Here is a 121,896-nt window from a genome sequence, read left to right on the forward strand (position 1 = left end):
ACTGTATTTATTTTCATTTTGTCTTTCATTTTCAATGTTGAAACAACTAAACATCTTTAAAAAAAACTGACACACAAACTCGACGATTTTAAGTTGTGAATTTCATCTCGTGTTTGAGCAGTCTTGTGCAACAAAAATAAATATGAATAAAACAAATCTTTCTTTGGTTATGTTTGATTATTTGCACATATGAAGGATTTCCTTTTCCTTACAGGACAAAGTAAAGCATTCAATGCTCATTACTAATGTAAATATATTTTAAAATCACAATTCTCTCGTTATATTATTTTAAATGGATGCACATATACACATACATATATATTTATGCAAACAAACTGGAAGCTTAGAAAAAATATTTGATCATTGTGCAATAATCTCATCCCAAGGCTAATATTTAATACTTCTTATCATGAAATTTACCATTTCAAATTTAAGAAAAGGCACTGATATACACAACCATTCAAAAGTTTGCAGTTGGTAAGATTTTCAGCATCATAACTCCAGGCTTCAGTGTCACAAGATCCTTCAGAAATCATTTTAATATGCTGATTTGATGCGCAAGAAACAGTGTCAGTTGTTCTAAATACTTTTTTTTCAGGATTATTTGATGAATAGAAAATTCAAAAGAACATTATGTTTTTTGTAACATAAATGCCTTAACTGTCAATTTTGATCAGTTGAATTCATCTTTGCAGAATAAACATGTTCATTTCTTTAAGAAAAAATAAATAAAATCTTACTGACCCCAAACTTTTGAAAGGTAGTGTACCATTATGTTTAAATGCAAATATTTTGACCAATCAATGCTTTGAAGGCATCTTTCAATTCATCACAGTTGTGTATTAGTCTGTTTTGTTCCTGATCAGATGTTTGTTTGTTTTTGCACTGTCCAATAGCACAAGATTCAAGTTCCAGTGTCTTTTCTGTACTTTTTGTAATTCTGTAGATGTAGAAATATGGTATGAGGGTTATCTATTGGTGATCCACAACATAGCTCTCGTAGGACTGGCCCAGAAGTCTCTCCACATCCACCTCCGGCACTACCCAACATTGAGCGGAGTGACGCTTCCTGGATGAGTCCTTCAGATTCTTGTCTTGTAGAGTGACAGGAAAATGCTCGTCTCCTTTCTTTATCAAGCCCATGGCCAGCGAAGTGTTCTTATTTGTTTGTGCATGATGGAAACCCGTTTGATCTGTTACCTTAATGACCTCTATATGGGTATGTTGAAATTGGCCTGGAAGTGGAAGAAAACACCCAAGGTCATATGAGAAAATCAGTCTGAAAATCCATTTGACTCCTCACTAAATACGATTAAAAAACAAAATGCTGTTACCTACCCAACAGCCCTTGAGTGAGGCGAGAGAGACCCTTTCCGTCAGCAATATAGAAGCCCAGGTGCTCCATTTGAAAGTATTTGGGATGGTTGTACCGATGGAAGAGAATTAAGAACTGCACACCAACTCCGAGCTCAATCCAACAGCTATGGTGCTCTTCAACCGTGATTCTCAAACCGTGTCGCTCCACAGATCCTCTCTGATTGGTAGGCAGCGTCTCGATTTCCTTCCCTTCTGCCTCCACTACCACTGAGCCCAGTGTTAATGTGATCATAACGGCACCTTTGGCAGCAGTGATAGAAATCCTGTCGAAGAATGTACGAGTACGATTCTCCATCCCCTCTTTAGAAGGAGCCATTATTAAATGCCCATCCACAATCATTCCTAATGGTAGAAGACATAAATAATGGAATAAGAGACATTTATTATGTCAAACGAATATCTAAATAGCATCTCATTTAATGTAATCTTGTTTATTTTCCATAAAGACATTCAAGCTATATATTGGATGTAAAATTCATAAAACCACCTTTGTCTGGGTCCTCAAGAAGCCGTAGTACGTCATCAGCCCTGCCATCAATGGTAAAACACAAGTTCTGATGCAGCTTTGGGAGCTGAACAACAAAATGTGGGTCTCCATCCACTTTCAGAGACAAGAAACACTGAAGTATGTTAGTGAATCCCTTTTATGTGATTACAATCTTGTATTCATCTTCAAATGCGCAAAATGGTTAAAGGAAGAAGGAACATGAAATATTCTGTCCCGGAGTCGTACCTGATGAGGAGAAGACTCTAACTGAACTTAAACTGGGTGGGTTGTCTGGGTCTGTTGAAACAATTAAGACGCATAAAATGTGCCGCTTCTGCTAAAAGCATTAAAAAAGTTAATAATGTAGTTACACCACATTTATGAAGATTTATTATTGCATATACAGTAAAGCAGGTTGTGAGATTTTAAATGAAGTACTTACCAGCAATCTCAGCATCTGAATCTGAAAGAATAATGAACAAATCCAAAAACGGACATAACAATAATCCCTAGTAGCGGGGAAAAAATAGACTGAGCAAAGATTAGTAATGTTTTAAACTCACATGACTCATAATGGATGTTGTAGTCATAGTCAGAGTCATGTGCTGTATCATAATCTGCAAAATAACATCATGATGATGCAGCTTTGGCTTAATTTCATTCAGTTATTTATTATTTTATATTATGTATTAGTGCCAAATAGATTTACCACTTTGTAGTTGAAAACATATTGCTTACCTTTAACAAGTTCAATATCTGTATGAAAGATCAAGAAACACATGATCAGAAGTTACAACATTACCACAATGTTATTGTCATTTTTACATACTGTTATTTATGCATTTTACATACTATACTCGGCTTTATGGCCTAATGTGCATGTTCCGTTCAAAGGGCACTGCGAGCAGAACATTGATACATTACAGGACGTGAAGAGTGAAATATACCCATCAGTCACTGTGCATTACTCCAGTTTCTGAAGAAGTTTGACTAAAGTAAACGAGGTAAAAAAGGTGTTGAGGTTCCTCCATTATTATCATTGAGTTTAATTAGTCCCAGGAGTAGTTTTTGCCTGTTTATTCATAAGTATAAAGTGCTCAAGATGTGACAGTTATAATGCAATTATCATATTACAGTTAAAAGACAAATATAACATGTATTTTCTAATATTGATTTGATGGCTTTTACAATAGGTTAGCATGCATTCAAGGTCCAAAAACACAATTTTCTCATAATATACATTGCACATCACCACATTTCTCAAAGAGTCTGAAGATTCAGTCCCTCTAAGCCCTGCCTTTCTGCAAGCCTATTCTGCTCTGGCTGGTCAGATGGCCCAGTCTGTTGTGATTGGTCTACTGCTACTGCATGTGGCCAATGACCATAAGCTGGTAAACGTATAGGAGACGACAAGACTGAAACAAGACCATAAACACAAGCAGTGTCTAAACCAGCATGATGAAAAAGCAGAAGGAAAACGTTTTATTGTTACCTTTCCTCTGAAACTGGATGGACGAAGACACATCTGATGGACAGAGAAAAATGGATAATAGAGGTCCAATTAAATTAATTGGCAAAGGCAGAGGCACTTTGGTTATTCATTTGAAGTGTATGTGACATTCAATGAAATTTCTAAATTCCTTTCAAACAAAACTACCAAATGTCTGCAACACTGTGGCTATAAATGTCAGCTTCTGCTCCTAAAGGCTCGGTTATACTCTCGTTTGGACGCGTACACGAACAGCTGCGGACAGCACGGATGCAGACTACTTGTATTTGTCTGCTGAGGTCCGCTGGGTGAACGCGTTCCACGCACGCACTGTAGATCGGCTTGGACAGTTTTTATTTGTTCATGAAGGCTGGTAGTGAAAAACGCCTTATATTCAGGTGTGCATAATTAAATCTCTTTTTTTAAATGATCTTTTAAATGGCAAAGATCAGAAAAATGGTCTGTCTTTTAATGACGGATTGTAGAGGTGCGGGTAGCGACGGACTTTTAACCTAGTGACCCCACATACTTGGCCGCGCGGTCACAAAAAATGGGAGGCACACAGATGTCCGCAAGGATACTCCGGGCACACCCTCCGATGAGGATTTTTACGTCACACAGAACCTAGCGGACCCTCGCGCACTCACGGACGTGGAAAGTACGACACTAGCTTAAGAAGGAACTCACCCAGAAAACGAGAGGCTTCCCAGAACTTTGGTGCATCTGTCATTCCTGGCATAGGCAGAAAAGTAGGCGACATCAGTGTTGCCACTTCCAGTTCAACATGAATGTCTGAATTAGCATCTGTTGTAGATGCTGTAGAGGCCAATGTCTGTTGGCCCTGCTGAAGCGTTGTGAGTCCTGAGTTAGAAGAATTCTCAATGTCTGATGAAGAGTCTTTCACCACAGATTGTGCAGTCTTGACTAAGGTGACTAGTGTTGTGCTTTTGACTGGTGGAGAGGAAGAAGTGGTTTTCGTCATACTGGGAGGTCTGTTTGAAATTCTAGCCAAGGTTTGTGTGGTTTTGATGGAGCTGGGAGGAGAGGAGGACGGCTTGCTGGAAAGTGGGGTAGTGGTGGTCTTAAGTGGTCCTGTAGTGGTCTTCTTTGGTGATGGAGGAGGGATTGTTTTGTCAAGGGAGACAGAGGTGTTAGCCGGTCGACCTGTGGTGTGAAGCCCTGAGGGTGGTGGATGTGCTTGTACAGATTTGATGACAGGAAGTTTGCTTGTTTTTGGAGGTGAGAAAAGGCTGGATATTTTGGTTCCCATTGCAGATGTGGAAGATGTTTTAGGTGCAGTGTGAGAGGTCTGATTCGTCACATTTGTAGAACCTGCTACGGTACTAGTTGAAGTCTTGCTGGTAGTAGCCACAACAGAAGAGCTAACCGTAGGTTCTGGTTCATCAATATCCGGTTTGATCACAACCAACGAAGTGACTGGTGTTACAAAATTGTACTTTAGTGAAAGATTGGTGGCTTTATCTACAAGGAGGCGCTGTGTGATCAAATCCGAGGTGTTAATTTTAGCCAGCAGCAACTCTTTGATTGTAAAATAAGCCCAGAGCCGATGCACAAAGCTAGGAATGCCATCTAGTGCCTTTGCACAGCCCAGAGATGCTTCTGTGCCATTTACAACTGCTTTGGCCATTGGTAGCTCATTCTCCACTTTCACTTTCTGCTTCGAATCGTTTGCTGTCAGTGTGACCCTTAGATCCCTCACACCTGGTTTAAGTCGTCCCGTGACTACCAATTCAGAGCCCTGGAAGTAGTTGGGGAACAGAGAGCGAGTGATATCGTACGCCTGATCGTCTAGATAGGACAGCTGGATATCTGAAAGCAGAGGACTGGCGACTTCATCATAGAAACCTTTCAACTGGACAGCTGCATCATCGTCCTCATATACCTAAGAGACAACAAATACATTCAAATATGAACTATTATAATTTAATTCACATATAATTTCCTATAAATTATTCATATAAACTATTCTTCTTTTTATTAATGTTATTATAAATCATTTGATTTTGATTGGCTTAAAACAATCAAGAGTGATGATATAGAGTCCAAAAACACTGACTTTTCACTGTTAGTATCACTCTGCTTTTCTGTGTTTGCGTGATCCAGACATACTGGGGATTTTTAGATAATCTTTCAATGATTAGTCAGTTATTCATTTCTAAAAAATACATTTAGGAACAAAATAAGTGGCTAGCTTTATGAATGGGTCATTGAATAATTCATTCAATTGTTTCATTAGAAAAACGTATTTATTTTGGAATCTGTCGTTGAATAATATGACCTCATCAAGCATTATGCATTTGTATGTAATAACACTGTTGTGTATAGGTCAACTTGTACTTTAAAAAGGCAATTACCATCCGTGCCACACCGCGATTCTCCAATGCCAGCCTTCTCAACATCGGAAAATCAGCATCATCTCCAAAGGCCAGGCCAAATAACGAAGCTAAACCCAAAGCATTCTGTGCATTACGCAGAATCGCATCTGGTTCTGTCTCCCCAATAGTGGCTTCTCCATCCGTCAGAAAGATGATCATGGGGACACGGTGAGATGAAGGCGCTTTACCATTGGGTAAAGAAGGGTTTAGCAGCTGGGCCGCAGACAGTAGAGCAGAATTGATGTTTGTCCCTAGTTTAAAAAAAAAAAGAGAGTTCATTACAGTATTTCCTGCACTAATAAATCTTCTCTGTGGCTGTTTAATCTCCAGCTTCACAGCTAAATAAATCTTATTGTGAGTCAGACTTTCTAGTCCAAACTGATTGTGATGAGATAAAACCAAGTGTACCACAAAATAATGGCAAAGACATGTCTCTTTCTACTGTGTTGCCTCCTTCTAATGTGTTGCAGACAAAAAAACCTACAGCCTGCAGGAAACATATGATCCACGAACAAATAACTGTAATAAGCTGGTTCCTTTGATGAATTGTTCAAAAAGAGTTACGAGGAAATGGTTTGAATAAGCCAGACGAATCCTTCACATGAATGTGATATAACTGATATAATATATATACAGTATATACAATATTCTTAAAATACAAAGAAAACACTTACAGCCCTCTGCGATTATCTTCCTGACAAATTCCTTGGCATCCCGCACATTCTGCCGTGTGGCCCGCACAGTGCGTCCTTTCTTCCAGATGTAGACCTTGTCGGAGAAAGTGATGAGATTGAAGTAATCTCCTTCACGCAGGTCACCCAGTATGGTGGTCATGGCTGCCTTAGTCTGATGTAAAACACAATGGAGAAATACATCAGTGTTCTTCATCTCATTCTCGACAAGTTGTGGTTTTGAGGTGGCTGAGATGGTACCTGCTTAATTTTTGTGCCAATCATTGAGCCGCTGATGTCAATGACAAAGATGACATCTTTAGGAACTACAGGAAGTCCTCGAGGTGCAAAGTAGTGAACAAAGTAGCCATCATCCACCTGTAGAAAAAAATAATAATAAGAACATCATAATGCTACATGGAGACCACTGCTATTCTGGCAATAAAGTAGGTTAGTGTGAAGACCTGGATGTCCCCCATGGGGTCTTTGAGCTCCACGTCATACTGAATGACGAAGTCTGCATTGAGACCTTTGGGAGAGATGTTCCTCTGTTGCTGTACGGTGGGAGTGTAACGCACATGTGCGCAGTGAGGATTCTGCTTGACCTTAGTTGAAGGAGGAGGTTCTGCATCAGCTAAAAGAACAGTGAGAAGTAGAGAAACCATATCTTTGAGATTTGTTGGTCTGAAGCATTGGGTTGACGTCACAAAAAGGCTTTCTTTTAAAGTACCTTGAACACTGTTTGTGAGCAGTCGGCTAGTTCGTAGTGGCAGAGCTCTGATGAAGCTGATGCCAGTCCTCTCTGATATGCTGACATCCAAGGAGATGTTCTGCACGGGTTGACCAGGTCGTAGACCCAGAGAGAGCTCGTATCGGCCAAGCCGTCGTGATAACAGCTCCTCATAAGACAGTGAGAAGGACACGCGAGTCCCAGGAGGCACGTTAACTGCTACACGGAACTTCTCTATCTCGCGTTCCCTTTGGAATACAATAGAAGTTGATCAGATTCCAGTTCTTCATGGAAGATATAAATAGTGTTTGTCCATGTGTCAATGGAGATAACTATCTTTGGATACCACCAAATAAATTACTTTGATTTCCATTTACTTTAAGGATGATCCAACAAAAAAAAGATATATAGTTTAAAACATCTGCAACTGTATAAGAACAATTTGAGAGATTTTATCAACATCCATTTCTAAAACAGCATGTCTATTGGGGCAAACCCGAAAAGTAAATGAAATGTGACCTATTGCATTTTTTTGTAAATGCCTGCACACTGGGATTCTGCCAGAAGCAAGTCCCAGTGGAGAAGGTATTTAACAGATTTTGGACTGACTTTGTGGCAACAAGTCCTGCCGTTTTCCCCTGCTTCTTAGCGGTATCATAGATCTTCCTGGCATCAGTTCTCCTCTTCACCTGAGCCACATACACCTTACCATTTGAGGTGCTGGGAATAAACAAAAGATAAATCAGTGCAGAAAGCATAAATAATGTGTTTGATAAAGATCATACAGGCAAGTATAGTTCATATAGTTGTAATGCTGTTGGTTGATGGCAAAACCAATTTTCACTGGATCAAACATCAAATTTAAAACCTCAGAGTTAAGAAAAAGCAATTTCTCATAATTACAATTTATTTGACTCACAATGTGACTTTATATCTCAAAGTTGTGACTTTATTTGCATAGGTGTGACTATCTATTGCATTTGTGACTATATCTGAAAATGTGATTTTATCTTAATTGTGACAATATAAATATTGCGGCTTCATTCTTGCAATTATGACTTTTTCCTCATTGTTGCGACTTATATCTCACCTTTGTGATTGCAATTGCGATTCACATCTAAAAACGTGACGTTACATCTCACAACTGTGACTATTTCTGTTAACTACAAATTTGTCTCATAATTGCGACTTCTATCTCACAATGACTGTATTTTTAATTTTAAACTTTCTCTCACAAAAAAAAATGCAGAAACAGGCTTTCAAACCAAACAGCTAGTGACATTGAAAAAGAGGTGAGCAGAAAATGTAATTTCCCTCACAAAACATGATTACTAAAAAACTTGCAATCATTCCCATCAGGTCTCAGAGCAGGAGCATTTCCCCTGCATAAACGCCCACACGAAGCGATCCATACTCTCTTTGTGTCTTTACATGAGGGTCAAGGAGAGAAAATACTAATGTAAGGTCAGCAAATATATTTAAATAAAAATCAACAAGAACCAACCAAAATAAACCAACAGCCTTGAAAAAGAGCTTGTTTGAATAAGAGCAGGGTGAATGGACAGTTTAAGGCACAGTGGAAAATGAGGCGCCTGTATACATGTGTGGCACTGAGAGGTCTGGGATCACTGTGCATGTGACACTGTGAACAGAGCTCTCAGTCACAGTTTAACAAACACTACTGCTCTAAAGAAACACATTTGCTGCAGCTATATGAAAAAGTACAGAGCCTGGTGGAAGTGCCTGTCTGTTTTTGTGCGTAAAGAGTGTGATACCTTCAGCATGTGTAATGTACATTGAAACTTGAAACCCTGCTTTGTTGATGGATACATGTGTGCATTCTTCATGCATGTGTGTGTATTTATGTACACGTAAATGTGTGAGCGTGTGTACTTTGGCCATGTGCCTTGGTAAACTGACTGCTGGGTAAAAGAGAGAGTGAACAGAGCCAGTGCTCGTCATTTTCTCTATTAGCTCTCTGAGTTTTCTTGACAAAGCCTGCTATTCATCTGGCCTGAACGTTCTTTACTTTTGACCCATGTCAGCTTCCAAATCCAGCCACTGTGTGCTTTATCAAGCTGTTATGGAGCCTTATTTGTGGGAATGTATTTATATTTAGCATTCATTTTTGGAAAAGGGGTTTACATAACTCACTCATATCTGGTGAGCAAATATGAATTATTTACAATGTCTCTCATAGAAGTTTTATTACAAAAGACCTCTACAAAAAAGGATGCAAAAGCACCATACGATACTTTGGTTTGGAACAACAAGAGAGTGCAATGAAGACAGAATTGTCATTTTTGTAGACCACTTGTATCATATCAATATAACTATATTTCAAGTCTTTAGAAGTCATCAAAAGCTTTGTTTCACAAGTTCACACTTACATATAATTAAATAGAGTAAAGGTTATGCGTATTTGGCATGCTGTCCGAGGGAAGGGCTCTGAGCTCGGAATTTGGCCCGAACCCAGAGTACTCCATCCCAGGTTGGGATAGGAATAGGTTAGAAGTGAGGAGATGGGGTGGTGGAAGGGATGCTGGAAAACTGTCATAGAACAGAGGTAAATCTGCTTATGCTTATTGATGAGCTCCTCCCATGTTAATTGGGTTAATTATCTGAAAGTGATCCTCCCAAACTTTGTCAATAAAACATCATGTGTCAATCAGACCAATTTAATGTCACCAGTCACTTGATATCTTACACTTTAGTTAGATCTTAACTCAAGAACCGCCATCAGCTGATTCATTGAAAAAAAATCAAACTTAAAAGAATTTGTTCACTTGTGAATGTGCCAAGTGTACTGCTTTAAAATACTTGAAAAATATTTTTGTGATCATTTCATGGTGCTTTTGTATCCTTTTTACAGCTTGCAAGTTTCCATTCATGTAACATTATGGAAAAGAGCAAAATGTCTGTGTTAAACAGAAGAAAGGATGTCATTCTTGAAATTACATGTGGAGGTCGAGTAAATTATGAACTTTCACTTTTAAGTGTGGTAATCTTTTAATTATTTCTGTAAACCAGATCTGAGCATCAAAAATTGTTTTCCCTTTTGGTCACAAAGCACTTCTTTCCACATGAACAGATCATTAGTAGAAGTACAACCCTGCTGTGTCTATTCAGGGACAACTTCAAGCTTAAGCCAAATGATACTCAATATCCACTGATTTTTAAACCAATTTGAAAGCAGGAATAACAGAAAGAAGATGTGGTGTAATTTTTGACTCACATGGTAAAGTTGGAGATGAATGCAGAAGAGGACAAATCCACCTCAAAGGCCGCCTCCTTAGTGATGTTGAGCTGGTTCCACACGGTGCTCTCCACTGTGGTCACAGCATAGCGAGACACTACAGAACATCGCACTTGGTAATCCGTCACCTTGAGCTATGGGCACAACAAAGACCAAAACATGATACATTAATATGCCAAGTCAAATTATACACAAAGTAGGGGAAAACAGGGCTAGTTGTTACACCTTTTATTTCAAAAGTCTTGGATATTTAAAAAAACCTATTAAACATTTCCACGGATTCAGTTTATTGACATTCTTTCCGTGACAAGACAACTTCCCTGAGTGACAAATAGCCCCAATCTCCGCTACACATGAACATGAATATTTTAAAGTTGACTGGGGATATCTGACATAAGACACCAATTTTAAAACGACATTGCTTTATCAAACAATTTGTATGATACTATAGCATGTTACTGTTGATTTCTCAGGACTTTTGAACTGATGTCAGAGCTCAGAATATAGAACATCTTGATCTGTTTACTTGAACCTGATTCAGACCACATTGGTCTGGCAACAGAAAAGCCAGTCTAACTGAACACTGCATACAACAGCATAGCGCTACAAGAAGCTTTGAGTATAATGATTAAGTTATGTAGGCAACATTGTGACACAATCAGGTATTAAAATAATTAGAGCAAGATGATAATGAAGAACAGCTAAGACTAAAAGATATCCCAAATTTGAGCGTCTGGCAGTACAATTTTAAGATTACAGAATGTCTTGTAAAAATTAATACATTCATTAATTAAACTTAAACACTTTAAACGCTTTGTACTCTGTGTCCAGTGGCAGATATGGATTGTTCTCGTCATATTGCTTCTAACTCATTCTTGTGTATTTTACAGGAATAAACATTTGGTTTCTTGGTTTCTAAAATGAAAAGGAACTCATGGGTCAAAAGGCTAGAACACTATTTGGTGATTTATGGAATTTCACAATAAACCCAAGTAAAACAAAATAACAGAGGCATTTATCTTCATATTTACAGTTTAGTACAAAACAAAAATATAGCTTTTACTGTCATACTTACTGCTGGTTTTGCTGCTGAGGTCTGACGTCTCGGTCTCTGAACAAAAAAAAAAGAAAAACAAAAAAAAGTAGCATATCAGGCTAATAGCTTTTTTCTTGATATCTCTTGACCAGAGTGTATCATTTACTCTTATACAGCTGTATTTAATAAAGTATGCCACGTAAAAGTATTCTCAATGAAGAATTATTTCCAGCTAGGCGTTATAAAGACCCAAAAACAAATCTGTGTTTTATTCTTACTAATTCCTTATTGCAACTTACCTGTAAGTACCCATATAAACTTGGTAAACTTGATTAACTTCAATTACCAACCATAAATGAACATTTGTGGGCAGAGAGGCATAAATGAAGAAATAGTTTGAAATACTGTAAGTATTCTCAGATGCCAGTGGTTTGGTCTTGATCTTTGAAATAGACTGAATCAAAGTCATTCATGAAAGGGGTGGAAATGGAACTAAAATACTGTACACACAAGCCAAGGCCACTGGAGGATTTTACGTTACCTTTAGACACAATTCCCTGCTGTGCCAATTTATTACCACATCTCCTGGAGATTGCTGCAAATATAAAATAAACGCTAAATATGGGAAAGAAAATGTGTCTCTGCTACTATGAATTTCCAGTACACTCTTTAAATGGAACCACTGTGACGATATTACATCACATTTTATAATAGGGGTGAATTCAGGTTGACACTTTTTACCATTGAGATGACTGAGGAAAAAGTGTTGCAATGCAATCAACCTGAATTTATAAATGTTAAATAAATGCAATAATTTGCATAATATGTGAATGCAGAAAATCCATAGGGCAACACCTTCATGATATCCTCCCTTATCTTTCTGCTTTTTATTTGACCCAGAATGAATCCATAAAACATTCGTACAGAATTCTAATTGTTGTTGTTTTTTCCAAATATAATCTTTATTACAACTTCAAGATTCCAAATAACCCAAATATAAACTACATCTCTTAGAAAACACTACAGCTCGGAATAATTAGACTATTGTGATTTCCAAAAGATATTTGATTTACCTTCCTCTCGTTTGATTTCGTAAGACATTATCTAGATGCAAAAAAATAAAATAAAATTCCTCACATGTTTTCGCGCGTAATTATGTGACGAGGTGCACTTTCAGTGTTGTAGCACAAAATAAAATCGGTCACTCAAAACAAACTTCACGTTTTACTCTTTTACTTTTCAGAGGAAAAATCACTGAACGAATAGAAAAATAACTACTAAGTGAAAAAATATGAATAATAGTTTTATTACCAAGTACACATACCTGGAGAGGGACTGAGTGCGCGCCCGCGTGCCCACATCCAAAAGAAACAACAGTAAGTAGGATGAAAACAACTGCGCGGATATTCAAATCCAATTTAACATCCATGCTTTCAGTTTGTGTGGGAAAGCCAAAACCACTGTTTTGCTCGTAAGACGAGTGCGTAAGGTCTTCCACTGACTTCACATTTTACGGCACACAGTTGTTTATAAAAGGGGTAGTATTGCCCCCTCCCTTCCAAAGAGATCCTAAAAATGATACTGAACCCACGATAATGCCATGAGAGTGATGGATGCTCATTTAGACTGAATAAATACCTTGGTTGTAATGACAAATGTGTTTCGATCATGTGCAGGTATTTGTGGGTTTCAAGGGTAGCTCTTTTCACGTGTACATGCTGGAAATTTCGCCAGGGTTTTGGGGGGCACGAAAAACCACAAAATATTAACCCGTGAATGCCTACAGTTCTAAAAATGTTTGCCAGCTTTCCAGCCATTACATAATGTTTCTAAACCACATTACTGTCGTTACATTTGATGTAATTGGAAAACTGCATGTTTACTAGGCCTATAGAAATCTCAGTTAGGCTGGAATACATTTTTGGAGAGGCTCTCATGGACATACTAATAAATTATGAAGTGTGAGGAGTAAAGTGGCTTGAGACTGCTCTTGTGAGATATTGAGATGACTAATATAGATTTATTTGTTTGGTTGCTGTCCATGGTACTGGTAACTAACTGAACAAGCTTCTGAAACTGTACTTAATGAATGCATAAAAAGTGCATTATTCCTAGCTCTTTGAACACATTATTAAAACAGCCAAATTAATAAAATAAAGGCTACATCCACAGTCTTACAATGGGGATTTCCCCTGTTCTAACTAAACATTTTAAAATAAGAAAATGTACAAATAATCCTCACTCTTTAGTTGCAATATCCATTTCAACTTGTAACATTATGCCACCACCTTATCAACAAAATCTACTTGATTTGTAAAGTTTAGTTTGAAAAACTAAAGTAGGATTCAAAAGTCCAAGACCACTAGTGAAAATGCAAAAAGTATGTTTTTTATTTTCTAATTTAAAATAAAATAAATTATCAGCATAATTTAAAGGAGTTTAAATATTCTCTCATTTAAAGAGTTGAAATTAAAAATGTAAATTTGGTATTTAGTGTGTCTTCGTTTTTGCTTTCATATTTAAAAAAACAAAAAACAAAACAGATGTGGTCTCAGACTTTTGGACCACATCGTGTGTTTGTAAGTCTTGATAATCTTAATGAAAACACATGTTTATGTCCTTTTATATTCTTGCTATCCATTTACACAATCTATATATGTGTAGATTAATTGTGCAAAAATGGCAAATTTTAGGGGTTTTCTATGGTTATAGATGTTCAGGGACAGTCCGGAGTGCTTCCTCTGGCTTTCTTGCGATATTCACATTCTGGAATGCAAACAAGAAATCCCTTTTAGACACTCATCTGAGTTTAAAAATCATCATTCCATAGGGTTTCATGACTTACTGTGGGTTTGTCCCTGTGAGTGTTCACTGCTTGGATGTTCAAATAGAAGGACTCCACTTTGCATCCTGCAAGGAGGGCATAAAAGAACAGATGACAGTATTTATTGCTCAAAAGTATGTGCAGCAAATCAGGGAAAATCATGTGGTAACAGCACACCTTTAAGACAAAACAGGACACCAAATTATGTTTGGAATAAAGCCACAGCTATACGACTCACCATAAGCTAATGGAGTCAGTTTGAGAACAGTATGCAGAGGACACTTTAGATATGGTAGATCATCTGTGGAGAAATCAGAGATGTATAATTGCCACAGATGATGCTATCAAAGTGACCAATTGTGTTTCATAGTCTGTGACAGCAGTGGCCGGTTGCTTTTGGTTTAGACCTGCACTTTTGTCCAGAAAGTAGGCCAGCAGACAACGCATGACTGCCTGGTGGCAGATGACCAGCACATTCTCTTGTCTCTCAAGCTCCATTATGACTGGCTCTAGACGGTGCACCAGGTCTTCATATGACTGCAGAACACAGAAAATGACATATTTCCCTATATATTTCCAAATACAAACTCATTTGTGTTGTGGACAGAACTCACTTCACCCTTTGGATATCGGTAGCGGTACTTGTCCTGGTCTCTTAAGGCAAACTCTTCTGGATTGGTTGCCTGAATTTCCTCGTACGTCATCTCCTCACATACACCCTTAAAACGTAAAGATGTAACTGTTACATATGCATTTCATGTGCATTCAACTTTAATACAGAGCATGACTAGCTTACCGCATCGATTTCATTCAACGCCTTCCACTGTTCATACGGGACGCCCAGTGCCTCTGCTGTCTGTATAGTCCTCCTCATGTGGCTGGTCCACACCTTCAGGTCCTTGATGGATTGACCCCTGATGAACTCGGAGAGGGCTCCAGCATACTGAGCAACAAGATAGATGCAATTTCAATCTACATCTTTGTGTTTAAGGAAGGTTCAAATCGAGTCACAGAAATACATGGCTTTTTATGCTAGAAGTGAACAGTTTACCATTAATATTGACACTTTGAGGTGTAAACTGAGATTTTATGTTTAGTTAATTATCTAAATCACCTTTAGGCCCTGTGAGGAGAGACCTGAGTCTCCACCGATTCGTCCCAGCAGGTTGAGCTCACTTTCTCCATGGCGGCTCAAAAAGATGGATCGTGGAGTGACGTGGATGTTCATGAGGTAATACACAATACGACTCTGCATGTGATCCTGGACCCGGTTTACGAGGTATCTGGATCCCACATTAAATATCTTAATGAAGGAGAGGTGCCTATGAAACAGAGGGGAGGAAGTTTAAAGGAGTTAAGTCAGTAAAATAAGAAAAAAGAAATAAAATTGTAATTATATATTGTATGTAATAGTTTGAAGTTATGTACAATAACATCATATTAAATTAGAGACTTTGGCAGCAGTGTACCTGTCCTTTTCCTCATCCAGGGCGACATAGGAGATTTTGTAGCAATCAATGCGTTTCAGGAAGTCCACCAGTGCTTCCTCTTTGTCGTAGTTTTCATAATCCGGGCTGCTTAATTTGACTTGCTGTCAAAATACATCAAATAAAACAAACAAGCAAATAATAATATTATACTATTAAAAACATTTTTGATAGTTTCACATTATAAATGGTTTAATAAAACAATCTTACCATTATATTTGCCTCAATGATTTCAGGGTCGTCACAAATCGACTCGATGAAAAACACCTGGACATTTATGAAATGTTGGTTGCTAAAAATTACAATTTTACAAAATATTAAAGTGTGACAGTAGTTTAACTGTTTTTAAAATGGTTTATTCTTTAATGTCAATGAACTGCTTTCAAGACAAAAAAAAAAAAAAGGTCAGATTTACGCCTGTCAATTACCGATAAGATGGAACTGAATATGTGACCCTGTCACCCTGGACCACAAAACCAGTCACATGGGTCATTTTTCGAAATTGAGATTTATACATCGTATGAAAGCTGAATAAGTAAGCTTTCCATTGGTGCATGGTTTGTTAGGATAGGCTATATCTCAATATTTGGCTGAGATACAACTATTGGAAAATCTGGAATCTGAGGTTGCAAAAAAAATCAAAACATTGAGAAAATGCCTTTAAAGTTGTCCATTTATGTACGCGAGATTGTGCTGCATTCACTCACAAAAATAAATGTTTTATATATTTAGAAAATTACAAAATATCTTCATGGAAAATTATCTTTACTTAATATCCTAATGATTTTTGCCATAAAAGAAAAATCGATAATTTTGACCCATACAATGTTTTGTTGGCTATTGCCAGAAATATACCCGTGTTACTTGTGACTGGTTTTGTGATCCAGGGTCACATATGTGGTGAAACGAATCACCCCTGACCCCAAACCATCCACGACCTCGCTTATAAGACAGCTATTTTTTATAAGTATCAGTAATCCAAATATAGCTCACTTCAGAATTAATATAAACAATGTGTCAGATTAGTGGCAGGCAGCCGGTTCATGTGACAAAAAGCTGTTAGCACAATAAAATGGTTTATTCAGCGTACACTGCTGAGGCACTTCATTGACTTCCATTCAAACAGAATGGCTCTGGTTTAAGCATTTTACATTAATAAATACCTTAATTTATAAAAAAAACATATAAAATATCTTGGAAAGTTACCATTTTTGAGGCAACATCCAACGAATCATCACATTGAATACAATGTGTAGAAGAGGAAGACTGTTGAATAACAGTAAAACCCTACTGCACCTGCCTTGTAGCCCTTCTCCTTTGCTAAACTGATGATGACACCTCTTCTCTCCCTTGTGGTATTGGTAGCATCAAAAACCTGTGAAGAGTATTTGTCAGAGATTGATTTGCATAATAATCTAGTAATAATAATCTTAATTGTTCTGGGTGATTAGTAGTTTGGACACACATCATAACTGTTATCTATTACATTCTTGACTCACTGCTACTTGTCCCTGCTCCTTAGCGAAGTAATTGTCAATGTCCTTAATAGCACTTGAGGCACAGGCTCTGAACACAAGATGGAAATACATATTGAGTTCTAAAATATTTAGAAGTTATATATAGTCATCTTAAATGTATTTTACCTGCGGATTTTCATGGCCTCCTCATTGTCCGGACGAAAAAATTCATAGTTCTTGTATGTCTGCACAGCATCCCTTCGATACTGACCCAAATTAAAGACTTTGCATACAACAACACAATAAAAATAGTTTGTTAGCAAACCATTTATATTTAAACACTCACACACACACACACACACACACACACACCAAATCAAATAATGCTAAACATTATCAGCAAATAATTGAATAATTAACAAACAATGCTTGCTATTGAGAGTACAATTAAGATTATTATTTTAATATATATACAGTGGGGGAAATAATTATTTAATACCCTGCTGATTTTGTAAGTTTGGCCCACTTCCAAAGAAATGAAGGGTCTGTAATTTGTATGGTAGGTTTATTTTAAAGGATAGAGACATAATATCAACCAAAAAATCCAGAAAAAAAATAATATATATATAGGTTATAAATTTATTTGCATTTCAGTGAGTGAAATAAGTATTGATATACAAGCAAAAAATGTGTTAGTACTTGTGGAGAAACCTTTGTTGGCAAGCATAGGTAAGACGTTTCTTAGTTGGTCATCAGGTTTGCACACATCTCAGGAGTGATTTTGGTCCATTCCTCTTTACAGATCCTCTCTAAATCCTTAAGGTTTCTTGGCAGTCACTTTGCAACTCAAAGTATCAGCTCCCTCCACAGATTTTCTATAGGATTAAGGACTAGAGACTGGCTAGGCCACTCCAAGACCTTAATGTGCTTCTTCTTGAGCCACTACTTTGTTACCTTGGCGGTATGTTTTGGGTCATTTTCAGGCTGGAAGACCCATCCACCACCCGTCTTCAGTGTTCTGGCTGAGAGAAGGAGGTTCTCGTACAAGATTTTACGGTACATGGACCCGTCCATCAGCCCCTCAATAAAGTGGAGTCATCCTGTACCTTTACCAGAGAAACAGCCCAAAAGCATGATGTTTCCACCTTCATGCTTGACTGTAGGGATGGTGTTCTTGGGATCATAGTCAGCATTTCTCTTCCTCCAAACACGACAAGTTTAGTTGATGCCAAAGAGCTACATTTTGGTCTCATCTGACCACAGCACTTTCTCCCAAGCCTTCTCTAAATCATTAGATGTTTATTGGCAAACTTCAGACGGGCCTGCGTGTGCCTTCTTGAGCAGGGGGACCTTGCAGGCTCTGCAGGATTTCAATCCATTGCGGCTTAGTGTGTTACCAATTGTTTGCTTGGTGACTATGGTCCCAACGGCCTTGAGATCACTAACAAGCTCCTTCCGTGTAGTTCTGGGCTGATCCTGCACCTTTCTCATGATCATCTGTACCCCATGAGGCAAGATCTTGCAGCTCCAGACCGAGGGCGAATGATGGTTATTTTGTATTTCTTCCATTTCCGAATAATGGCACCAACAGTTGTCTCCTTCTCACCAAGCTTCTTGCTGATGGTCTTGTACCCAATTCCAGCCTTGTGCAAGTCTACAATCTGGTCCCTGACGTTTGACAGCTCTTTGGTACAGTGTGGAGTAGGGGTGGTGGAGGGATGCTGCTAAATTGTCAAAGAATTGAGGTGAGACTGCTGAATATATATAGACCTCTTATCGTTGATTGCTGAGTGCTCTCCACTCGTGTTAATTATCTAAACGTGCTCCTCCCGAACTTTGATAATACAATTTTTTGGTTGATATTCTGTCTCTATCCATTAAGATAAACCTACCATAAAAATTATAGACCCTTCATTTCTTTGTAAGTGGGCGAACTTACAAAATCAGCTGGGGATCAAATAATTATTTCCCCCACTGTATATACTGTATAAATACTACGAACATAAGCAATGCTTGCAATTAGAGCTTGCACTTACCTGATGCATACACTCACCTTGAGTTGGGACTCCAATCCAATTTAGGTACCGGGTTAACTTTTTGGAGATGTAGGTCTTACCCCTGGCCGGCAGTCCAACCATCACAATCATTGTAGGACAGTTTGTAAACTGGGGTCGTGAAGCTGTGGACCAGTAGAAAACATTGATTTTAAATTATGGAAGGTTTCGATCAAAAGGATTGAGATGTTCTATATGCATTCACAAGATGATGTCAATATGAAATCTATTTGATAGCCTGAATGAAGAATGAAAGAGATACAAAAAGAGGACTGGCATAGCTTATGGTAGAGGCTGAATCTATAAAAACTACTGAAAGAACATCCCACAGCAACCAAGGAATCACATTGGTGATAGTCTTGAAGCCAACTCCAGCACTTAATATTCCTTTTTATTCCGTTGCCACAACTGAAGAAACAAAGCTCTCAAGAACACAACTTGGTGCAGCTTCAAGATGCTATGTGATCAAATGTAGACAAAGGAAGCAGACGGGACTGAAGTTCACAACACCTGGGTTGATCATCTACAAGAGGTTAACACCCTTAATGCACCAACAATTTTAGAGGACAGAGAAAAAGCAAATAGCAAAAAGGATAAGGAAAGGCAGGTGAATTAAGATATCCCCTCACTTACAGCCTCTCCTCTGGCTTAAGGAACTGCTCATCCATGGCACCCATATCTTGAGCAGAGGTGTCTGTGTGAGCTCCTGCTCGGAGAACATGTCGTTGGGCCCTGCTGACTGTATGTTTAGAAACTAAGAACACATGGCTGGGTTCCCATCAACCCTGTTCCTGCTTAGGTCACCTGACTGAGGCGGGGACAGTTGGGAGGAGAGACAGGTTTGGCATGGTGGAGAGACGGAATCCTGGCTGCCATTGCTAATTGACTTAATTAACCCTTCGGAGGCTTTGAGCCAGTCATTTTTGGCTTCATGAGAAAAGTGAAAGCCATTCCTAAATAAAAATAAAACATTATGGTCAGATATGTTCCTGTATATATTTTCGAAACTGTCACGGTTAGTCTTAATTATATAGTGTCTTCATTTGTAAAGTTCTCTTGTAAAACAAAACAAAACAAATTACATACATAGGCCTACACGTGTGTGTGTGTGTGTGTGTGTGTGTGTGTGTGTGTGTGTGTGTGTGTGTGTGTGTGTGTGTGTGTGTGTGTGTGTGTGTGTGTGTGTGTGTGTGTGTGTGTGTGTGTGTGTGTGTGTGTGTGTGTGTGTGTGTGTGTGTGTGTGTGTGTGTGTGTGTGTGTGTGTGTACAGGGTTTGATCATATTCTTCATTAAAGTTAAAAAATATTTTCTAAAAGACACTGTTAACCCTTATCTTCAATATTGCTCTAGCAAATCCATGATGGCCTATTTAGCATCAACCAACTGTGACACAGTTGAGGCCTAGTTCAAAAGCTTGATCAGGATGTGGTAAATAAGATTAGCAAGACTGCAGACAGACTTACGCATTTAAGGGCCGTGTCTGATTCTGCATGTGCCTAAAATCAGGTTGTTCCCTGGTCACCATCTGTCATTTTATATCATGGCCTTAATAATCTAGCCTAACACCTCCTATGCAGAAAGCCTTATCTAAAGATTTTAAGATGGGGCTGCTGTGATACAGTGCACAGGATGTTGACGTCCCATACCTGCAGAAAACTGATGCGTGTGTGATTGCTCTTCAGATGTGGCTGGAAATGTATAAGCCATCAATGCTCTGTAATGTAATGAATGTAATGTACAAGTTTGAAAAATTATGTATTTTCCCAAATACACCTTAAACCTGTATTAATAACCTACAGACGCCCCCATGCCTGTCGCATTATTCGTAGGCCTACACAGAGGGAAAAAAGCTCTGGTTGTGGATAAAGTGTAAAGTTTAAAGTTTGTTTTACCAAAATTACCCATGTATCATTTAAAACGACAACCCTCTGACCGCCTGTTGAAAAAACCCCCGCCATTATTTATTTGTCCATAGTACGCTCTGATAAGATGTCGTGTATGTAGGCCCTATTTAATGGATTACATGTGCCTCGATCACAATCGAAAAAACAATGTTCTTCCACAAGATTCATGTCGTTTTATTTTCTAACCGCTAGAGGGCCAAATGTTACAAAGTTACACGCTTTAAAAGTCACTAATATCACAATAAATGTCAAATGTCACAATTAATTCCTAACTGTAAACATGACTCAATGTTGTTGCACTGTCTAGATGCAAAATATATTTACGAAAGTGGCACTTAATATTCAAAACTAATTGTATTTTCTGAGCTACTTTTTATTTCTACTGAATGTTCCCTTGAAGTTCACAAAGATATGTGTCCTAGCAGAGTACTGGTGTACATTATAGTAATTATGAACATGCTCTACTAACAATTCTCAACCATAAAGTGTCCAAGTAAATTTTAGTTATAAATACAAATAAAATAAAATAAAATATTTACATTTTTTATGCCTTTATAGAAACAGTAAAGTATATGGACAGGAGGACTGCAGTTTATTTTTAATGTTTCATGTGTTTATTTTAGCTGGGTTAAAAATTAAAGGTCTTTATGTTCTGGTTTGTTTGTTTGCTGTTAAGAATGGTTCAAAAACAACCTTTATACAATCTCAGGAAGCTTTCAGACAAGTAAAGTGGCAGCTGTGTGCACTCATTGCTTTTTCCTTTTACTCTGATATCTGATATCTTTTCCTGGAGACAGCTTTCTTGATTAGGCTAAACATACTACACCCGCGGCGTGACCACATGTGCTACTTCTGCTTCATAGTGACTGAAATATACATGTTAATAATTGTATCTGCTGGTTCTCCAAATTTTAGCTCAATAGACTAGAACCAAATAATGAACAAGCCAAAATGAAAAACATCAACATAAAAAAGCGTTGCCTTATCCTGACAGCTTGTGCTGTGTAAACATAAATACTATTCATCTGTTGCCTGTTCACACTCAATCAGTTCAGTTATCCTTCTTTGAACTCACCGGCACTGTCACAGCGGGTTCTTCTGAGGAAGTCCTTTGGAAGCGCGTCCATCATTAGGAAAAACTAGAAGATCCGGGAAGATCCCCGACTTGTGTCATGAGCAGCTTGTGTGATGTATTTCAGACGCTCATTTTAATGTAACTGAGCAAGAGAAGCTTGTGCATCACCCCCCACCCTGATGACATGTAGACATATGATCTGTGCCGCCTGGCCTTGTCCTTTAATGTGTGCTCGATCAAGAGTTCACAAGCTCAACGAGTAAACAGCTAGTGTTATGTTGCTGACCATTAATCTGTATGCTTTTTATCCAGCCAGACAAAGTCATTTAGTTTAAATACAATACATACACATAAACCCAAATGCTCTATTGGATTGAGATCTGGGGAATTTGGAGGCAACATCTTGAACTTTTTATCATGTTCCACAAACCATTTCTGAACAATGCGAGTAGTGTGGCAGGGTTATTATCCTGCTGAAAGAAGCCACTTCCACCAGGGAACAACATCGTCATGAAGGGGTGTACCTCTTCTGCAACAATGTTTAGGTATAGGTGGCACGTGTCAAATTTTTACGACAATATACGATGCTCATGTACCCATTGTTTGTGCTTTTGACGGTTGACATGAATCATCATAGGCACTCTTATTGGACTGTGGTTAAGCAGCCCCATACGCAGCAGAGTGTGATGCACTGTGTTGTGACACATTCCTCCCATAACCATCATTAAAATGTTGTGCGACTTGGGCCATAGAAGGACTAGACCAGACAAGATAGCCCAACACCCTGTCGCCAGTTTGTGGTTTGTCCCTCCTCGGACCACTGCTGATAAATTCACATCACTGCTGACCGGGAGAAACCCACAAGCCGTTTCAGAGATACTCTGACCCAGGTCCCTTGCCATAACAATATGGCTCTTGACAAAGTCACTCAGATCTTTATTCCTGCCCATTTCTCCAGCATCCAACACGTTGATTACAAGACCTAATTGTTTGCTTACCATCTAATCTACACAGACCTTTATATGCGGCCTTGTTAGAAGATGATCAATGATATTCGTTTCACCTGTGACTGGTCATAATATAGGCATTTCCACCAATTTTGGAATTAGATTTTTTTTTGACGGAATAAAATTTTAATATCATCCTAGCATGACAAGTTATCATCTTGTCGGTATCTGCTAACATTTTAATATCAATGCATCCCTATATAAAGCAAGATCAATATATGTACTTGACGGTCATAATCTTCAATGTGAACTGTTAAAAAATCATATCTCCAAAAGCTATAGACAAAAATGACAAAAAGTTTTTCCTAAATATTTATTGATTTAACAATTAACTTGATCTTAACAGTGTTTGTGGTGTTTAAAAAAAAAACTCAATGCTAAAAAAAAGAACATATACAAAGATATACAAAAAAATATATATTCATATTTACAATATGTGACAAAGACAATAATGGGATAAAGAAAAACAATTACCTTTTGTTTTGACCCAACACAGTATTATCTTACAAAAGTAAACTAAAACGCTCCTAAAATTGTAATACAATATATTAAATATCAAAATATATCCACATTTATCCTTGTTCCAAGTGAAACCATGTTTATTGTATTTTAATGGGTCTTTACCTTACAAAGTTGTGTACATGTGTTTGGATGCAAGTCTATTTATTTTCATCTCAAATCATCTTGAACAAAATCTGATACTTTCTGCTTTTACTGTAATTTACCACATGGCACAGATGTACTAGTCTACAAGATTGCTGGGTGTGTCGTATATCTGAATGTGGCTTCATAACACGGTTCAGTTGCAATAGGCCTATATCATGTGTAATAATATAAAAGTTGTTTGTTTTGTAGTTTTTGTTTCGTTTACATAGCAACAGTAGTTTTCAGTTGCATGAAAACAAGAGCAATACTGTAATATTGATAAATGTATATAACTCAAAAATATCAGTAATGAAGCTCTCTGAATTTACTTCACAGAAAAATATGTACTGTGCAAACATAAAGCAAAAATGTGTTTTCAATCATTCAGTGCATGCAATTACAGTTAGGAGAAAGAAAGAACAGCACATTTATCTATGATTGTCCCATAAAAATGGCCTTGATTTGAACTGGAACACAATAAGAACAAACTCAGTTCTGTTAGACATAATCCAGTGAAGCGGTGCGTTCATATCCTGTCACAGGATCATGTACTGAAATTGAGGGCATAACCACATGTAACATCAAAATGAAAGAGATGAGACTCATTTTATTCACTGTATATAATTTAGACGAACAGTAGTGTCCTCGAGGCAAGAAAAAAAGTTATCACGAATCTCCATTCATCTCTATTTCATGGCCTTGTCAATATTTTGCGTCTGAAAGGATGATTCCTCCACAAGAGACGGCGGGAGATTGACGTCCTCGTCTGCACCTCATAAAACACTTCATTAGCAGTTCATCACTGTTAAAGAGGTAAACCAGTGGGTTAATCGCACTATTCATGCATGCCAATGCATTACCAACCTGGTTTGCGATGTACACATTCGCATACCATTTCTGACACGTGCCGTCCAGCTTGGAGATTCGAGTTGCCAAGTTGAAATTTCTAAAAATATGATAAGGAATGAAACAAATAGAGAAGAGCAGCGTGAGAACGACAACCAGCCTGAGACAACTCAGCTTCAAGATGACATCGATGTCTTTCTTGGTCATCAGAGTAAACGCCACATGTCCGTAGCAGCATAACATGATTAACAACGGGATCCCGAATCCAACAACCGTCCTTCCGATGCTGTACTTCAGGTATTCCCTAATGTGCTGGTCCGAAGTTGTGTCAAAACAAGTTGTTTTGTTGCTGGAGGTTTTGTCAAAAAACATATCAGGCAGACACTGAAGAAAAACAAAAAACCAGACCAGCGAAACAATCACCACAGAGTGTTTGGCTGTAATTCTGCCTTTAACTCTCAAAGTGTGAACGATACCGAGATACCTGTAGACGCTGATGCACGTGAGGAAACCAATGCTGCCGTACAGATTAATGCAGAAACACAATCTTAAAATCTTGCAGAACACATCTCCAAATATCCATTCGCTGTTGGATGCGTAGTAAACCACCAAGCAAGGCAAAGTCAAAAGATATAAAATGTCTGCCAGGCAAAGGTTGAGCACAAATATATTTACATTGCCCATTTTCTTCCAGTTATCATACACAGATTTCAGCCCCAAGCAGTTGCCAATCACTCCAAGAGTGAAAACAGTCACGTAGACTGAGGGCAAAAACTTGTGCGTAAAATCAAAATTGACAAATTGACAGGTTGCGTTTGACTCCATCATTGGAGACGATTATCAGACTTTCTTGATGGAGGCTGGAAGATATGTACTATGACATTCTCGCAAATGAAAATGTGTCACAGGAAGTGAGAGCATGCTGTCTGACTCCTCGACTGAGCTCAAACCAAAGCCTGTTTCAAACAAAACTTTGAACTACTGTATGAACTTTAAACTTGAACTTATCGCTTTAGAAGCGGGGTAAAGTTAGTTTTAGGTTCGATATTCGCTGCATATTCACATAGGCTGCTTTAGGGACCGTCTGCAAATTCAGCCCACTGTGCAAACCGAAGTCCTATAATTAATGTTTTTTCGAGTTCCAAAGGTTGTAGTAGTACCCTAGTGACCAGACTGACTTACTACAGGTGACATTTTAACAATACCACCCTTACTGTACGTACAGTACACAAATATTAATATGAAAATAATACTGTAATTCACCTATAGTACCTATAGTGAATTTTTCATGTTTCAAAGGTTGTAGTAGTACCCTATTGACCAGACTGACTTACTACAGGTGAAATTTTGACCATACCTCCCTTACTGTACGTACAGTACACAAATATTGATATGAAAATATTACTGTAATTCACCTATAGTGTTTTTTTCATGTTTCAAAGGTTGTAGTAGTACCCTAGTGGCCAGACTGACTTACTACAGGTGAAAATTTAACAATACCTCCCTTACTGTACGTACAGTACACAAATATTAATATGAAAATATTACTGTAATTCACCTATAGTGTTTTTTTCATGTTTCAAAGGTTGTAGTAGTACCCTAGTGACCAGACTGACTTACTACAGGTGAAACTTTAACAATTCCTCCCTTACTGTACGTACAGTACACAAATATTAATATGAAAATATTACTGTAATTCACCTATAGTGTTTTTTCATGTTTCAAAGGCTGTAGTAATTCCCTAGTGACCAGACTGATTTACTACAGGCGGAATTTTGACCATACCTCCCTTACTGTACGTACAGTACACAAATATTAATATGAAAATATTGGTGTAATTCACCTATAGTGTTTTTTCATGTTTCAAAGGCTGTAGTAATTCCCTAGTGACCAGACTGATTTACTACAGGCGGAATTTTGACCATACCTCCCTTACTGTACGTACAGTACATACATATTAATATGAAAATATTACTGTAATTCACCTATAGTGTTTTTTCATGTTTCAAAGGTTGTAGTAATTCCCTAGTGACCAGACTGACTTACTACAGGTGAAAATTTAACAATACATCCTTTACTGTACGTACAGTACACAAATATTGATATGAAAATATTACTGTAATTCACCTATAGTGTTTTTTTCATGTTTCAAAGGTTGTAGTAATTCCCTAGTGACCAGACTGACTTACTACAGGTGAAATTTTGACCATACCTCCCTTACTGTACGTACAGTACACAAATATTGATATGAAAATATTACTGTAATTCACCTATAGTGTTTTTTCATGTTTCAAAGGTTGTAGTAATTCCCTATTGACCAGACTGACTTACTACAGGCGGAATTTTGACCATACCTCCCTTACTGTACGTACAGTACACAAATATTAATATGAAAATATTACTGTAATTCACCTTTAGTGTTTTTTCATGTTTCAAAGGCTGTAGTAATTCCCTACTGACCAGACTGACTTACTACAGGTGAAATTTTGACCATACCTCCCTTACTGTACGTACAGTACACAAATATTAATATGAAAATATTACTGTAATTCACCTATAGTGTTTTTTCATGTTTCAAAGGCTGAAGTAATTCCCTAGTGACCAGACTGACTTACTACAGGCGGAATTTTGACCATACCTCCCTTACTGTACGTACAGTACACACATATTAATATGAAAATATTACTGTAATTCACCTATAGTGTTTTTTCATGTTTCAAAGGCTGTAGTAATTCCCTATTGACCAGACTGACTTACTACAGGCGGAATTTTGACCATACCTCCCTTACTGTACGTACAGTACACAAATATTAATATGAAAATATTACTGTAATTCACCTATAGTGTTTTTTTCATGTTTCAAAGGTTGTAGTAATTCCCTAGTGACCAGACTGACTTACTACAGGTGAAATTTTGACCATACCTCCCTTACTGTACGTACAGTACACACATATTAATATGAAAATATTACTGTAATTCACTTATAGTGGTTTTTTCATGTTTCAAAGGCTGCAGTAATTCCCTAGTGACCAGACTGACTTACTACAGGCGAAATTTTGACCAAACCTCCCTTACTGTATGTACAGTACACAAATATTAATATGAAAATATTACTGTAATTCACCTATAGTGTTTTTTTCATGTTTCAAAGGTTGTAGTAGTACCCTATTGACCAGACTGACTTACTACAGGCGGAATTTTGACCATACCTCCCTTACTGTACGTACAGTACACAAATATTGATATGAAAATATTACTGCAATTCACCTATAGTGTTTTTTTTCATGTTTCAAAGGTTGTAGTAATTCCCTAGTGACCAGACTGACTTTCTACAGGTGAAATTTTGACCATACCTCCCTTACTGTACGTACAGTACACAAATATTAATATGAAAATAATACTGTAATTCACCTATAGTGTTTTTTTCATGTTTCAAAGGTTGTAGTAGTACCCTATTGACCAGACTGACTTACTACAGGTGAAATTTTGACCATACCTCCCTTACTGTACGTACAGTGAACAAATATTGATATGAAAATATTACTGTAATTCACTTATAGTGGTTTTTTTCATGTTTCAAAGGCTGTAGTAATTCCCTAGTGACCAGACTGACTTTCTACAGGTGAAATTTTGACCATACCTCCCTTACTGTACGTACAGTACACAAATATTAATATGAAAATATTACTGTAATTCACCTATAGTGTTTTTTTCATGTTTCAAAGGCTGTAGTAGTACCCTATTGACCAGGCTGACTTACTACAGGTGAAATTTTGACCATACCTCCCTTACTGTACGTACAGTACACAAATATTGATATGAAAATATTACTGTAATTCACCTATAGTGTTTTTTTCATGTTTCAAAGGTTGTAGTAGTACCCTAGTGACCAGACTGACTTTCTACAGGTGAAATTTTGACCATACCTCCCTTACTGTACGTACAGTACACAAATATTAATATGAAAATAATACTGTAATTCACCTATAGTGTTTTTTTCATGTTTCAAAGGTTGTAGTAATTCCCTAGTGACCAGACTGACTTACTACAGGTGAAAATTTAACAATACATCCTTTACTGTACGTACAGTACACAAATATTGATATGAAAATATTACTGTAATTCACCTATAGTGTTTTTTTCATGTTTCAAAGGCTGTAGTAATTCCCTAGTGACCAGACTGACTTTCTACAGGTGAAATTTTGACCATACCTCCCTTACTGTACGTACAGTACACAAATATTAATATGAAAATAATACTGTAATTCACCTATAGTGTTTTTTTCATGTTTCAAAGGTTGTAGTAGTACCCTATTGACCAGGCTGACTTACTACAGGTGAAATTTTGACCATACCTCCCTTACTGTACGTACAGTACACAAATATTAATATGAAAATAATACTGTAATTCACCTATAGTGTTTTTTTCATGTTTCAAAGGTTGTAGTAATTCCCTAGTGACCAGACTGACTTACTACAGGTGAAATCTTGACCATACCTGCCTTACTGTACGTACAGTGCACAAATATTGATATGAAAATATTACTGTAATTCACTTATAGTGGTTTTTTTCATGTTTCAAAGGCTGTAGTAATTCCCTAGTGACCAGACTGACTTTCTACAGGTGAAATTTTGACCATACCTCCCTTACTGTACGTACAGTACACAAATATTAATATGAAAATATTACTGTAATTCACCTATAGTGTTTTTTTCATGTTTCAAAGGCTGTAGTAGTACCCTATTGACCAGGCTGACTTACTACAGGTGAAATTTTGACCATACCTCCCTTACTGTACGTACAGTACACAAATATTGATATGAAAATATTACTGTAATTCACCTATAGTGTTTTTTTCATGTTTCAAAGGTTGTAGTAGTACCCTAGTGACCAGACTGACTTTCTACAGGTGAAATTTTGACCATACCTCCCTTACTGTACGTACAGTACACAAATATTAATATGAAAATAATACTGTAATTCACCTATAGTGTTTTTTTCATGTTTCAAAGGTTGTAGTAATTCCCTAGTGACCAGACTGACTTACTACAGGTGAAAATTTAACAATACATCCTTTACTGTACGTACAGTACACAAATATTGATATGAAAATATTACTGTAATTCACCTATAGTGTTTTTTTCATGTTTCAAAGGCTGTAGTAATTCCCTAGTGACCAGACTGACTTTCTACAGGTGAAATTTTGACCATACCTCCCTTACTGTACGTACAGTACACAAATATTAATATGAAAATAATACTGTAATTCACCTATAGTGTTTTTTTCATGTTTCAAAGGTTGTAGTAGTACCCTATTGACCAGGCTGACTTACTACAGGTGAAATTTTGACCATACCTCCCTTACTGTACGTACAGTACACAAATATTAATATGAAAATAATACTGTAATTCACCTATAGTGTTTTTTTCATGTTTCAAAGGTTGTAGTAATTCCCTAGTGACCAGACTGACTTACTACAGGTGAAATCTTGACCATACCTGCCTTACTGTACGTACAGTGCACAAATATTGATATGAAAATATTACTGTAATTCACCTATAGTGTTTTTTCATGTTTCAAAGGTTGTAGTAATTCCCTAGTGACCAGACTGACTTTCTACAGGTGAAATTTTGACCATACCTGCCTTACTGTACGTACAGTACACAAATATTAATATGAAAATATTACTGTAATTCACCTTTAGTGTTTTTTCATGTTTCAAAGGCTGTAGTAATTCCCTACTGACCAGACTGACTTACTACAGGTGAAATTTTGACCATACCTCCCTTACTGTACGTACAGTACACAAATATTAATATGAAAATAATACTGTAATTCACCTATAGTGTTTTTTTCATGTTTCAAAGGTTGTAGTAGTACCCTATTGACCAGACTGACTTACTACAGGCGGAATTTTAACCATACCTCCCTTACTGTACGTACAGTACACAAATATTAATATGAAAATATTACTGTAATTCACCTATAGTGTTTTTTTTCATGTTTCAAAGGTTGTAGTAATTCCCTAGTGACCAGACTGACTTACTACAGGTGAAATTTTGACCATACCTCCCTTACTGTACGTACAGTACACAAATATTAATATGAAAATATTACTGTAATTCACTTATAGTGGTTTTTTTCATGTTTCAAAGGCTGTAGTAATTCCCTAGTGACCAGACTGACTTACTACAGGCGGAATTTTGACCAAACCTCCCTTACTGTATGTACAGTACACAAATATTAATATGAAAATATTACTGTAATTCACCTATAGTGTTTTTTTTCATGTTTCAAAGGCTGTAGTAATTCCCTAGTGACCAGACTGACTTACTACAGGTGAAAATTTAACAATACCTCCCTTACTGTACGTACAGTACACAAATATTAATATGAAAATATTACTGTAATTCACCTATAGTGTTTTTTCATGTTTCAAAGGCTGTAGTAATTCCCTAGTGACCAGACTGATTTACTACAGGTGGAATTTTGACCATACCTCCCTTACTGTACGTACAGTACACAAATATTAATATGAAAATAATACTGTAATTCACCTATAGTGTTTTTTTCATGTTTCAAAGGTTGTAGTAATTCCCTAGTGACCAGACTGACTTACTACAGGTGAAATCTTGACCATACCTGCCTTACTGTACGTACAGTGCACAAATATTGATATGAAAATATTACTGTAATTCACCTATAGTGTTTTTTCATGTTTCAAATGTTGTAGTAATTCCCTAGTGACCAGACTGACTTTCTACAGGTGAAATTTTGACCATACCTGCCTTACTGTACGTACAGTACACAAATATTAATATGAAAATATTACTGTAATTCACCTATAGTGTTTTTTCATGTTTCAAAGGCTGTAGTAATTCCCTAGTGACCAGACTGATTTACTACAGGTGGAATTTTGACCATACCTCCCTTACTGTACGTACAGTACACAAATATTAATATGAAAATAATACTGTAATTCACCTATAGTGTTTTTTTCATGTTTCAAAGGTTGTAGTAATTCCCTAGTGACCAGACTGACTTACTACAGGTGAAATCTTGACCATACCTGCCTTACTGTACGTACAGTGCACAAATATTGATATGAAAATATTACTGTAATTCACCTATAGTGTTTTTTCATGTTTCAAAGGTTGTAGTAATTCCCTAGTGACCAGACTGACTTTCTACAGGTGAAATTTTGACCATACCTGCCTTACTGTACGTACAGTACACAAATATTAATATGAAAATATTACTGTAATTCACCTTTAGTGTTTTTTCATGTTTCAAAGGCTGTAGTAATTCCCTACTGACCAGACTGACTTACTACAGGTGACATTTTAACAATACATCCTTTACTGTACCTACAGTACACAAATATTGATACTTAAATATTACTGTAATTCATCTATAGTGTTTTTTCATGTTTCAAAGGTTGTAGTAATTCCCTAGTGACCAGACTGACTTACTACAGGTGAAATTTTGACCATACCTCCCTTGCTGTATGTACAGTACAAAAATATTGACACGAAAATATTACTGCAATTCACTTAAAGTTTTTTTTTTTTCATATTTCAAAGGTTAGCCTGTTTGATTTGCATTGAGAGATGATCTTAGGGAAAGTACCCCATGCCAATCTCAATGTATGGTGAAGGGTTATGTGATGATGTGAATGCTGTTATTTTATTTGTATTATCTTTCCGATTGTTCATCCACTGGGATTACACAAAAAAACATTTATTTCCTTGTGGGTAGAGTAATATTTCAATATCACCTCTTCATAATTGTATTGTTGTTTTTCCTCCCTGAGGATAATTGGTGCAAGTTGTTCTTATATGATCATAAATACTGTATTTTCTTGTATTCGAATGACCGAATAAATGTTTCGATAAAACAAATCTGTTGTGTTTGAATGAAAATGTTTCTTCAGTTCAGTTTTTTCAAGTTTTTTTCAAGTGTTTTTTACACAGTACTACTTTGGGAAAACAAACATATTTATTCAATTGAACATATTAAAATCTTATTTAATATGATTTATTCATTGCATAATGTAATTGGTTAACACACATAACTGTTAGTGGTTTATTACACCATGTATTTTTACCTCAACTTAATTATATCTAAATGTTCTAGACCACATCATTTTGTGAAGAAAAGAGTACTGACATCGTCTATTACATTATTAATGATTTTTTTTTAAAATCTTTGATGAATAGAAAGTTCAAAAGAACAGCATTTATTTTAAATAGAATCTTTTCTAACATTATAAATGTCTTTACTGTAAAATGTGATCAATTTAACTAATCCTTGATGAATAAAATGATTGATTGATTTATTTTATTTATTTCCCCCAAAAATAAAATAAAAAATTGTCCCCAAACTTTTGAATGATAGTGTTTAATGTTACAAAAGCTCTTTTGGAATTAAAATTCATCAAAGAATCCTGCAAAAAAAAAAAAAAAAAAAAAAAAAACTGTTTTCAACATTGATAATAATCATAAATAGTCATAAATGTTTCTTCGAGCATCAAATCATCATATTACAATGAATAAATTACACTACTATATATTCACATACAAAACAACTGTTTTAAATTGTGTTTTCCTTCTCTTTTTTTATCAAATAAATACAGCCTTGGTGATCAGAAAAGACTTCTTTAACATTAAAACATTAAAAATCTTACCGATCTAGTGTATGTATATATATATATTTCCATCAGTTTATGTCTCTCTCTCTCTCTCTCTCTCTCACACACACACACACACACACACACACACACACACACACACACACACACACACACACACACACACACACACACACACACACACACACACATCCACAATAGATCTGATATAATTAGAATTATCATTAATGTAATTACTGTTTTAATTTGTCTTTGAAAAAAATATTATGTTTTTATGAAGAAAAATATTTTTTATTTATTTTTATCTATTCATTAATAAAAAAATATTTTGTTCATAAAAACATTATTTTTAAATGCCGTCAGACAGAAATATATAAAGATTTTTCAAAAATATAAAATATATTTCAGAAAAAAATTCTCTCTGACGGATTTGAATTACCGGTAGAACAAAACAGTTGAGACAGTGCATCATAGTTGCTTTCGCGATCGGCTCGATTTCCGCGCTTATATTACCGAATCAGTGTGATATGTTTCTTTGTTCTTTTTTTTCTATTTTTTTTTCTGCAATTTTGTATTCATGTTCCTCACCTACAGCGTTCAAAACTGGTGAGTAAAAACAACAATTAATAATCCAGACTACAGTCGACTGTCAATAGCACTAAGCATAAACGTGTTAGGTTAGCCAATAGATATTGACAGTTATATTAGCATAACATCAGAGAGGAATATATAATCGATTACTGGGGTTCAAGCACAAGTAGCTGATGTAAGTTAAACAAATGCATGTATTGCCTATTTCCAAACATTTGTGTTTTTATTTCAAAGTCATCTGTCTTTAATCCCCACTGGGTTTTGCTTAGGGTAGAATTTGCTGTTAGCATCAGACGTTAGACATTCAGGAAAATTGGCATGTAATCTTGGTGTTTGCTATATATAGGCCAAATAGTCTTAATGGGCCACACCTACAAATAGGCCTCTATATCAGCCTCTGACTCCACAATGATTAAATGAATACAAATATATTTGTAAAAAATATGTTCATGAGGGTCTGAGGATGACTCGTTTCAAGTTTGTTCTAATTTAATGAACGGCTCAGGGGTTTAGGTTTTGCTGCCCAGATAGTTTTAGGGGAGAAAAAGAACAATAATTATATGAAGAAGAAAATACAAATGATTGAAAATTCATTAAGGGTTCAGTACTTTTTGTTTGGACCCCTAGGTAATGTTTGTGCTTATGAGTGCGTGTAAATGTATTTGTTCACATGTAAAATTAATTATTATGTACTTAAAAATGTGTATTTAGTATAAGCTTTCACACATTTTAAATAATACATTTCTTAAGATTGCTAAATACTGTATATATAGTTATTTTGCATTACAGAATGTACAGTTAGTTTGTAGCATGTGTGAAATAGTATATGTAAGTTTTCAAGCCTAAAACTTCAACGATATTTGTTAAAGTTTTAATGTTTTATTATTGTTATTGTAATATTTTTTGTTAATACTATTTAATCTGTATTTTAACACTGTTTGTCTATTCAATACCTTTGTAGAATATGACCCGTGGTAAGAAACAAAAGGCAGCAAAGGACCTGTGGGCTTCAGCAGGTGGCTTCAATGTTGTCGTGAGACAGTTCTCAAAAGTTAATGTTGAACATAGCATTCCATATAATTCTGAGATTTGGACAAATCTGTCAGTGTCGATTTTTGGAAATGACAACAAACAAAACAAACATTGGTTATGGGTCATTTGGCATGACAACCGCAGGGGACTGAAAGACCAGGTGCTGATATCAAGGAAACTTAAAAAAACACAGCTGCCAGATCCTGGTTTAACATTGTCTGATACTCAAGTGAAGCTCCTTGATGACACCTGCATGACAAAAGACAAGCCTAAAGAAAGTGGAACAATTTTTACTTTACAGCACTCAACAGACAGTAACAGTGAAATACATGTTAGTGAAGATGACATTGATGATGCCTCTTGGGAGTGTGCTGATGATGTTTCAAAACCGTTGCTACAAGAGGATGAAACTGATAGAACAAACATCAACAAGACTGCTCAATCTAGTGATAATGTTCAGGAAAATGTTGGGACTACTGTCAATGTAAGTGAAATTCCAGAAGAAACACTCAGCGTAGAGAGTGGCATACATAATACTCCAATACAATTGAGTGAAACAGCGACAGATCTTACCAAGGAAAGTACGGATATCGAACATGAGTCACTAACAGTTAAAGATGCTTTGGACTCCTTGGTTACAGCTACAGAAAATGTTAAAGAGGACATGCAACCACAGAGAAAGCCAAAGAAGGTTCGAAAGGTTTGTTCTGTTCCGAAAACCTTTAAGATTTCACTTGACATAAAGAAATGGAAAGCCATAAAACCAACAATAGGTTCAGTGAAATTAAGGAAACCATGGACTCATGTCATATACGAGGAATTCAACAAAGTGAACCCTAACTGTGTACTTGCCTTCAAGTACCAAAATGCCAGACTGATGCATAGCAGGAAAAGAAATTGTGCCTTTTTAAACATCCGTGCAGTTTGTACATTTCCAACGTGCAAAGCTCAGTACATCTTTCTGATGAAGAGAAAACCCACAATCATGCAGAGAACAGTTTTCATGACTGTTTATCGCCGTGGACAAATCTGCCATTTAAAAGAACACACCCGAAAACGGCAGGCATCCAATGTCCGTAGGGGAAAAATTGCAAAAGTCATCCATAAAGGAGTGAGCCGAGTGTACTACAGTAAGCTCAGGAGGACTCCTGTGGAAGAAATAATGGCTGGAAATTTAACAAGGTCTCTTAACAGAGACATCCTAAAAGTTATTTCCTCTGAGGTAAAAAAAGCTGCATCACTACATGACAATGTCTTGTTGGAAATGCATTTGACACAACGAATTATGAAGGAATGTGACACCAATTACCGACATTTGCCAGGTTACATTCAGAGCTTCCAGGTGGATCCTTTCAGCTGTCACATGTACACTGAAAAGGGAATTTCAATCCTAGTGACACACATGAGGAAAAAGTCACCAGTAACCCTCTATTTGGATGCCACTGGAACTGTGGTGTCTAAAATACCAGAACAGAAAAAGAGAGTTCTGTACTATGCCCTCATTTTGGCAGGTCAAGGCCATGGCACACCACCTTTGCCCGTTGCTGAAATGCTGTCCAATGACCACACTGTGCCATCTATTTCTTTCTGGCTTATGCAGTTTGTGCACAACCTGTCAAAGTTCACTACACTGACAATCAAGTATGTGGAAACAGACTACAGTTGGGCACTTATACAAGCTGTTCTACTGGCTTTCAACAGAGAGAGTGTTCTGTCATACCTTGACAGATGTTTTGATATCTGCCAGGGCAAAGAGAAGTGGATGGACACCAAAAGCTTCACTGTGATACATCTTTGCTCAGCCCATATTCTTAAGGCTGTGGCCCAGGCCATTTGCAGGCATGTGACAGACAAGGGACACAGGGAGTTTGTGATTTTTGTGTTTGCAAGGTTGCAAAATAGCCAGACTCTAGGTGAAGCCATTCAGATCTTTCAGGCTCTCTGCATTATCCTACATACAAGGACAAAGACTGCTTCGGTAGAAGACAGTGTAAAGGCTCTTCAAAGACTCATTCAGTGCTTCACCCTGGACAAAGACATGACTGAAAACAGAGTCCAGATGAATACTTCAGATGATAATGACGATGAGCAGTCCAGAACAATTGTAGGAAGGTCTCGCTTCTCAACTTTGTTCAGAAGTGTTTTTGATAAGGCAACCACAGCAGTCGCTGAAGAGGCAGAGTCTTCAGAAGTAAACTTGTACTTCTGTCCAAGCATCATTCAAATGCTTTTTAAAACATACATGGCCATCTTTCCAATGTGGAGTGGAGTCATGTTGGGTGATCTACAAAGACATGCAGCTGACAAAGACATGATAATGGAAGATGGAGGACAAAAACAAGACATCAAGACACGAGAAACGAATTGCCATGTAGAAGGATGGTTTGCCATTGTCAAGCAACACATACTAATGAAGGCACGTAGACTGCGACCAGGCAACTTTGTCCGAAAAATGTATACTTCTCTGCAAGGAAGGTACATTGAACACATAATGCAGCATGGCTTTTCACAAAAACTCCTCAAAAAACCACTGAATTTAAAAGACATCAAATTCTCGGAGGAATCGTGGGCCAAAAAGGAGGAACAGACTGGTTCGAAACTGGGACAATCCAAGTTTTACTCTGTCCCTGAATCAATCCCAGGTCCTAAAGAGAAGCAGCCAATGAAGTTCAAAACTCACGACACGACTGCAGTGAATCAAGCAAGTGAGAAGAAATTCAGAGACTCAAGGACTAAGATGAAAGACATCTCCACAACGACTGTCCCAAAAACTAAAACAAAACAGGAACCTACTTCAAAGCTTGGAGAGGCTTCATCTGCTCCCAAAAAGACACAGACAAGGAAGCCAAAAAAGCATGGTGATACTAAAAATCACAGTGACACACAATCCAAAACTTCCAGCATTGAGAAGGTAGACTTGTCCACACTGACCACCACAGGGACTGCTGGACTTGATACTTACACTGATAAGGGCAATGATGTTTCAGCTACTTTGGAGACAACTCCAATAAATGTACTGGAAGTATGTCCAATTCAAAGTATAATTATTACATTACTTTGAAATAGTACACTACAGTATTTTTAAGTATTTCATGTAAAAATCATTGCTTGTTTTGCCTTTGTAGTTACAGGCAGAAGAACTGTGGGAAAAGGAACGTTGTGAGGTGATTGTTGCGGTCCAAAAATCAGCAAACAACATGACCTGGAGGATGTCTCTTAGACACAAGGAATTTATTACATTGAAGCCTCACAATCTTTTGATGGGAGAGGTTAGTACAACTTTTCTGTACTTCCATGATCAGTTATTTTAAACTAAATGGAAATTCAGTACTGGACATAGAAATGTTTTACTTTTTAATGTTTTCCAGACAATAGAGTACTATATTCATGCCACTATGAATAAAAGTACAAGCACAAATAGACTGTACATCCTAAACCACTACACCACAGAAGTAATCCTGTTCAAAGGAATACCGGAAATTTCACGACAAAGCTTGAAGAAGGTAAGTAAAATTCAACAGAAGCATGATCCATACAGTTTGAATTACAATAGATGATGTTGAAATAGAGTCACTGGTCTGGCACAATACTAAAACATATTTTGAAGGAATCATCATAATTTATTATTTGTCCACTTTAGAGTGATTACTGTATGTTTAGCATTATGTTTTGTTAGGTTGAAGTATTTGAAGTATGATAAGAATAAATTTGCAGCCGCCTACTAATCTGCAACTATAAGCACCTTGTATTATATTCAGTCTAACAGTTTAAAATTACTTTACAGGAAAACTTTGAAAATTATGCTGGTGCAGTGGGATTTGTAAATGTAAACGACAATCACTGGAAGTTTGTGGTAAGCAAAACATTTGATGAATTGAAAATATGATGCATTCCACAGTATTACAGTAGTAATTTTAATCCAATGCAAACTGTAGTACTTTATAAACAAGATTGAATATTGAATTATTTAGGTTGGATTATGTGGTTACATACAGTATACGTTTGATTAGGAAAAAAATAATCACATTATCTTATATCTTTTTCTTTACCTTCTCTGTAATGGAACCAACCTGGGAAATGAATTTGTAGTTCCTTCATGCCATGTCAGAGAAAATATTTGTTGTTGACCCTGCTGATACCTCAAATGACCTCAAGGACTCAAAAGAAGCAGCAGCACGTTTTCGGTACGACCAATGAGAAAAAAAATATAATATTTACTTGAAAAATGTAATATCTGTTACATATTTAAAAAATATATATTCTTAAACATTTCCTTTTAGACAGTATTTTAGGACACGGTTCAATTTACATGGCAAAAGAGACTGGGTAAACATAAGATGGAAACCCAGCACCATTGTCCACACAGTGCAGGAAGATGCAACGAGTTGTGGGGTGTTTATTATGCAGGTGAGTTTTATTGTATTTTAATTGTAACCAAACACAAGAGATTTAGACAGACAACATAGTCATGACAACATGTAATTTTTTTCCTGCAGATAAAATAAAACATTTTTTTACAACTGTTACAAGGTATATTTAAAATTGTAGGCCTACACAAAATTTGTGACCTTTGCATAAAACATTGGCCTTCATTTCAGATTGCAAGAGAGGTGATTGAGAAATTTCCGGCAATCCCTGACCCATTCATCATTGATCCCAGTCCAATTAACATTGTTCAACTGAGAAGAGAAATGGCAAAGGAGATTCTTCATTCTTCAGGTAATATAACAAGCATCAATTAACTTGGTAACACTTTACAATAAGGTTCATTATTTAGAATTAGTTAATGTATGTAATGTAACATGAACTAACAACGAGCAACACATTTGTTACTATATTAGTTCATCTTTGTTACCGTTAGTTAATAAAAATCCAGCTGTTCATGTTTGTTCATGTTAGTTCAAAGTGCATTAACAAATGTTGACAAATACAACCTTTAATTTTAATAATGTATTAGTATATGTTGAAATTAACATTAACTAAGATTAATAAATGCTGTAGAAGTATTGTTCATTATTTCATGTTAACTAAGGTATTAAACTAATGTTAACTAAAGAACCTTATTGTAACCTGTAACTCTATATGATAGCTATAGGAATACTCTAGGATTTAATGTATTGCATCAGTCTTAGAACAAGAAGCTTAAATAGTATGTGTAGCATACAAGGATGATACATACTGAAGCTTATGTTTTAAACACACACACACACACACACACACACACACACACACAAACACACACACACACACACACACACACACACACACACACACTCACTCACTCACTCACTCACTCACAAAATAAATAAATCTTTTGCTGTAGAATCCAAGGAGCATTACTGTTCACACTGTGGATGTAAGGAACTAAAGTCCAAAATCAACAATGTTTGGGTAAGTTTACGGAATTCAGAAGAAGCACTTAAGCATACCATAGCAATACAATAATTCATGTGTTTACTTTTTTAATGGTACATTTATCTTTACTTTTGAAGATACAATGTGAACAGTGCCAAAGATGGTTCCACGCATGCTGCCTTGGACTATCACCAGACAAGCTACCTGGAAAAGATGCACAATGGTTGTGCTCACTGTGTACCTAAACAGTTGAATCAAAGACCATTTTTAATTGTGTGTAAAAGCTGGCAGTGAGTAACAAGTATTTTACTGTACACACACACACACACACACACACACACACACACACACACACACACACACACACACACATAGAAAGTGATCGTGACATTGCACTGTTTTTGAGTGAAATATGCTTTCAGTGCATGACACTTTGACCTGAGGTTGTTGCAAAACAGGATTTGTTCCTGTTTGATACTAATTGTCTTGTTTAATTACAGCTTAGTAATTAGAAGGGGGCGAGACACGAATTCCCTGTTGCTAAGTCCTTGTTAATGTTTGCATTTTCAAAGTCATACCTGTATGTTCTCAAGGATATGGCAACACCTGAAGATTAATGACACTACTTAACTGTTGCCCACCAGTCATGTGATCTCTCCTAGACTGATCGCAACCCTCGAGACATCACCACATGATTCAACTACATATAAACATTTCTGTTGAAGAAAAAACAACTTAATTCAGCCTAAGGTAGTTTTCTGGTTCTTACATTAAGAATAGTTGTAGTTAGCTAAACGTTTTTTTCATTAAAGAATATCTGCACAAATTTCTCCTTTATTCTCTTTGTTGCATTATAGATTACCACTGTATATCTGTATTTTGGGGACTTTTTAGATTTTGAATATTTACAAGAAGTGTGTTGCTTATTTATAACGTTGAACGCATGATAAAGCTAAAACCTTTACAGTTTTCAATCAAAAAATGAAATGTGTTGTACCAGGAACAACAGTTCTAATACCTACTTTTACCTAATACATTTATCAAAATTAATTGAGTTGAGTTGTCACTAGGAACGTACTACAACATTTGAAACATGAAAAAAAACAGTAATTACAGTAATATTGTCATATTAATTGTATACTGTACATACAGTAAGGGTGGTATTGTTAAAATGTCACCTGTAGTAAGTCAGTCTGGTCACTGGGGAATTACTACAACCTTTGAAACATGAAAAAACACTATAGGTGAAATAATATAAAATTTTCATATTAATATTTGTGTAGTAAGTCAGTCTGGTCACTAGGGTACTACTACAACCTATGAAATACGAAAAAAATATTTAGGTGAATTACAGTAATATTTTCATATTAATATTTGTGTACTGTACGTACAGTAAGGGAGGTATGGTCAATATTCCGCCTGTAGTAAGTCAGTCTGGTCACTAGGGAATTACTACAGCCTTTGAAACATGAAAAAAACACTATAGGTGAATTACAGTATTATTTTCATATTAATATTTGTGTACTGTACGTACAGTAAGGGAGGTATGGTCAAAATTTCACCTGTAGAAAGTCAGTCTGGTCACTAGGGAATTACTACAACCTTTGAAACATGAAAAAAAACACTATAGGTGAATTACAGTAATATTTTCATATTAATATTTGTGTACTGTACGTACAGTAAGGGAGGTATGGTCAAAATTCCGCCTGTAGTAAGTCAGTCTGGTCAATAGGGTACTACTACAACCTTTGAAACATGAAAAAAACACTATAGGTGAATTACAGTATTATTTTCATATTAATATTTGTGTACTGTACGTACAGTAAGGGAGGTATGGTCAAAATTTCACCTGTAGTAAGTCAGTCTGGTCAGTAGGGAATTACTACAGCCTTTGAAACATGAAAAAACACTAAAGGTGAATTACAGTAATATTTTCATATTAATATTTGTGTACTGTACGTACAGTAAGGCAGGTATGGTCAAAATTTCACCTGTAGAAAGTCAGTCTGGTCACTAGGGAATTACTACAGCCTTTGAAACATGAAAAAAACCACTATAAGTGAATTACAGTAATATTTTCATATTAATATTTGTGTACTGTACGTACAGTAAGGGAGGTATTGTTAAATTTTCACCTGTAGTAAGTCAGTCTGGTCACTAGGGAATTACTACAGCCTTTGAAACATGAAAAAAACACTATAGGTGAATTACAGTAATATTTTCATATTAATATTTGTGTACTGTACACACAGTAAGGGAGGTTTGGTCAAAATTCCGCCTGTAGTAAGTCAGTCTGGTCACTAGGGAATTACTACAGCCTTTGAAACATGAAAAAAACCACTATAAGTGAATTACAGTAATATTTTCATATTAATATTTGTGTACTGTACGTACAGTAAGGGAGGTATTGTTAAATTTTCACCTGTAGTAAGTCAGTCTGGTCACTAGGGAATTACTACAGCCTTTGAAACATGAAAAAAACACTATAGGTGAATTACAGTAATATTTTCATATTAATATTTGTGTACTGTACACACAGTAAGGGAGGTTTGGTCAAAATTCCGCCTGTAGTAAGTCAGTCTGGTCACTAGGGAATTACTACAGCCTTTTAAACATGAAAAAAACCACTATAAGTGAATTACAGTAATATTTTCATATTAATATTTGTGTACTGTACGTACAGTAAGGCAGGTATGGTCAAAATTTCACCTGTAGAAAGTCAGTCTGGTCACTAGGGAATTACTACAACCTTTGAAACATGAAAAAACACTATAGGTGAATTACAGTAATATTTTCATATCAATATTTGTGCACTGTACGTACAGTAAGGCAGGTATGGTCAAGATTTCACCTGTAGTAAGTCAGTCTGGTCACTAGGGAATTACTACAACCTTTGAAACATAAAAAAAACACTATAGGTGAATTACAGTATTATTTTCATTTTAATATTTGTGTACTGTACGTACAGTAAGGGAGGTATGGTCAAAATTTCACCTGTAGTAAGTCAGTCTGGTCACTAGGGAATTACTACAACCTTTAAAACATGAAAAAACACTATAGGTGAATTACAGTAATATTTTCATATCAATATGTATGTACTGTACGTACAGTAAGGGGGGTATGGTCAAAATTCCGCCTGTAGTAAATCAGTCTGGTCACTAGGGAATTACTACAGCCTTTGAAACATGAAAAAACACTATAGGTGAATTACAGTAATATTTTCATATTAATATTTGTGTACTGTACGTACAGTAAGGGAGGTATTGTTAAATTTTCACCTGTAGTAAGTCAGTCTGGTCACTAGGGAATTACTACAACCTTTGAAACATGAAAAAACACTATAGGTGAATTACAGTAATATTTTCATATTAATATTTGTGTACTGTACATACAGTAAGGGAGGTTTGGTCAAAATTCCGCCTGTAGTAAGTCAGTCTGGTCACTAGGGAATTACTACAGCCTTTGAAACATGAAAAAAACCACTATAAGTGAATTACAGTAATATTTTCATATTAATATTTGTGTACTGTACGTACAGTAAGGGAGGTATGGTCAAAATTTCACCTGTAGTAAGTCAGTCTGGTCACTAGGGAATTACTACAACCTTTGAAACATGAAAAAAAACACTATAGGTGAATTACAGTAATATTTTCATATTAATATTTGTGTACTGTACGTACAGTAAGGGAGGTATGGTCAAAATTTCACCTGTAGTAAGTCAGTCTGGTCACTAGGGAATTACTACAACCTTTAAAACATGAAAAAACACTATAGGTGAATTACAGTAATATTTTCATATCAATATGTATGTACTGTACGTACAGTAAGGGAGGTATGGTCAAAATTCCGCCTGTAGTAAATCAGTCTGGTCACTAGGGAATTACTACAGCCTTTGAAACATGAAAAAACACTATAGGTGAATTACAGTAATATTTTCATATTAATATTTGTGTACTGTACGTACAGTAAGGGAGGTATTGTTAAATTTTCACCTGTAGTAAGTCAGTCTGGTCACTAGGGAATTACTACAGCCTTTGAAACATGAAAAAAACACTATAGGTGAATTACAGTAATATTTTCATATTAATATTTGTGTACTGTACGTACAGTAAGGGAGGTATTGTTAAATTTTCACCTGTAGTAAGTCAGTCTGGTCACTAGGGAATTACTACAGCCTTTGAAACATGAAAAAAACACTATAGGTGAATTACAGTAATATTTTCATATTAATATTTGTGTACTGTACATACAGTAAGGGAGGTTTGGTCAAAATTTCGCCTGTAGTAAGTCAGTCTGGTCACTAGGGAATTACTACAGCCTTTGAAACATGAAAAAACCACTATAAGTGAATTACAGTAATATTTTCATATTAATATGTGTGTACTGTACGTACAGTAAGGGAGGTATGGTCAAAATTTCACCTGTAGTAAGTCAGTCTGGTCACTAGGGAATTACTACAACCTTTGAAACATGAAAAAAACACTATAGGTGAATTACAGTAATATTTTCATATTAATATTTGTGTACTGTACGTACAGTAAGGGAGGTATGGTCAAAATTCCGCCTGTAGTAAGTCAGTCTGGTCAATAGGGTACTACTACAACCTTTGAAACATGAAAAAAACACTATAGGTGAATTACAGTATTATTTTCATATTAATATTTGTGTACTGTACGTACAGTAAGGGAGGTATGGTCAAAATTCCGCCTGTAGTAAGTCAGTCTGGTCAATAGGGAATTACTACAGCCTTTGAAACATGAAAAAACACTATAGGTGAATTACAGTAATATTTTCATATTAATATGTGTGTACTGTACGTACAGTAAGGGAGGTATGGTCAAAATTCCGCCTGTAATAAGTCAGTCTGGTCACTAGGGAATTACTTCAGCCTTTGAAACATGAAAAAACACTATAGGTGAATTACAGTAATATTTTCATATTAATATTTGTGTACTGTACGTACAGTAAGGGAGGTTTGGTCAAAATTCCGCCTGTAGTAAGTCAGTCTTGTCACTAGGGAATTACTACAGCCTTTGAAACATGAAAAAACACTATAGGTGAATTACAGTAATATTTTCATATTAATATTTGTGTACTGTACGTACAGTAAGGGAGGTATGGTCAAAATTCTGCCTGTAGTAAGTCAGTCTGGTCACTAGGGAATTACTACAGCCTTTGAAACATGAAAAAAACCACTATAAGTGAATTACAGTAATATTTTCATATTAATATTTGTGTACTGTACGTACAGTAAGGGAGGTATGGTCAAAATTTCACCTGTAGTAAGTCAGTCTGGTCACTAGGGAATTACTACAACCTTTGAAACATGAAAAAAACACTATAGGTGAATTACAGTAATATTTTCATATTAATATTTGTGTACTGTACGTACAGTAAGGGAGGTATGGTCAAAATTCCGCCTGTAGTAAGTCAGTCTGGTCAATAGGGAATTACTACAGCCTTTGAAACATGAAAAAACACTATAGGTGAATTACAGTAATATTTTCATATTAATATGTGTGTACTGTACGTACAGTAAGGGAGGTATGGTCAAAATTCCGCCTGTAGTAAGTCAGTCTGGTCACTAGGGAATTACTACAACATTTTAAACATGAAAAAACACTTTAGGTGAATTATTTTCATATTAATATTTGTATATTGTACATACAGTATGGGAGGTCTTAGCAAAATGTCACTGGTAAGTCGGTGTTACTAATAGTATCCCACGGCAAGCTTTGGAATTTAAACATGTCCTTTTTTAAGTATAAAAAGTAATTTTAACTAGTAAAAATTACACGTTTTAACGCAGTTGGTGTAATTGGCAGACGTTCCCTCAAGCATTATGAGCCGTCACAGCGCGTTAAAGCACTCTCAGGTATAAATATGCAGCTATAATGCACGTAAGGTTATTTTTAACGAATTTTTCATGTCGACACACATTGATTGGTTACTGTTAAAAGTAATCCTGGTATTGATATATCTGTAAGACTGCCGACTTTATAGAGCAGTGACATGGAAAAACGAATGTCTGGCGAATATCGAACCTAAAACTAACTTTACCCCGCTCTCTTAGCATTGTAAAAACATTTATGATAGAAATAGCGATAGATTTTATGAGTCAGAAAGAACATGTTTAGGCTATTACATTTTTATGTAACATACCCGCAGGAACCTAATGTAAAAAAGGAAGAAGTGAGAAACGCTTTTTGTTCTTGGTTTTCAAAAGCATATGGTTTTGATTTCGAATGCTGCACTCATTATCATTACAGTCCATATATTCTTTATTTCTATTATATTTGCCCATTCCTGGTACAAATTATTCTACAGCAAATGAGTGATTCTCAACCAGGGGGCAAACATTCTTAATCACTGAAGCATCAAATTCTTGCTTGCCCTTCCTCAGAAAAACAAAAGAGGGCAGCCTTGGACTTCAGAATCATAAAGCAAGATACTCATTCTGTCTGGGCATTCAATATGAAGCTATAGATCCAAAGAAAAGGTGACAAGTACACAACTTTATTTTTGAGAATTTATGAGAAATCTGACAAACCCTGTATTAAACTTTGACTGCAATGTTGTGAGGTGGCAAATGACAGTGCAATAAAACTTGAAATAACTAAACACAAATAATACAAATTCTAGTATTAATGACAGAAACATATAGACATAAAAAGTATTTACATATTTATATATACAGTACATCTTTTTGCATGAAATTTGTAAACACTGTTAGTGTCCGTCTTCAAATAAAAGCCTACAGTATACAGATGCCACACTTAAATGTAAAATTCGCATAGCATACCCAATGCCTGAAGAACTTCTGCATTCATGTGTAATGGTATTTCTAGTACATTTCGAATCTGTCTAACACTTGTGATGGATTTTTTTCAATGAATCATCATAACTAACATGTATTAGTCTGGCAGGATTAACAATTATATGCTTTTGAAACCTGAAATGTCCCCAAACACTCACTTAGTCAACATGTGTCTGAATCATGACCAAATATAACAAAAGGGGAAATGAACCTAGACAGATGTCTACATTTATGAACTCATGATTTGAAGTAATCAAGGTACCATACTTTTACCTAACAGAGGGGTTTGCTGAATTACATGTATAAAGAACCAATCATATTGTAGAAAAATAATGTGTTGAATCATGTCATCTTTGCCATGCTCTTATTTTATAAAAAACTGTTGTATTCTTTTGGCTGGTGGGATTCTCTCTGAAATTGGTCTGAGATCCTCCGGCCATGATTAAAACATATTCTAAGCCAGGCATTGTCTGGAGTCTGTCTGGTTACTGCTGCCCAGCAGGTTAGTGGAACACTTGAGATCTTATTTATTTCCCAAGTGTTCGTGTTCGTTGATTAGGAAACGCGCTAGAGGATAAATCTCATTGAACGTCAATCCGGAGACGAGCCCTGTAAACTTAAGTCAGGTGCGTAGGGGGAAAAGTTTCTTTGCTTAGATTATTTTTGGTGAAGGGGAGAAAATGTATTATCTTATATATAATTTTCATCTTTTGCGAGCTAATAGCTTTGGAATTCATTGAAAGCCACAGTTGTTGTCCAGTACAAAACTGCTAAAGATATTGACGGATTTACTCTTATATAATCTTTTAATATTTTCAAGTGTACTACTTTAAGTAATGTATCCTCCGACTCAAAGTAAAAACAGCTGCCATTGTGTAAACCCAATAGATAAAAAAAAAAACTTAAAAATTTAATTTCTGTCAGATCTTTGATCAGAACTTTGGCTAACATTCTGGTAAGGTTCTCTCAAAGTTAAGATCAAACAGTAACGTTAATATAATGTTTGGTCAGTGTTATCTGGTCTTTAATAATGTTCTTAAAACGGTGGCATAAAAACTATATTTATACATCGGTTATGAAACTTTTTTCTGAATTTTTTTATTAAGAAACTTATCGGGAACATTAGCAAAACGTTCTTAGAACATATTATTGCTAGTTGTGGAAACCTATCCAGTCTTAAGACATTGTCCTGGGGGGAAAAAGTGTCAAAGTCAAAGAGGGGTTTTTCAGTCATTAATCTGAAACCTCAAACCTTGAGTTTGGTCAATATAAAAAATGTGTTATCTAACACTCAATAAGACATGTAAACCCAGAGCATCTAAAATGAAGCTACTAGATCCAAAGTCAGCCTACAAGAGAGTGAGTGTCTAACCCAGGAAGGGTGTCCCTCTATATGCCCCTCCAGATGAATAAGGGCAGTTGTAATGGCAGATGCAGGAGTTGATGATCATGACAGCATGATTGAGAAGTCTCCCCCCAGGGCAGCGGAAAGTGACCAGTGTCGTGCCAGTATGGTAAGGAGTGCAACAACGGCTGTCTGTACATGAGCCACAATAACGGGGCCTATAGAACTGTGTACTATAGCAGCCCTGGTGGAAAAGCCGAACTGGGGTTGCTGACCTGTAACTGGGTTGACATTTCCTCCTCGACCACTGAAACACAGATGCGGGGGTGGATTAGAGATTGTTTTGAATGGTCAGTATCCAATGGCAGATCCTAATGGAGACTCACCTGTGGGGTTTTGTGGAGAACAGGCTGACAGGGTTGAATCATACACAAGCGCATCTGCATCTCGAGGCGACAGGCTGGGTTTTGATTGGACACTCGTGTGGATAGTCCCGACCCGCAGGTGTGCGAACAAGCACTCCACTCTGAGCTCTGGTCTATGCAGTTTGAGCCGGGTCTGGTTTGGTATCCAGGGTCTGCAGGCAATGTCTGGTCACTTTTGGAAGCTGCCATCCCAAAAACAATTTAATTAAACTTCAGCACTTACACTTCTTTTAATATGAAAAGGGCAACTTTGTACAGTAATAGCCACATATTGATTATTTCAGACCCAATGAACTAATACATACTTCAGGACCAAATCACTTTTACAAACATGGCATGTTTTTTTATATAATTAAAGAAAATGGCTAATCATGAAAAAGGTTAAATCATTGTATCCATCAGGAATCTATTGCAATCATAAGAAGTGCGCGTAACGTACAACGTTGAAGGCCCTATGCCATTGCAGAATACTATGTTTTATGGGTACTCTTTTCGAGGCCTGGTTTGAAAAATTTGAAAATCACATGGAGTGTAGATATTCTTAATCATAAAAATACATAATGCCTTTTAAATTACAGCTTCACAGTAAATAACAGAATCAAATAATGGAAACGTCATCAAATACGAGACAAATTCAAATTCTGCTGTTAAGCAGCTCTAAAAAAGACAGTGCTGTCATTAAAGGGTTAGCTCACCCAAAAAGAACATTTCTGTTATTAATTACTCACTGTCATATCGTTCCACATCTGTAAGACCATCGTTCATCTTCTGGAACACAAATGAAGATATTTTTGATGAAATCCGAGAGCTTTCTGACCCCCCACCCCCCACCCACCCATAGACTGCAACATTATTACCAAAGCTTTCAAAGCCCAGAAAGGTAGCAAAGACATTGTTAAAATAGTCCATGTCCATGTGTCTTTACTACCTTTCTGGGCCTTGAAAGTGGTTATGATGTTGCATGGGAACATGTTGCACAGAAAGCTCTCGGATTTAATGAAAAATATCTTCATTTGTGTTCCCGAAGGTCTTGATTTGGTACAGGAGAGTACTGCATTTTTGGGCGAACTAACCCTTTAATCTCAAATCAGTTTAGTGTTGATTCAGTTCAGTTCAATAACTGTAGAGTTCGTCAATTATGAAAGAAATTCAAGTTAGTTCAATGTAGATTAGATTTCGTTCAATAACAGTGTAGATGTTGCAAATGTAATCAATTATTAAATGAATTCGAAGCTATATAGCAGCTTTGCAGAAGACAATAGTGTCGTCATCCAGCTCAATTCATTTCAAGTTTTGTTAATGTTAACATAAACAAAACATAGACGTTGTATTAAAGTAATAAGAATATAATGAGTCTACTATCTGATTAGCTCATACTGCAATCACATGCTATGTTTTTTTTTATCATGCATCAAACCAGACTAAACAAGTTTGCTATAAGAACGCCAAAATAGCTATTTAGCAATTTGTGAACATTATCTAATAACCAATGCAGCCTAAGTGACGTCAGTGGAAAAAAGTCATTTCAGGGGAATTTTGATGAAGCATTATGAAGACAAATTTTTTTTTTAAATAACACACAAATGATTCACAATAAGACACGGAATGTGCATTTAGAAAGTATTCATTTTGATATAATGTTGAAATATTAATTCTTATCTCATTAAACCTTAGAGCAATATGGTAATCTGTCCATCTGACAATCATTGTTATAATCTGGGAATCTCAAAGAAGGAATACCTCCATCCCTAAGAGATGACAATCAACCATTTATTGGCAGTGTTTTATACACATGGATCTGTTTACGTCTTCTCTTCAAACACTCAGAACAAACTGTACCATTCCAGCCGATGTAACTTGGGTGACATTGCTTTTGAACACCCTCCTGAACAGTGTTCTACACTCTGTCTGGCTTTCTGGAGTTTAATTGTTGCGTTACAGAGACATGAGTCCTGTTATGAATCATGGAAAGTTGGCTTCGGGAAGAAGCCAGTATTTGTGCTTTTGGGTTCCATCTTGGCAAGACATTTTCAATTAAATGGTCAAAATCCCACAATGAAAACCTCAGTCTGGAATGTAATTGAGAGTGTTCTTAGATAGGGTTTTGAATAGGAAACGTAAAAAAAAAAATGTAAAAAAAAAAAAAGTTTTCATTCGAGGTCATGAAATATAATAACATGAACAACTACAGCCTTTGATTTGTCTGCTGGACACACAAAAAAAGTGAATAAAGTACCTATGTGAGCGTCCTGAAGCACTGTGTTGTCCATATTTTCACACACCCACTCTTTACAGCATTTTCCTGGTTGCTGAACCCTTCGAGGATGAGGGCAGTCTGGGGTGGGCAGGAGAACATCCTCACTGCACCGGGGCACACAGGTCACCCCTCCGCCCGAACAACGACACTGAAGAGCACAAGAGGGCTGAAATACCTGGCCTTCCTGGTAAGAGACTCCATTATGCTCACAGCCCAGCTCCTTCTGACCTAAAAACAAAGGTCCAAAAGATTACACTGATGACACTATGCAATGCCTAAAACAGGATAGGTTGGCCCGCTTTGCAATGATACTGGAATTATGAAAGTCTAAATGTTTCGGTGTTCTCATAAATGCTATATAGGCTACTCTGATTCATAGATTCAGGCCTTATTATAAATTTAGTACCATAATTCAAAATATAATGTACTAATCAAATAATTAATGCTCAAACCTAAATTACAAATGATGAATCAAATGGTGTCCCAAATGATGATCAAAAGTTCAAACCGACGATGTAAATTATATTTATGGGTGGACAGTGTTTTACAGTGTTGACAGATTTGAGACAGAGCATTTGGTTGTTGATAGTTTGCACTCACTGACACACTCTCCTGGGTCACCAGGGAAGCTGGCACTGTAGTCACACTGTAACCCTCGCTGACTGTCGCACGGAAACACCTCACTGCAGGCTTCGCCCTTCTGCCGGGCGCACATCTGGCAGCACTGGCACCCATCGAGAATGAGAGGAACTCCTTCTGGGCAGACTGGCACAGAGCCTTGGCACTGACAAGGGCCACCACATTGCTGACAGCACACCTAAGGCAGAATACAGGAACAAGTGTTATGTAACGCATGCATCAGAGTAATTGTTTCCGCCTTAAATTATTGATTTTTTTTAAATTAATACATTTTTAGCTAACTGTGATTAGTATATGTACATTTCTGAAAAACATAACTTAGACAGTTGCCTCTGATATCACTCTAAATTGTAATGTGGACTCGATTTTCTGTAAAGCTGCTTTGAAATGGTGTGTATTGTGAAAAGCGCTATACAAATACATGTGAATTGAATTGAATCAGAGTCTGGGTAATTTAAGGATTTCTGATATTTCTGAGACCAGATATTCTGTAAATCTGTGTAATAATACTATGTCAATGCATGCAGTTTCAATAATCAAACATTACTTTAATATAATGTATTTCTTTCAAGTTTCTCATTATACTGTATATTTATAATAATTATAATATATCTATAATACAGTATATACTCATTATAATATTTTTCATGAATGACTCTAACAATAGCACAGATTGATTTTCAAAAACATGCATTGATAATATGCTTATAGGGAGAAGCAAAAGGAAAAAAATATCTCCCCTCTTGTGAATCACTTACGGTAAGTATTTCCAGGCTCTAATAAAAACATGCTTTCAATTATGATCTAGTGCTAGAGCCATTAACTTGAGACTATGAAAATATTTCATTTGTACAGAACGTTCACTCTTTAATTAAGAATTAATGCTACATTGCATTCAGTTTATACTGGAAAACCCCTGTTTAATAATGAATGAGTTCTCAAAGACAAATCTTCCAACAAAAACTCTATGCCAATTCATAAAAGTATAACAGGATATCAAGCTGTTGCACATAGACTTGAACAGACAGAAACATGTTTCCACTGGCAAAACACATATGCATGCAAACAAGTTTGCTGGGAAAGTGTGATTCTCACCTGTGAACCCAGGTAAAACAGCAGTGCCCATGCCATCACGATGTTTCTGTCTCTCTGTAGCTTGTCCATCATGCTCTCCGATGTGTTGCACCACAATAAGATTTTCTACTTGTGTTACTGTTTGCTCACTGCCTGGCTCTGTGCACATGCACTTTTATAAAGTCCTCGCTCTGATGTCATAGCCTGACTGCAGGGTAAACAGTGGCTGGACCTGGATCAGAAATGTTTCAAATTCCACATCTCCGTTGCCCATTTCCACAACCAGGAATTATTTTCTCCCTCTGCTCGTCTGCTCTGGCGTGCCGAGGTGAAGCATGGACATTTGGAAGAGAAGACGGCACATTGGGCTTTCTCTTGACCACATCCAAGTTTTCTGTTTACTTTTAAAGTCTAACAGCTTTTGTTTATTGAATTACATCAAATGTATTTGAATAAAACAAACGTTTAATAAGAAATTGGGAGCATTGTATTGCACAACAGTTAAATAAAAAGGTTTATATTGCATACATTTTAGACACAATTGCTCGCCAACGGAAATCCTTCAAAGTAGAATAAAAAAAAATAGAATATCATCTCCAAGCAACACAGTCATTGCGCTCCTGAATGAATCAGTGGTTCTAAATGAATAGGTTGAGTAAACGATTCAATGACTCACTTATAGACCATGCATATACGCACTGCAAAGTTTCAGTATCAGGAGTGACAAGCACATTTAAATAAGGGAGTGAATCCTCTAAATTATCAATCTGTGTGTGTTTGGAACACGACTCTCTCCCGAAAATGTATTGTAACCATTGTGTCTCACTTGTTTGGTAAGAGGTATTTTTGACAAAAGGAATATTACAGCGACCAAACATTTATGTTCAATTGTATCCAGTTTTGTTTAAGCTGGGAAGGTATACGCAGCACGCTCTCTTGCAATTTCTTCTTATTATAAGCATTTTTGGGGGTTTGTTGTTTGGGCTTGGCTCATAATGCGATCAAGTTTATGGAGTTTTTGAGAGGGGAAGGTCGCAATGTCGCAATGTTTTGGTCTTGTTTAAATGTAACGCAGTTGGATTTATTTCAGTTTTTGTTCTTGTTCACTACAATATCTGGCAACACAAATGAGTCAAGGCAAACTGAATTACTGAACTGTGTGTGTAGGCTCCAGAACAGGATTAAGCACTAAAAGGTGAATTGACAACTGAATTTAGAAATTTAGACAACTGAATTTAGAATTTAGAAAAAAGAAAAAAAAATTCTGAATTTAGAAATATGCTGTGGTCTGTAAACCTCATTATGCTTTTGGTTTTGGGAAAAGGTCATCTTTGTGTTTACTTCTCCATTCATCCCATTCTTGTGCGCTGCACATGTGATCTTCAGGGCTATGGCTTAGGACTTTTCCAATTTCCAGATGTTTCCACACACTCTGTAATAAAGAAGAATTACTTGATGAATCAACATGCTTGACCAGACAAACTGGACATAATTCTTACATTTCTTAGGATTCGCCAGACAATTCCTTATTGACTTGAGTTGAGTGTGTATAGGCTACGTGGCAATTAAGCTCTTCACTTTTTTTTCCACCTATGGCGACCTATTCCACCTAAATATGTAACTTGCAGAAAAAGTAATTGAAAATCCCCCAACACACTGATAATCTGTCTGGAAAGTGATGCAAAAGACCCAGTGTCACAGTGAATAGAATTTTTGGAACTCTGCATGGTCATCAAATTTGAGGACCGGAACTAATTGTGGTTTAAATATTAAAAGCATTTCAAATAAAGAATTTGCGCCAGTTTAAACTGTGGGTGGCACTGAAAAAGATTTTTCAGCTTCTCAAAAAGACATTATACATTTTTCACGTCGAGTGCTCAGACAAAACAATCCTATTGAAATGCAAGATGACCCACTGGGAACGACGGTTTAAAAATAGACCTAGACGGGAAATTCACTTTTACAAATACCACAGCTCTTGATAATTCAGCTGGAACACATGTGGCCTGCCAGATACAGCAAAAGTGGAGTGGATATTAGTTCTGTCTAAAAATTCTGTCCAGCCACTCTCGTATTTATTTTGACATCCTTTCCAAAAATCACAAATGTTTGGAATGTACAATATCACCGTAAGGGGCCGTTTTAGGTACGAGGCATTCTTTATGCAAAACACAGAAGAGTGGAGGACAAACGAAGCTAAATATTATTATCATATAAATGTTATTACAATAAACATTCACTAAAGTCGACTGGAAATATTTAATAAGTTGTCAGAAATGTCTATAAGTTTGTTCTGGAAGGATGATCCACAAAAATATTGTTTAAATGTTTAGAGATTAACTGGGCAAGAAAAGCAGATGTGGGACAAAAACACCCTCTTTCATGTTTAAAATTCAGTCAGTTGTGACTAGTCCAATAATGTCTCATGGAAAAGTTTTCGCTTACAGTGAAATGCATGCATTGAACTGTTTTCTACACTTGTTGAGTGGCGGGGGAAGGAGTGATTTCATTTAAACCTGCTTTGGTACTGCAGAGTAAAAACCTGAATACTAAATGACAGAGCAGTACAGTCATATGGCAATTCTATTATGAATGTACAACCGCCATAGCAGGAAACCTCTCTCAGTGTGGTGTGATTGGTTTTTATTAAAGAAATATGCCGTGGTCTGTAAACCTCATTATGCTTTTGGTATTGGGAAAAGGTAATCTTTGTGTTTACTCCATTCATCCCATTCTTGTGTGCTGCACAAGTGATCTTCAGGGCTATGGCTTAGGACCTTTCCAATTTCCTAATGTTACCACACACTGTAAAAAAGAAGAATTACTTGATGAATCAACATGCTTGACCAGACAAACTGAACATAATTCTAACATTTCTTAGGATTCGCCAGACAATTCCTTATTGACTTAATGTTAAAAAGCCTATGATTTGCCTTTGAGGTTTGAAGAATTTGGCCTCAACTGTAACACAGTTAATCAACTGGAGTCATAGTTAAAATTTTGGAAACTGGAAACTTTTTCTTTATAACCCTTCTATGACAGTTATTACATTTCAGTTCATATGAATATTGGATCTAACCTGACAGTGAGACCAAAAATGTTTGCAAACAAAATACATTTCTGAATAGTAATCTGAATAACCCAGCAAAATATATATGTTCTAAGAATATTTTTTCAAACGTAGTTTAAAAAAAAAAAGTTTTTTATGTGAATGTTGAGGGAAAATTCCATTTAAATTTTGCAAACATTATGGGAGGTTTTAATGTTCTCTGAACGCTCCGAATGATACATTTAAAAAAAAAAAAACATTGGACGACGGTCCAACATTAGCATGTTAACAACACTAATGCATGTTAACCGCCTAACACTGATCGAACGTTCTATTAACCTTACTGATAGAAAGTTTGCTCATAACTTTGAAAGAACATTAGAACGTTAGCCAACGTTCTGTGAACGTTCCCTGTTGAGAATGTAGCCGTTATTGGAGTGAGGTCGCAAATATTTATATTAGGCTATTTGAAGATAATATTTCAAATAGTAGGCCTATCCCATATTATCTTAACGCTCCGGCTAAAATCAATAGGCTTCTTTAAATAATATGCAGCCCCTAGACGAACACAATATTACAGTCAAATGAGATGGCGCCAGTTGCGTTAGTATAACAAAGGAGTCGCGGTGAGAGCCGTGCAAAAAATTAATAATGTCTCAGATCGACTTATATCGTTTTTATATTCTCTTGGTTGACGTCATTGTTGATTTGTTCACCATCAAAATCGCCGCATGCAACGTAAAACATTAAAGCTTCCAGGTTCCTTTCTTGTCCCTTTCATTTGAACAGACCTTTTACACATTAACCGCAGCTGCAGCCCAGATGTGAAGCGAGTAGACAAATTACCCTCTACAAGGAAGAACTTGAATCTGACTAACTGTTTTTGAGGAGAGGAAATGATACCTACGTTCCAAGCATTCTAACTAGATGTGTGAACTGCGAGAGTCGAAACAGGAAAGCCTTTGGTTTCTGATAAGAGCACTGTCCTAAACAAGGGTCAGGTAATGACGTTTGAGAGGAAGAAAATCTGACAGTCACAGGAAAGATGTCAGACAACACACACACACATGCAGTAACAGCTTTATGGGAAGAGCCCAGTAACCGCCTGGAAGGGAATATTAAAATATTTCAACTGAATCTGTGAAATGTATCACTGTTAGCTTCGAGTCACATTGAAATTTACAGTATAAGAGATGCAGCATTCTGCAGAACACAGAATAGGATATTTTAAAAATATCTCTTTATATATTTTTTTCTTCTCAATATAATGAGTAGGCTATAGGCCCATCTAGTGTTGTTTTAGACTCTATTGACTTTCATTGTATGAAAAAAAAAAGAAAAAAAAGGAGTTGAAATAATCGTTGGAATAAGGAGTTGAAATAATGTTTATTTTAAGAAATGCTCAGGGAAAGGTTATTTGAGAAGCAAAAATGATTCTTAGGCAGTGTTGAGGAAAAACTCTTTTTGGAACCTATAAAGATGCCATCATTCAAGTTCTACACATCGCAGTTTCCTTGAATGTGAGTTGAAAAATACTGCATTTTTCATTCAGCCAAGAATCTAGTTCTTTCAGCTCCATTTAACAATTAACCATATCCAATTAAATTACACAAATGTCCCCCCAAAATTAGTTTGGAAAATATGAAAAAGTGCTAATGACTGTCATGTTACCATTCCAGCTCATAAAAATGTAGTAGCCTATACTTGTCATTGTTTGGGAGTATGGATGGATGTTGTTTTATCACATTTATAAACCATATAATATTCTGAAACAATACTAGATCAGAACCACTCAGTTGACAAGGTTCCTGGAAACTGAAATCCAATATTTAAAATATCCTCTTGTCTTAATAAGACTAAAATAGCAACAACCCTGTTCCATTACAGGAGTTCATGCCTTAAAATAAACAAGAACAAATAAATACAGGACAAGGGATAGATTCAGTGCAGCAGCTACTTCCTAACATGTGGCCAGCAGAGTCAATATTTTTAACGGATATTCTGCTCTTTAGCTAGCAGAGAAGATCTGCAAGAGCTCCATCCCAGTGAAAGCCACTTTCACTTTCTAACAGAAGACAAAAGTACTGATATGAAAGAGTATACGCATAAGAAATGCTAAGGAAATGCTCGGTCAAACAATACGTTTGAACAACCACATGTGGTTAGCATATGAATCATATTCGATGACAGTTTAGAGTGATAGCATAGGGGTGAATTCAGAAGACATCACAGAGTCACGGACATCAAACAGTGGGGCTTTTCCCGTCAGACATGGGGGCATGTAAGGAGCCACAAATGAAAGAAAACAGACGTAAATAAATGGAGAAAGTCTGCTCAAAAGCTTTACATCTCTAGCATGTCTTAATAGCATAGAGCTGAGGGATTTATAGAAAGCGTGGTGCTACCACATTCTCAAGCACTGTTCCAGCAGACTGATGTATGACACATTTAATGGGATGTTTTTGCTGGTTGGGAAACCAGGCCCATGTGGCTTCATAGGGTTAGATTAGGCCAAGTTAAACAAGGGTTGTTGTTTAGGAACTACTCCGTGTTAAAATGTAATGCTTTGCGCATCTAGTAACTGCTATGTTGCACAACATGTCAATGTCTATTATTTATCTAACGTTTTTTTGTACATGGTTTATGATGTACTCAATTTAAGGAAAACATGTGGCAAGAAAATTCTCAGCAGCGCATTCAAATATGCAATTTCATGAATAAAAGATTCTCAGTTTGATGAGAGATGAAATTGCCATATGCTAAACATAAACATAACATAAGATGTGTCAGTTTTAGGCCCTAACCTTCTTAGCAACTAATAGTTCATGATTTTAAGGTATATTTAGGTATGGCACATTACCAGAGTGTGTGGTTCATCTCCACTTAAAAGGATAGTTGACCCCCAAAAAAAGAAAATTCTGTCATTTACTTAAGTTGTTCCAAACCTGTGAATTTCTTTGTTGTGCTGAACACAAAAGAAGATTTTGAAGAACATTTGTAACCTAACAGTTGTGGGGCATCATTGACTTCCATAGTATTTTTTTTTTCTATGGAAGTCAATGGTGCCCACAACTGTTTGGTTTCAAACATGAGGTTTCAAAATATCTTCTTCCTTTGTGTTTAGCAGAACAAAGAAATGCATACAGGTTTGGGACAACTTGAGGGTGAGAAAATTAACGAAATAAATGCACCTCCTCACCTATGACGTTCTGCTGACATCTAGTGGCCAACTACTGCAAGCCATGCAGTTTACATGCCTTACAGTAGTGTATTTTCAGCCCCAGTTGGTAAATAAATCATCTTTAACAACAAATTACAATAATATAAAATAATTAATAAACTAAATCCTGGTTCTGGATCCAAAATATCTCAAATAGTTTGTCTGTTTGAAGTATTGTGGGATACACTGACTGACTTGAGTGATAGCGCTTGTATCCACACGAGGAGGCCCCATTGTTTAACTTTTGGGTCGACGGTGAATTTCCGTGAATAGATTTTTTTAAGTTCCCTTTAAAAAAAAAAAAAAAAAAAAAAAAAAAAAAAAATCCGATAGGACTGGGCAACTTAGTTTGTTAGAATGGGCAACCAAGTTTAGTTTGTTGCATTTCAGTTTATTTCTAGACCTTTTAAGAATATTTTTCACAAAACTGACATACAAGAGTCGTCAACAGATTTCTGGGATAGGTAGGCTAACCTTTATTTGCAACACTTATACTGTTCTTGTTTTTACTTTTCAGTCCACCTGTCAATTCCAAATGTATTCAGCTCATATGTTTTTAGGAAATGTACTAATCGGACATGACCGAAAAAGATGTTTCTGCTCGGTGACCGCTCGATTCAGTCTGATTCGTGACCGAATTTGTGATCCGGTTCAAAAGATCAATCGGAAAGATCAAAGAACGGTTCGATCTTGAACACAACTGGGTAGGCCTGTTATACCTATCATTCTTATTCTTATGGACTCTCGATTGGTTTTCTTTAGTAGGCTATTTAAATGTACATTAATAGCCTAAGCTACATTAATAATGTAGGCCTATGCTGCAGCTGGGTTAAACAATCTATTCGCCTAACTTTCAGTCTTTACACAACAGTGGGCTAAGTTGTGAAACTGACCAGACTCTTTCTTATGTCAAATAACTTAACTCGGCTGTGTAAAGATGCCTATACTGACATAAAATATAATTAGCAAACCGTTAGTTTGGTAAACCTTTACCAAAACCACCTCAACGCGCAACGCGACGCAAATAGAACGCTTCCGACGCTTGCATCAGCATTCTAGTGTGTCGCGTCGCGTCTGTATCTATGTGCCATTACTGTGTTTCTTAAAAGCTTCTAATAGGATTCCGGTTTAATCTCTTCGCATGGCTTCAGGTGCGCTTGTTGGTGGTAGCTCGGTTATTGTTAACCAGTTGAGCGTGTTTAGTTGGATTATAGTACGCTGAAGTAGAGGCGGGTTCGTTGCTTACATTATCTGATCATAAAAAGGCGTGTTCTTTGTCCGCGCGTGTATAATAGTAACGCGCATGGGGAAGCTGAACTTCGCTGCTTGAGCTGACAGGTTCCGGTGTGTGTGTGTGTGTGTTCAAGTTATATCACGACAAACTTACTCTTCGAGTCAAGACAATGGCTGAAAAGAATGGAAAACCAGCATTTGACAAACCTAAGGTTAGTGTCATTAGACTACTGTTGTTGTTGTTGTTGTTGTTCTTATAGTCTATATATGCATTTGGGGTGGAATGCTGTTTTTTTTTTTAAATGTGTGTCCCACAAAACCATAATCACCACATAAAATGCCAACATTTATGTCCTGATACCCTAACAATACCTAAAGTCATCTTAATCTGTTGCTTAATAATGATAATATGCTAATAAAAATAATTATAAAAATGGGAGACTTGATGGTAAAGGTTAAGTGTAAAAAATCTAATTTATTTTAAGTAAAAAAGGAAGAAAAAAATTATAATGAGAAAATGGAAACAAAATAGTTAGAGACACCTTTTTAAGAATAGGAGATATTAGTGATGCAAGCTGGTGCATCAATATTCTAACAGTGATGTGTGTTAAGCACATAATGCATTGGCCACATACAGTGACACAGCAGCGATGAAGGAGAGAACGCTCCAGGATAATGTTCACACTTCTCTGCCTTCCAGGGAGATACACACAGAGCATTGTAACTGCCCTTTGGAGTTATTGCACTGACTCAGCAAGCAGCCTGGAGAACTGATACCAAAAGCGTGCCGGTGCCGATAAGCAAATAATCTGTGGAAGTGTCAATAACTATGTGAAAGATTTGACTGAAAAGTTATCTATACTGTTCTTGTATTACAATGTGCAGGTGGATGATTGACAGCTGCATCACCGAAAGTAGAATTCAAGCCTATTCTTATGTGACACCCTTGCCACCTTTTTTTCTCATTTTCTTTTGTGATTGTGCGCTAGCCAATAAATAATTTTGAATGCACATATCTTAAAGTTTCTTTGAGAATTGCATATTAATTAGGTTTAAGCCCACACCTTTGTCAGCAACATGGTGTGAGAATCTGCCCTGGCAATGCACAGCATTCTTTTGAGATGCCTCATTGTAAACACATATTCAAAAGGTGTTAATCAGTTGTTTAAATGTACATTCAAGAGGGCAATTAGATAGTAATTTGTAATAGAACTAACAAAGAGCTGTAATCATTGTAGGTGGTAAAAAATGGACCAATCCTTGACTAAATCTCACCCTTCATTATACTTGCATAATGAGAAATTCAACAGATTAAGTGGCACTTGACAGGCATTCATTTCCATAATTTATCAACTACCCAAGACTGTGTATACATGATTATACAGTGAAACACAGAAAGGTCACACAGTTCACACACACACACACACACAATTGCCAATGAACAATAAGTGCTTTATCCAGTCTGAGTGACATATTAGCAACATTTTAAGAACAACCGAATGATTCATCTATACACAAGAACGCCTTAACAACAGGACAGTATTTTGATAACAAACTACGCAGCATAACAAACTACAGCACCATACGTATTCAATGCACATATGAATCAGTTAAAGTATAAAGAGGTTGGCACTTGGGAACTTAAACTTGTACTGACTAGACAGGTTTTCCACTGAAAGTCTTTCTTTTGATATTTGAGCACAGCAACATGGCTCACATAATGGCAGGCAAAATAACCGTGGTAGAGCATGTGAGAAACTATTCATCATATATTGTAGAATGCTTTGCAGCATAAATGCATGCTTTTGGAAGCTTTTATATTCAGCAAATTGTTTATTTTATGAATTAAACCGACTGCAAGAAGACCAATGCAGCCTAGTGAGCTTTTGAAGAAAGTATTGACTTGCTGCGGTCCCATTGGGCCTTGTGCTCTGTTAACCTGATCCTAGTAACTGAGCTATAGACCAATGAAGTGAAAGCACTAGAGGTGACATCATCCTTGCTTAGTTCTGCCAAAAGCACACAGTGTCTTGCAGAAAATGGTTTTAATAAACCTGAAAATGAATCACAATTTTTTATTTAATATTTTTCAAAGGTGCAGCTCGCTTTTTTCTAACATTATAGACTCTAAAGCTTCACTTTAGGCTGAGAGAGCAACTGACAATGTACTTTTGTTCTGAAAAAAAATGTAAAGAATAGTTTTATTTGCTTGTATCAAGGCCAGTTTGCATTGAGATTGTGTAGATTTATCAGGCGCCTCAAGTAACAAAGCATGTGTTTTTCCGTCATTGAGCTGAAGGTGTTGATATCATTTCATGTAAATGTTACATGCAGTTGCTCACCACCTTTTCCTCTGGGAGTGGGGGAAGGGACTTAATACTCTCCCTGTGTCTGGCTGGTCCCTGGAGATCACACTGCATAATCAGTGTTGATGTCTTCAAGATCTGGTTCCTATCATGCTCACGAGGGTCAGGTCTGTTTGAAAGTGGTCTCATCTCATGTATATTATTGCATTGAGAAAATATGATCCACTTAACAGCCATTAGGTTTTTTTGTAGAGCAGTTTGGTCAAAGATGTGGCGCAGCTGTTTACACATCTGCACAATGATCCTATCACCCCTTTTCTCTCATAATCATTTCCTAAACTTACCACTTCCCCAAAATTGATCTCTGATTACATTTACATTTAGTCATTTAGCAGACACTTTTATCCAAAGCGACTTACAACTGAGGACTACAGCAAGCGAGTCATCGTGAAGAGGCAAAAACAACACAAGAAGTGCTCAAAATACAAAGTTCAGGCATTGCTATTTTAAAAAATAGCAATGCCTGAAAACTATTTTTTTTTTAAATAATTTAGGTCAAGTGCTCACGGAAGAGATGAGTTTTCAGTTGTCTTTTGAATGTAGTCAGGGATTCTGCATTCTGTAGGGAGATCATTCCACCAGATTACACACTGGTGTTAAAAAAAATCCAAGCTAATAACATTGTAATTAGTCAACTATTGTAATACAATGTTGTGAATTCTTTATGATTTAGTTTCAGTGTTGAGAAAAGTAATGCAATACAATATTGCGTTACTCCATAAAAAGTAACGAATTGTGTTAGTTAATTTTTAATGGAAAGTTACGTTTTACGTTACTTTTGCGTTACTTCTTCTCACCAGGGCTGGGATCGGACACAAAAGTTCCATCTTTGGCAAATGTAAAGGCCCTTTCACACCAAAACAAATGAAAAAATTAAATAAATTAGCCTCAGGCTGAAGGAATTGCAAACAAACCTTTCAGTTATGCCGCCATTCTGGATCGCTGAAGAAAAAGATGCATGAGAAGAAAGTTTAACACTCTTACATCAGCAATTTAAAAAAAAGAAAGAAACACAAATGTGATGTTTATCTTAAGTCTTTTTTTATTTTCGGTGTGATGGAATTAATCATTGAATGTCAGCAGCAAAGACATTGGTTAATAAAGTGAGATTAAATACAAAGTATTTTTGTGTTAATATATTTGAGTTAGTTTTTGGAGTAAGTATATCGGCTATAATCTGTGTGTTTAGAAATGGCGGGTGCTGGTGTTTCGTGTGCGTTCGGCCAATCAGCATAACATTACACTCTAAAAAATGCTGGGTTGTTTTAACCCAATGTTGGGTCAAATTTGGACAAACCCAAACTTTGAATCAAAAATGCTATTTAAAAATGTAACCCAATGGCTGGGTTTGTCCATATTTGACCCAAAATTGGGTTAAAACAACCCAGCATTTTTTAGAGTGTTGTGGTAGTTCCTCCTATAGTGCTGGTAGACCCTACTCTGAAGGAGGAGCTAAAATAGTTCCTCCAAAAGGAGTTCCTAGAACTAAAGTCGTGCAAAGTTCCTGTGGTGCGAACACGCCAAAAAAACAAAAAAACGGATACTTCTGCCAATAGTTCTATTGGAACTATGAAAATGTTCCTCCGGTGCGAAAGCCCCTTGTGTTTCTGATTAGTTCTTGCATGTTCCTTGTCTTGTTAATCATCCAGGCCTATATATTTAAGCCCTTTGTTTTCATCTGTTCTCGTGTAAACATTTCTAGATTGTTCTGTGTGTTTATTAAACTGATCATTAGTATTCATAGCGTCACGTGACACTATGAGAGCAGTTGATGCCACATGGGTTTTTTTTCTTTATGGTTTGCCTCTATCCTCCTTGCGGTTTGTTTCACAGCTGCTGGTTAATGGGGTCACAATTTAATTTGGTCATCTGTCAGGACAACTCCCCCATACTCTCAGTACATCTCAGCCATTCACTTCTCTGGCATCCCCAGTCTTTCCGCTGAACTCATTTCACCCAGTCGTGCATTCCACATTCTAGATGTGCTTCACGAGGAGCATATCACAGCTGCGTGACAAGGAGACTCCCCTAACTCTTTGAATACGACAGGCTGAAAGCTGAGCTCGGTTTTGACAAATGTGCTTCTGCTCTGTGGTATTAAAGTGTCTCTATAATGCACTGTGACATGTTGTTCAGTGGTGTGAAAGAGCCTATTGAAATACAGATGTATTTTATTGCTGCACCTTTATCTTTGCAGGTTGAGCTACACGTGCATCTTGATGGTGCTATTCGAATTAAGACCATTATAGATGTAGCAAAGTAAGTGACATGCATTCCTATTACATACGGTGATAAATACACTAAGAACCATTCATTTAAATATCCTATAAGAAACCATTAGAATGTCTTTCATAGCTTCTCAGAAGAAATAATGAAAACTATTATTATTTGCTCATCCCAAAGACTGTTTAATCATTTGTTGCTGTGTTTTCTATGAATTACAGAAAGTATTATTTTATAATAATTGTATTTTTTAATACAATTTATATTTACCATTTATAATAATAGTGTATATTAATATTACTATATATATGGTCTATAGTATATTAATTACTTATATTGATTATTATTGGGGTTTTTTTAAAATAGCATTTGTGTGTTATATTTCAAGCCTGAAGCCAAAAGGAAGAATTCCACATTTATGTCATTATTAACGGCTAATCTTACCTGTACCTCTCAAATCAAATATGAACTACTTACAATGATTGTCTAGACTTATTTTTGAAGCCTGTCAGCCCATGGTCGCTGTGAACTATAAAGTTGTGACCTGCTTTAGTGTGTTTTTAGCCAAGGATTAAAGTCCTTGAATTCAATGAAAATTGAATTTAGAAATTTGGTCAAAATTGGTCTTCGGTGGTGGCGGACAAACACGGTCATCCACACACAGTACAAAGTACCCTATACCCATGTGACCTGCGAGCCCAGTGCTGACAATAAATCCAAAATAAATGCAAAGAAACAGCTTGTAATACTGATTTATCCTATTTTTTCATGAAATAAAAAATAATCTGGCGGGGATCGAGTGGTTTTCATGTGGGGAAAAAACCCTGACCTGGGCTATCGGATAAGCTTCAAATGAATTTTTATAATTAACCAAAAGCACCATATGTTCTTAGGTAAATGGATATTGTAATTCTAGGCAACTCTGTGGTCTTTCCATTAAAACTTTCAAAGCTCTAACCACTGCTCTCTGCTGTAACTGTGTCTCAGGCGGCGGGGAATCACTCTACCTGTGAGCGGCGAGGATGAAATGAGAGACCGGTGCAAAGTTCACAACCCGGTCAAAAAATTTGAAGAATTCCTTGACAAGTTCAATCACTTCATGCCTGTCATTGCGTAAGTAGTTGTGTTGAGAAAATATCTGCTGACTTCAAATAATTTGTGTTGTGGATTTGCTTAAAGATCTTGCATGTAATGGGATTTCATAGTATATTATATTACTCTCTTTAGATCAGGAAAAAAAATGTGGTTCCTCATGCATCAAATGATTCAAGGGCACCATATACTGATGAGTCCTTCAGCACAGGGAAGTCAATAATGAATTCCACGGATGTTAACTCAATTTTTCACACATATCTGAAGCATCGCTCAAGTAGTTAATAAGTGAGTGAGTGAGCCTGGTGGTGGATACACCCTCAAGGCCATAGTGTCATTTCTGATGTCCAACGTACATCTTTACATGCAGCTCATGTCACAGCTTCACCATGTGTCGCTATAGCAACGGACATATAACCTTTGGCATAGGCTTTGTTGTCTTTGCACACAATCCTTTAAACAAGAGTCAGATAATGTGACATTTTCTACTTGTTTCCACTCAGATTCATGAACATGAGAGATAAATGCGTTGACACGAAGACATGAAAAGCAGAGCCGCCAGCAGTTTTGTGGGCCGGCAGCTGACAAGCTTCATTGAAAAGGAACCTTTAGTCCTCGGAAGCTTTAAAAGGGCCTTGTTTACAGCATGCGCCTCCCCCACAACAACACAGGGAACTCACTGGCTGTTTTGGCACCCACTAGACTCTAAATTGTCCTGTGCTTTAAACAGGCTCAATGCATGTCATGTGGTGTAAACTGGAAACATGCTTTGTTGCTCCAATCAAATGGCACTTTTATTTAGTACTTTCAAGCGTAATGTGACTAAGAGAGGGAACTCCAACAAAAAAACGGAAAAAATATCCGTGCCAGTGAGGTGATTAAAATAAGAATCATAGCGTTAGTATTACGGAGTTGTAAAAATGATTATGGCCTTTGCTATCTTGCAGTTGAGGGTGTTCTTGGAACAAGTGAACATTGGAACACGGTTATGCAATTAAGAAACTTTTCTTTTTATGAGTGTGTAAATAAAACATTTCAAACATTTGGTTTATTCAATCAATTCAGCCATTTCTAACAGAGCGTCTCTTTAAAGCAAGTGTTATATTTGTCCATTGATGAAAAAGAAAAATCAATCAAATCACACATTCATAAGCAAAAGAACCAGAGATATCATGTAGGCCTGATGTGTTTTTCCAATGATCTCATTACCTTTAAAATTATTAATTTAGCAGATGCTTTTATCAGAATAAACTTAAAAATTAGAAAAGACAACATAAGCAATTCTAAGGAGGCCGTAACATGAGAAATGTCACAATACAACATTTCTCAGAAAATGCGCACACACACACTGTGTGCAACTACATTATGAGGACTCTCCATAGGCGTAATGGTTTTTATACTATACAAACTGTATGTTCTATCCCCTTACACTGCCCCTATCCCTAAACATTGTTTTTTAAGCTATTTGAGTTACGAGGACTCATGAAAACTGCCATATAGATATTTTTTATATTATCTCATAATTTGGCAGCAGGTATATTAGTATAGACTGCCGTCACTTTAAGACCTGACACACGTATCCATTATACTGTTACACGTGTTTTCTTTCTCAATCGTTTACTTTAAATTAAAACATAACCGTATAATCCATATATCTATTCTGCGGAAAATGAGTATTGAAAACGTTTAAGATTATTCAGTATTAATATGTATCAGAAAATCGTTATTTTTGACAATACTACATTGCAATTATGCCGGGGACGCACTTAACGACTAGCTGAAACATTCGAAGACTGAACACACTTACAGACTGTTTCCAACGACTGGAGCAGATTTTAAACACAGACTGTGAACACTGACTGAACGCGACTGTCTCTGACTCGGCACGTTTGGGCACGATCACTCGGAAGTATCAAATAACATTCATAATCAGCCTTACAGTCCTTAAGTGTGTCCCCGGCTTTAGTTTATTATTTCAGATGTCTTTTTAAAAGAAAACAATTGAAAAATGTATATTATATATAAAATTCAACTTATCAAAGTGGCTGGTTACACTCCACTGCTGAACTCCACCCGCATTTGGCGGGTGTTAATGTCAAGCCCTGGATATACGTGTATGCCAATTTGTTCGTTCAGCAATTTCTAACATATAGCATATATTTCTTAACATTTATGAGTCCGTGACATTCCTCAGAGATATGGAGTGACTCTGTAGGTCACAAGGCCTATTCGGGTAGGGGGTTTGTTTGTTTGTCATGATGTCTTATCTGTTGCATGTTTCATCTGCAGAGGGGACAGAGAGGCCATCAAGAGAATAGCTTATGAGTTTGTAGAGACAAAGGCCAACGAGGGAGTGATTTATGTTGAAGCCAGATACAGCCCTCATCTACTGGCCAACAAGGGAGTGGATCCTATACAATGGAATCAAAAACCGTACGTGTACCATATCTGCTGTTTTATTGCGTCCATTGTTTATTGTCCTTATGTGTTACAATAATCATGTTGGTTTGCATTTTCTCTTTCACAATAACATTGTTCTTGGCTTTGTTCTCTCTCTTCCTCCCAGAGGAGACATCACTCCAGATGATGTGGTGGACCTGGTGAACCAGGGATTTAAGGAGGGAGAGAAGGCCTTCAAAACTAAAGTCAGGTCCATTCTGTGCTGCATGCGTCACATGCCAAGTAATGCACTCTCACCTCTCACCTCTGCCCCTCAACCACCCCCACCCAGTGTGCTGTGTGTTTGACAGGATACGCCTGACTGTCATCCTTCATTTAAAACCCATTAATCCACAGCCGCTCTCTGCCATGACCAATGGTGTTAAATCATCATCACACCACTGGCCAAACCTTCCTCCTGCAGATTAGCTCAGATGTTTTGTTCCCATATTAAATTCAATACGATGGGCCGTTTGGAAATGCTGTTGTGAATTTGGAAGCCTTGGTGATTCATGTGCAATGTGTTTTGTAAATACAGACACTATTCAAGTAACCCTTGAAACACCGGATTTGTCATGTACACTACCTTTGAAATGTTTGGGGTTGATATGATGAAGTATTTTTTGCTCACCAAGGCTGCATTTATTTAATCAAAACTAAAAACAGTAATATTGCGATTTTTTTTTTTACTGTAAAATAACTGTTTTCCATTTAAATATATTTTAAAATGTAATTTCCTCCTGTGATGGCAAAGCTTAATTGTCAGTAGCCTTTACTCTAGTCTTCAGTGTCACATAATCCTTTAGAACTCATTCTAAAAGCCCGTTCACACCAAGGACTATAACGATAATGATAAAGACATAATTAAAAAAAAAAAAACTCTTTCAAAAAAAGTCCACACCACAACAATAACGATAACAGCACAGAGAAACAACTTCTTGGAATCACTTTCAGAAAAAAACAATTCTAGCTGATGAACAATAAAAACTTGACATCCAATCAGTATCTCTTCTCCTTTTAGAGCTCGAGTATTTAAAGCGACAGAGGACAAAACTGCTGTGCACACCTATAATAAACAGAACGATATTGTTCGCTGATGTGAATGCTAGTATACAGTAGATATTGTTATAGTTATTGTTCTCGGTGTTAGTCAAAACTGAAACGGCCATTCACTGCCATTAAAAAACTTGCCTGGACATTTTTTTTATTTAACTCCGATTTGTATTCGTTATATTTGTCTATTTAAATCCAAACAGCGACTTTTTTATTTTTTTTGGCCAGGCAGTATGTATGCATGTATGCACCCAAATCAATTACCTTTATAATCTATTGCTTATTGTCATTGTAGACTGGTCTATGGATGTGGTCGAGCTGTGTAAGAAGTACTGTAAAGATGGAGTTGTTGCAATAGACCTAGCAGGAGATGAAACCCTAAAGTGTGAGAACACCGAACACAGGAGAGCGTTTGAGGTAAGAACATATGCATACTTCATATAAGCTGCATTTGCAAACTGTTTCCAGCATGGAAAACCATAAACATGTCACTGCTGCATTTTTCTCAGTAGATAATCCAGTGACAAACTCATCTTTATTACCGGTATGCCTGTTAAAAATTGTAAAAAAAAAAATTGCCTGCACAGGATTCACTGAATTTGAAAGAACATAGATGATAATGTCTTATCAACAAATAGTTTTGTCAAGGTTTTCTTTTCCTTGACTTCCCTGAAAAAAAAGAAAAGAAAAAAAAAATGGTAATACTTTTGGATATTTGAAGGACTTTACATGTACAAGTCTAACATCATAGTAAAACTATTTGATTAGTTTATGTATTTAAAACTTAGAGATTTAACTGTACTTTGTTGATTTGGAAACTCTTATTATCCATAATTTAGATAACAGACAGACATCTGTTTGTACCATTAGCGTGCTAAGAGCTGTAGCTGAGATGTTCAGGAAACAAAACACGCTTTTAGTCAACCCATGATCTAACCGAAGATTGTTTGAAAGCCATATCTTTTCACAACACGTACTGGAGATGCTGCAGTGCTGTGTTCGGATACTACATCTGCAGAGAAACAGGCAGTGTTCTAGCTGTGAGTTTACTGGGTTGTGTTTTTGACAGGAAGCAGTCAGAAGCGAGGTGCACAGAACAGTGCATGCAGGAGAAGTGGGCCCTGCCAGTGTGGTGAAGGAGGTACATGTTTCCCCTTTTACCCAGCATTTACAATATCGAATTCAGCAAGAACACGCCAACCACACAAAATGTGCTTCGCACGGCAACAGTGTTTGTCCATCTGCTTTCTGTTGTGCAGATGGAAAATTGTGTAACAATGCGGTGTCTGTTCTGAACTATCAGCTTTAGAGTGATTCTGTGAGGAAATGCTGTCTATGAACTACATTTCCTTCCCAAGTACTAAATCATATATGGCAGATATTTGAGAAAACACCACAACTGCTCAGCTCATTTTTCAAAATGTCACCACACACAAAAAACTTGTATCTGAATATTTCTGCCAAGCCTTCCCATAATGCATGTTCCCTTTGCAGGCTGTGGACGTTCTGAAAGCAGAACGCATTGGACATGGATACAACACGCCTAAAGATCCAGCGCTGTACCAACAACTGCTCAAACAAAACATGCATTTTGAGGTAAGAGTAGATGGCAGCTTTCTGACAGTTGCAGAAATCACTTTGAGATACACACCCACATAAATGTACATCATTAGTCTGATAAAAATGCCATTAATGTACATGACTTTACAATGCGTCATATAGATCTGCATGTTGCACTGGACTCCAGTCTTGGTCAAAGTGCACGTATACAATAATGGCCCAATGAGAAAGTAGCATTTGCAAACAATGACGATAAAGCTTTTCTCAGAACTTATTTCACTATAAGAAATTAATACTTTTATTCAGCAAAGATGCATTAAATTGATCAAAAGTGACAGTAAAGACATTTATAATGTCACAAAAGATCTCGATTTTAAATGGTAAATGGTATTTTGAACATTCGATTTACCAAAGAATCCTAAAGAAAATGTATATAAAAAGATGTATAAACATTGATAATGAGGAGAAGAAGAAGAGTTTCCTGAGCACCAAATAAATATATTACAGAATAAATGTAAACTTTTGAACAGTAGTGTGAATATAAATCCATTGCTAAATCTTATATCAGCATCGACCAGTGCAACAATACAAGGATAGACATCAAACTGCTGTTTTAATTCTTTCAAATAAATAATATAAAATTGCATTAATTATTCTTGAACTGACCAAAGTATTTAAACGGAAAAGATTACATTAGCTGTTGAATTCTGATGCTAAATCCACTATAGTTTAAATAGGATTGTGTAATAGTCTATAGTATTTATGGTAATCCAATTACATCAGAAGTAACTGCAATTAAATGACCGTAATGACTTCTACATACATATACATATACATACATACACACACACACACACACACACACACACACACACACACGAAGTGGATCAAAACCTTTCATCAAAGATATACATGAATTTTGAACAATACCCGTTCTGGTCTTAGGACAACTTTGATTAACTTTTTTGATCCACTTCAAATGTTGACTGCTGTATACACATACATATATACACATATGCATACACACACGCTAGTATATTGCGCATTTTGATGATAACCTGATCTTATTGCAGGTTATGGCCACTTACCCTGATATCTTCGTTATGTAACATCTCGTTGGGTCATTAGCTGTGTGCTCCATGGCCTGAATTGGGAGTGTCAGATTAGTGAGACATGAAAGTTGCATTATGGGGCTCTGGACAGAAACGGGACTGAGAAACACGGAGTGGAATATTTCCTGAAATGTAAACCCATACAGCCCTCTAGTGGACAATTTAGTTAACATCTGTGTTTATACATGTCGCTGTACAGTCTGTCAGTGTACTAATTTAGATTTTTGCTACCAGAATATTTATGAGATGTTTAAAGGAGGTTAACTGCATGCACACAATGTTCATCGTCACTGTGATCTTGATGGCGTTTGTGTGTGTTCTTGTTTTAGACGTGTCCTATCTCTAGCAGACTGACTGGAGCCTGTGACCCAGACTTCACTAAACATCCTCTCATCACGTGAGAATAGGTTTATTTACTTCATTTCATTTTTCTTAATGCATGTTCCTGGTCTTATTGTGAACGATCTATTGGTGCAAGTTATTCCACTTTTCCATCAGTCAGGCCATTTGGGATATTTGTTGATGTCAACAAATAGCTATTTTAACACTGTTTTAGCCAACTCCCATTCAGTCTGACTTTTCTGTTGCATATAACGTCCACTTTTTTCATCTAATCCATTCCCGAAGGATAAAATAAAATAGGCTGTGCATTTGTAATAATTGACTGCTGTGTTTCACTCAGAAATATGCCACATTTCAGAAGTAAACTTGGCAATTCATGTTAGAGCTTTAGAGGTAAAGTAACGTTTCACACTTGTAATTTAGGGTGTGTTCACACTTGGCAGCTTTTGTTTGATTAAAACAAACTCGGTGCGATTGCTCTGTTAGAGTGGTTCATTTGAACAGTTCATTGTTAAAGGGTTAGTTCACCCAAAAATGAAAATAATGTCATTAATGACTCACCCTCATGTCGTTCTAAGCCCGTAAGACCTCCGTTCATCTTCGGAACACAGTTTAAGATATTTTAGATTTAGTCCGAGAGATTTCTGTCCCTCCATTGAAGCTGTATATACAGTATACTGTCCATGTCCATAAACGTAATATAAACATCATCAAAGTAGTCCATGTGACATCAGTGGGTTAGTTAGAAGTTTTTGAAGCATCGAAAATACTTTTTGGTCCAAAAATAACACAAAATAAGACTTTATTCAGCATTGTATTCTCTCCCGGGTCTGTTGTCAATCTGCGTTCAGGACTCCGCAGTGACGCTGATGACGTGTTATCTGGTGCGCCCGAGCTTCGTTTACAGTCTGAGGAAGACGCACGCTATATTCAAGCTATTCTACATTGTTTGCGTGGATATCATTTTTTTAATGGTGCGTAAATGTGCATGTCGCGGATGAGACACTTTTACAGCGTGCGTTTCCCTCAGTCTATAAATGAAGCTAGGGGCGCACCAGATAACACGTCATCAGCGTCTTACGCCATCAGCGTAACTGTGAAGGATTGACAACAGACCCGGGAGAGAATACAATGCTGAATAAAGTCTTATTTTGTGTTATTTTTGGACCAAAAGTATTTTCGATGCTTCAAAAACTTCTAACTAACCCACTGATGTCACATGGACTACTTTGATGATGTTTATATTAGCTTTATGGACATGGACAGTATATTGTATATACAGCTTCAATGGAGGGACAGAAATCTCTCGGACTAAATCTAAAATATCTTAAACTGTGTTCCGAAGATGAACGGAGGTCTTACGGGCTTAGAACGACATGAGGGTGAGTCATTAATGACATTATTTTCATTTTTGGGTGAACTAACCCTTTAACACTGTCATCCGAACCTTAGTGCACACCAAGCAAGTGGACCGAGATCGCAGAAAAAAAATTAGTCTCAGTCCGCTTCCAAATTAACTCTGGTGCGGTTCGACTGAAATATGAACGCAACACGGACTAAAGAAATCTAAGCAAACCAAAAACAGGATGTGATGTCATAAGATGCGACACTAAAAATGACAGAATGCTTAAGCATATCTGACATTTGTCCCCTGAAACGCTGAAAAAAAAAAATCATGTCTGTGACTGTCCAAAGCCAGTGGATATGTCTGTAGCTAAGCATCTCGCCATAACATTCTTACACTACAAAACTCGTTTCTAAATTACAAGTGCGAAACGTTCCTTATGGGGTTAAAAGCACAGTGTGAAAAGCCCTAAAGGATTCTGTTTACCCGGGTTTAGATTGACCCAGGGTTAACTAATTGGAAGTGTGAAAGGAAAGCCCTTTTTTGTTTCAGATTCAAGAAGGACAAAGCCAACTTCTCCTTAAACACAGATGATCCTACCATCTTTGACTCCACCTTGAACTCAGACTACCAGGTGGCGCAGGAATACATGGGCTTCACTGAAGAAGAATTCAAGGGACTGGTGAGATACAATGCCAAAATCACCAAGATCCAAGATCCAAATATCATGGAGAAAATGATTTTAATTATCCCGTCTGCTTCCCTTCCCACAGAATATAAATGCAGCCAAGTCCTGCTTCCTTCCTGAAAATGAGAAAAGTGAGCTTCTTACTCGACTCTATAAGGCCTATGGCATGCTGCAAAGCACCAGCTTTTGAGCGCAGCACTGTTGTAAACAAGTATGCAGTGAACAGAGCCTTTCAGGGCATTTGCCTTTTCACAAGTGAATGTGGGTCCTGATTCCTTGAAACCTGGAGAACTCATACATATTTCTCAATTTAATATTTACACAAAAATAATAAAGACCATAAATACAACCCTCCATCAAAGATTTAACTTAAGTTCATCAAAATAAATGTTACATTTGTCTGTATATTTCATTAACCACTGTTAGCATACTGACCAAATGATTTTCATCTACATGAACATTTTTTTCCTCAGGTTTTGTAATATCTAGCCTAAACATTAAATATTAGTCTTATTTCATATTTACTTAAACCACTATACACAGAATATGACCACAATGTAAAGAAAAAACATATGTTAAACGTTAAGATGTACAATGTATGAAAGGTGCTATGCGAATTTAATTAATTTAGTACCTCAGGTTTTTTTTTTTTTTTTTTTTTACAGTGGTAAGAATGTATAAATCCAAAACATTAAACCAGAATATGATCTTATGTATGGTGCTTAACTTATATATATATTGTATAGCCCATGCATTATACAAACCTTTGGGTAACAATAAAATTACTATTAATATAATAGTTATTATTAGATGTTACCGGGTCTGATGATGAAATGCTGTGCAAAACCTTTTTTAATTTTGTCGTTGCTTTGTTCTAACACCAGAGGGCATTTACCAAAAGACGATTCATATAACTCAGGTTTGGAGTTTATCAGCCTTAGTGAAAAATATTGTCAGGTTTTACATTTTCTGTTGTATAACTGCATAGGAAAACATAGGACTATATGAATACTGTGGGGAGGAAGGGACTGAGAGCTTTCACTGTATAAACTATCAATAATTTTGCATTTGAATGCTTGTGTGATTCTTGACTTTGGTATGACAAAAATGTTGTAATGTTATCATTACGAGGGTCTTAATTGGTCAATCGGGACTTGCCGCTTTCCGCGGTCTCATACTTCCGTATTTTCGCTGTCGTCGATGGCAACTTTGAATCTGCATTGCTGAAAACAGACGCTACTTTCATGGCGTTCAAGGTAAACTTGTATTAATAAAAAAGAAAAAAGAAAGAAAAAGCGAGGTCTTGATTTATTACATGTCCATCTAAAATGTAGTTCGACTCATGTCATCATAATTACTGTTGCACATTTACGTAGAAAACCGATGGGAAAGCAGCTGTGGAATGTGAACTATGAATTGCCCCTTAAATTTAGCCCACTATAATTCTTTATTATTTTTTAAAAGTAGAAGTATAATTTCAACTAAAATGTATTTATTTGGTTAGTATAATGACAATATTACATAACTTTCCTACACACACAGTGACTGAATGTTTACTGTGAATTAAGCCACTGAAAGCGAAATAATGTCATTCCTGTTTATTTTGAGGTACTTCCATTTATAGTCACTATATAAATGCAATGTGTTTCAACAAGTGTTTCTTGAGAGTTTGACAAAAACCACAAAACAGTGCCAAGAGCAGAAAGCAGTAACTTAATATACTACATAAATATTGTTAATTATGTTACATTTGTGTTACAGTATGTAATGAAGTATAGAAACAAATCTCTTCAGACCTCAGGCAAAATTTGAGAATTCAGTTCTATAATCAGACCTCCTTCAACTGTAGTGGTCATTGTTTTAAAAAAAGAGAATTAAAATGGAGCCATCCATGTCAGGCAGTAACAAAAAGGCTATATTTGGTACTTTATAGTATACAGTAGCTCAACATGAGATTGAACTGTTTAGTTTAAGTTGGAAAAATATCAAAAAGCCTGTGCTTCTGTTCAAACTCAGTAAGGAAAAAAACAACTTTCCCTCACTCAGCGCTGTGAATGAATACAGTCCTTGACAGATTCGTCCCATTTAGTGGTGTTTGCAAAGGCAGTGTCTTCTCCATCTGTCTCTTAGGCACTCAACAGCATGCAACGGGTGGACGTCCACCTTAATGGCAGTCTATGAGAGAAACTCTTCACTGTTGCCTGATGAGCAAAGATGAGGAGAATTTTGATGAGAAAAGGAGAGAACTCCTCAGCTTTCCTCTCCTCCGGGTCATTCTTGATCTTTATGACGGTCCCTCTTTCCCCTGATTGTCCTGGCTCCCGGAGGCCTCTGCATCAGGTGCTGGAGATCCAGAAGCATCTACCTCTACAAGACACAGATATGACAAAACGTACTGCCACAATATTACATGTGCACACCCCCCAGCTACACATTCTTGACAGAGTCCTCATGGTCATGGGAAAGTCTCAGGTTATTTCAGAGATAAAATGGTGCCAAGAATGTGAACTAAGGAAACTGGGTCAAATAGAGACAGATGCAGCTCTTATTTCAGTAGGAAAGAGTTGAAAAGTTCCCATACGAATAGGAAACGGTCAAGGAAGCGGTTATTGTTGAGAGGGCAGATAATAAATCTTTGTCAATGGTGACAGCCTCCATTCAACCTCACCAAACCCATTTGTGTTTAATCTGGACGCTGTGACCTCACAGAGTCGTGTCCTGGATAAAGTATGGGACATTTTGAAAGAAAAGGCCAGTGAAAGTCTTTGGTTCACATCCTCTTTTGTAAACTACACTTGTAATGTGTTCATGCATCAGTCTTATCGTATTCACAAAGCAAGTCATTACAGGGACCGTATGGATGCAGTTCTGCATAATAAACATGACCGAATAGACCACTGGCAGTCAAGAGACATTATCAGTTCTTTTATCACACGAGCAGGACTAGTTGTGCAGAATTACTAATACGAATAACTGTCAGAATATATTTCTAAAAAGTAAGGTTAGCTTTCATAGCATCATAACCACTTTAAAGTTTCACTTATACTTATTTTCTTGATTTCATAACATGACACATTTCAGTATAAAACTGTAAACATGATCGAATAGATGCAATAAAGAGGACCAATGACAACTCTTCATGCTAATAAATGCAAGACAGATTTTATATTTTAAATGGTGAACATTCTAACAAAAAAGTCTGAAATTATTATCAAAAAGTTTGAAATGGAGAATTGTGGAGGATAAGAAAAATAAGAAGTTGAAGGTGGATGAGGAAGAGGAGAAGATGACAACGAAAAAGGAGAAGGAAAAGGGATGGAAAATGAGGAAGAGACTAAGAAGATGATAATGAAAAAGAAAGGAGGAGGAGGATGATGATGATGATGATGAGGAGGACGACAACTCCAAGGCCGTGTGTCCACTAAAGCGTTTTTAGCCAGCTGAAAACGCTAGGCGCTCTGCTGAAAACGCCAGGCTGTGGGCGCTTGAGAGTGTTTTGGCAGCGCAGCATTTTTTTCAGTTGAGACGCTTTGCTTGTTATGATACAGAATATCCGCGAAAGTGTTACTAGCATCTCATTTCACACATATTTTGTTTCTGTGTTGATTCTATATTAAAATGCCGATACAATGTAACGTATTTTTCTCTGGCTCTAGTTTAAAATTATTCTGTTACATTATTATGCTTGTTGTCATCTGTTGACGTTGTACAAGCAGAATGTGGCGGTTGGTCGGTGTGGTATTAGTCCCGCCCCTCCTCCACTGTGATTGGACGGTTGGGAAAAAGTGACAGTGATGAGCGATGCGTTTTACCCAAAGTTGAACATTCTTCAACTCTCGGCAACCAGTAAAAAACACTGGGCGCTCAGCGCTTCAACATGAAAAACAAAACCGCTCAGCGCCTCGTTACGCTCATGGTATTTAAAAAACGCGGCGCTACCATTGAAAACAAATACGCCAGCAGAGTTAAAAAAATGCTTTGGTGGACACAGGGCCTAAAGGACAAATGTCAATACAGGTGCTGTCTTGCAAGATGAACTGTAAAGCTCTCTGTGTGATGTATACCTGCAGCTTTCAGGTCCATCTGAGCCATGTCTTTGGTTAGTTCACTGGTCCCCACCACTACGGTCTCTCCTTTAATGTCTGGCACTGCGTTCCTGCGACCTGTACGATCACAGTTTATGAACTCTGAATATGACGCCTCAACGTCCATCATCTGCTCACAAACTGCCCTCTCATTACACCTAAAAGAAACAAAAAGACAGAATTTTTTTTTAAGAACATTTACAGTCCAGAAAGATATCGACCAACAGTTTGACTTAAAAACTCTTTTGAAGAACTCCATTTAATGAGCTCGGAAAATAAATCCTGACAGAGAAAATCTGTGAATCTCTCAGTTCAGTAATGCCCATGACAGAACACTCCATCTGATGAATTGGAGTAATTATTACTTCAGGGGCTCTATTTCAACGCTAAAGTTAATAGATTCAGCCACTGAACTCATTTCATGGCCTAATTATATAAGAGAGCTAAAAGCATTCATCCAACCCTGGACGCATTCGTCATTCTTTTCATGCTTGTTTACACTCCGGGTTTCTTGCGAGTATCAGTGCAAGCTTGCAAATGGAGCCTTATTGGCACGCAAACAAGAGATAAAACCCAAAGCGATCGATAAGACACTTTTTGGAGCTCATCAAACAGCTTTCAGAAGGAGAGTCATGGGTGGGTAGCATTATGCTGAGAGAGGAATCCTCCCGGAGAATGCATCCAAAAACACATTAGCTACTGTCACTCACTAAGTTTCTTCTAAGTCAACATGAAATCAAAAGACAACCCAATTTACTTTTAACCAAAGCTGCTGATAATGTCTCAAAAGTAACTCACGTTACTTCTTAAAGGGGTGGTTGATTATGATTTCACTTTTCTAACTTTAGTTAGTGTGTATGTGTAATGTTGCTGTTTGAGCATAAACAACATCTGCAAAGTTACAATGCTCAGTTTAAAGCAAAGGGAGATATTTGCTTTTAAAGAAATCGTTTAAGGACTACAACAAATGGCTGGTAGGGACTACACGACATTCCTCACGGGTTAGTGACATTACCAACCCTAGAATTTACATAAACCCGCCCCCGGGAACACTATTTATAGATTATCAAGACAGAATATGCTAATCAATGACTAGAAGATAGTGTTAACTCCACATAAGCTACATAAATTCATCAACTAACCATTCAGAAATGTCCTGTTGCTTCTACATGTCACTTAATCTTGAGTCTCTCCATCATTGTCTGACTCCAGTTTGAACATAAAAGGCTAAAGGTTTTTGAAATTTTCAGTGCATGTCTGTGTGAGGTAACAGGACACGAGCTGTTGAAGCTCCGCCCTCTGTGCTGTGAGCAGCAGCTCATTTGCATTTAAAGAGACCGACACAAAAACGGTGCATTTTTGCTCACCCTCACCAAGTGACAATTTTAACATGCTATATAAAAATATCTGTGGGGTATTCTGAGCCAAAACTTCACATACACACTCTGGGGACATCAGAGACTTATTTTACATCTTGTGAAAAGGGCATTATACCACCCCTTTAAGGTGCTACTCAAAAATAGTCTTTCCTCAAATCACATCAATTAATTTCATCTCTGAAATGTCTTTCCTTTTTTGGCTGAGATCGCCAACCACTTGCCATTAAGAGACAACGTTTCATGACCCAATCAATTCATGAAGGATAAAAATCAAGTTTAGTCCTTCATTTTCATCTTATCGCATATCCGGTTTCACTCAAAGATGGATCACATTGGGCTGCCAATACTACTGTTGACTTTATGACTCTAAATGCCACTGAATTTGTACAGCTGGTCTGTCTGAAGAGATGGGACAACAGAAGAAGGGATATTCCAGAGGAATGTGAGAGGGCGAGGGAAAGACGACAAATACAAATAAATGCGATGCTATGTGTTGGAAGCAGAGGGGGAGGTGTGACGTGTGAGGGAGCAACAGGCAGAGAAAATTACTGGGTATAAATCTTTGTGCTGGTCTTTACTGCTCATCCCTCCTTCCCTTGAATCACCTCTCTCCATCCCTGTATTTCTCTTTTCATCCTTCAACCCTCCTCTTTTTTTCTTTCTTTTTATAGTTCTCTATTATTCTCAAATGCTCCAGTAGTGCTGAGCAAATCAGGGGTGTAGGAACAGTCTGAAAAGTGGGAGGGACTTTAACTTGAAAAGTAATGATTATATCCCAAAATGTGGGGAGCTGAACAGAGATTTCTACAAAGAGCAAAGGATGCCCGTGTCAGAATGTGTTGCAACAGAACAGAAGTTAACTTTTGGACACCAATTTTGTGGAACAAAGGGGTTAAAGTTCAGCTAGTTCAGTTCAGTCAGCACCTGCTAGATGATGTAACCACACTATCTATTGATGGTCATTTAAAGTAGCCATGTATTATTTAGCAAAAACCTCTACTACCCTAAGGAACCCAGCATTGTTCAAGGAAGCTCCACATGGCTGGTTTACATAATTTAGCATCACAATGAAGAGGATCTGCAGTGTTTTCCTGAACTGTTTGCCACCATATCACAGTGTGCACATTCAACACTGGCCAATGTGTGTTTTAGCAGGCTGAGTCATTGCACATAACGTCTGCCAGCACCAACATGTCAGTTACCTGATACTCCCAACCTCATTTTCAGGACCTTGAGAAGCGTGAGCCAATTTCACTTTCATGCAAACTTTGCTGGCGTGTTCTCCAAATATCAACCTGTTTATGCAGCATCTATAATTACAAGCACTCACAAAGGTCAGGCTGGGGTCACAGCAGCTGAAGAAGTATTTGGAACAGTGGCCTGCAGAGAGCCCGACTCCCCAGTGAAGAGACAAACTAAAGAAAGTGTCACACAGAGTGCATGAGGCTTTTAAAGAAAACCTTCCCCAACAAAACACAAGCTGGGCTCTATTGAAGTGCACATAATAATGTCTTTTCACAAAAAGTTTAACACCCCAAATTGACGTCTGACAACAGTGTAAAATTGCTGTGCTACTGGAAAGTGTCATGGTTTCCACAAAAATATGAAGCAACGTAACCGTTTTCAACATTGATAAGAATGTTTTTAAGCACCAAATCTACATTTCTGAAGGATCATGTGACACTGAAGACTGAAAATATATTAACATAGGAAACAGTTACTTTAAATCGTAATAATATATTACAGGAATTAATATATTGTGTGCTATATTGTATTAATATATACAGTGCTTTGTGTTTTAAAAAAAAGCATAAGAGACTTTTTAAAACAAACCCCAAATGTTTGAATGGTGTATCGATATATACATCGATTTTTTAAATGATTTTTTTTTCATATATAGTTAGAATCTATCTTATACCAAGTGCCCAATATATAGTGCTCCAGCCTGGAAATCCTTATGTAAAAGTTTCTATATTTAGTGAGTTTATCTGGCAACAGGGGGCTGTTGCGTTGCTGGTCTCAAATGTACAGTGTTCAGTTACTTTCCATTTACTCTCCTAAATTTCATTACAATAAAGTGACACTACGGCTCACTAAAGGTAATTTGATATATTTTCCCTTGCATGTGACCCAGCTTACTGAACCAAATTTTTTATTTGCAGGTGGACAAGAGGGAGGAAACGGGAGTCAACTGCGCTAGGCAGCGTCAGAGGACAAACGATGCAGGTGTGTGTGCACAAATCCCTGAATATCACAAAAACGGCTCAGCTCACCCTTAGCCTGCAGTCCTTGTGGGATCAAGAACGAGAGGCTTACAAAACACCAACTTGAGCACTGACGTGTTTATCATTTACATGAGTTCTGTGTCGCCAGCAGGCCTAAACAAATGACAAATTCATGTTTAACCTTTTATTTAAATTAAATAAAAAAACATCATCATCATCAACAACATCGTCATCAACAACAACAACAGAAAAGCAGTGAGTCACGCTTTCACTCTCACTAAATGTTTGGATATGTCCAGTGTCTAAAACAGTCTGCACAGCCCACTGGGTACATAAACTCATTGCTCATTTCCATATTTGGACAAATCATGATATATTAGGATCATGAGAATGAAATCCAGCCACTCAGTCTGCCAACTATAGATCTTCACTCAAAATCAATCAAGAGTCAATCACTGGTCGACTGACATAGCAATGCCGACATTTTTCATACTCAGCAACTATCATGCACAACTACTCCTATATTGTGGACAAGTCCAATTATAACAGAAATTATTTACATAATTATACAAGTCTTAAGGTACAGTAAAAAAAAATGCAGGCGGTGTAATTATAAAGCTCAGAGAGAGAGAGGAAAAGCATCAAATAATACTTGAAAGAGTAACAAATGTGGACTTTAGTGAAAATATGTACATTTCACCTCTGACAGAAATTCTCTAAAGTTCACTGGTCTTTCAGAAATGATGTCACTTTCCTCAGTTAATGACGCCTGCGTCACACCGCTGGGTTCCTAGAAAACTCCATAAATGGCCCTTCGGCAAAATTATCTGTCTTAATTATCAACATTACTGTGATGGAAAGACGTTCTAGACCACAAATAGCACAATTCACAAACCTCAGGAGGGAACGACACTTCCATGAAAAGCAAAGTGTTCAGAAAGAGACTCAGGAATGCACACTCAAGGGAAATAAAATGACTCTGAGGTTAATATCATTACACCGGACCACAAGCAAATACATTTTATGGACAAATATGTGCATCTCCCATATTCATGTGGCTTTCAAGTGTAGAAACCAACAGGAATACTTAGTGAGTCTCCAGTGCTCTAGTCCATCAAACCGGTCACAGGGTGTGTCAATATATGCCTAACCGAAGCAATTACATGGATGGTTTAAATACTTTTTGCTCATAACTGCTTGACTTCGTCCATCAGGCCCTGGCTTGAAAGTGCATGTGGCCACTCTCAGCAGCAGACTGTTGACTTTATTCAGTCAATAAAGAGCCTCTTCCGTGTAGGCCGGAACTGGACAAGGAAGATGGGACCCTTGAGACAAGAAACCCTCACTCCTCAAAAGGCAGGAGATGAACCTTAAATGCAAGAGACTTAAGTCGCATTTACACTGCAGGTCTTAATGCCCAATTCCAATTTGTTAACTACATCCAATTTTTTTGACGACCAGCTTCTTTTAAAAGTGATCCATATCCGATATCTGCATTTGCACTATACACTTAGCGAAACAACACAAGGTACTGATCTGGAAATGCTTAAGCCGGAAAGGTAAGTAAAAACAGCGCGATTTGCAATCTTTAATGTTCGTTAAAGTTCAGCAAACATTGGTCTCTTAAGGCAGAGCGGGGGGGGGGGGGGGGGGGGGGAGAAAAGCCCTTTGCAATCTTTAATGTTCGTTAAAGTTCAGCAAACATTGGTCTCTTAAGGCAGAGCGGGGGGGGGGGGAAGCCCTTGTTGCAGCCTGAGCGAATGTAGCAATGATCGCTGCTGTAATCACTGTGGTTGGTTCGTCTTTCGTCACCGTCACTTTTCAATGACGAACGAATTGACGGGAATATTCGATCTGTCCGCTTACATGGCAGATGCAAAAGCACTCATCCGATTCATTCATTCGACTTATGAATGAGGCCTAACCCATGTGCTTTTTTCCTGCTTACACATTCCTGGGTCATATCTGATCGTTGTGCCACATGGGAGCGAATATATATATATTAAAAAAAGTTGTTTTTTTGGGGGAATTGGGTCACTTGAACCATGTAATGTAAAATGTGAACTTCAATCTAGTTCACTCTAGACACTTGATCTCTACCCAGATCACCTCTGGACTGAAAGGCCGCAAACTAATCACATTAAACCTGCTGTAACACGAGCACTGTCAATCACGGATGGAAAAGTTTCTTTGTTCTCTGTGTCACTGTAATGCTCGAATCATATAACGGCACAGTACAGCAGTGGGAGCCCATTATTGGAGCTATGAATACAGTGTGAATCAGCACACCTGCAAAGCAAATAGGTTTCATTTCTAGTCCTACATCCTTGCTGCAGTCGACCTAATGTTTGGGGGATATTCTGAGCAGACAGAGTGTAACGGGAGCTCTTACTGATATTATCAACAAAGGCCCGAGCGCCCAGCAGAGGATACAAATCTACTGCTACAATTCTACATGGGACCCTCTGTGCCGAGAGTAATAAACGTCATATCTGGTGGTGGCAGCAGTATGCCCTTACAAACAGTGAATTTAATTAATTTAACATTTCCTGAGGGAATAAACCTGGATTTAAAAAAAAAAATACAGCTGAATCTGCCAATAACTTCCAACTTTAACTTTATTTATGTGCCCCAGGGGGCAATTAGTGTTACAGCAAGGCATACAGACTGACAACCATTAAAAAAAACATAAAAATGTGAAGACAATACACTGATCGTGAAAAACTCCTGACCCTACTAACCACCTCCATTGCCTAAGTTTAGAAGGGAAATGGCTGTGGGAATAAATTAGTATTGCTCTTAACTAGAGGAAATCTAAACCGTAAAGCTGGAGGGTAGGGTTCTCAAACTCAGAGTAAAAGGGATGAGCATTAGATGTATCCTATCTTTACGTACCACCTGTCTATCGTACATACCAGTATAGACATAGGCCTAAATCACAAATCACATTTTGATTACGGATGAACAAAAATGAATACAAATGAACAATGAATGAACAATGTAAATGAACAAATGATTCAACAAATTTTCATTGTGATTAAGAGTGTAGAACCCTACATTTTGATTTTGGACGAACAAATGAATGAACGAATGAATAGTCCGTGTCCGTAGTGTAGGCCTACCTTTTGGCTCGAGTAGGGTTTAATAATGATCAATTTTAAGTATGTTTGTCAAATAACAGTTCAGATGCTTCTGACATATTGCACTCATTTTCTTCTTATGTGGTGATGCTTTGGGATCGCAACAAAAACCAATGAACAAATAAAAGAACAATATAAATGAATAAACAAACAATTGAACAAAATAATACAATGAAAATAATAAACCAACAAATTAATAGATGAACTAAGTAGATTACTGAATGAACAAATAAACAAATGAAAGCACAAATAAATTAAACAACTGAACAAACAAAATAAGATTTATACATTTCAAAAGCCATTTTTTGCACCCTGTTCAAATCACATACATTGACACACACTCAATCTGTGATAGAAATATTGCAACCAGACTGAAATATTGCTGCAAGCATTTGTTGGAGTACCGTATAATGGGAAAAAATGCCCAAGTAGAAACCCAAATGGGACAAGCTTATACATAGAAATGACAACCTCCTTGTCTTATTTCCATTAGGCAGACATGCACACTCTGCTGACTGCAAGAATTTCAGCCCTTTTAAAAAGGAATTGAAGATGGAGTCTGCTCTGCTGATAATATGTGTAAAGCTTCAGTTTTGGGCAAGAGAACAATGTTTATATAATATCTCCCAAGGAATAAAATGAGCTTGAAAAATGTTCCATATTCTGTCTTTATCAGGGAAGAGTTTCTGGACACCACGGAGCTGCATCTAATCAAGTTGAATAGACTCCAGCCTGTCTAAAGAAGCAAGCACATTTAGCTGCTCTTGAGATAAGTGCACAAGCTCCAGCACTCCCCTTTTTATGATGAGCCACAGCTCAACTGAACGAACATCCAACACACACTTTGTGTTCACATTACGTAAGTGATTGCTCAGTCCAAGAAGAAGAAAAAAAAGAAAAAAAAACTATATCCACCATTGCACAGGCATTGTTTTTTATTTTTGGCATTGGTTTCAACAACAATAAAATAAAAAAACCTCACAATTCAAAGTTCGTTTGCTGCCGTCCTATGTATCCTTCCTCCTTTTGAAGGGCCTTGCTTTGTGTCCACAACTATTTTTCTCAAGCTACGTCAAAAGAGCCATTGACTGCATTTCATGCTGGTAATATTACTCAGGACCATGAACGGTCACCTTCTTCCACCGACCAAGAATTTTGTGCTATCATGACTTTTTAAATGCCAACTTTACGGTCCCCAAGCACTTCAGCTGCACTTTCACAGCCTCTTATCAGCATACTGTAACATTTCCCGGCACATGTTCAGCATCTCCAGGAAAAGGTTATGAGACCACCGCAAGGGAACTTTGCTTGTGCATTACACATTCTCACTGCACCTAAAATGTGAGGGATCTTTGATCACATTTTACAAAAAATTTTAAACAATAAGGCTTATGAATGACAGAAGTCATCAAGCAAACAAACTGCAAAAAGAAAAATATCATATTTCAGCTTAAAAGTAATATAAAAACAGTCTGCCAAATATTCAGACTTATTCTCTCAAATAAGATAAACTCATGAAAATGACATACTATAATTGGAATACAATTAGGAAAAATGTTATGTGTAATTTCGGTTTAGCCAAAGTCTCTTTAAGACTGTTATTTCACTCGGCGGCCATCTTTGAAACTCCTCTCGGGCATTCAAGTGCAGTTCCCATCTCAGAATGGGGAAACATCAAATTCTCAAACTGTTCGCCAAGCTTACGATTTAATTTCACATTTGAAATCACCAATGAAATCTCGGGCTGTAATCAACCAAAGGAAATCTTGGTCGACTAAAGTCCTGAAATTTTCGACTAAAAATCGACTAAAAATGACGTTAGGAAAAAAAAAAAACGTTAAATTAATTAGCTGCGCACTGTGCGCAGTACTTGGTAGCCTTGTTGTCCGCCTAAATGAATTATAAATAAACATAAAAAATAGTAGGCTATTTGCAGTATATTAAATCGTTTTTGACCTAATTAGTTTGCACTGAAATGAGTCTGACACTCGATCTGTCGGCTCTGACAGCGTTGCATCACGTGCACCTGCGCAATATCATAGCCTATGATTTCCGAAAATAGTACTGTTGTCAACTAGTGATATCATCACAAGAAATTTTGAGGAATATGCAACATAATTTAGACAATTGTTTTTATCATATGTATTATAATAACTGACAGCTCGAAGCAGCTCGCAGAGTGAGGCTGAACACAGGAGCGCGGCTTCGCGGCTGAGACACGAATAGACTATTAACTTAAAGCTTTACTCTTAAACACAAAAGAAAGGCACGTCCATTTTAATAAAAACATAATATTTATTAAACAAACCAGATCAAGAGCAAAAACGAAATAAAGTGCATAACTGAAAATAAAGCATAGGCTCAAAACTAATACAAACAGTGGCACAGCGCATTAGGCTACAATCATAAATTTCCCGTTTTCTATAAAAAAAAAAAATGCTGCTACACTGCCGATGTCTTTGTTGACATGGTAGAAGAGGACTGACTATGAATTAAACGCTCTCACAATTAAATAAATAATATTCAGCAAACCTTCTAGTAGCCTACTTTCTTCTATCTGTCTCTCTTCTCCGGTGGGTTGGGCTAATCCAAAAGAAGTGAAAACAAGGGGGGTGTTCTGAAGACAGACTGTTACCTGTGAAACAGGGGTGCTCTGAAAACACCCCCATTAGCAATTAGTGCTTTCCACCTGATGAAACGAACGCGGCAAAACCGGGCAAAACTGATGAAACGAACGCGGGAAAACGGATGAAATGAACGCGTCAAAACTAATGAAATGAACGCGCCAAAAAATCGACCAATCAGAATTTTGGTCGAGCCAGAACGTATCGACCAACAATCGACTAATCGACTAGGAGATTACAGCCCTAGAAATCTGACAACAACTGTCTCATAAATTGTGTTTCTAAACGCTCGAATTGTGACGATTTGTTTTTTATTTTTCAAGCTGTACCAAGCTAACGCGTCTCAGAACACTGACCATTTCTATAAAAACCGGAGCTTCTAACAGCAGCTGCAGTGACGCATTGACTTTACCAATCGGTGATTGGCTTTTTCTTAGGAAGGTGGGATTTATTCCGCCATATTGCGCGTTGCACTTTCTCCCATTAGTAATACAAGTGCACCGTCTTTCTATATATAAATTCTTTGCTTTAGCATGTCACCACAGGACAAGTTATTTTGACTCAGTCATAACAGTTTGAATCGCATATGCAAATATGTAAACATTGAACTTATTAAAGTTGAAAAACAAATCTCAATTTTGTGGTGGCATCACACCGCAGGACTGAACTAAACATGAACATGAAAGTAGTTCCAAATTAACATCATCAAACTGAAAAACAGTAGGAGGTAAACTCCCCTTTCCCAACTCGCAACCTTTCAAAATGTCTAATTTACTTCCTGTTGGGGTCTTGATTAGCAACATTTTCAAGGATCCACAAGAGACTGATATTTTGAAATGGATTTTGTAAGTTGCTCCTCAAGACTCAACTAGTGACAACTAGTCAACTAGGGCAAATATGTACATTTTGTTCCCATTTTTGAATACCCATCTGGGAATGTTCATTTAAAAAAAAAAAATTGTAACTGTTCTTTGCGGTCTAGAAAAATCTAAATGTAAGAGAAAAATCAATTAATATATACACATCGTGGCAGGTACAAATTTAATGCAAATATAAGAGATGCATGGGCCTTCTTTAAATTCTGTTTGCATAAACAGATAAATAAGTATAAATAACTGCCTATTTAATGCCAAACGCTGACAGATTGCATGTAAAACAAAACAGCTCTTAAAATGTGTAATGGGCATATTGGCCATGGAGGTGGCATGAATACTTTGGAGAGAGAAAGAAGAGAGGCTGCCAGGCCTGCAGTCACAGTCATACTTGTGGATGAGACTGTGGTGATGTCACCCACACGTGACTCAATCTCATTCGTCTTCCTCGAAATCCTCAGGACCGCCGCCACTCCATCCATGAGGATTTTCTAGAGGATCAAGACAAGAATTGCAAAGCTAATGCAGAAAGTTAGCGGTCAGGAAGTTTTTCCTCATGTCATCGAGACCCTTTCAGCTCCCTGGGGTGCTGAGCGAAGGGCTGCTCCTTTACAAGCGAGAGATTTTCAAAGCCACTAAGAAGCAATTAACTGAAGATTTGGAAGCGATAGCCGTATCGAGATTAAAGCCATTTTCCTCGCACTGATGTCGGGAGGCTTTTAGCTCACAGGGCCCTTTAACGGAGCGAGTATTTGGTGTTATTTCATGAAACAAAACGTTAGCATTTAAAAAGGCTCGGGGAGATGAAGGTGTGAAACCACCGCCTCTTTACTAATGCAGGAGTTGATGGGCTTCGTTTCCCTGTGTGGCCTATCAGCCCTTTTGATATCAGAGCAAATATTAAATCATAATGAGGATACTGCAGGGAGGCCGAGTCAAATGTTACAGCAGTTTGAGACAGCTGAACTTTAGAGCCGACACACAAAGACACAAATCCTTCTTTAATAATTGCACAGCACCCACATCCAACACGGTCACAAGATTATTTGCCTAGCACAGGTGGACGCCTGGATCTATTTGCCTCATTATTTGAAAGAAACACACCAACCACGGCAGCTGACGCAGGCTTCATGAAGATAAAGGATAAAAAGCTTGAGGCGTTTGTCTTCCTACCTACTTCATATTCAATTAATGTCTATAACAAGCAGGAATAAAAAGTAACAACTCAAACTCAGACAATGCAGGTTAAAAAGTCAATAGTTATTTTCCATAATGAAAGCACAGAAGACGAGTTACTTATAAGTTCTGAGGGCAGAAAGGAAAAGGTCTCAATTAAGCAATGATTGTCCTGTCTGCTAAAGGGTTTCCTTTTAGACCACTTTAAAGGAAGTAAAACTCATGCGTCAATGAAAGATGGCATATGTTTTCCACCGTTATGATGATATGCAGACGCACATGATGCAGTTTGCGGCCAGCCATCAGTCAATCACCCAGCCAGAATATGAGCAGTGAGAAAATGGTTTGTTAAGGGATGAGAGAGTTCAAATCTCTGTCTGAGCCAAACTGTATCAGATGTCTGAATCAATCCGCCGTTTGTTTGGCGGCATAATTACCACTTATTGTTTTTATGCAGCTCTTTCCCCAATTAAATTCACAGCGTGGTGCAAGAGAGAGAGAGGGAGTGTGCTAACAGGGTTTAGGATTTCCCCATGAATCACACATCAGACTATGACAACAGTGACTGAAGGGAGGGATCTTTGCTGAGTCATGAACAGGTGGTGGCGTTCAGATGAAAACAGTGGGAGTTTATTTAACTAGAAATGTTGGAGAAGGATTAAAATCTTAAAGTTCTCCCAAGAATTCTTTCATGATTTACTCATGTTCATGTCATTTCAATCTCTTTCTTCCATGGAACACAAACGGAGGAGAACTTTTCTTTATTGAACTTTAGGGAATGTCAGGCTCCACAACTGGGGGGAGGGAGCATCATAAAATAAAATCGTGTTCTATATTTAAATTCTAATCTAATTCAATAGCTTTGTGCAATTAAAATACTGAAATTTAAGTGATTTATTTACTAATAATAAAGACATTTTTGAAATCAATTATGCAAAACATCAGTGGTTTTCATGCATGTCCTGACGAATCAGGATGTAGGCCAACCAAATTTGAATATACACAAATTTTCTCAAAGAGTACCATCATAGGTCTTCAGGAGGCTATAGCACACTAGTCATGTGCACTACTGTTATGGGCAAGTTATAAAATAAAATAAAAATCTGTACAAGAGTCATGACTGTGAAATGGTCCCAGAACATTTGATGATTGGAGAGGTTTACAACACTTACGCACATGAAAACTCTTCTCCTACAAACAGTCAAAAGGTCATACGCCTTCTGAAAATAAATCACACTGCTTTGAAAATAAATGTTTTGCACACAAATTACAGTACCTATCCAAACCAAATGCCACACACTGAAATATGCTCACCACCATCTGCACCCTGCGATTACAAAGAGCCGCATAGGGACAAAATGCGGCTCTTAAAGAAACAACAAATCACCCATATGCCGTTTCAAACCCGTATGACATTATTATTCTGAGAATTTTATTGTAAAAATAAAGACAAAATAAAGAATTTTCCATATACTGACCAGGGGCTTGTCAAACTCAAAAACAACAACCTATAAAAGCACCATAAAAAGTCTTCTGAAGCCAAATGGAAGCCTAGTTTGAGGAACAGACTGAATTATAAGTCACTGAAAATCTTCACTTGCACTGTAGCTCTGAAAATAAATAAATAGTTTGAAGACATGGCGCACGTTTGACGTCATGACGGTCACATTTAATTTGCAAGATGCATAAGTGGTTCTTAAGATTATCAATATGAACATTTATTGTAGAGAAAACATCTATGAGAAAAATATTCTACAACACACATAATATATACATATAATCGGGAAAAACACATTCTGGAAAGGAATAGCATGAGGGCGAATAAATAATGACAGAACGTTAATTTTTGGCTGACATTTCCCTCTAAAGGGCAGGATATTGTCTCTTTGACAGGACCTCTGTACACACATCCAGTTCTGCTCTTGCATTAAACAACACATGGCCTTATAACAGGAAGCAGGTGGGACGTCTGTCCTTGTCGTTTATGTCCTTCTCCTGCACCCGAGGTCTTACCGTGAGAGAGAGAGAGAGCGTGGAGGATACACAGAACCAGAAACACTGAGCATCTGGCGTGCAGACAGACAAGAACAGAATACAGACATATTTATTAAGCCTAATGGGAAGGTTGACCCAAAAATGAAAATTCTGTTTTGGACCCAATTGACTATTGAATAGTATGGACAAAAATACTGTTTTGGAACAACATGAGAAGTAAATTTAAATATTAAAATTTTAATTTTGGGGTGAACTATTCCTTTAATATCAGTATATAGAACTGCACAGTTATTGAATGAGAACTATGCATAACGTCACAGACAGAGGTGTTTGCTGAATGGACAACCTCAGGTAATTTTGTCCTCATTGGCAGCTTGAACAACATAAATGGACCCAGAAAACACCCTAGGTACCGGTAAATTGCACAACTGTAAAGGCCCAACAAAAAAAGCAGATAAACCTAAACAACTATGCACAAGAAATACTGAACATCCTTTTGTTAAAACATCTCTAGCAGAAATGCACATTATTCTATGATACTTTTATGACATGTATAAGAGATCTTCCACCCAGTGCTCACAGCCTCCAAACCCAGACAGCAATTAAAAAGACATGTCCTGGACATGCAAACGAAGCTGAACAGCTGTTAAGTCTTAAAGACCACCTGTCACTGTACGTTTCCTCTTTTTTGCTGCCCTGTCTTTAACCCCTTCTCACTTCCAATTACCAATACTTCAAGCTAACAACCATTATCCAAACTTAGTCACAGCACACAGCTTCAATTACTTACCAAACGCACTCTGAACGCTAATGACATGGTGCTACAAAGCTCTCCAAGGACCTGAATAAAGGCAGTTTTATTTTAGTCCACACGAGAAACAGAAAGCGGTGTCCTCTGATCCTAGGGTTTATGAGGGAGCCTCCTCTCATTCTCTCTCTTTCTGTCTGCCTCTGTCTTTCTCCTTCCCGTCCCTCTCTCTCTTTCTCTCTCCGCAGCGAACGGATCCCACACAGCTGCAGCACGCCTCTCTCCCACAGATCAGGGAGGATGTGGGCGTAAAGTATTTGATTTGCTCTGAGTTGTGAAGAGAGGAAGACAAGCAAAACATATCCTGAGAGATGCTTTCAAATGTTGAATGACAGCTTGAACGAATCTGACCAACGGCTTTGGCCATAGCCCACATAAGTGCACTAAAAGGCACACTGACCATGTTTACATGCACAAGAAAATTCAGATTAATATCGTAATTCAATCATATTAGCGTGTTAACACTTTAACCCGATTAAGCCGATATTCCAGTCAGAACTGCCATGGCAGTTTTTGAGCCAAGTGAAATGCAAATTCCCATACTTGTACATAAATAAACACACACATACAATTAATTGTCTTATTATTAGGCTATTATTATCAGTGTCACGGTACCAAAATTTTAGTAGTCACTACCAATAAAATGACTATTCTATGGTTCTCTGTACCAGAACAAAAACTGTTGATTTAAGTACTTTTTTTATTGTGTCATCCATTGGTTTTCAGTGACAATAATCGCAGATTCTGATCATGCATTGGAATCATGCATTCCAGTGTTCAGTACTTAGGAGCATGAAAAACTAAACTTGTAGGCCTATACAGATTGTGAATGGGTAATAAACAGAAAGCAAGAGAAGAGCCTCCCTTTATAATCATTATGGCTGTCAATCTCTAAAGCACAAACTCACTGAATTCTGCACTCAAAAAAACTCTTGTTATAATAATAAATAAACAAAAGCTGTCTTGATGTAAAGAAGAGATTCATTGTACAATTATGTTTACACACTTTTTTGATTATAATGAAAGGAGTCGCAAGAATGCAGCTCGCGTTGAACAAAAACAAAACCTTGTGCGTTTTCAGCTGTTAAGCCTAAGCTATTCTGACTAAAGGCCTTTTTATGCTTCTCCGTCAACTCCACGCCGTAGCTACGCCGTCACTCCTACGGCGTCGTGGTCGTTTTATGGTTCTGCGTCGGGTTGTGTTGCATCGCGGTGCATTTCACCGCCAGAACGCTAGGGGGGTGGGGGTGTGACCAATCACAGCCCTTGTGGTCTGCGTCGCCTCGACGCGTAGTTACAATTTTTTGGAGGTGCACGTCGAGCTACGGCGGAGGGGTTTGCGTCGACGCAGAAGGGTCTGCGGGGGTACGCCGTCGATATGACGCAGAAGCATAAAAAGGCTCTGAAAAGCCATTGCATTTAGGCACTTATGATTGGCTACAATGCCTGATCCAAATAAAAGCATTATGATTGTTATAAAACACACTGAAGAAGATAATTGAGACAGATTATTTTATACAAACATAAAAAAAATAGATGGGCAATAGCTTTTAAGGGTCTCTTGACCTACATTTTGCAATTCAATTCAGCTCTTGTGTGCTGCTGTCAAGGACATGAATAAGAATGGAGTTAAATTATTTCAATTTATTTTTACTAATCTGCACAGTAAAAGGCCAGAGCAAGCAGCAATAAAACAGTGAGAAAAGTTCATTGCGATTGCAAAATAAAATGAAACCCAAGCTGTAGCATTTTTATCGTAAAAAAGTGGCCAAATATTAAAGATTAAGTGGACATTTGAATTCAATTCACACATTTAGAAACATATTGATGCATTTTTCTGTGGTTCACATGCAGAGACTGAGTTTGTGTGGAGCAGCATTTACTGTGAACGGAGCTGATCTGTGACGCTGGAAGAAACCAAACCTGCACGCATGGAAACAGCAGTACTTTAATTTTTAATCGCACACTTTGTGATCTCACAATAGCAATAGGTTATATTATGATTTTTAAAATGTTTAGGCCTAAATATATCATCCAGCCGTATAAAATTGTCTAATAATGCGGTTAATGGATTAATGTCCTTGGAATGCGCCACTTCCGGTATTTTGCCGGTTAAACAACACAGGTAAATTGCAATCAAGGATTTTTTTTAAATCGAGTAGGCTACTCAAATTTAATCTCGTGACAGCCCTAAAAAAATTAAAATATATATATATATAAAAAAAGACATAAGCACATAACAAATTGCAAAAAATTTAACTAAAATAAAAAGAAAACCTGAAAATATTCAAATAAAAGCCTTAATAAAAACTTTACTATATAAATACTCAAATAACACTAATATTGACTGAAAAATAATTTAATGTGGAAACTGTATCAGGAGAACTGTGGAAAATGTATCAGGAGAACTGTGGAAAAAATCAAGTTTAAAATGAGAAAGCGTCAACCCTGATTCATTCAGTGACAGCGGTGTAAATTCCTGAAATACATATATTAAGTTGTATGAATTCATTGTGTTGATTTGAGTTTCACGTGCAATAAAAATAATAATCTGAACAGCTCTCCCAGCAGGTTATAATTGAGTGGAGAATTGCTTCCCAGCAATAATGTTATAATATCAACAGCCTTGTTGATGAGGCCCTCAAGACATAGTACTACAATTCAATCAAAGCACTTGCGCACACCAAATTATTTCAGGGTAACAAATAGGATTTTGTCAAGCTTAAAAGTATACATCGGTTTCAATTCAAAGCTACACAGTGGGAGACCCCACAAATAGCCTCTGTTTTGAGAGGAGTAGTTTATATACATTTAAATTCATGCATCAACAAAATGTGAGACAGTTAAGTAGCCTATTCACTAAGCCAACTAGAAAAACCATTTATAAAAATAGAGAGGAAAACAAAAACAACCACAAAAGCCATCAACGGATACCGTGGCACGATAATGGCTCAAGTACTGATGCAAAACTCTTGCCATGGCCTGACCTGGACGTGTCGTGCAAATGAACTTTTCACTTAAAGCAAAGAGCCAGAGAGCACTTACCAAACCGAGTGCTGCCAGCAGAGGATAATGCTTCTGCTACATCACAATGATAAATGATAATAGTCACAACACATCTTTGAGTACCACTACCTGCCATTTCATCAGCCTACTCTAGCTGAAGAAGCCAAGTGGATGATGACTTGCTCGAATAACATCTTTTGACTCAGAGGTCCAAAAAAGCAGTTGCTATAGTGAAGTTGTTGGGCCATAGATAGAAAGTAGGACAACCAAGCTCAGGAGAGCAAAAGACACCAACGATTTCTTGGTTGTATAGTACAAACTGAGAGTTGAAGTTACATATCATAAAGTTCAATCAATCTGTTCAATACAGCATAAAGTCCATTGCAGCATCAAATATTAACATTCACTCTACAGAATTTGTTTCAGACGAATAGTCCGGATACATTTACACAGCTCACATGACTATGAAAAATTAAAAGGCTGATGACAATGAACCGATTGTTCCACTTCAGATTGTTCATTCATTGTTGATGTGCGACTCATCAAAATGCCTCAGTGAATCAAGTCCATGATGTCTTTGAGTTCAAGGCACCCTCCTCCTGGTCTGGCCAGGGATCTCATGAATGTAGTGACCTAAACAACAGATTCCTCACAAAAAAGCTAAAAACTGACCATCTTGCATAATAAATACAACGATCAAAGTAAACCGGTCATCCGCATGCACACACATACACTAAAAGAGATTACATTCGATTTGTATAATGTCTTTGGCACATCTTCACGAGTGGGCTGCCAGAGCACTTCATCATAATAAAAATGTCCATATATGATTGAACCACTGAAACGGCATGGCTGATCTCTTTGTTGTTACTACATTACTGCTGAACTCATGCAAAGTGCTCTTAAAGGGATAGCTCACCCCCAAATTAGCATTTTCAGTTTCAAACCATTCATAAGGCCTTTGTTCATCTTCAAAAGAAAATATATTTTTAATATTCCCTCATTTCCCATCACTTTTGCACACAAGCACGATTTGTATAGACACTGTAAAAGAAATCCATATGAATCATGCGGTTTAATCCTTCTGAAAAGGCATGAATGCTTTATATAAAGGCTACTCATGTAAACAGTGATAAATGCACATATATACACATCAAATATGGTAAAAGTAAGCTCAAACATTTGCTTGATGCACATGAACATTTTCGTTAATTCGACTTTAATGTACAGATAAAATAATGAGAGAATAATATAAAAATAGCTTCATTTGTGTTCCAAAGATGAACAAAAGTCTTATGGAGTTGAAACAATAAGAATTGAACAACTCCTGTAGAGTTTAGATCCAACTTGCCTCAACACACCTGGCTGGAAGTTTCTAGTATGCCTAGTGAGACCTTGATTCGCTGGTTCAGGTGTGTTTATATGGTTTAATTGGGGTTAGAGCTAAACTTTGCCTGACAGTGGTGGCCCTCCAGAAGCAGGATTGGACACCCCTGAACTAACCTTTAATACGCATGTGAGAGAAGTCTCTGACAAGTTCCTCCTATGAGTCATGACAACACTTCCTCTTCTTGCAAGTATAATATATATATAAAGGCTTTTGCTAAGAAAAAAAAAATCCAACTGGTTTTGCATAAAGAGAGTTAAAAATATAAATTCTGTCATCACTCACTAATCGTCCTGTTGTCAGGCGGATTGCTTTTTATTATGTGGTAAAACAAAACTGTCACTGGAAGAGTGAGGTTGTCAATCCTTTAAAAACTGCCAAACATCTCCTTTCGTTGTACACACAAGAAAGTCATACAGAGTTGAAACAACAGGATGGTAGGTACATTTTAATTTTAGGGTGAACTGTCCCTTTAAGGTCACTGAATATACATTGGCAAATGTTGTTACAATACGACTCATCCATACTTGAAAGTCTATAGGCTAACGTTACAAATAGGCGTCACAAATTGCAGCAAAACTGCAATTTAACCACAATCTTTATGCATATGTTTAGCATAATCCATCAAGAAAGTAATGCGTCAATGTGTTTTTGTTACATTTGCAACGCCTGTTGTTTCACTGCCGAAACTATGTCGGCTGCAATCACCCATCATTACTGTAACAAGCACTAACCTTGATCCGCTTCACTTTCTTCCACTTGTTAATACGACATTCACTCTTTGTCGGGATTCCCCTTCATTTCCAAACGCTCTTCCCTCATTCCACACAGATTCAATGGATTTATCTTGATCTATTCCGAGATTCCCAGTCAAATCCAACGCTCCTCTGACAGTCTATTGAACACAATGAGGAGCAAGAGGGATAGGGCTTTAAACAGCTGCTTCCAAAATGGAGTGGATCCCACAGCCAATCACACTCCGTCTGCTCTCTTACCAATAACAGCACTTCTCTTGTCCACGACTTCACGCGGAGCTGCTTACATTGTCAAATTGTGCGCTGAACAGTGACTTTCAATAATTTGCATTTTGAAAATGTTTGGAGAGATTTATGAAAAGGAGCAAGTTTCCAAGCTTGGAGCAGGTGACCACGAGTTGAATACCCTTACAAAATTACCATGGTAACCACAGTTTCCGCCAAAATACCATACTACAGCACTTAGTTGTTCTAACTGTGGCAACGTATAGCCACCACGGTCAGCAAAATAAACTAATTAAGCTGTCTTCTGAAAGCTAGATACTTTTAAGAAGATATGTTATCTTAGGGTGTTTTTACTGTAATAACTCTAATTATGGTTTTTATTGTAGGCTATTACTGGGCATCTGAAGACAAATGTATTCTATTCGCCAGCTATAGGGGGAAAAGAGAAGTGTGCCAGTGGAAAAAGTTTCTGTCACATGGTGTATGGCTCCATCTTCTGTCAAACTCCATGCTACACACCACTTCGCCAGTCAACCAAAAATAACAGAATGAACTCTTAACTCCGAAAATTATAATGTTTATTGGCTGTTTCCACAAACATAATTGACCCACAAAAATAATAAAGTGTTTAGATAATAAGATATGGCTACAATACTGGCATCAAACATAAGGCTTGAAACTTAGGCATAAATGTGCTCAGTAAGACAAAAAAATAAATTACATTTTCTATTCAGTTATCCATACAAGGTACACTACTATAAATATGAATGTCCATTAAAACTATTTTGGCAAATGACAATACAACCATACATTGTGAATTTTATATTGGCCACTCAACTTTAAAAAATTTATGTAGTCAGGGTGTAAAGAAGTATACTGAGCAACCTCACATCAGCTCAATATATTGTAAACATACAACTATCTGATGTCTTACTAATTCTAAAGCATACCATGTAACTTATATGGACAAAGGTATTGTGTACAGAAAGTCTATTCTGTAAATTCAGTGATGCACACTTGGGAAAAGTAAAATAAACAAATTTAGAGCTGTTCAATCCACAAATCAAAAACATGATAATTCGCCTATTTTATTCTCTGTATAGGATAAAATAAATATATGTATAGAGGTTTTTTAATTTAAAATTGCACATTGTTATTGCATTGTATTTAATTGACATGGGCGATTATGGCCAATGTACTAAATAATTGAAATAAATATAAATAATATTCCCTTCACCGTAAATTAAGGCAAGCATTATTTGAGAAGTAATATCAAATTTGAGATGTAACATAAAATGTAGAAAACAACTATTTTAGACATTTCAATGCTCACTGTATAACTGAAAACATACAGAGACTGATTATATGTGACCCTGGATCACAAAACCAGTCACATGTCGCACGGGTATATTTGTGGCAATAGCCAACAATACATTGTATGGGTCAAAATTATCGATTTTCCTTTTATGCCAAAAATCATTAGGATATTAAGTAAAGATCATGTTCCATTAAGATATTTTGTAAATTTCCTACCGTAAATATATAAAACATTTATTTTTGTAAGTGAATGCAGCACAATCGCAAACATTTAAAGGCGATTTTCTTAATGTTTCGATTTTTTTTGAACCCTTAGAATCCAGATTTTCAAATAGTTGTATCTTGGCCAAATATTTCCCCATCCTAACAAACCATAGGCCTACATCAATGGAAAGCTTATTTATTCAGCTTTCAGATGATGTATAAATCTAAATTTGAAAAAATTTATGTTTTGTGGTCCAGGGTCACATATATTAAAACCTAGGGCTGCTTTTCAAAAGGATATTGTTTGGATGTTTGAATCAAGTTTTTAAAATGCAGGGTTAAGGTTAAGCCAAAGCAATGAGTATATCCAGCATCTAAGTGGCTGTCTGTACCAGATATTTTAAACGGTCAGACTGATCCGGTGACCTCATCATCACACTGTGAATACATAGTTGGTCATAGCTAAACAAAATTTCAAAAGAACCAGTTGCACGTTGCCCGGAGGTCAGTAACAATAATAAAGCTGGGAACGCAGATGTCTGAAGGTGTCCTCTCCATGTGCGCCAGCTTGCTCGCCCTCAAACAGCATAGAGTCTGGCAGAATGACTCCCTCCAGAGGATCCGGCTGACAGAACTCCACCACAAACTCTTCCTCAGCCTCCAGCAGCATTCTGGACCAGGCAGACATGTCAAGTCTTCCAGTCACTCCTCCATATTCTTGAGGCAGCACAGATTGAGGAATGACTCGATGGAGAGAGGCCAAGTCTGAACCATGCAGGACATACTGTTGGAGAAAGAGAAGCCCTTGTTTCTAGTATTATTATGCTAGACATGTCTGTGTGTAAATACCAGGATAAGTAGTTAGTTACTTACCCTCTCTGCCATTTTCTCTTTCAGAAATGGCTTAATTATCGCAAAAATTCCCTTGAAGATACGTGGCTCATTTATAATGTTTACAGCCTTTATTCTGATTGGGAAGCCATCCTGAAATACAAAAGCAGCCGATCAGCGCTCATGCCAAAATCAATGACTTCATCGTAATTAATCACTTTTGCAACGTCTTACTTGAAGGATACCAACAACTTTCTTTGCCAAAAGTGGACCTGGATTAGAGGCTTGAGAGAGGCCAACTCCCCCATAATCCACCAGGATAACAATTCCATTCACTTGGGTTTCCTCAGGCTGAATCAGCTTCTCTAATGTCAAATAAATAGCTCGAATGTTGTCCACAAATGGGTAATCATTAGGCTTCCATTTACCTAAGAAAGTGAAGGACAAAAAAAATGCTTAGTTTTTTTATTGCTAACAGCAACATATTTATCAAAGTCAGCATTAAAGGAAAATTGTAATAGTCTTTTCTTCTCTATTGTAACAAACATCCTAGAGAAACGGCTTCTCGAGTAAGAAAAAAAAGTAGGTCAGGACTTTATATTGTTCTTCTGATTGGATCAATGGATTGTTGTGATCTAGCACTGGTGCACAAATCAGAGAGAGATTGAGAGGAAAGACAAAAATAACATCCTTAACATTTAAAATAAAACATACCAGTTACACAATTAAAGCTTAATGTCCATCTAAACTATTTTGGTAAATGACGAAATATTTAAAAACACATTGTGAATTTTGTATCGGCCACGCAACTTATGTACAGTAGTCAAGACATGAAGTATAATAAACATTGCAATATTCTATAAAAATAAGAATTGTCTTATATATTGTCCATGTTAAAACTACAGCCATGGCCAAAAGCATTGGTTTTTTACATACATTTTGTGTTTAGCAAAGTTTGCTGCTTCAGTTGTTGTGGTGTTGATTCACATTGTTTCTAGATTATTGTGATTATTGAGTGATCAGATGCATTTTAAATAATTGCAAAAAGCTTCATTGGCCAAAAAGAAACCCAAGTTTCACTGTTTTTTTGGCCCTGGCACAAATTGGATTTAAGAGCAGACTGATGTCTCAAGGAACATTCAAGGAATTCAAGGAAATTGCACTGAAGGCAGCTTCAGGACGTCCCAGAGTGTCCCACTCCCAACACGCGCCAGGACTGTCTCCTACTGAGGAATCAGCTACGGAATCATGTTACCATTAGTATTGAGCGGCTCAATATTGGCAGCAGGTGGTGTGAGTGAATCTCCAAACACAGTGAGGCGAAGACTTTTGGACAACAGCCTGGTGTCAAGAAAGGCAGCAAAGAAGCCACTTCTCTCCATGAAAAAGATCAAGGACAGACTGAAATTCTGCAGGAAGTATAAGGATTGGACAGCAGAAGACTGGTGCAAAGTTATCCTCTCTGAATAGCCCTTCTGACTATTTGGGACACCTGGAAAATCGATTGTCCGGAGAAGAAAAGGTGAACGCTACCATCCATGAGTTCTGTGTCGTGCCAACAGTGAAGCATCCATGAGTGGGGTATCTTTTCAAACAAGGGAGAGGGCTTTCTCACAATTCTGCCCCAAAACACAGCCATGAATAAAGACTGATATAAAAGACTTACTGCAAGAGCAACTTCTCACCGTGATTCAGGAGCAATTTGGTGATGATCTGTGCATTTTCCAGCATGATGGAGCACCATGTCACGAGGCAAGAGTAATAATGAAGTGTCTTGGAGATCATTGCATTGAAATTTTGGATCCGTGGCTGTGGTCAATCCTCAAAAGGCAAGTGGACAAGCAGAAGCCCACAAATTGGATCAACTCCGAGCAATAATAAGGCAAGAATAGATCGCCATCAGTTAGGATTTGGACCAGACGCTGATATCCAGCATACCCGAGCGAATTGCAGAGATTAAATATTGACTCTTTGCATATATTCAATGTTTTTGCCAATAAAACTCTTTAAAACTTATGAAATACTTATAATTGTTTTCCAGTACACCACATAAACATGTGAAACAAGAATCAACAAACAAATTCTGAAGTAGCAAACTTGGCAAAACACAAACTTTGTCACATAATACTTTTGGCCATGGCTGTATAAGCAGAAGCCTTCATCAGTTAAATTATTACCTGGCCGTAAACACAGTATGTAGCGTCCATGAGGGTCTGGTCTGGGAAGGACAGTGAGAAAACCCAGATCTAGGACGTGCTTGACTGTAGAGGGCTTCAGGTCCTTAAACACCTCAGGCCAGGCTTTCCGGTTGGCATGATAATTCAGGAGAAGCTGAAGGGCCCGGTCATAATCGAACTTTCTGGCCCTGAGGAAGCGCAGCAGAAATGCATCGTCTAACCGTGTCCTCAGATTAGGGTGGTCTTTTAGTATCATATCTCGCAATGCCTGGACATCCCGGAGCCTCCATTCAGGCTTCTCCTGGAGCTCTTCCCGAGCCTTGGCCACCAGCTCAGGAGTAAGGGTGCAGGCGTAGATGGGTGGAGGAGGAGCTGGGAAGTCTACACCTACCACCGTTTCCCTTGGAGGGCCAAGATCAATTTGACCATTTTGGTCTGCCATGGACTATTAAATATGGACACATGTAAATGACAGACATAGAGCAGTTTATGGGTAAGTTTTCATTTAAAAAATACAATCAGGCACATACGGTATATGGGTCATTCTTTAGAAGTAGTGCAAATGCAGGTTTGTATGAGGCTGACATTTATCTTATCCTTCACCAAATGTATTCTATATTTGTATTGCATTGTATATGAAACGTATATGTTTACTGTGGGTACACTGGAATCTTTTTTATGCATTTTCCTAATTTTATAATGGGACAATATCAAAACAATAGAAAATGTACACTATTTTTGTATAACATTTTTGGAACCTGCATTAGATGTAAAGCTATTTAAGATCTATTTTCTATTCCATATTATATTTCAATATAATATACATAAGTTAGTGTAAAAATCAATCTTTCTTTTTTGGGTGACCATTACAAGTAATCATGAATGATATTATTTCCTATTTTGCGAGTCCTTTTATGAGAAATAGCTGTAGTTGCATTTATATGCTTACACATAACTGTACTGTACTATCATATGCACAAGAAAACAACAATATTTTTTATTAACTGATGTCAGACCCATAGCTAAACACAATTAGACTCTTTCTAACGCTCATGAAGCACTGCAATTAAATATATGGAAGCCAGGAATAATACTTAAAAATTCTGAATGGGGAAATTTGACATGATAGCTTTAGCTTTTTAAGAGGTGAAAAGGTGATGCTCTTCACATAAACAGAACATAAATCAAAACAGTGAACATTACCAACCTGCCAAATAAATCCGCAATCAGTTCCGTGTAGAGGAAGAAGCCGTTCTACCATTGGTCACGCTCTATCATGTGATGCATGACGCAATTTCCCCATTAAAGCTGAAGTGTTTCATTTATACGATGTAAAACATTTAGATATCTGCTTATATGCAGATTATAGGTAAGAAATCAGCAGTCTGAGTCAACCTAATATGTAAACAATGTGACTCTATCGCTATCAAAGCATTGCTCGGTTTGTTCTTGCTTGAGGATGCAGACATCACTACACCGGCTCACCCAATGGCGTGAGTTTGGGGGCGGGGCTATGGATTTTTTTGGCCAATGACTGCAGACATAGCGAGTTTTTCGGGGTGCGGGCCCGTTTTTCAAACCCAATACAGAAGGTTTTTTTTTTTTTTTTAGCAAAAAGCTAAAATGACAATAATTCACACTTTCCTATCTCGTTGGCATAATTGCAACATTTATTGACTTGCTCTTTGTTATAAAATATCTGCTTTTATCTTTCATAATATGCTGCTATGCAGTAGGCTACATTGTGTTACAATCTGTCACATCTTAATAGTAGCCTAGGTGTTTGAAACAGTTACGAATTTTTTTTAATTATCTTAAACGCTTCTTGACAACAGGTTTATTAGTGATTAACGTGGTTCATTCAGTAATTGGCACATCTGGTTATATCTTTCCCTGACAGAGATTTCTTAAGAGAAATTATCAGTAAAGGCGTCTGCTTTATGAATTGTTTTATTGTCTTTTATCAGTGTTAGCAGCACACACCCCCTGCACTAAAAATCCTTGACCATGCTCTGCCACGTACACTCACTTTTATCATCTTGTTTTGAAGCAGGTTTTACAGCTGGAGATGATTATGAGCCTTAAAAGTCTTCTGGAAATGTTTTGCTATTAAATAGGGTTTGTCATTTGGAAAGAGATGGACATGCATCATGGCATGATCACAATTCAACTGCCTACTGAAAAAAACTTAAACCAGTCTACTGATTTTGCTGGTCAAACCAGCTGGTCTATAAATCCAGACTAGCAAACCATTTTAGAATGGTTTAAGTTGTTTTTTTCTTCCAAAAGGCTATATAAAAATATGTCTCGCAAATATAAAAGCTTATTGAAATGTTTTTTCAGACCACCCACTGAAATTATAGTATGCTGTTTATACATGTACGTTATAGCAGCTTCTGTGACCTAATGATACAGCTCAAAAGAGATAGGAGCAAAAATAAACAGCAGCACACTTTTATGTAAAAATATAGCCTTGACATTTATTATCTGTTCACATTAAAAGTTTGTAATTACCCTTCTCACTGAAGGCAGTAATTGTAAATTGGTAGTTAATTACCAATTTCTAAAACAACAAATGAGTGTGACATTTTCTCCTGAAATGTACTGTATGCATGCATACAGTACATACACATCACTAACTAGTCACAGTTAAGGGGTTGTTCAGGAGACAAAAATGTTTGTTTTTTAAATCCTAAAATCATGACTTAGAATAGACTAAATCCATTTATGAAAAAAGGAAATCATTATATTTACAATTTAAGTATGGCACATACAGAAAAATATGAAATGCACATACTCTTAGCATACATAAAATAATTACCAGCATTTTGGTAAATAACAATATTTCCAAGGCACAAAATGTTATGTATTCTATCAGGCTACTGTAAAAGTACTATAAGAGCCAGTCATTTGTAGCACGGTGTTAAAATACTGTACAATAAAACAAACTCTGATCACATTTAGGCCTGCTGTAACATTTATGGAAAGGAGAAGAAAACTTGCATAGCCTTTGTATTATATGGTCTTTTCTGACTTTTTGAATGCTGTTGTGACTCCTTGGGTTGTATAAATATGCACCGCTAGTTTGTTTTAAACATACATACAGCAAACAGATGAGATGTGATTAACATATACATTTAAAGTGTGATTGTTGCACACCGTCAAACTCAATTTCAGTGTCTTTACTAAAAACCTTAAATTTAACAGCTTGTGAATACAAATCAGTTTTACTGTGTCCAAATGTTTATGAGAATGAATCGGCACGCTTAGCACAGCCTATTAAAAGTACCAAGTTTTTTGTTGTTGTTGTTGTTTTTTTTTTTACTTTGTTTCTCTAGAGCACTCAGATGGCCTCTTGTTTAGTGATGGTAGATTGAGGGATAGAGCTTGTCTGCTTGGGAACTGTGGCTATAACCCCAGGTGCCATTTTGTAGAGATCAGAACCTGAGGCTGTGGGGGGAGATGGGATTGGAGTTTCCGGAGTGGCTGTTTGGAAAAAGAGCAAGAGGATACATTAGCTCAGGGGTCCGCATGGGGGTATTGTGGAACCTTAAATAGACATAATTTGCACAGCATGATAACATGTGAAAAAAAGAAACCACTGGTTGACACGAAATAAGCACGCTTATGAAATTTCTGAAGGCATTAGGGTAGGAAAGAATTACAGTAGCCTTCTTTGACAAAATAAGCCTGATTAGTTTCTACGATTCTGGCAGGGATTACTCCAACAAGCCTGTTTGTCCATACCTGATGATCACATTTTAAGGACCTGTATTCTCTGTTAGATCTTTATTCATAACAAATGTTCATTAATTCACTTCAAGAAGATACAGTTACTTACACATCTGGCCATTGTGAATCGAAGTGGCCATGTTGGTGGTAACTATGACATTGCTACTGAGGTGCTCCTGGACCAAATGTGGGTGTAAAGAGTGATGGGAATGAGGAGCTTCATTAGCTGAACCTGACAGGAAAAGAGGGTCATTAAATCTCGGTTTGGGAAGATAATTTTCAAGTCTGAATCAAAGAACTTGTTTTTTCAGTCAATAGGATCTATGTTAAGAATCCAGTATGTATAGGCTGCCTTTTTTATCTCGGTTTTCAAGATCATAACAAGCTGTTCTTGTTGTTCCCAGATGTTTCATGATGCATCCCAGATATTGCAGGTTTAGAAAGCTATTCAAAGTTAAAGGTAATTTACAGAACAAAAGTGCAGTGCCACAGTTGTCTGATAACCATGAATTTTCACTTCTACAACTTCTTTCTTTTCCTTAACAGATGTCAGTTACCTCCTAGAAGCATCTCTTGTAGCAGGTTGTCTATCTTCGCCATCCCAAACAATTTAACAAACTGGATTTGCTCGATCATTTGCCAGGTGATACTCTGTAGCGTCGGCAACAGGAGAAGCAGTTCGCCAAACCGCCCCCGCGAGTCATACTGACGATCATTGATGTAGTCCTCCAAACTAACTTGAACTTGATATCGCATACGTTTGATCTTGCTTGGGTCGCTTAAACCTTTGGCATCTACATGATTAGAGAAAGACAATCACATTAGATGTGTTTGAAAACTCACTTGACAATCTGTTGTGCTTTGTCTCTTTTTAGAACAATTTGTTGTATACCTGGATCAAAAAATACAATGGCCTTCAAGCAGGCATATTCATTGTCATCGATCTGGAGATCTTGGAAAGGAAGGACTAATTCGTCAAGGATCCTTATAGCCACGCGGCTCACCTCCAATTCGGGGCAGTTTCGAGGAACTATATAATCATTACCTGCGAGAAACCAGGAAAATTGTGAGGTAAAATTTTGCTCTGCAGAAGACTGTCATATCCACACTACCAATGTGTTTTGCTTTTTTACTTACCTAATAGTAAAATATCCTTATACAGCATGGAGCGTTTGGAAGCTCCTAGTAAGAGATGCTCACCAGCGTGAGCTCGCAGTAAAGCCACCTGAGACAAATGAACATGCATTTGTTTGGTTAGAGTCCTTTTTATGACCATAATAACATTATTTTCACTTAAGATTTAACACATCTGGGGGCAAAATAAGGTCTCCGTGACCGTATATGCATGTGTGTTTTCACGTGGATGTTTGTGTGAGAAGATGCAGTTTGAGAGGCTCTCACCCACAGCTAAAACACTGATCATTTACCATGCCTCAGTGCTCAGCATGTTAATGATTCTGAATGTCTCAAGAAGACATGTAACTTTCAAACCAGCTCATCATATTCTAACCTGAGCCATCTGAATACATTAACCACCAACACTAAAGATCTCTGAACTTTTTTTCCAACTAAGACAAATATTTGAATCAATTCACACCATTATCCATGAAATATATATTGTGGGAGCATATTTTTAGCTAAATAAGAGGTGTCTATCCTACCTGATCATCCAGGGGGAGGTCACAGAATGCAGGGATGTATTTGGCCCATTCCACCAGCACCAGCAGCTGCTGTTTCATTGACTCGCACACATCAGTTATAGTGGCTACCTTCTTCGTTCTGATGTCACCGTTCATGATAGGACCTGGTGATGAGATCTACATAATAGTTTTTAATTATTAATTCATACAATTATTATACATTTATATGTATAATTTATGTTATAAATATAAATCCCATTATAAATAAATAAAAATATAATAGCAACCCCCAGTTGAACTGCAGAAATATTGACTGTTTCTGAACAGGTTTCCTAAACAATCCCCTGGTCTACTATTGGTCAGATAGTCCCCAAACATATACCATTGGCTGAGCCAGTGTTGCTATGCGGTTCTGATTGGGATGCTCAAACAAACAGAGCAATGTTGTGCCCAACAGTCAGTGTTGCCAAATGCGTGGTTTTCCCACGAAATTGGGCCACTTTTACATTGTTGCTGCTGGTTGTTTTTTTAGTCTGCAGGTTCCACCGGGATTTTGAATTTTACCCTTTGGAATGTGATTTTTACCCCCCAGAATCCAATTTTTACCAGGGTTTTGGCCGTGATTCGGGAGGGTTTAGAATAGCAATTGGGCTGATTTACAATTTTCAGAAGAATCAACCTGCAGATGTCTCAGTCTCTGCATATTCATGTGGGTTAAGAGACCATATTTTACACAATTAACCTTTAATATTTCTCAACATTTGCTAATAGAGTATTTCAATTTGAATTCCACTACGTACCTGTCTAGAAAGGACATCGGCTTGAATGAGTGCGTTTATGGAGGGTAAGCTGCTGTCTTCATAGCTGGATCTTCTGGTGCTAATCCTGTCTCTTTCATTCTGCACAGCTGAAAGGAACACTTTCAATCAGCAAATTAAAGTTGCATTCATTAAAAAAACAAAAAAAAACAGAGAAGGTTTATTTTATCAATATGGATGTGGTACAGACAAAAACAGCTCTTGGTAAACCACTGAAACATAGGCTACTCTTTGGTTATCAGTAGCAGTGAATGCCACCCAGTTCCGACAACCAATCGAGATAGCAGAGATGAGGGATATTAGCTGACTTTGTGAGAGGGGGGAGTCCTCAAGGTTGCGCTTTTTATCAGTGTGCGGTTATGATGGCTCTAAACTGTTTGTTCAGCATAAACCAGACATAGACCTCAGTGCATTTTTGAGTGAACATTAACAAAATGTCTCTCGCTAACTCTCTCCCTGCTGTTGCAACATCTCCCATTTGCGCCACCTCATCCCCTAACCTCCCAAACAGGGCAGGAGCATTTAATCTCTGCTTTTTTTTTATTTACTTGGTAGCATTATGTGAATGTAATCTCACAGCATGAGCAAGTACCTTCCTTCTTCATCCCAGCTCGAAAACATTTCTTTAGTCTGCAGTACCGGCATTGATTTCTCTTGTCTTTGTCCACTATGCACTGTCTGTTGAACCTGTACAGAAGCATACAAAGTCATTTGACACATTGGGTGGAAACTTGCAGAACTCTGCAAATTATGTATGCACAATTTAGCCAAGGAGGTTGTTTTTTTTCTAACCTGCAGGAGTACATGTGGTTTTTGCGTACACTGCGTCTGAAGAACCCCTTGCATCCGTCACAGCTGGAGGCTCCGTAGTGCTTTCCTGTGGCCCGGTCCCCACAGATGGCACATAGGGTGCCCACCCCTAAGTGGTTGGCAGCATTCATGCTGGCACTCTCAGCTGGTGAGGAGTCTGAAATCATGGGGGATCTTGAATTTAGTGTCACAAGTATGCTTTTTTTTGTTCAAACCATGCAATAAAAACAGTGTGAGAAAGCAGAGCTGCTTGAAACCCGAGACTCAAAATAAATTAAATATATGTGAGGCTGTGAAATATATCTTTTTCTGAATGAGGCTTAAATATCTGGGTTGCAGATTGAACCAGTCAGACTCCTGATTCCAGACCAATCAGAGTTAAAGTAAATAGGGAAAAGGTCATGGGGTGAAAAGCACTCCCAAAAAGACATTTTTACAGCTAAATCAATTGGTAGTGAATCATCATCGAGAACATGTGCTGGAAAGGACTGTTTGCTAAGTAATCCAGAAGTGATTAGGACTAAACCTGTACAAAAGCTACAACAAGATCATGTTATATTATATAAAATCGAATTAGTTTACTTGACCTACTAACAAATTCAACAGAAAATGTCAATTGAACAGAAATTCTAGAAAACAAATTTATATTAAATTTATATATATATATATTAAAAAAGATAGGCTTGTGGGCAGTGTTCCAACATAGTGTAGCTTTGCTTCAGTCTTGTCTTGAGGTCTTTTGCCTGTCCTGTTCCCCTCTCTCTTCTCCCCATTACTTCCTTCCCATTTACACTATCCTATAAAAGGCCAAAAATATAGCTTAAAAATTATTATGGAGAAAATGATTGATGGCGAAGACAGAAATCATGGAAACATTCATGATTTCAAAGGAAAGATGTGTGAGTTGTTAAGTGTTCATTTTTAGGTTCGAGGTTATCAGAGATAATTACATTAAAACCCCAGCAGTGATCAAAGGCAAAATGTGGTTAAATGACTCATCAGTGTGAGTGATTATGTGATGATTATCTAAATGGAAAACAATTTGTGAACTGCTTAAAAATAAATGTGATTAAAAATGTTATAATAAAAGTATGTGTGATGAAAAAAGGGCTATATTTCATTATTAAAAAAAAAAACAATTTAATAATAACTAAAATAGTTGTATATATTCTATTGAATAAATAACCTCAACAATGAATGCAAATATATATATATATTTATGTTTACATTTGAGTATAAATACATACTCAAAATGTAAACATTTTATAAATTAGACTCTTACTACTTCATTCAAACTTTAGATATAACTTTACCATAGATATTAGATTACTTTGTCAGGTCATGTTGACAGTGGTTGAATATCAATTTGTTGCACTAAACCTAGACATGGGAGACTTCGCTGCAAAACATTTACATGACACCCCCTTTGCTCAGTAATCATTCATCCTGGTGTCAAACTTCTTCTTGAAATACTATCCAAACAAGTCATTTTATCCCAAGCCAACTGTATGAGAACGAGCAGGAGGAGATGAATGAACCTCTTCTCCTTATAGAGTACCATGTCTGCAGGACAGAGCATGTTGTGCTTCTTATCTTCTCCTGAAAAATGCATTTCAAATGGGCTTTTACAATCAGTATTGGGTGTTCTGTGCAAGAGGTTACGAACTTGCCAATTGGCACTTAACTGTAACCCTATCAACCCTGTTAAACATCTGCCTCCCACGCTTGACCATATACTATAAAGTAGTCTATATAAGTCACTAAAGGTCTCAAAGTTCACTGCAGGGTCTGAGCAGATGACTCACCTGTGCTCATCGCAAGCACTTGCATGTTCTCAAACTCCAGGGTGGTGTAGGCTGGGTCCAAGGCCTCGCTATAGTCTGCCATCTCCATGTCTACTAGTGGTTTGGACAAACGCATTCTCAACTACCTGATGCTGGGGGAAAGACTTGTCCTCTCTACAGCATTTGGACACCCCCTCATAGGCCAAGCCACTCCTCTCCTCTCGGAGGGGTAGACACCTCTGAGTGACAGGGGCCATGTCCTCAAGGGCAAAGATGAGGCTTGCTGTGATTGACAGTCCGGGCCTCCTCCCAGGGCACGGCCCCGCTCTGTAGTGGGATGGCCCTTGTGTTAATGATTGAAGTGCTAAATCAGAGTTGTTGTTTTTTCTTTCTTTCAGAGACGGAGACAAACAGGGGGTTTTACTGTCTTATTTTTTTGGTCTCACTTGTCTCAAATTCATTACCAAACAAAATAGTAAAGTCTCATTACCAAGTAAAGTCTCGGCACTTTACTTTCTATAGTTCTTGACACATTTTAGAGAGTACGGAAAGATCACTCACATTCAACTCGAATGTATAAGATTAAGAGTAATGGTCCACATTTCAACGAGCAAATTACGTGTTTGCTAAATCTCTGTTAATTCTAGCACAATAAACAACAGCTATAACTCGCACCGAGTAAAAATTGTGGCCTTTATGTAAAAGAGCTCATTGTTCTGTTGAACATTCTAAATGTGCACGTGATGCACAACTCAGTTCCAGTTGCATCAAACTATGCAAACTAGCATTTGGTACTGCGCAAAATAACTTGGCAAATTTACAGTAAAACACTGGCAGCTGTGGTTGCCAGAAGAAATGGTTAAAAAAAAATGTGGTGACAATCATTTTTAATGCATTACTGTTTCATGCTATTTTGGTGGCTATTTATTGTACAGTTCACAAATAAATAAACACATCCACAATAATTGTATTATCACTTATAATCACTTTATTATTTGTATTATTATTAATATACCTATTCAATGTTAAAACATCTACCTAATAAATAGTTAATAGTTAGATAATACATATATTTTTATTTATTCATGTATTTATTTTGACTGTAATTTATATGGCATATTCATGCTTCAATATTTTTTTGGAATATTGTACAGCACAATTGCATGTATTGTCCTACTTCATATCAAATCATTTTTGAGGGTATATAGTAAGGTAACTCACAGTTAACCAATTAACAGGTTTTTATTGTACCATTTTACATTACATATTATTTTCCCATTCAAATGTAAAAAAAAATGTAAGGTTTGGTGACACAAGATATCGTCTCCTCGCCATTATTATTATTTTTATACCATTATTAAGCATTCTAGACGTAAACTAGGCCTTATTCTGCAAAGATTATGACACAACAGTTCAAATCACCATGAGATAAGAAAAAAACTGAGGTGAGATCATCTATGTTGCAGTCTATGTTGTCCTAACCCTTCTTAGAGAGGATAAAACTATTTGTTACTCAAACAGGAAAGTTGAATGTTACAGTTGCGCAAATACCAACTTCAAGTACATAAGTATCAGGGCCAATGCAAACAAAGGCAAATGTAGTGTAGAAAGCAACATGACAAGCCATGGGTCATCGTTCTTCAGTTCAGACCTTCCATAGAGCCTCGAAAATCTCATGTCCACCTGCCTGGAGAACAGCTAACATACTCTCTGTTTTTTTACTCTATTAAGTTCTGGTTTTAAGAATAGATTAGATAGGTTAAATAGGTTTATTTAAATAAAAAAATGCCAATGAGGTAAAAAAGAATAATAATTCTATATATTTTTTAGTGTAAATGAATGTCATTACTCTAATTAGTGTGGCACAGTAGCGTTTCATGTTTTTTTATATTTAAATTAAATTACTCCACTGCATGAAAATGAATGAGAATGTGGGGTTTTGTGTTTTATGTTGAGCTTGCTAAAACAGAACTGACATTGTTTATTATCAGAAAATAGCACGTCCCACCTGACCCAGTAAATACGCTGAGCTGGTTTTAAACAGGCTGGAAAACACCTAAACTTACAAGATAGCTGGTTTGAATATATTTTAGGGACATTATCCACTTGCATATTCATAGAGATATTAAAGAATATAAAATAAATACATGTAAATTCATAAGAAGAAATGTGTGTTAGCAAATTTGCTTTGATGCTTTACCTAAAGCTCTGACAGGATGATGTTAAGCTTACATCTCAAAATAAATGTAACAAATTTGAAGAAGAACTGCATGTTTTTAGCCTATGGATCAGAAATACTTATTAGTCTTCCTTATTTCTGTATGCAAGATGACTTCACTTCTCCAGCGATTAACCTGAGTAATGACAATCAGCGTACAGGAATGACTCACAATGAACAAATCTTATCTGAGTCACCATTAAATTCCTTATCACAGCGTACATCTCCGTGTTTTTAACTCAGGCATGACCTCTATAAAGAATAATCTGTAAAGTTATGGCCCTTTCTCACATGCACCTCAATGATCAGACCAGGAAGGTGTAGATAACTACATTAGATCATTACCTCACATGGGCAAAAGCCTCTTGGTGAACAAACCTATTTAACAGATTTACATCTGCAGATTGTGCTGATGTGGATTAAGGTTGGTTTATGTATTCATTAACTGCATGTGTGTGTCACTCAGACTTTTATTAACGTGGCAGGCCACAGGTGTAAACTACGTATTTAATTAGAAAAAAAGGACATTTCGAATTTTGAGTAAATATCTATAGATAAATTATATGATGTATTATTTATTTTATTATTTTACATGTCGCTTATTAACTGACAGACTGTTGGTTGTAAAACAGTTAGCCTAGTTTACTCAACTATATGTGCTAGTTATACACTTTCCCTATAATACAATTATATGAATTTAATCATTATTAATAATTGTATTCAACAATTTTGCTAATGATTAATTTTGATTAAGAAAAAGTGAATTAAATGCTGTCACGTGGACAGTGTTTTTAATCAATTACACCTCTAATGCTTTTGAATTGTTTTTAATTCAAACCCTTAAAGGGACCATTCACCCAAAAATTTTAATTCTGTTTGATGGACACCATTGACTTCCAGAGTATGGAAAAAAAAAACTATTCTCTGGAAGTCAATAGGGCCCATCAATTGTTTGGTTACCGACATTCTTCAAAATATCTTCTTTTACGTTCAGCAGAAGAAAGAAATTCTTGCCGGTTTGGAACAACTTGAGGTTGAGTAAATGATGACTGAATTTTCATTTTTGGGTGAACTCTGTTCCTTACTGTATCAGTGATGACACAGAAACCAAACCAAACCCTCAGACCGAACTAGTACAACAAATTCAAAGCAACTCCCTCAAACTGAAAACATCCCTCATCAAACGGTCAGAGTTTTCCTCCATTATCTGATCAATGCTGGAAGGCAGACGTTTACATGCGCACTGCGGCGTGGTGCAATCGCACTTTGAGTCTCATCACAGAAGACAATATAACATAGCACATGTCCTGCCCTGATCGTCTCCTCTGTGTGATATGAGGCAGCAATGTCATGTCCAATAATCAGTCACCCATACCGCCTGCCTGGGGCTAAAAGTCAGAGGGTTGATGTAACTCCTCTGCCTATTTTCCCCTTTGAAACTTCAAACTCCAGTTTGTGAACAAAGTCCTGTCTATCTCCACAATAAGGATCTCCGACCACTGACCAAACTCCATTTGCAACCACTGCCTATTTGTACTTTCTCTCCAATGACTCTTTTTCATTTCACCTGTCTGACCAAATAGGAATAACAAGTAGCACTACAAAGGTGGATATGCAATTCACATCTTGTGGGAACCGGTGGCCTAGACGGAATAACATCCTCTTGGAGTACTCGGGAACGTGTTTTACATGGGAATATGAATTACTTTCTTTTGATTTTGAACATTTGAGGCTTTGTGCCATTTATAAGAATGGGAGAAGACGGCAGCAATATGCTTACTAAAAGCACAATTGAGGCCAGTAGAAAAGCCTCTGTGGATTGACTGTGGTAGATGGCAAAGATATGTGAGTATGGTGACATGGTGAACACTAGCAGATTGTCAACAGATTGGTTGTTTACCAGCGGATCACACAGCCCATTCCCTTTTGGGGCAAAATATTTACTTTTACTGAATGTTAATGCTATCTGAAAGTTGAAACATGGCATTTAATGCTGCAGTGTTAATATCAACTAATGTAAGACTTCTGAAATGTATCTCTCTATACTGAGCATGAAGGGGCCGATACGATAAGCGTAGATAATGCCCCTCCCCTCTGTCTAAACTTTTTTTTTGTTTCATCAGGCTGTTGGGCTTTTTAAAGGCCTGTCAAAATGTAAATCAATGGTCAGATGCTAAATTCTGTTTTTTTTCTTCGATGGTTCATATCCGACTTGTAAATTTCAGTCAGCAGATTATACAAAAAAAACTCATTTTGAGAATAAAGCAAGAACAGAAGAAAGAATTCAAAGTATTTCCTAATCAAACTGTTGTCAGCATCAATAAATGGAGAAACATGTCATGCGACCTATTGCTCTGACAAAGAGTTCAAGCAGTAAAGCAGTTTTTAATACATAACCAGGTGCAAATGAAGAGGATTTACAAGCAAAATCTGTAAATCCTGCCAAGTAGTAATTCACAATGTTGTTAGAGACTTTATGATGGCCAGTTAAGTTTTTCCCTGGGTTTCAACCAAAAACCATACAAGCAAAGGACAGATTTTCATTCTAAAACAACACTTTCTAAAAGAAAGAATTCACTTTCTTTCTAATGACAACTTTTTTCATTTGCATTTTTAAATGTAGATTTTCCGACTTTAGTTCCAATGCATTTAAACAAATCCATGAAACTGTATCAAGTCAATCTTTTAGCAGTGTTTTCATTTTAAAATAGATACTATGTAACTCAAAGCAAAGCCATTTTCTTAAGAGGCACCTGAGACAGAACCACCATCTTCCGTAACGATTAACAGAGACAGTTATCTATGAAGTTCCCATAGTCCTCACCCATCAGGGTATTTGTCGTCTAGGTAATCATAAACCCCTAGGGCCTAATATTGCACAGCCTCCATAAAGTATTCAAGTTTAAAACTCAAAATCATTGGGTAATAATACGTTTGGCAAAAAAAAGGTCACATTTGGCCAACCTTTGCTGTTACTTTCTGCTTATCTCTGTCTAAGTCATGCTTTTCATCAGAAACACGATAAGGCCACTGATAGGATTTTGTCCTATCAATATGAAGTGATCAGTTTTATGGGATTATTTGAGAACGTATGCTACTGAAATGATCAAGCTGCTTTGGTACTTTCATTACATTACAAAAGCTCAAGTAGCTCTGTGCACATCACGCAAGTAAACAATTGCATCTATAAACATTTAGAGCAATGCTCTTTGTAAATCAATCACATTTTCTGATAAGGCTCTTTCAATGATTAACAGTTTTTCTGCTGAGAATCGGTTTGCCTGTTGACCCAATCATATTTGCAGGCTGAGTGATGCTGCGTGGACAGTTATCACTCACTCGTTATCATCAATCAATCACCTTTTCATCACAGTGTACAGCTCGAAGGAACATTTTGCCCAAACAAGTTTAACTTTACCCCAGTTTATCGAAGCTAAAGAGTCCTACATGGTTATTAAATTGGTTTATAATCAGTAAACCTGTTTGACGCTTGGTGTACTTTTATTCATTGGTGCTGTGTGGAGTCTCTGGTTTGGATATCACAAGAGTACAAAGAAATTACATAATTGTGTAATGAATATGATGTTTTACCAGTGTGATCACTGTTTAACTAGGCTACTTTCCAACACTACGAAACTCTGTGGAAGTCTTTTTTCCCCTCTGTTGTTCATTAGGATGATGATGTCAGCATTTCTGTGATGATTCATCACATTTAGGATTCCAGGTTATCAGTCTTATAAACTATATTATTGTATAAAAGTTTGATATTTCATTTTTTTTTTGTCAAATGTCAAATATCATGGGCCTGTAGAGAAGGCTATTTTATGTCTGAGACCATATAAATCTGGGATTTAAAATTGTATTAAAACATGCAAATAAACAGAATACTTAAGGGATTTCGGAAGAGTAAAAAAAAAAAAAAAATGTATGATGTTAAATTGATTATTTACGCCTACTATTTGTGGGTCACTAATAAAATAATTGATCATGCAGGGCTGCCATTTTGAATTGAAACTGTTGTCACTCCACACATCTATTTTCTCACGCAGTGAAATAACATTGCGGAGAACACTGACCTGACAACTCTCTGACATAAAAGACAGAGCAGGCAACAAACTGCCAGCTTTCAAATTCTGTCAGTTTTATTTAAAAAATAAATAACGTTTTGCCACTCTTTATGTGCCTCAGTCCAGCTGACACGTGAAACGATTATCTCTTTCTGTTTACTACTAGTTACAGCACAAAATAGTCATGATCGAACATCAGAGAAGATATGCGGAAAGATAGCCAATACATTAGCCGACAACTTACTGAAATGTATCATGTCCCATGTAATCGCCATAGACAGTATATGGTAATCGTAAACAATGTCACGTGACTCCTCGAGAGAGCAGTTTTTTGCTAAATATATGCATTATATTGAATATTTATTCTATTTGTACTCTTATCATAAATATATATCGTTATTATAATAAAAAAAACACCTTACATTAATTGCATAGGTCTACAAATCAGTTGTTAATATTGTATTCTTTATATTATAGTAATATTATAATAGGCTATAGTATTAATATCATAACATTAATATTATCATTATAGTAATATTTATAGTAATGTACCTTAATATTATACTAATGTAGCCTACCAGCTGACAGGGTTCCCTTAGTTTACAACATTAGGCTATTGAGAGTGATTTGTTTGACCTTGAGATAAAAATGAACATGTCTTGGACCTGGATATATTAAATCGAGATCGGAATGGAATCGCAAGCTTTTGAATCAAACAACCTCTCACTCCAAGCTGTCTTAAAAGTTAGCATATTACTGGATCATGTGATTCTTACAGACAATCAGATGTTCTTGCTTTTATTTAAGCTCAAGATGCTTTTTGGGAAATCTTAAATCATGCTGGAGAACATGATCAGCAGGTTTTACACAAACATGTGGAGTTTATGCAGCTTGCAAAAAGGAGAACAAACCAAATACTTAGGCATTCTAGAATTCATGAGAATTTCTTGATTCATCTTTTCACTCAAATTGTTAAATTAATGTAATCTGTAGTAGGCTAATTAAACATTTTGTATTATATTAGTACATTCAAAACAGAAGCAACTGTAACTTTGAAACTGTATAAACTGTAAATATACATATAAATATATATCAATATGTTAATCTTGGATTGTGTGAACTAAGGAAATAAAATTACATTTTAGGAAACACTAAGAATGTACACATTTTTTAAAGTGCAGTTTCTGTGAAGTCCACTATTAAGCAGCTCCTCCATGTGGACAAAGCTTGCAATTACATCAGCAGATTCCCTGCAGCCCCGGGCCTCAGAGCAGAGCCACAAGACTTTACTAGTGTGACATGAAATCCCCAAAACTGTCAGGTCTGCTGTGATTTTAATAAGCACTGCATAACATCCATTCTGACACAAAGAACCAAACCAAAACACGCTTTGTTTCCCACTCTGACTAGAAACCTCTAGAGATAAACAAGTCAAATATTCTTGTCATGATCACTTTGAAGACATTTGAACCACTTTTAGCTTTAAACTGTTCCATTATGCTCCAGTATGTCTCGTTCGCGTTATTGTAATTAGTGAAATTTCTGCACAAATAGTTTGAAAACTCGTGTCTTGTTTCAGAGGTAAACAAAACTCTCTTCAGCTTCGAATGTTCGAAGAGGCAGTGGATCTATGCGGTCCTTGTACCTGGTGTGGTGTTGAAGTGGCCGGTGCCATGTCCTTCATACATCCTGCACTGGTTTGTGGTCCTGAGAGCTGGCAGGGACCCCCCGCTCCTCAACCTCCTCCACACAATGATCTATCCATTCAGTGAGTGCGAGAGCGTGTGTGGGAGCCGCCGTTCTCACTGCTGTACACACACTGACCAGCAGCTCGCCTAATCCCTTAATTCCTGTCACAATGAGATTTGATTGGGGGCTTGAGCGCACGGACTAATATTGTCAAGTGTACAGAGCGTATAATTCATATCTGGCACTTCCCGTTTCTGAGGCCCCTGGATTCTCCCACAAATGGATAGGAAACATTAAAGGATTAGTTCACTTTTAAAATGAAAATTCTGTCATCATATACTCACCCTTAAGTTGTTTCAAACCTGTATGAATTTCTTTCCTCTGCTGAACACAAAGGAAGATATTTAGAAGAATGTCAGTAACCAGACAGTTTTTGGTTCCCAATGCTGCCATAGTAGGAAAAAAATATACTATGGCAGTCATTGGGAACCAAAAACTGTCTGGTCACCGACATTCTTCTAAATATCTTCCTTTGTGTTCAGCAGAGGAAAGAAATTCATGTTTGAAACAACTTAAGGGTGAGTATATGATGACAGAATTTTCATTTTAAAAGTGAACTAATCCTTTAAGTCATCACTTTGATGAGTGCGACACCAGCGTTCAGTCGGTGATAATAGGCTACTTCTTAATTGAATAATACATTTTCTGGTGAGGAGAGAAAGTAGCCTACTGTGAAAAAGTAAAAGTTTTTATTTCTTAGAAATCACTTGTCTGAACTATTGGAGAGTGTTAACCAGTAGCCAAATAGCTAGGCAAGTTTTACTTGTTGCACTTTACAATACGGTTCATTATTTAACATTAATGTATGAACTAACAATGAGCAATAGCCTACATTTGTTGTAGGCCTTTTTATTAATCTTTATTAATGTTAGTTAATAAATATCCAACTGTTTATTGTTTGTTCATGTTAGTTCACAGTGTAGGCCTATTAACTAATGTTAAAGTCCCCGTAAAGGCAATTCTAAAAAAATAACATAATCTAAACACATTATAAATGTTAGAAATGTATTGCTAAAACATATTACAAAGACTGTGAACTGTGAAGTAGCTTACTGAATTGTGGAGTTAGACCGTTAATCACCATTGCTGTGTTCCGGGTTTTTTGGCGGGGCTAAAACCACTGAGCTTCTGGCCCCGCCCCTACGGTCGATGACGCACTGGAGCCACTGACGCTGGCAGGCCCCTCCCCTAACAATAGAGCACATTCACATCAGTTTGCCGCTCAATCGCGAGTTACTGTCTGTCAGTACTGTTATTACATTAGTTACTACAGCCTAGTTTGCGAGCTAGCTATGCCTTCGTCACGGAAATGCTTACTACCTGGATGCGATCACGTACGAAACAGATCTGTGTCCTCCTTATTTAAATTTCCGAAAAACGATCACATCAAGAAGAGGTGGATTCATTTTGTGAAGAGCCACATTGATAGAGAGCTGAGGATCACCGCAAAAAACAGCCTCTGTAGTGATAATTTTACTCGGGATAGTTTTATAAACTTGCGTCGGACGGAGACAACTGGGATTCACTGATAATCCGCTGTTACTGGGCAATGTGGCCGAACCGACTATCTCCCGCCTCGGCCTTCATCCTCCCGTCGACAACTGGTGCCATCATCATCAACGCGTGCATGCCCACCAATGAGTGTAAGTTGCCTTGTGTGCTTGTTATAATAATTATAGTAGGTAGTCCACAGTAACTCCACAGTTGAGTGCATAGATATCCGATATCTATGGTTGAGTGTGGCGATTGCAGTTTTACCCGCGAGTGGGCGTGGTTTCAGCGCAGCCAGCAGACACGCCCCCAGCGTTTGAGATTAGAGACTGCTCATTTTTTCAAGATTTTGTTAGTTTATTATTTTATGTACTTGCCTATTTTTTTATCATTCAAATTTGGCTTGGTGGCTAATAACACTTTTTTTTTTTTGTGGTGTGTCAAACTCAGAACACATACTTAATTTTTACTTTACAGGGACTTTAACAAATACAACCTTTTGATTTTAACTAATGTGTTAGTAAATGTTGAAATTGACATTAACTCAGATTATTGATCTAATGGTTATTAACTAATGAACCTTATTGTACAATGTTACTGTTTTACTAAACGTGTTCTGGTGCCAGGTTGATGCAAAAGTTTGCGGTCATAAGATTTTCAAATGTTTTTGAAGAAGTTTCTAATGCTACCCATGGCTGCATTTATTTGATCATAAATACAGTAAAAACAGT

At 37.1% G+C, this 121,896-nt stretch overlaps 8 protein-coding genes across 12 annotated transcripts; 1 reads left to right on the top strand and 7 right to left on the bottom strand.

Annotated features, from left to right (window-relative positions):
• Positions 1-140: 140 nt before the first annotated feature.
• itih6 (inter-alpha-trypsin inhibitor heavy chain family member 6) lies at positions 141-12,897 on the bottom strand. Its single transcript, XM_079589247.1, has 18 exons — positions 12,767-12,897; positions 11,482-11,517; positions 10,386-10,540; positions 7,760-7,870; positions 7,151-7,398; positions 6,885-7,054; positions 6,682-6,798; positions 6,424-6,595; positions 5,729-6,000; positions 4,041-5,256; positions 3,357-3,389; positions 2,603-2,620; positions 2,428-2,481; positions 2,307-2,327; positions 2,111-2,161; positions 1,865-1,978; positions 1,339-1,719; positions 141-1,235 (listed from the first exon to the last, which is right to left on the bottom strand). Exons 1-18 carry the CDS (start codon positions 12,869-12,871, stop codon positions 973-975), a joined length of 3,537 nt encoding a protein of 1,178 aa, XP_079445373.1. The 5' UTR covers positions 12,872-12,897; the 3' UTR covers positions 141-972.
• Positions 12,267-22,439, bottom strand: pfkfb1 (6-phosphofructo-2-kinase/fructose-2,6-biphosphatase 1). 2 transcript variants are annotated; one of them, XM_079589249.1, is made up of 14 exons: positions 22,244-22,439; positions 19,264-19,389; positions 17,397-17,493; positions 17,253-17,319; positions 17,054-17,128; positions 15,964-16,020; positions 15,736-15,857; positions 15,381-15,588; positions 15,063-15,209; positions 14,881-14,985; positions 14,674-14,803; positions 14,505-14,567; positions 14,288-14,352; positions 12,267-14,208 (listed from the first exon to the last, which is right to left on the bottom strand). In XM_079589249.1, exons 1-14 carry the CDS (start codon positions 22,296-22,298, stop codon positions 14,149-14,151), a joined length of 1,377 nt encoding a protein of 458 aa, XP_079445375.1. In that variant the 5' UTR covers positions 22,299-22,439; the 3' UTR covers positions 12,267-14,148. The 2 variants fall into 2 exon arrangements, with proteins under 2 accessions (XP_079445375.1, XP_079445374.1); XM_079589248.1 differs by lacking the exon at positions 22,244-22,439 and adding an exon at positions 19,898-20,063 and having other exon boundaries at positions 12,301-14,208.
• A 1,121-nt stretch (positions 22,440-23,560) lies between these two features.
• LOC306986424 (P2Y purinoceptor 1) lies at positions 23,561-25,584 on the bottom strand. The gene is made up of 2 exons (XM_079589639.1): positions 24,788-25,584; positions 23,561-24,697 (listed from the first exon to the last, which is right to left on the bottom strand). The coding sequence occupies exons 1-2, from the start codon at positions 25,567-25,569 to the stop codon at positions 24,598-24,600; spliced, it is 882 nt and encodes a 293-aa protein (XP_079445765.1). The 5' UTR covers positions 25,570-25,584; the 3' UTR covers positions 23,561-24,597.
• A 21,978-nt stretch (positions 25,585-47,562) lies between these two features.
• Positions 47,563-53,103, bottom strand: ccn5 (cellular communication network factor 5). The gene is made up of 5 exons (XM_079589638.1): positions 52,950-53,103; positions 51,816-52,032; positions 51,195-51,443; positions 48,920-49,140; positions 47,563-48,840 (listed from the first exon to the last, which is right to left on the bottom strand). Exons 1-5 carry the CDS (start codon positions 53,019-53,021, stop codon positions 48,556-48,558), a joined length of 1,044 nt encoding a protein of 347 aa, XP_079445764.1. The 5' UTR covers positions 53,022-53,103; the 3' UTR covers positions 47,563-48,555.
• A 7,134-nt stretch (positions 53,104-60,237) lies between these two features.
• Positions 60,238-74,978, top strand: ada (adenosine deaminase). The gene is made up of 11 exons (XM_079588547.1): positions 60,238-60,642; positions 64,994-65,055; positions 66,007-66,132; positions 68,401-68,544; positions 68,678-68,793; positions 69,899-70,020; positions 70,673-70,744; positions 71,098-71,199; positions 72,605-72,672; positions 74,515-74,644; positions 74,736-74,978. Exons 1-11 carry the CDS (start codon positions 60,601-60,603, stop codon positions 74,838-74,840), a joined length of 1,089 nt encoding a protein of 362 aa, XP_079444673.1. The 5' UTR covers positions 60,238-60,600; the 3' UTR covers positions 74,841-74,978.
• A 961-nt stretch (positions 74,979-75,939) lies between these two features.
• pkig (protein kinase (cAMP-dependent, catalytic) inhibitor gamma) lies at positions 75,940-98,774 on the bottom strand. Of its 3 annotated transcripts, XM_079588548.1 has the most exons (4): positions 98,343-98,774; positions 98,082-98,242; positions 78,715-78,893; positions 76,234-77,017 (listed from the first exon to the last, which is right to left on the bottom strand). In XM_079588548.1, exons 3-4 carry the CDS (start codon positions 78,863-78,865, stop codon positions 76,935-76,937), a joined length of 234 nt encoding a protein of 77 aa, XP_079444674.1. In that variant the 5' UTR covers positions 78,866-78,893; positions 98,082-98,242; positions 98,343-98,774; the 3' UTR covers positions 76,234-76,934. The 3 variants fall into 3 exon arrangements, with proteins under 3 accessions (XP_079444675.1, XP_079444676.1, XP_079444674.1); XM_079588549.1 differs by lacking the exon at positions 98,343-98,774 and having other exon boundaries at positions 75,940-77,017; positions 98,082-98,256; XM_079588550.1 differs by lacking the exons at positions 98,082-98,242; positions 98,343-98,774 and adding an exon at positions 92,937-93,221 and having other exon boundaries at positions 76,076-77,017.
• A 115-nt stretch (positions 98,775-98,889) lies between these two features.
• On the bottom strand, positions 98,890-104,296 carry ttpal (tocopherol (alpha) transfer protein-like). Its single transcript, XM_079588476.1, has 5 exons — positions 104,064-104,296; positions 102,857-103,301; positions 100,914-101,107; positions 100,722-100,832; positions 98,890-100,632 (listed from the first exon to the last, which is right to left on the bottom strand). The coding sequence occupies exons 1-5, from the start codon at positions 104,115-104,117 to the stop codon at positions 100,354-100,356; spliced, it is 1,083 nt and encodes a 360-aa protein (XP_079444602.1). The 5' UTR covers positions 104,118-104,296; the 3' UTR covers positions 98,890-100,353.
• A 1,017-nt stretch (positions 104,297-105,313) lies between these two features.
• Positions 105,314-121,403, bottom strand: hnf4a (hepatocyte nuclear factor 4, alpha). Of its 2 annotated transcripts, XM_079589134.1 has the most exons (12): positions 120,995-121,403; positions 120,728-120,862; positions 119,571-119,775; positions 109,839-110,013; positions 109,639-109,733; positions 109,029-109,135; positions 108,250-108,405; positions 107,726-107,813; positions 107,481-107,633; positions 107,146-107,382; positions 106,698-106,820; positions 105,314-106,342 (listed from the first exon to the last, which is right to left on the bottom strand). In XM_079589134.1, exons 3-12 carry the CDS (start codon positions 119,611-119,613, stop codon positions 106,200-106,202), a joined length of 1,320 nt encoding a protein of 439 aa, XP_079445260.1. In that variant the 5' UTR covers positions 119,614-119,775; positions 120,728-120,862; positions 120,995-121,403; the 3' UTR covers positions 105,314-106,199. The 2 variants fall into 2 exon arrangements, with proteins under 2 accessions (XP_079445260.1, XP_079445259.1); XM_079589133.1 differs by lacking the exons at positions 119,571-119,775; positions 120,728-120,862; positions 120,995-121,403 and adding an exon at positions 111,662-111,871.
• Between the last annotated feature and the right edge of the window lie 493 nt (positions 121,404-121,896).

Source organism: Phoxinus phoxinus (genome assembly GCF_949152265.1).
Source record: "Phoxinus phoxinus genome assembly, chromosome: 18".
NCBI lineage: Eukaryota > Metazoa > Chordata > Actinopteri > Cypriniformes > Leuciscidae > Phoxinus > Phoxinus phoxinus.

What these genes read in the sequence shown, in the direction of transcription:
- ttpal (XM_079588476.1), bottom strand. Translation starts at nt 104,117, where the DNA reads ATGGTAGAACGGCTTCTTCCTCTACACGGAACTGATTGCGGATTTATT. An exon ending in ATTGCGGATTTATTTGGCAG is followed by an intron (nt 103,302 to 104,063) that starts GTTGGTAATGTT and finishes CATATTTAATAG; the next exon opens with TCCATGGCAGACCAAAATGG. An exon ending in AAGTTGTTGGTATCCTTCAA is followed by an intron (nt 100,833 to 100,913) that starts GTAAGACGTTGC and finishes TTTGTATTTCAG; the next exon opens with GATGGCTTCCCAATCAGAAT.
- itih6 (XM_079589247.1), bottom strand. Translation starts at nt 12,871, where the DNA reads ATGGATGTTAAATTGGATTTGAATATCCGCGCAGTTGTTTTCATCCTA. An exon ending in ACCCCATGGGGGACATCCAG is followed by an intron (nt 6,799 to 6,884) that starts GTCTTCACACTA and finishes TTTTTTCTACAG; the next exon opens with GTGGATGATGGCTACTTTGT. An exon ending in TCTTGAGGACCCAGACAAAG is followed by an intron (nt 1,720 to 1,864) that starts GTGGTTTTATGA and finishes TTCTACCATTAG; the next exon opens with GAATGATTGTGGATGGGCAT.
- pfkfb1 (XM_079589248.1), bottom strand. Translation starts at nt 19,985, where the DNA reads ATGTTCTCCGAGCAGGAGCTCACACAGACACCTCTGCTCAAGATATGG. An exon ending in CTTAAGCCAGAGGAGAGGCT is followed by an intron (nt 19,390 to 19,897) that starts GTAAGTGAGGGG and finishes ACTGGTCCACAG; the next exon opens with CTTCACGACCCCAGTTTACA. An exon ending in CGTTGAATGAAATCGATGCG is followed by an intron (nt 14,986 to 15,062) that starts GTAAGCTAGTCA and finishes TTACGTTTTAAG; the next exon opens with GGTGTATGTGAGGAGATGAC.
- ccn5 (XM_079589638.1), bottom strand. Translation starts at nt 53,021, where the DNA reads ATGATGGACAAGCTACAGAGAGACAGAAACATCGTGATGGCATGGGCA. An exon ending in TGACCCAGGAGAGTGTGTCA is followed by an intron (nt 51,444 to 51,815) that starts GTGAGTGCAAAC and finishes CTTTGTTTTTAG; the next exon opens with GTCAGAAGGAGCTGGGCTGT. An exon ending in GCTTCAGGACGCTCACATAG is followed by an intron (nt 49,141 to 51,194) that starts GTACTTTATTCA and finishes TTGGGATGGCAG; the next exon opens with CTTCCAAAAGTGACCAGACA.
- LOC306986424 (XM_079589639.1), bottom strand. Translation starts at nt 25,569, where the DNA reads ATGATGGAGTCAAACGCAACCTGTCAATTTGTCAATTTTGATTTTACG. An exon ending in GACGGCACGTGTCAGAAATG is followed by an intron (nt 24,698 to 24,787) that starts GTATGCGAATGT and finishes CCTCTTTAACAG; the next exon opens with TGATGAACTGCTAATGAAGT.
- ada (XM_079588547.1), top strand. Translation starts at nt 60,601, where the DNA reads ATGGCTGAAAAGAATGGAAAACCAGCATTTGACAAACCTAAG. An exon ending in CAGCATTTGACAAACCTAAG is followed by an intron (nt 60,643 to 64,993) that starts GTTAGTGTCATT and finishes TTATCTTTGCAG; the next exon opens with GTTGAGCTACACGTGCATCT. An exon ending in ACCATTATAGATGTAGCAAA is followed by an intron (nt 65,056 to 66,006) that starts GTAAGTGACATG and finishes ACTGTGTCTCAG; the next exon opens with GCGGCGGGGAATCACTCTAC.
- pkig (XM_079588549.1), bottom strand. Translation starts at nt 78,865, where the DNA reads ATGATGGACGTTGAGGCGTCATATTCAGAGTTCATAAACTGTGATCGT. An exon ending in GATGGACCTGAAAGCTGCAG is followed by an intron (nt 77,018 to 78,714) that starts GTATACATCACA and finishes TGTGTCTTGTAG; the next exon opens with AGGTAGATGCTTCTGGATCT.
- hnf4a (XM_079589133.1), bottom strand. Translation starts at nt 111,776, where the DNA reads ATGCGTTTGTCCAAACCACTAGTAGACATGGAGATGGCAGACTATAGC. An exon ending in ACCTCCCCCTGGATGATCAG is followed by an intron (nt 107,814 to 108,249) that starts GTAGGATAGACA and finishes CATTTGTCTCAG; the next exon opens with GTGGCTTTACTGCGAGCTCA. An exon ending in GATTCACAATGGCCAGATGT is followed by an intron (nt 106,343 to 106,697) that starts GTAAGTAACTGT and finishes TTTTCCAAACAG; the next exon opens with CCACTCCGGAAACTCCAATC.